The 144179-nt window shown below is 38.9% G+C and overlaps 3 protein-coding genes across 5 annotated transcripts; 1 reads left to right on the plus strand and 2 right to left on the minus strand.

Annotated features, from left to right (window-relative positions):
• Positions 1-1460: 1460 nt before the first annotated feature.
• Positions 1461-26811, plus strand: PGK1 (phosphoglycerate kinase 1). Its single transcript, XM_070291874.1, has 11 exons — positions 1461-4152; positions 10645-10695; positions 13298-13453; positions 13564-13708; positions 16952-17055; positions 17700-17819; positions 23680-23794; positions 24042-24221; positions 25402-25579; positions 25853-25951; positions 26325-26811. The coding sequence occupies exons 1-11, from the start codon at positions 4088-4090 to the stop codon at positions 26363-26365; spliced, it is 1254 nt and encodes a 417-aa protein (XP_070147975.1). The 5' UTR covers positions 1461-4087; the 3' UTR covers positions 26366-26811.
• TAF9B (TATA-box binding protein associated factor 9b) lies at positions 15178-40080 on the minus strand. Of its 3 annotated transcripts, XR_011446407.1 has the most exons (9): positions 39953-40074; positions 39021-39102; positions 38257-38393; positions 38047-38181; positions 36187-36262; positions 33973-34083; positions 32470-32629; positions 16442-16593; positions 15178-15763 (listed from the first exon to the last, which is right to left on the minus strand). XR_011446407.1 is itself a non-coding variant. In XM_070291887.1 (8 exons), the coding sequence occupies exons 1-8, from the start codon at positions 40001-40003 to the stop codon at positions 31188-31190; spliced, it is 900 nt and encodes a 299-aa protein (XP_070147988.1). In that variant the 5' UTR covers positions 40004-40080; the 3' UTR covers positions 29876-31187. The 3 variants fall into 3 exon arrangements, 2 of the variants coding, with proteins under 2 accessions (XP_070147988.1, XP_070147989.1); XM_070291887.1 differs by lacking the exons at positions 15178-15763; positions 16442-16593 and adding an exon at positions 29876-31335 and having other exon boundaries at positions 39953-40080; XM_070291888.1 differs by lacking the exons at positions 15178-15763; positions 16442-16593 and having other exon boundaries at positions 32074-32629; positions 39953-40080.
• A 10318-nt stretch (positions 40081-50398) lies between these two features.
• On the minus strand, positions 50399-107770 carry LOC138930745 (fibronectin type III domain containing protein 3C1-like). Its single transcript, XM_070291192.1, has 26 exons — positions 107690-107770; positions 105573-105692; positions 105190-105265; positions 101578-101654; positions 95003-95276; positions 93568-94422; positions 93005-93057; positions 92541-92683; positions 90752-90811; positions 90265-90403; positions 89678-89731; positions 89451-89572; positions 89192-89366; positions 88369-88455; positions 88005-88143; positions 87337-87405; positions 86813-86931; positions 86583-86688; positions 83349-83455; positions 83031-83144; positions 81887-82036; positions 68439-68713; positions 67860-68072; positions 67242-67408; positions 51655-51776; positions 50399-51189 (listed from the first exon to the last, which is right to left on the minus strand). The coding sequence occupies exons 1-26, from the start codon at positions 107768-107770 to the stop codon at positions 50851-50853; spliced, it is 4236 nt and encodes a 1411-aa protein (XP_070147293.1). The 3' UTR covers positions 50399-50850.
• Between the last annotated feature and the right edge of the window lie 36409 nt (positions 107771-144179).

The following is a 144179-nucleotide window of genomic DNA, read 5'->3' on the forward strand; positions in this document are numbered from 1 at the left end:
CAAAGAAGAAGAGGTAGAACAAATATTCTACCCCTAAGGGGAAATTTCCCATAGGAAAAGATGAGCTGCCATAGCCCCCCTCCTGATTGGGACTGGCATAACAGCAGCCCTAGGCACTGGGATTGGAGGCCTCTTGACCTCTGCCCATTTCTACTACAAGCTGTCCCAAGAACTTAATGAAGACATGGAGCAGGTAGTGGAGTCCTTCGTTTCAATTCAAAGACAAATTAACTCATTAGCTTCTGCGGCCCTTCAAAATAAGTGAGCCCTGGACCTTCTCACTGCAGAAAAGGGAGGGATCTACCTCTTCCTAGGAGAAGACTGTTGCTATTTTGTTAATGAAATGGGCATAGTTCAGGGCAGAGTCAAAGAACTTAGAGACAGAATTGAATGCCGCTGAAAAGAGTTAGAAAACCTTTACAGTCCTCAAAACCTGTTCCAACAGGTCCTCCCTTGGTTGCTCCCTTTCCTGGGACCACTGGTACTTATCATTCTATTCCTCTTATTTGATCCCTCTCTCTTCAATTTCAAAGGTTTCTCCAAGAATGGATTCGGGCCATCTCTCGAGATCAGGTCAAGACCATTCTTCTCGAGAGCCTCACCCCAGTCTCAGGAAAAGGAGACCCTGGGCCCTGGGACGATCCTCCATTCCAGACCCCAAATTGTTGCCCTTATCTAGCAGGAAGTAGCCAGAGAGATATGACGCCCTTCTCCCCATTTTTTTTTATGATTTCAGGGTCTGGAATAAAGGAGTCTTTGGGGCCTAGGAAAGAAAACAACAGTTTCAAAGGCCCTTGCTGAATCATCTAACTTCGGAGAAATCAAAACAGAACTTTAGGTCCCACCCTGATGCTCCAGGCCGGTTGCATCTATCTGGGACTTATCACCCCTGTCCAGAAACCTTCCACCCCCTACACCTGCCCCGAAGACTTATCACCGCCTGCCCAACTACAAATGCCATCTCAACTAAAGAATACCCAAAACATCCTGCCTGATTAACGTTTCCCTTATCGCTTCCACAAACCTCCTTATAAATATGGAGCCTTCCTTATCCCTCTCCGTGCTCAGCCTGGTCGTTAGGCCGACTGTCGCCCCTCCTTGCCTGAATAAAGGTAACCTACTTCTGTTGAGGTTGTCAGGGCGGTGGCTACAGACAAGGAAGGGAAAAGCCCTCGAAAATGAAACAAAAGAAGGTCCGAGGACGACCGGAGTGAGGACCTCAGGTAAAACAAACAACACTCCTGGCTGGCCCAGTTTACATAGGACAGGCCCAGGGAGAGATAAACACATAAATAGAGGAGCCAGAGCCAGCTCTCTCTCTCTCCCGCGTGCTGGGGCACTCTTCTCCTCGTGTCTTTAGATCGACGTGCCCTCACGCCTCAAAGATGGATTTTCCTGCTATCTTCTAAACAAAATAGAGCTGTAACACTGAGCTGTAACACTGATTTGTCTAAGAGCTATAACACGGTCCATTTGAGACCTGAGAGCTATAACACGGTCTATCCAAGACCTGAGAGCTGTGGCTCGCAAAGGGGGCTTTAACGTCCGTCACTCCAAATCTTTGTTGTGACGAGACAAAAAATCGAGGAACATACACTCGCGTGACAAGGTTGTCTTTCCTCTTTCTGCCTCGGCCCGAACTATACCTTACATCTAGGGTGAATACCTGGGAGTGGGATTGCTGGGTCATATGCTAAGTATAGGTTTAATTTGATAAGAAACTGCCACACTGTTTCCTAGAGTGGCTGTACCATTTTATTATTATTATTTTACAATATTGTATTGGTTTTGCCATACATCAACATGAATCTGCCACAGGTATACACGTGTTCCCCATCCTGAACCCCCCTCCCACCTCCCTCCTCGTACCATCCCTCTGGGTCATCCCAGTGCACCAGCCCCAAGCATCCTGTATCCTGCATCAAACCTGGACTGGCGATTCATTTCTTATATGATATTATACACGTTTCAATGCCATTCTCCCAAATCATCCCACCCTCTCCCTCTCCCACAGAGTTCAAAAGACTGTTCTATACATCTATGTCTCTTTTGCATTTCTACCAGCAATGTAGGAGAGTTCCAGTGGCCCTCCATCCTTGTCAACACTTGGTATTATTATTTTTATTTTAGCCACTTTAATAGATACAAAGTTGCATCTCATTGTGGTTTTGATTTGCATTTCCCTAATAGCAAATGATATTAAACATTTTCTTATGTGCTAATTTGTTATCTGTATATTGTATTTAGGGAAGTGTCCATGAACACAGGAGCCTGGTGGGCTACAGTTAATGGGGTTGCAAAGAGTTGGACAGACTGAGCAACTGAGCATGCACACACCAAATCCTTTGACCATTTAAAAAAATTGTTTTCTTAACATTGAGTTTTGAGAGTTCTTTGTATACCACGAATTCAAGGTAACAGTGGTCGCAACAAATAGCTTCTCATAGCTCTTTAGGATAAAAATCACATCTTTATCATGTTTGTTAAGTCCACGGGATCTGGTCTCCCCTTGCCTTGCCTCATGAGTATAATTTTAGACCTCTCTTCCTTCAACTCTATTTTCCAGCAACGTTGGACTTTTTATGTTGTCTCATGCTCTTTCCCATTTTAGGACTTTGCATATTTGATGGTCCTTCAAATCTGTAGTGGAAAAAGCTTCCTATCTTTTTTCAGCTTCCGTGTTCTTATCTGTAAAACAGAGATAATAACAGTACCTACTTCAGAAAGCTATTGTGAGGAGTAAATGGGTCAGGTATGTTCAATCCTTAGTACAGTGTCTGGCATAGAGCAGGTGCTCAATAATTGGGAACTGTTATTAAATTCAGCCTGTCAGATTATATGCTTGTTTTAGTTTCTTTGCTGATACCCTTGGTTGCTATTCTATCTTATGCAAAAGGAATTGCTTCCCAGGTGGAGTGAAATGAGTGCTAAACCTATGCAGAGCTGATAACCAGGAGGCCAGCAGGCTCATCTGGGTCTCAAATTCAGACTGTTAGAAATAACTCCATGGAGATTTCCCAAATATGCATTGACAGGATTGAAAGAAATGCATGCTTATAACTTTGAACTTGTGTCTCAGTACCAGTGCACTATGAATTAATATTTCCTACATCTTACCCAGATCTTGAGTGCCATGTGGAAAATTTTTATGTTTCTGACTCGGATTATTTCATTCCAGCCAACTCTGTAAGTATGTTGGACCTGAGTGCCTGGTCCTGAGCAGTGGTATCTGTACTATACTATAGTTAGGTGTATGAACTCTACATCTTAACTGTCTAGGTTTGAATCCACCATTTACAAGACCTGAACCCCTAAGCAACCTCTTTGTGCATTAGTTCATTCATTTGTAAAATAAGGATTGAGAGTTTGTGAGCAAAAAATGTTCTATGTGTTTGCCATTAGCTTTGCGTTGTAATCAGATCATTACACTTATTACAAAAAAAGGTAAGCAGGGGAGAAAGGGAGAAGCAGGGCCTTTCCCACTTCTGAAAGGTCTCAATTCTTAAAGGCACTTAGCAGTCTTATGGAGAATTCCTTTTGGGGGAGCCAGGAAAACAGAAAATTTCCACAAGGAGGTGTCATTGCATCTATCCTGAATAGGGTTGCCGGGAATTCCATGGGGTGTGGGGTGACGTTTTCCCCCAGGCTGCTGTGGGTTTGCGGGGCTCTGCAGCTGCCCTCGGTGTGGCCGCAGGAACCCGAGCCGTGTCTGCCCCTCGGCGCCAACCGGATTCCGATCCCGTTGCCGGCTTGCTCCGCGGCACCGCTTCCGGCCTCTCGTCACGAAGGTTTCCAGCCGCTTGCTGCGTGCTGGACGTGACTGGCGGCAGCTGCACGTCCCACAATCGCGCTCGCTGACTGACAGCGCCTCGGTGCAATGGCAGCCAGCTGGCGCCTTCGGGCCGCGTTCTAGAGCGGCCACTGGGCGCCGAGAGCAGGGCGCAGCGGCCGGAAAGGGGCGGGGCGGGAGGAGTGGCGACCGGGCCCGCGAGGTGCTAGGCGTTTTCCACGCGTTCGGACGCTGAGTCGGTCTCATTCTCTGCCGGTGTCTCATCCTCTGGCCTCTCGCTGCAGCTGAATTGCCAAGATGTCGCTTTCTAACAAGCTGACTCTGGACAAGCTGGATGTGAAGGGGAAGCGGGTCGTCATGAGGTAATCCTTCGGGTTCTCCCGCAGCCTCTCCGGCCGGGGCCGACTTCTTTTCCTCCTGCCTCAAGTGACCTTTAGCCCTACTCTCGGCCCCAAGGGCTCTAGCCCAGCAGGGCGAGGCTGGCTACCATTGTGGCTGGAGTTTTGCCCGGGTTTAACGGTTTCTGACCTCATTTCCCCAGCCCAGAAACTGAGCCGAATTTGCTCTTTTCAGGGGTGGATCCTCCATGGGAGGGTCAGATTGCGGGGATCCATTTTGCCCTCTTCTTATTTCTGAAGGGCAGTTCCGTCGCCTCCAGTTCTCAGTTGGTGAGGTGGGACCTGATGCCTGCAGATCCCTAGGCCTCCAGTGAAGGGATCTTGAAAGGTCCTTTGGATAGTTTTCCTTCCTCCACCACCCTAGACCACCCAGACAAATGAGAAACGACCCACATTTCTAAGGTCCCTGCCCAAAGGGATATCTTTCTCAGAGGATGTTGATGTCGTTGTTCAGGAGTAGAATCCACTAAAGCGTTGAGGGTAGGAGGGTGAGGTAGGGTGGGGCGCACTGAAGGAGGCCCTGCAGAGCTTATGTAACAGGCCTCTGCCGCCCTGTAGTGTCTTTAGACTACAGGCCTTGGGTTTTGCATCAGGATTGTGACACATACTGGGTAATGGTGGAGCAGGGTGTGGCTGCTCATTCTTGATGTTCTCAAACCTCACTCCCAGAGGTGGCTAGAGAAGCAGGATATTAGACTATTAGAAGTGGGGAAGGCTAGCCACCTGCCTTGGGGTCTCTTACTACAAACATGTGGATCCCTGGCCACATGGCTTCTCCCTTGTTTGCCAAAATTACTAGTATGATGTATGGAGTATTTACATTTCTCCTTTTTGTAACGTGTACATTCGTGTATGCCAGGAGCTAATTGTGGGAATTCAGTTAGGTATGTAACTGACTTGACCTCCATAGGATCCAAGGGTGGTGCTTTTGCCAGCATAAGGGCTTGACAGCATTGGGTAGTCTTGTCCTTTTAGGGAAGTGGTTGATTGATGGGCAGGCATGTGAACGATGTGATCCTTTCCCAATTTGGGCTGGTTCAAGAGAGGGCAACTTTTCTATATTAACGGTTTCAGAAAGCACTGGGGGATCTCTCTTTGCTTAAGGCTTAAACTAGGTAGGTGCTGTGAATTGGTGTACTTTGTGGATGCCCAAAAGTTAATGTAGCTCTCCCCTTCCCTCTAATTTCATTATGGCCACTATTAGTTTACAAGTGGCCTTCTCCGCCCTGCTATGGCAATAATCAGAAGAACCCAATGGCTTATGGCCATGAGAAACACCTGGTGTCCCCTTTTGCTAAATCACCTAGTCCTTTGCAATCTGAACAGAGTAGGAATCACAGCCATCCTAGTATTAGGTAATGGCCCTGTCTGTCCCTCAGATGCTTTTAAGAAAGATGGATAGACCTTATGAAAAACAGGACAAGTGGACAGTGGCGTGCAGCTAGATCTTGGCTGCTAAGTCACTTCAGTTGTGTCCGACTCTGCGACCCCATAGACGGCAGCCCACTAGGCTCCCCCGTCCCTGGGATTCTTCAGGCAAGAACACTGGAGTGGGTTGCTATTTCCTTCTCCAAGGCATGAAAGTGAAAAGTGAAAGTGAAGTCGCTCAGTCGTATCTGACTCTGTGACCCCATGGACTGCAGCCTACCAGGCTCCTCCATCCATGGGATTTTCCAGGCAAGAGTACTGGAGTGGGGTGCCATTGCCTTCTCCAATATCTTAGAGAACCTCCTACAATTGCAGTCTGGGGCTTTATCTCCTCTTTTCCCAGGTTTGAGGAATTATCTGAGCTGGCTGAGAGTGAGACTGGAGGAGGTGCTTATCTTTTCTCCCTCTGGACCTAATCTGAAATATGTTTCTGCCCCAGGGCTCAAAGTTTCATTTAACACAGATTAACTGTAAGCCTTGAAATGATTGGCTAGTCCTGTTTTGCTGGTGGAAAATGACCTAATCAAGGTCATAGCAAGTTGGTGGCAGAACCAGAACTAGAATCTGGGTCTCCTTGGCTTCCAACCAGATCCTCTAAATTCTTGGATGTAGTGAACAAGGACAGGTTAAAATAGACCTTTTGTCGGCTGAAGGTTGCAGTCAATAATTTCCTCCTGTAATCTGGATAAATTCTATTTATCTGATTTGAGGACCGGAAGTTGCTTTTTCCCCAGATTATTAATGTAGCTCTTGAACATTGTAGGATTGCTTTTTGCAAGAGTCTAGGTAGCCTTGCATGTCAGCTCAAATTTCTTTTTGTTTTAATGCCTTTATGTAGTGGTTGCTGGCAGTGTTCCGGAAGTGGAGCCTCCAGAGTAGTGGCTGCTTCACTAGCCTCCTTTCTTTGTCTTGCAAAAGGGAGCTGTGATGTTTAGGGCCCCTGCTTTGAACTGCCAAGGGAAGTTGACTGATTTGTTGAGGGAACTTCCTGATAGCCAGAAATTTCTGACTGGATAATTACCAGGTTGTACCTCAGTTTTTTAGGATTCCATTTGACTTTATAGACCTTGAGTAAATTTCCTGTTTAATTTTGTTGTGTCATTTCCTTTCTTCCTCTCATAGGTTGCCAGTCATACTCCTTTGCCGACTGGTGAAGCACTTCCCTTTTGCTTGCTCTCCCTCCTCCATTTTTTAAAAACCTCACAGTTTTTCTCTAACCTGTTGTAACTTGTTAAGCAACAGCTACAAGTTGGTGTAGTGGAAGAAGAAACAGTGAATTGAATCGCCAGTCTATGTCTGACGCAGGATGCAGCATGCTTGGGGCTGGTGCATGGGGATGACCCAGAAAGATGTTCTGGGGAGGGAGGTGGGAGGGGGGTTCATGTTTGGGAATGCATGTAAGAATTAAAGATTTTAAAATTTAAAAAATAAAAAAACTAAAAATTAAAAAAAAAAAAAAAAGAAGAAACAGGGAGGAAAAACAGCAGAGAAGAAAAAAAGTCTGTGAGAGAGTCAGTTAGTTATTAGTCGCTCAGTCGGGTCCAACTCTTTGCGACCATGTGGTCTCCCACGAGGCTTCTCTGTCCATGGAATTCTCCAGACAGGAATACTGGAGTGGGTTGCCATTTCCTGCTCCTGGGGATCTTCCTGACCCAGGGATTGAACCTGGGTCTCCTGCATTGCAGGCAGATTCTTTACTGTCTGAACCACCAGGGAAGCCCTCTAAGAGAGCCATAATACCCCTATTTCCTGATCAGGGACAGTGAAGTAAGGGTGGGAATGGTTTCTTGGAGAGCTTTTAATGGAACGGGGCCTGGACTTCTGAGATTTGAGATGATAGAGATTTGATATCCTCATTACAACTAAATTAATATTTTTAAGATTCATTCTGAAATAGTTATATGTTCATAGAACATTGCAAAGATAATATAGAGAGGCCCTGTGTTCACCCAGTTTTCTTCATTGGATACATCTTACATAATTACAGTACAATATCAAGAGTAGGAAGGAAGTTGACATTAGAATAAAGCATATAGTTCTTTGCTGTTTTATAACGTGTAGATTTGTGTAACTCCCACCACTATCCAAGATACAAAACTAATTTTCTTTGAGCAGCACCAAGATCTCCCTATGTGTCATCCTTTAGCATCTTGGCCCCTCTCCCTCCGTTCCTAAAATCCTGGTAACTACAAATCTGTCCTGCATTTCTATAATTTTATTTCAATATGTTATATAAGTGGGATCACACATGGCATTTTTTCACCCAGCATAATACCCTTGAGATTTATCCATATTGTTGTATGTATCAGTCGTTCATTCCTTGGATTGCTGAATAGTAGTTTTTGGTATGAGCTTCCTGGGTAGCTGAGCTGGTAAAGAATCCACCTGCAATGCAAGAGACCCCAGGTCGATTCCTGGGAAGGTCCCCTGGAGAAGGGATAGGCTATCCACTCCAGTATTCTTGGGCTTCCCTGGTAGCCCAGACAGTAAAGAATCCGCCTGCAATGCCAGGGACCTGGGTTCAGTCCCTGGATTGGGACAATCCCCTAGAGGAGGGAATGGCAACCCATTCCAGTGTTCTTGCCTGGAGAATCCCATGGACAGAGGAGCCTGGCAGGCTGCAGTCCAGTGGGTCGCAAAGAGCTGGACATGACTGAAGAGACTTAGCACACATGCTTAACCTTTTGAGGAATTTCCAGACTGTTTCCAAAGCAGCTGTATCATTTTACATTCCTACGGGCATATGAGTGATCACTTTCTCTGCATCCTCACTAACGCTCGATGTCATTTTTTATTTCATCCATTATATGAGTGGTGTGTAGTGATATCTGACTTTGTTCCTGAGGCTGAGCTCAGGATTAAGAGAAATAGAAAAGGAAAGGGTGCAGATTTTACACAGGATAAGTGAAATGTATAGGCCAGAGCAGTTTCTGTGGTGGAGTCCTCAGAGGGGAGATGTTAAAAGCAGAGTTGTTGTTAACAGTCTAGGAGATGATGGGGGAAGGTAATCCACAAGCAATGAGAAGAAAGTATAAGTCCTTTTCTCATCAGTAAGCTATGCCATGGCAGCATGGATAGATGAGATAGATTCTTGAGTGTTTCTACAGAATTTGTTCTGTGTCATGGCTCTGGGATAGGGAACAGCACTGAAGGGGTGGCTTGTGCTCTGCCACTTGCTGTGTTAACCCTTTTGAATGTGGGCCTTCTTGGAGGCTGCAGAGGGTAGGGGAAAATGATCCATGGTAATAAGATACTCTATCCTCTTTGGAATGCTCTGAGCCTTGCTCAGGATATTTAAAGAAGATGCTTAGAATCAGAATCAAGTAGCTTGAAATTAAGTAGACTGTTTCTTTTTTCAGAGGCATACTCCTTTTATTTTTCAAGATTTTAAATAAAATATTTGAATATAGAATTAATCCTTCAACTCATCTTTGGAAAGGTTATTCTTCAGTGAAGTAGAGTACAGGCCTAGGGGACATAAGGAAATTGATGGTCTTCTTAGTTGGTTTAGGATTTCGTAATTGTCTGCCAAGCCTCAGCCTAAGAGAGGAAGGACTAGTTATGGAGCTTTATGGTCAGACACAGCAACAAGTCTTTCTGAATCAGTCATACCTTCACTGTTTTCCTTCGGTGCGTGCTGCTAGCTGTTTTTAGTAATGGTTGATGTGCCTTTTAGATCACAGAATCATGTTTTGGAGAAGTCCTCACATGAATAATAATAGCACTTTTATGGCACTGTTTATCAGTTACTCTCCTAAGCACTTTGCAGATCGCTAACTCATTTAATTCTCACAGTAACTGTGAAGTAGATACTATCATCTCCATTCTATAGATGAGAAAGAAATCAACTTAAAAAGGATCTTGGCAGGTGAAACCTTACAGATAGCTAGCCACCACACATCATTGCTTTCTAGGGGATTGAGGTTCTAGTCTGTCTGGAAGAAGGGGGAAGGAATGACAAGTTCTTAAAAATGATAAAGCAGCAAGAAGTTGCATAAGAAAGGAAACTGCAGTAAATTGCTATCTTTTCCCCTGCCCTGGCCGTGCCCTGTGGCTTTTGGGATCTTAGATCCCCAACCAGGAATTGAACCTGGACCCTTGGCAGTGGAAGCGCTGAGTCTTAACCACTGGACTGCCAGAGAATGCCCTGCCTGTGCTGTCTTGATCACTTCTCTTCTGATTGCCTGTTTGTTAGGTGGGCAGGGTCACATGTTCCATCCTCTCCTCTCAGTTTTTTTTTTTAATTAAGTTTTTTTTTTAAAAAATTGAAGTATAGTTGATTTACAATATTGTGTTAGTTTTAGGTGTACAGCAAAATGTCTTATCAGGCTTTTAGAAAGAAGCTATCTTATGGTTATCGACTGTGTTTTGCTTGAAGGATACTGTGTGAACTTGGTCTTGGACACTGGGTTTCTTTATGGTCCTGAGGTCCCAGACTTTCTCCAAAAAGAATGATACCCTCTTGCTGTGTTTTATTTTTCCAGTTTTTTTTTTTTTTGAGAAATGTTTGCTTCATTTGGACCCAGAAATAATACCAGGGAAATCAGAATCCAGATGTGTTCTTTATAAACTTACCCTTCAGGCTACCACCATTATTAGATAGTAGCATGCTGGGCCCACATAGAAATCTTTTTAGATGGAACTAGTTTCAGCTTTCCAGGTCTTCAGGGCTTGTTCCTGTGATTTTGTATTTTTTAAAATTTCTCTCTTAAAAAGTGTGAGATACATACCTGAAAGGGCACGAGTCAAAAGCTCAAAGAATTATCACAGAAAGAGCACATTTGTCACCAACATCAAGAAATAGAACACTATTAGAACCCCTGAAGCTCCCTCTGGTGTCCTGTCTAAGTCACTACTCCCGCTCTCTTCCACATGGCTAATCACTATCTTCTAATACTGCTAATTATTTTTAAGGTGACTTTTGAACTTTCACTTATTTAACTGGTTCACTAAAAGTGCCTCTCATAATCTTTGAGGGAATGATAATTTGATCGTGGCTCTGAACTTGATGCTTTGTGTCTTTTTCAGAGTAGACTTCAATGTTCCTATGAAGAACAACCAGATAACAAACAACCAGAGGTAATGTCCCTGCTATACCCTGAGCTCGGTTTAAGATGTACATGGGTCTGAGTATATGTAATGAAATGGTTTTCCATTCTTATTGTAGAATTATGGCACCTTAAGCTGCATGATCTTGGCTTTCAACCAACCCACCATCTGGTTTGCTTTCTTATGACAATTTAGAAATTGAAAAAAATTCATTTTAAGAGGGTGATTTTTTTCCTCCTCTTTTTTTAATTTGAAGAATTTCGGGTTGTACATTTTAAAAGATTATCTTAAGGTTTAAGGTTACTTAGCTTTCCTGCAAAATGAAGAACTGTGCATGTAGTTTTACAAGCCCCTATTCTAGCTGGCCCCCATAAAATCAGTTTTTGAGAATTCTGATTTAAGGGAAAAGACTTCAGAAGTAATACTTTCAGTCAGTTTAGGCTCTCCACATGTCTTATTTAGGCTCTCCACATGTCTTGGCTCCTAGATTCAGAAGCAGAAATTTTAAGTGATAATATTATTCTTGCTTTTGATTAGATTCTAAAAGATTTTTATTTTAAATGAAGGGTTTGAGCTGGAAAGGTATGTTCTAATGATCTAGGCCTGTGCTGTCTAATAAAAATATAATAAAAGCCACATGTAATTTAAGATTTTCTAGTTGTCCCATTAAAAAGTAAACAAACAGATTAACTTAATTTTAACATATTTAATCCAGTAAGTCCCAAATAATCATTTTAATATATAATCAATTAAAAATTAATGAAAGGAACATTTAACTTTTTTGGTATTAAGTATTTGAGATCCAATATGTATTTTACTCTTAGACAACATACCAATCTGGGTAACCACATATCCAGTATTCAGGAGGTCCTTGTGGCTAATGGCTACCATGTTGGACAGTGTAGGTATAGACCGAGAACATTTTTAGGTATTGGCCCCAGAATAGAGCCTGGCATTCTGTCAAGCACATCCCTCCTGCACCATAGTGGAAGGTATAAGCCATCTGACACTTCTTGGCTTTTTTGTTATTTTCTGCAGCATACATAAAAGATTAGAAATATGCCTATCAAGGTATTTTATGAGTAGAAAGCAGAGAAACAAGTCTGAGTAGATCTTCATTTTCAGAAATCCATGGAGTTGATAAATAAAATGAAGCATTAGAAATAATAGAACTTGGCTGTTAAGGGAAAGTGCCAAAGATTAATTTGGTTTCATTGGGCAAATGTACCTGATGAAGGTTTCTTGTTTATTTGGTATAATTGAGTTTTTATATCTGCCAAATAGCATAAGATAGTTAGAAATATAACTTGGCTTTTTATTATTCCATTCTTTGCTGAAATGTCATCTTATTAGAGAGACCTTCCCTGGCTACCCTCTCTAAAATCCCCTCCACCACTATTCTCCAGTCGTTCTTGTCACTGTACCTTGCTTTATTTTCTCCATAGTTCTTATCACTTCTGTGAGAGCAGAAATTATTTTATTTACTGTTGTAGTCTCAGAATCTGATATAGTAGCTGCTACAAAAGTAGCATTCAATAAATATTTGTTGAATAAATAAGTATTTTCTATGTTATCAGGTTTAATTTCTTAAATACTGCCAAGAATGGAAAGTTAGTATTGGGTTTGTAACGAAAATTGAAGTGTTTAAAAAAGTTAAATAAAATTTTGATTAAACTATAATTTAGTAAACACAATGCATTATGTAAACCACATTTTATATAATTTATTTATTTTCTCCTACATAAAAAGTGACTTAGGATTTTGTAATTGGTACGGAAAAGTTACGTTTTTTCAGTTTTCCCAAAATTTCTTTTAATGGTTTCAAGATTTGAGAATTTTATATTTCTTCCAAGGTCAAACACTTAGGATGTTTCAGGGGTCCCTAAAAGCACCCACATGTTTGATTCACTAGGATTCACTGCTAAAGTTTATTAAAGTGAGAGGATTCACTGCTAAAGTTTATTCAAGTGAAAGGATGCATGACAGGATCAGCAAGTGGAAGAGACACAGGCAGAATCTGGAGAAATCCATGCTTAGGTTTCCATGTTTTCTCCCTCTCATGACACTAAGTGTGCTCCTTTCTCCAGCAGTGAAAATGCAGTAATTGTGTGTGATATCTCTGCCCAGAAAAGCCTTTCAGAGACTCAACTCCCAAGGTTTTTACTGGGAGTTGATCACATAGGTACCCTCTGCCCAGCAGCTACCAAAATTCCTTACTCCTAGAGGGAAGCAGGTGTTGAATATAAACCTATTTGTATAGACGATCTAGGAACTGTGAACAGCCTTTGTCAGAGAACTGAAGGACCAGCTCAAAAGCCAAGTTCCCAGACACCATCCAAGGGCCAACCTTGTAAGCAGGTCCTTCTGAAGATAGCAGTTTCAGCCCTGCTATATTAATTTTTTTCTGCACAAGGTGCAAAACATGATGAGATTATATAACCCTAGGTAGAGGGTTGACATCCTACTAACTTCTTCCCTTACATATGAACCTGAGGACCATCACTGAGTTGCTGACAGATTTGAAGGAATTTGGAGAAGAAAGGCTTTATATTTTATGAGGCCATGAATAAAACAGTTCTCACTAATTCTTAGGAGTAGCCTTGTTCTACTTGCTGTCTCTTCTTGGTTGCAGGATCAAGGCTGCTGTTCCAAGCATCAAATACTGCTTGGACAGTGGAGCCAAGTCAGTTGTCCTTATGAGCCACCTGGGCCGGCCTGATGGTGTCCCCATGCCTGATAAGTACTCCTTGCAGCCAGTTGCTGTAGAACTCAAATCTCTGCTGGGCAAGTATGTTTCAGGCTCTTGTCAACTCTGTGACAGGAGATGTTGTCAAGTATGTTGTTGCTGATTCTTAACTTTCAGACTGTTCAAGTGTTTCTGTGTCATAATCTCTCCAGGGATGTTTTGTTCTTGAAGGACTGTGTGGGCCCAGAAGTGGAGAAGGCTTGTGCTGACCCAGCTGCTGGGTCTGTCATCCTGCTGGAGAACCTTCGTTTTCATGTGGAGGAAGAAGGGAAGGGAAAAGATGCTTCTGGGAACAAGGTAGGACCTGTGATTTTGACATTAGTAGGGGTGAGGAGGGCTGAATATATGAGGCTGTGATTGAAGAATAGAAGAAGCTCATGTTTATTTTGACACCTTTTTATTGAAATGCATATAGAAATGCACAGCTTTATGAATTATCACAAAGTAAGCACACCTGTGTAACCACCACCGAGGTCAGAGAATAAGATATTGCCAGCCCTGGAAGCCCTCCTCATCATGCTTAAGTGGTTTTTGAAATACCTTGGAAAGATGTGAACACCATTTGGGTGTAAGAGTATTTGGTGACCATGCTGCTTCTAATTGTCCCTTTGTTACACACCTGGCCTTTGATATATAAAGATGTATTTTTCTAATAGTATATGATAATATCCTATCAGAGTGTAGGCTGTTGTTCCCAAGTGCTGAGAGCAGACATTCACAGGTGATTGTGGGTAGTGAGTATCCATGATATACCAGGTGTTCCTCCAGCAGAGCCATTTCTAGATTTTTTTTGTCAAGGCTAGAACAGTTTTTATAAGCAGCAGGCCCTAGTGTATTATGGAAGAATAATCTGTAGTTTTAGAAGGGGAATTAACTTAAAGCTTGAGCTTGGTACTTTTAAGACAGTAAATTAAATTTGATATCATTGGGGTTTTCTTATAAAAGAATCATGTGACCAGAAAAAGTACTTTTCGTAAGTCAAGTGGAAAGGGACTATTTGGAACATTTGATTGAGTTAGGTAGATGATGGTCATGATGATATTACCTTGGGTTTAAGGCACTTTTCTTAAGTGTAAAGGATCTTTCTTTGAATTTCTTAATATAAGGAATGACACGTACCTTCATTTTTTTTTTTTTAAACCTAGGTCTCAGAAAGGTAGTTACTTGACTAAGGTTAGAAGTAGTAGTACTGTTGCTGGGCTTTATATATAGCTCAGTCCATCAATAAGCAAACTTTATGTAAAGGGTCAGACAACAAATATTTTAGGCTTTGTGGGTCAGACAGTCAGTCACAACCTTACATGGTCTCTGTTGGAACTGTTCAACTCTGCCATTGTTGTACAAAAGCAGCCATAGGGGAAAAAAACCAAAAAAAAATTTAAAAGGCAACCATAGATATGTACAAAGTAGATTACTGTGACCTGACAACCAGGATTTAAATATTAAATGATAGAGCTGGCTCTTTTGAGGATGATTTCGAATTTGCCTATTCATAGAAAGGAAGCTGGGCTTCTCACGTGGCTCAGTGGTAAAGAACCCACCTGCCAGTGCAGGAACCTTGGGTTCAATCCCTGTGTGGGGAAGACCCCCTGGAGGAGGGCATGGCAACCTACTCCAGTATTCTTGCCTGGGAAATCCTATGAACAGAGGTGCCTGGTGGGCTACAGTCGATAGGGTCACAAAGAATTGGATACAACTGGGCATGCATGCTACTGGAGATCAGTGGAGAAATAACTCCAGAAATAACTGCCTTTCTGAGACCTAGGTTTTTTTTTTTTTTTTTAAATATGAAGGTACCTGTCATTCCTTATCTTAAGAAATAAGAAGGGGATCAGAAATCACCCTTTATACTTTCTACTCTTAATGTCTTTAGTATCTTGGGGAACAAGATGCTCTGAGGCAAGCATCTCAATCTCCTGTTACGCTCCTGACATTTCTTAAGGTCATCAGAGTGCCTGCTTTTAAGCAGTTTCTTTTCTTAGCACTGCAGGCTCAGGTCTTGCCATATCTTGCCTTTGGCATGGTCTTGCTACAGTAGTAGAAGTTAAATGCTGACCTAAAATTTGGTGCCCTTTTAGACTGAAACTCAAGCTGTTCAACTCTTGGGCTTAGAAATGGCAGGAAGCAAGTTGAGGCAAAACATTATATACAGTAAGTGATGAACCAACTGTGCTAGTCTATGTCTTTGTGGGTAGTTTACTTTACATTTAGTGTTCAGTGGCTTTTCATGCTTGAAATTTTTGGAACCAGCCATAAGTTCAAAGTGAATAAAAAACGAAGTGAGGCATGAAATTTTTCCTTTACGCAGGATACCTGCATTATCTTTTAGGAGCATTCTCTTCCTTCTGGTTCCTGGCAGATAAAAAATGAGAAATAGGTTCTGATTATTATTAATTTTTATAATACCTTTTTCATAGATAGCTTTTAATTTGTGTCATTTTCCCATGAACAGTTCTTAAATAGAGAAGTTATCTTCCCTTTTTAATAGATAGGAAAGGATAGAGAAAAACTTGACAAAGGTTACACAGTAAATTAGTGTCAGACGTGGGCCTAGAACCCAGGTCTCCTGCCATTTGGGCAGTGTTTTCATGACTACACATCTTGCAGTCACCGTTGGTAGATAATATTCCATTCTAAAGAGATTATGGGGGCTCTACACTTTAGTTTTAGCATTAGTGCCCCTGTATTCTTTGGGCCACTAGAGGAAAGCCCATTCTTTGTGACAGCCTCCTTCACTTCAGTGTATAGGAGAATGAGAGTGGACAGTGACTAAACATCTGCTTTGACACTTCTCTGCCATAATCCCCCTCATCTGGCTTTCTATGCATCTTTGCTTTGTTTCCTACTGGAGACTCATTGTTTATTCTGCTGTCCTGCTTTCTTTCCCCTATGAAAAGGGTAGTATCCCTGGATAGTGAGCTGACATTCAAAGCCATATGTTTGACATCAACTTTCTATCCCTCTATCTTTTTTGTAGAAGTGTATTGTTTTCTCAGATGCCTAACTTCCAGGGAAAGCTATATGAATTACCTCCTTTTTCTGAGGTGCTGTTCTGTTGTCAGGTTTCCATCTGCCTTCTCTGTCCCAGCTTGTCCTTGTTGCTTTCATGAGAAATATGTATGAGAGCTTTTTTCCGTTTGCAGAAAGGTCTTGGCAGCTAGCAGCTTGACTCAAGTATAATCCTAAATTTTACAAGGAGAATGTGTTAAAATGAAGCAGTGAGTCAAAGAGAGAGAAGGGTAATTTGTATTTTGTCCTAGGAGCTGGAGAGAGACCAGTGGGATGTGATTAGAGGTTAAGCTGTGATTCAGGAATCTTAGGCTTGCAATTTGAGGGAAGGCAAAGGAGAGCAAAAACATACAGAAATGAGCAAAAGGTCTGGAATATTTGGAAGAAAGACCAGATCCTGTTGCTAGTTTTGAAAATTGCTATCCTGCCAACTCAGGGTCTTTAGATATGTTGAAGAGGACTCTTGGTATGAAATGCTTTTACAGTTTCTTTAGAATCATCAATGTCTCCCTGTTTTGTTTTTCTCTTCAGGTTAAAGCTGAGCCAACCAAAATAGAAGCCTTCCGAGCTTCACTTTCCAAGCTAGGGGATGTTTATGTCAATGATGCTTTTGGCACTGCTCACCGAGCCCACAGGTACTAAAAGTTTTTTGTTCATTGTCAAACTGAGAGCGTTATTTCTCTGTTTACTTAAACAGCCAAAGGTCTGGAATGGTTTTGGAAATTTCTGTGTTGTATTGTGATCTTTTTGGATTCTATCTCTAATTGGAGCTACAAATAAAACTGTGGTTCTTGTTGGGTATCCCTGATATAAAGATGAAATAAAAGTAAAAAATGTCTAGGATTGTGGAACCTTTTGTTGAGCTTTAGGAAGATGTTGTTCTGTCTTACTTCGGATATTTCATGGAGAGCTCTCTCCCTTTGTGATTGCTGTGGGAGCAGAGTCTTAGGCTATCAGTCGGAAGCAAACTGAGGAATCCTTCCCTGTTGTCATCGCCCAGCTGATAATTTATTGTGGTTAAACCCTTGGTCTGAAGACTATTAATTGGGTATCTTAAATTCTACTTAAGGTAATTGCTTTTCACTTGTTCTCCTTTATCCTGCATTATTAGCCAGAAACCTTATCTTGTACTTAGGTGTTTTGTTGTAGTTTGGGGATGAAAACCATGGTGTCCTGGAGTCTCAAAAGTGAAAGTATTTTAGTGATAAGGAGAAGGCGTCTAGAATTGGGAGGATTGCTAAGGATTGACTAAAATTTGAATGTCTCTGTTCCTTTCTAGCTCCATGGTAGGAGTAAATCTGCCAAAGAAGGCTGGAGGTTTTTTGATGAAGAAGGAGCTGAACTACTTTGCCAAGGCCTTGGAGAGCCCCGAGCGACCCTTCCTGGCCATCCTGGGCGGGTACAGAGAACTCTTCAAGATCATGCTTTAACCTGGTTCAGTTCAGTTCAGTTTAGTTACTCAGTTTTGTCCGACTCTTTGCAACCCCATGGAATGCAGCACGCCAGGCCTCCCTGTCCATCGTCAACAACCCAAACTCATGTCCATTGAGTCGGTGATGAAACCAACCATCTCATCCTTTGTCGTCCCCTTCTCCACCTGCCCTCAGTCTTTCCCAGCATCAGGCTCTTTTCAGATGAGTCAGCTTTTTGCATCAGGTGGCCAAAGTATTGGAGTTTCAGCTTCAATATCAGTCCTTCCAGTGAACACCCAGGACTGATCTCCCTTAGGACGGACTGGTTGGATCTCCTCACATTCCAAGGGACTCTCAGGAGTCTTCTCCAACATCACAGTTCAAAAGCATCAATTCTTCAGTGCTCAGCTTTCTTTACAGTCCAACACTCAAAACCATACATGACTACTGGAAAGACCATAGCCTCGACTAGACAGAGCTTTGTTGGTAGAGTAACGTCTCAGTTTTTAAATATGCTATCTAGGTTGGTCATAACTTGCCTTCCAAGGAGCAAGTGTCTTTTAATTTCATGGCTGCAATCACCATCTGCAGTGATTTTGGAGCCCCCCCAAAATAAAGTTAGCCATTGTTTCCACTGTTTCCCCATCTATTTGCTCTGAAGTGATGGGACCAGATGCCATGATCTTCGTTTTCTGAATGTTGAGCTTTAAGCCAACTTTTTCACTCTCCTCTTTCACTTTCATCAAGAGGCTTTTCAGTTCCTCTTCACTTTGTGCCATAAGGGTGGTGTCATCTGCATATCTGATGTTATTAATGTTTCTTGATATTTCTCCCAGCAATCTTGATTCCAGCTTGTGCTTCCCCCAGCCCAGCATTTCTCATGAAGTACTCTGCATATAGGTTAAATAACCAGAGTGACAGTATATAGCCTTGACATATTCCTTTTCCTATTTGGAACCAGTCTGTTGTTCCATGTCCAGTTCTAACAGTTGCTTCCTGACCTGCATATAGGTTTCTCAAGAGGCAGGTTAGGTGGTCTGGTATTCCCATCTCTTTCAGAATTTCCCACAGTTTATTCGGATCCACACAGTCAAAGGTTTTGGCATAGTCAATAAAGCAGAAATAGATGTTTTTTTGGAACTCTCTTGCTTTTTCAGTGATCCAGCGGATGTTGGTGATTTGATCTCTGGTTCCTCTGCCTTTTCTAAAACCAGCTTGAACATCTGGAAGTTCACGGTTCATGTACTGTTGAAGCCTGGCTTGGAGAATTTTGAACATTACTTTGCTAGTGTGTGAGATGAGTGCATTGTGTGGTAGTTTGAGCATTCTTTGGCATTGCCCTTCTTTGGGATTGGAACGAAAACTGACCTTTTCCAGTCCTGTGGCCACTGCTGAGTTTTCCAAATATGCTGGCATATTGAGTGTAGCACTTTCACAGCATCATCTTTTAGGATTTGAAATAGCTCAACTGGAATTCCATCACTTCCACTAGCTTTGCTTGTAGTGATGCTTCCTAAGCCCTACTTGACTTCATATTCCAGGATGTCTAGCTCTAGGCGAGTGATCACACCATTGTGATTATCTGGGTTGTGAAGATCTTTTTCGTATAGTTCTTCTGTGTATTCTTGCTACCTCTTAATATCTTCTGCTTCTGTTAGGTCCCTACCATTTCTGTCCTTTATCGAGCCCATCTTTGCATGAAATGTTCCCTTGGTTTCTCTAATTTTCTTGAGGAGATCTCTAGTCTTTCCCATTCTGTTCTTTTCCTCTATTTCTTTGCACTGATCCCTGAGGAAGGCTTTCTTATCTCTCCTTGCTATTCTTTGGAACTCTGCATTCAGATGCTTATATCTTTCCTTTTCTCCTTTGCTTTTCGTTTCTCTTCTTTTCACAGCTATTTGTAAGGCCTCCCCAGACAGCCATTTTACTTTTTTGCATTTCTTTTTCTTGGGAATGGTCTTGCTCTCTGTCTCCTGAACAATGACATGAACCTCCATCCATAGTTCATCAGGCACTCTGTCTATCAGATCTAGTCCCTTAAATCTATTTCTCAGTTCCACTGTTTAATCATAAGGGATTTGATTTAGGTCATACCTGAATGGTCTAGTGGTTTTCCCCACTTTCTTCAATATCTGAGCCTACCTGCTAGTAAGGCCATAACTTGGGTTTCCTTGATGGCTCAGTGGTAAAGAATCTGCCTGCAATGCAGGAGGTGCAGGAAATGTGGGTTCAATCCCTGGGTGAAGAAGATCCCCTGGTGAACAGAATGGCTTAACCACTCCAGTATTCTTTCTTGGGAAATCCCATGGACAGAGGAGGCTGGTGGGCTACAGTCCATAGGGTCACAAAGTGTCAGACACAACTGAAGTGACTGAGCACAAGCATGAGGCCATAAATTGGGTGGTTTATTGTCATTAGCACAATCAAACTGGGTGACTGAGGAAAATTTAATAAAGGGAGTATCTGCAAAGGTGTGGTTTGGGTTTAGGGAAACACAAAAGGGATAGTGCAGTCATCTGAGGAAACCATCATCACCATCCTTAGACTTGAAGGGCAAAAGGAAAGTGATGGTTACCAGAATCCAGAGAGGGTAGTTGTGTGGAGATGGACCTCTGATAAGAACTGTATAGCCTTTGGTCAAAGGATGGAGGATAGTCATCTAGCAGGGAAAGAGCCAGGGAAATAGATACTCTGATCTCATTTTAATGTCCTATTGATATATCCCCTCTTACTCACAATGGGCTGCAACCCAGCTGGACGTCAGAGGGCAAAGGACCTCCTTGATGCAGTCTATGCAGGTCAGCCTCCTGGGACAGAGAACAGGGCCAGAAAGGATAGAAAATGGTTCTGGGGGGAAGAATTGGAAAGATCCACTATTGCCCACTATTGCTCATCTAACAATTTTTTTGAAGCACTTGAGCCTTTCAGATATGAAAACCTCCTTATATGTGTTGAATATATTATTTGGAACTCATTTTTTCAGATTCCATACCTTTTTATATTTTTTCCTATGGGGAAAAGTACTCTGAATAGTGATATGCTACTGGCTTAGTTAAAAGTAGAAATTTCAGAAGTGTAGATCAAGAGACTAGGAGGATACATTTTAGATGATAAAGTAGGGACAGAGACCTGGGACTTCTTGGATAAGATCTTGTCACTTGGCATGACTATCTAGATAGCAGCCTCTTTATGGCTAGATGCTCCTGACCCTTTTATGAGCAGGGTATTTTTTTTTCCCATGGGACTGAACACACTCAGCATTTCCCTATGAAAGCTGACTCTGGAGTTGGGTGTCAATTTCAGGTAGCATAGTTGCTCTCTAGGCTTCATGAGCCCAGTTTGAGGGTCCTAAAAATAGTTAAGGTAGGTACTTGTATCTGTGTCCTGGAAGCATTGTCACTCTTGTGCACTGGATTATAAAGGTCATCCTCTGATCTTTGCTTCTCTGGAGACTAGGACTTGAGTTTTGTTCTCAGTCCTTCCCTAGACCTGGAATATGGGAGTGAGTGCTACCTAGTGCTTATGATTAGGTTTTGGACTCTGCCTAAAATTGCTATTTGGGGGAAGTTTACACAGAGGGGTTTTTTTGGCCACCTTTCTTGCCATGTAGTGTCCCTGAGAACATTAACAATATAGGGGAAGAATTTACATTTCATTAAAAAAATTATTCTGTTGGGAATTCCCTGGTGGTCCAGTGGTTAGGACTCCTCGCTTTCACTGCCCAGATTCTACCCCTGGTAAGGGAACTAAGATTCCACAAGCCATGCAGTGTGGCCAAAAAAAAGAAAAAAAACCCAAAACATTGTTGTAGAAACATTCAAACATTATAGAAGTTGAAAGAATAGTATAATAAACTCACAGGTACCTATTACCCTGTTCTAATAATTACTGGCATTTTTGCCAATCCAGTTTCATCTGTCCTCTAATCCTTTTTTTGTCAGCAGTATTTGAAAGCAAGCCTTAGATATCATATAATTTCATTTCTGATACTTCTGTATACATCTCTTAACTTGAGATTTCTTTTAAATAACCACCTGTTACACCTAACAAAATTTAATAATCTTATTATTAATACTGTCATCTAATACCCAGTCTGTATTCAGAAATTCTCCATCATTTCAGAAATGCCTTTTATAGTCAGTTTGTTTGAATAAGGATCCAGATGAAGTCTATGCATTGTATTTGGTTGTTAGGTATATTTTATTTTATAATAGTTCCCTCTTATTATTTTAATTCTATTGATTTGTTGAAGAAACAGGGTATTTGATGTATAGAACATCCCATGTTCTTTAGATGTTGAATCTCTTCATCCTTTCTCTTTCCCTCTCACTCTCTGTGTGTGTATGTGTATGTTTTTGTATAAAGCAGTTAATCCATTTTTACCCTTTGTGGTGATCAGTCTTTACAAGTCAGAGATCAGTAGTCTCTTGCTAACCATTCTCCTACATCACTATTGTTTTGAACCTACATTTCACAAATCCTAGCATAAGGCCTCTTACAGAGTAGATATCATCTTGTTTATTGAATGAAGAGGCAAATAAGTCCAATGTGATTTGCTTATTTAAGTGGGATTTAGATATATAGGAATATTTGTGGAAGGCAAGCCATTACTTATGTGAAGGATTTTAAAGGTGCTTCAAGTGAGTTTGTTATTCTTCTGTTTATGTATGTTTCTCACAGGGAGGTGAAAGGTATATCTGTGTTTATTATCTTATTTCCCTTTTGTAGAATATAAGCTCCAAGGGGGTAGGGATCTTTGCTTTTGCCCAGTGATGTTTATGTTTCTTAAAGACCTAGAACAGTGCTTGGCACAGAGTAAGTACTCAGTGTTTTTTAAGATTTTTTTTGATGTGGACCATTTTTAGAGTCTTTATTGAATTTATTACACCATTACTTCTGTTTTACATTCTGTTTTTTTGGTAATGAGGCATGTGGGATATTAGATCCCTGACCAGGGATCAAACCCACACCCCCTGCATTGGAAGGCAAAGTCTTAAGCACTGGACTACCAGGGAAGTCCCACAACCAATATGTTGAATCAAGTGGTCCAACAGAATAATGAATGCCATAAAGCAAATGTTCCAGCAACTAAACATGGACCTAAGAGTGTGAATATCTTGTCTATTTTTGCTCAGTGTATATTTGTTTGGTATGTAATTTGATACCTGCTTTAGGGTTAGGACAGTTCTCAGTGAGCTTAGGGATCCCACAATTAGCAGCCTTTCTCAAATATAATTACTAGTCTTGACCTTTGATTTGGGGGCATAAGAGGGACAAAACAGATCTGTTTGGAACTTGTGATTTTCTTTAGATGATTGCAAGTCTTCTAAGCCCTTCCTGGCCAAAAGCCATACCTTAAAAAGATTTCTTAGTAATGGATTGGCTTTTTGGTGTTGGAGAAACATAGGGCAAAGCTAGCCAGTACTTTAAAAAAATTTTTTTTTTTTTAAATTGGAGGATAATTGCATAACAGTGTTGGTTTCTGTTGTACAACAACATGAATCAGCTATTGCTGCTGCTAAGTCGCTTCAGTCGTGTCCGACTCTGCGACCCCATACCTCTGTCCCTGGGATTCTCCAGGCAAGAATGTTGGAGTGTGTTGCCATTTCCTTCTCCTGAATCAGCTATAAGTATACATATATCCCCTCCCTCTTGAGACTTCCTCCCACCACCACCCCATCCTACGCCTATAGGTCTTCACAGAGCACCAGGCTGAGAGCCAGTACTTTTGTCACTTTGTGGGACATTTCTCTGTTCCTGTCCCTTGATATAAAACCTCAGGCTTTGTGTAATACCAGTTCTTTAGCCCTTTGTTCTTTTGGTGATGATTCTTGCTTTCCCTTCCAGAGCTAAAGTTGCAGACAAGATCCAGCTGATCAGTAATATGCTAGACAAAGTCAATGAAATGATCATTGGTGGTGGAATGGCCTTTACCTTCCTTAAGGTGCTCAACAACATGGAGGTAGGAAACCGATGCCAAGTAGATGTGAAATAGCGCTCCATGAGAAATAGGTTTTGTAAATTTAAAAAGGAAATTAGCTTATGGCATGAGCCCTAAAAACTCCATTTTTATTTATTTTGCAAGTTGTTTTTCTTTTGTCTTAGAATTATTCCTTTATATTGTGCTGTATTTCATACTGTCTGCTTTGTGAGGTAACCACGTTCTTAGTATATAGGCTGATCTTCATCATCTTGACTTCCCTATATAGATTGGCACTTCTCTGTTTGATGAAGAGGGATCCAAGATTGTCAAAGACCTGATGTCCAAAGCTGACAAGAATGGCGTGAAGATTACTTTGCCTGTTGACTTTGTCACTGCTGATAAGTTTGATGAGAATGCCAAGACTGGCCAAGCCACTGTGGCCTCTGGCATACCTGTTGGCTGGATGGTGAGTCACTTGGGTGGTTGGTAGTATGAGAGAACAAATACATTTTGGTATCATTCATTCAACCAGTACAAAATTAAAGGAAGTGCTCCAAATATGGCAATGAGCCCTTCCTTCAGGGAGAGTCCATGGGGCAAAAGCAGTGGTATCAGATTGCTGCTAAGACTTTTCATTTGAAAAGTGAGGGCAAAACTGCTTTTTGTTTCTTCATCTATTTAATGTTTATTAAGTGCTTAACTGACTGCTGTGAATGATGCTATGTACTTTCATAGTTTGGGCTGTTCTGTTGGATTATGTTGGATTAAATATTATTATTTCTGTCTAGAAACTTGTATAAGAAATTTTTTGTATATGAAAACATTAAGGTAGTACAATTATTATAAGTAGGGAAAATCTATGTGTATATTCAGGACTTATTTAAATAGCTGATTGTAGTACTCTCCATTTGTTATTGTTCTAATATCTGTAGAAAATTGTTAATGTTGACATACTACTTTGCTTAGTCATTGTCCTTTTGTTAGGCATGTGGCTTTAAGTGTGCTTCCAAGAACCGCAGCATCATTTTGAAGCTTGTTAAAAACTGAAAATTCCTGCCCCCTCTCCCAACCTGCTGAAGCAGAAACTCTGGGAGTAGGGCCCAGAAATTTGTGCTTTAACAAGCCATCCTGGTGATTCTGATGCACCACAAGGTTTGAGAACCACTGATCTAGTTTAGTGTTTTTCAACCTTGGAATTATTGACATCTCAGGTAGTTTTAGTTATGGAGGGCTGTTGTTGCATTGTAGAATGTTTAAGGACTGTTTGCCCACTAGATACCAAGTAGCACCTCCCTACCACCTCTAAATCATGACAGCCAAAAATGTTGAGATATTACCATATGTTCCCTAGGGAGGGGTGGAATTGACCCTAGTTGAAAACCGCTGAACTAGTTAAAATCATAAAATAATGTGGCTAAAAATGTTTTTATCAAATAACTTTTGAGGTTTTCCCTTAGACTTGATCTTCCATGAAGGATATGAACAAGTTTGTAATTTTAAAAAATGAAATGTATCTTGTATCTTTTAGTTCTAGAAGACACTGTGGTATTCAGCCTTGAGTTCTGGTCTTGGTGGAGGTGTGGTATTTGTTCCTCTCAGTAGCTTTTCTTGGTAGCTCATCCTCTCTTTTTAAATCTGCCTCTTAGGGGTTGGACTGTGGTCCTGAGAGCAGTAAGAAGTATGCTGAGGCTGTTGCTCGGGCTAAGCAGATCGTGTGGAATGGACCTGTGGGTGTATTTGAATGGGAAGCTTTTGCTCGAGGAACCAAAGCCCTTATGGATGAGGTGGTGAAAGCCACTTCCAGGGGCTGCATCACCATCATAGGTAAAGGGTACAAAGCTAATTGCCATGTGAGCTGGCAGAAGATCAGAGGAAAGTAGAGGAGAAATACTTAACTTTTCCTAGGTTCCTTGGTGCTGGGTGGATCTTGAGAGCTAAGTGGGTATATGATTCATGGAGAAACCTCTAAATGAGATGGAGTTGGGGGGTTATCAGCTAGCTACCTTTTGGGCTTGAGAGCACAGTGCCTTATAATTTTGGTGCCAGTCTTTTTTCTCTTCTCTCCTTTCCCCTTTTTATTTGGCTTTCGTTCAACAGGTGGTGGAGACACTGCTACTTGCTGTGCCAAATGGAACACGGAGGATAAAGTCAGTCATGTGAGCACTGGGGGTGGTGCCAGTTTAGAGCTCCTGGAAGGTGAGGATCTTTAATGTTTTTGGCTTATTTGGAGGAATGACAGGGGTTATGCAGTAAGAGTTAAGTAGAATGGAGTGGAGACAGTAGGTGGTAGTGTTGTCATTAGAAGTCATGGGCAGTACAAATGGAGGAACGTCAAGTAAAGCTCCTGGGTTCCATTTGATGTGGGGAGGGCCAGATGGGAAGACCTTTATTCTCTTCTCAAAGAGGTTACACACTAGTATACCTGGGGCCCAGAATGTAGAAGTTACTCAACTCCTGGCCATATATCCTAGAGAAGAACTGCTATGTTATTAGGAAGATGGGAGGGAACAGATCTGGCTTAGTGGATCTTATAGTAATGCTGACCATGTGTGTGTTCTCTCAAAAACAGGTAAAGTCCTTCCTGGAGTGGATGCTCTCAGCAGTGTTTAGTGCTTTTCTGCCTTTTGGTTCCTGTGCATAGCCCCTAAGTCAACATAGCACTGTCTGCATCTCTGCTTGGCATTAGCTAATGTCTTCCCCTTTGTCAAGAATCAGCTAGTAGCCAAGGGATGTAGCGCCAGGAACCCTCAAACAGTTGCAGAACATCTCAGCTCATCTTTGCTGTACCTGGAAATTGCCTATATTCTTCAAGATCCCATTTGAATTTCTTAGAGACTAAACCGTTATGCATTCTTGAGTACATATATTTATATTATGCCTGTTAAAACAAAGTGGGCTGTGTTAGCTTAGTTCTCTTTCTGAAGTAGCTTATTCTGATTCGCTTTGTCATTGTTTCACCACTCAGCACGGAAACAAGATGAAATTCCAATTACTGGTACGGAGGGAGATGAAGTTGGTGATATATTAAATAAATAAAAAGATCCATTGAAACTGGATTTTTTTTCCTGTCATATTTTGTTATTTAGGATGAGAATAGCATCTTGAGGAAGGGATCATCAGGTCATCTATGTCCATGTTTCTAAGTAACATGCTTAAGCTGTTAACATCTCGATTTCCTAAACAAGGTATCTGTTAATTTCATACATGGGGAGATTTAGCACCCTTATAGCCTCTGTTCCATATATACTTCCCCTATTTGATTCTCCCAGTATAGTTTTGTCATAATTTGAGATTTAATTAATAGAGCCTACATTGTGATTATAACTACAATTCACAGCTGTACTATGCCATGATTATATTTCCTTATAAAGCTTTTTTCTTTGGAGTTAAAAAATAGTTTTAAAAATTGGTGTCTTTTTTTCTGTGTATCTATCACTGATTCATTCCCAACATACTCAAACGTACCAGTTGGTTCTTTTTTTCTTTTGGCTGCACTGTGTGACGTGGAACTTCCTAAGCAGGGATCAAACCTGGGCCCCCTGCAGCCAGAAAAGTTCCAGTTGGTTCATTTTTATTAGAGATGTCCCTTCTGGAGTCCTTTGTGTTCCTGTTCCAGTTTGTCCTGGATGCCCCCTAGATTGGCTGTATAGCTGTTGCCCTGGGGTTTCTTTTCAGAGGAAATCTCTCTGGGTTAACTCTTGGGGATTCCTTTAAACTCCTGTGTTGGGCCTTCCCTTTCCTGGATCTCTTCCCCTCCCCACCCTTTCTTCTTTTACTCTTCCTTTTGTGAAACACAAGACTCCACTAGCTTTATGAGAAATTGAGTGCCTAGGAGGTAAAATTTTTATCTCTCTGAAGATATCTTTATCTAACTCTTATATTTGCCTATTTGGTTATATGTAGAATTTCAGCCTACACAGCAGTTTCTCAGAATTAGAGGCTTTGATTCATTGTCATTGCTGAAAATCTAATGACACTGTATGAAAAGATCAAAGTAATTCCAATGACATGATTCTTTTACTGTCCTTGTAATTGTCCCTCCTTTCTTGTTCCTGTCATTTTAATGGAGTTTCAGGAATTAGCAGAGGTAAACATGGATTTTCAACAGGTCGTGTTTAACCAGAATTTTTCTACTGGGTGTTTTACATAGTAGAGTATATATTTCACCTTTATGGATAAAGAGATAGTTAAAATATTGGCCACAATCACAGAGCCAGTAGGGGATTAAACAGCAGGGATTAAAATCCAGGTTTGTCTGACTCGAAAGGCTGGTGATTTTTCATTGTGCCTCTCTGAGATGATTACTGTAGACTATTTTATTAATATTAATAAATATTATTTATTCTACCTTTTGCTTAACTCTGGAGAAAACAGCAAAAGAACATTTTGGTGGCTGCTTTTAAACAAATTTTGAAGGCTTGAATTTTCTTCTAAAAGCTCATTTGTATTTTAATTAATACTGTTCTCATAGCTGTAGTTAATCTTAAAAAACACCATGTTTCTATATACCTCTAATAGTATGCTATAACCTTATTTGAAAAGCAGGAATTCTAGTACAATCTTTTTGTTGGTGAGGCCTAGTGATACTACCCATTGATCGAGTGAATTAATGTCATAGCAGGGCCAGAACTTCAGCCTACTGATGACTTTTTTCCCCTACTGATTACCTTTCCCCCAACGTTTTATTTCATATGTACAGAGGAACTGAAAGAATTGTAAATGCCCATAAACCTAAGACTCTACAACTGCCAATTCATCCATCCATCAACCCAATTGTATGAGTACTTTCTACTAGACTCTGTATCCAGGATCTTTCCCCATTTATTTCAGTCATTAATCCAGAAAATGAATGGGGAAATGCCAACAGCCAAATATTTCAGTACCTGCTATATGCTTAGGACATAATGGAGGCAATACAACACTTACGTCCTAAAGGAATTTACAACTGAGTTAAGGAAGGCAGTACGTAACAACTTACGAGTACATAAGGTAGAATTGAACAAAGATGTGCTTCCTGGTTTAATATAGAGTTAGTAATTATTGATAAAATCACTGCAAAGGTTTAGGCTTAAGTGTAGCAAATTCACTTTTAACCTCCAGAAAACATGTAGGGTGGTATATAGAAAAAAAAAAAATATGTCATAAATGAGTTCAGTCTTAGTTCAGTGTTTCCAGCTTCCCTTATTTTCCATTTTATGTGTAAAACTTCCTTCTAGTACATGATACAAAAGTCAAAAAGGGGCACACAATGAGAAGACCCCTTCCTACCCTAGCTGCCAGTTTCCCTTCTTAGAAACAATCACTGTTAAGACTGGTTTCCTTCAATCTAGAGCTACTTAATGCCTATACAACAGGTATGTGTGTGTGTGGGTTATGTATGGTGGTATGTTACACACTGCTTTGCACCTCTCCTGACTAGTTTTTTTTCCTTACCTCTTGAGTACTTCTCTTCACTCTGGACCCCTTAGGCCACATCTTCCATTCCCTGAATTCTGACTGTATCCCTATATTCTTATTCCAATTAAAGACACTTGTTTCCTACTTGTAGAAGGAAGAACTTAGGATGACAGTTACCTAATTTACTATAGTACATCTTCATCTTTAAAAAAATTCCACCTAGAAGTGCTTGTCTGATGTCATTCTTGATGCTAGAATGGGTGGATATAATTAGGAAAGGGAGATCTGCAAGATAAAGCAGTCTTTATCTGAAAGAGCAAACCACCCACTGGCTGGCTCAGTTAAATGTATAAATTCCTATTAAAGACAGCATGTGTAAATGGGAAGGATTAAAAAGGGAGATGTGTATATATATATATATATATATATATATATATATAGCTGATTCATTGCTGTGCAGCAGAAACACAACATTGTAAAGCAACTATATTTCAATAAAAGTAATTTTAAAAGAGCATGTTATGTTATTAACAGATTTAAACCCATATTTTCTTTCACATTTATTTTGCTTTCATTATGACGAGTCACATGCTGATTCCAAATAAAAGCAAGCTATTCCTTGATTTATAATTAACTCATCATTAAGCAAATCTTGTCTTTTGGATTTCAAAATTAATGGGGCTTGTTCAACCTCTTTGAATCCCTTAAATAAAATATGAGAAATAAGTTCAATTTTTTATTAATAATCTTAGAACAAATATGTTAACAATTCCTCAGAGTTATATAGCATTTTTACAATTTTGAAAGAACTTTAACATATACCAATTAAACCTTCACAACATCCCTGTGAGGTAGGCAGGGTTGGTGTCAGTTTCCTATTACTAGTGAGAACAAGGCTCATGGGTGAAATAAGGTCACACAGTTGGTTAGTGATGGAGCCAGGACTAGAACCTAGGCCTTTGACATGCTGCCTCCCTGAGAACATTCAAGTAATGACATCCTACGCTACATAATGAACATTTCTCCTATGATGATCAGATCTAATTTTATAAGTTTGATATCACCTTTTCCTATTATCCAAAAATACTGAATCACAGTTTTGATGAGACATATCTTCCATGTTATTGGACTATTTTTCTTTGATGTATCAAGCACCATCCTAAGATGAAATTTCACCTGTGTCTTAAGTTTTGAGGATCTTTGGCTATAAGTTCTAAATTGTGATATGAAAACTTACTGTAGAAGTTTTACAAAAGTATTCCTATGTTGAATATGTCAACTTACTTAACAAAAACAACGCAAGCCTGTTTATGTTTTTGAAAGCTTTGTAGTTTTTCCCAATAAGGTGTTTAGATGTGTACAAATGGAAAGTAGGGAAAGGTGTTTAGCAATGTTATTGGGAAGCCTATACAGAGTACACCTGAATGCAAGTCACATCACACTAATTTGTTTGCTTTGGCCTTCTATAGGAAGGAAAACCATTAGAAAATGTTCAGGTGTGATCCCATCTTATGTGTGACATTCTCAGCGACAAGCTGAAAACTGATCTGCATTATACACAACATTCAGAAAACTAAGATCATGGCATCTGGTCCCATCACTTCATGGCAAATAGATGGGGAAACAGTGGAAACAGTGTCAGACTTTAATTTTGGGGATCTCCAAAATTACTGCAGATGGTGACTGCAGCCATGAAATTGAAAGACGCTTATTCCTTGGAAGGAAAGTTATGACCAACCTTGATAGCATATTCAAAAGCAGAGACATTACTTTGCCAACAAAGGTCTGTCTAATCAAGGCTATGGTTTTTCCAGTGGTCATGTATGGATGTGAGAGTTGGACTGTGAAGAAAGCAGAGCACCGAAGAATTGATGCTTTTGAACTGTGGTGTTGGAGAAGATTCTTGAGAGTCCCTTGGACTGCAAGGAGATCCAACCAGTCCATTCTAAAGGAGATCGGTCCTGGGTGTTCTTTGGAAGGAATGATGCTAAAGCTGAAACTCCAGTACTTTGGCCACCTCATGCGAAGAGTTGACTCATTGGAAAAGATTCTGATGCTGGGAGGGATTGGGGGCAGGAGGAGAAGGGGACGACAGAGGATGAGATGGCTGGATGGCATCACCGACTCGATGGACGTGAGTTTGAGTGAACTCCGGGAGTTGGTGGACAGGGAGGCCTGGCGTGCTGCGATTCATGGGGTCGCAAAGAGTTGGACACAACTGAGCGACTGAACTGAACTGAACTGATACCAATAGTAGGGTTCAAGCAGTAGTGATCAAAAAACCAATACAGTATTGTAAAGTAAAGTAAAAACTAACAAACAAACATATATGCGAGTGGTAAAAAGGAAGAAAACACTTGCTCTTCAGTGGTTTTTGCCTAGGTCCAGTGTAAATATACTTATCAAGACAGATTTTATATTTAAAAAAAAATACCATCTTCTGTGTTAAATTTTGAAATGTGAAATATGGTGGAGTTATCAACTTGGAATATATGGTTGAAACTGAATATAACTGACCCAGAAACTACCTGTCAAAAGCAGAGGAATGCTCAACAGGCATAAAAGGCAAGGGATAAAACAACTGCTCTGATATGGAGAGAAAAACAGCAAATGTAAACCTTCCAGTTAAAGTAAACCACAGACCATTAGGCATGTGAAGCAGGTTTTAAAAATGACACAACTATATTATCAGGAATTATATTCCTAACAGTCCAGTTTTAACCTTTTAAATTTAAGAGCAATAGGGAAAAACCTAAGCCTGTGGAGAGGAGGTAGTGCAGAAAACGAACAGGATGTAGAAATGGGGCTGGGGAGGTGAGAGGTTACAGTTTAAATATATTCAAAATGAATTCAGAATCCCTCTAAATCCATCCCCTCCAAAAAATGTTTGCTAAATTAAGAGATTTGGTCAAAAAAGCTGGTGACGACAGAAGCGACTATTTTATCTTCAAAAGAAGTATTTAAATATAGATTAGAAATTAGGCTGTTAAAGATTAGTCCATTATCAGGCTTAGAAACTGACATTTAAGTGCTACATCAGATACATTGCAGAAAGCTGTTTCCAAAAATAGAATTACTGTGGCAGGAGTCGACATTAATGAAACCATTAAAAAACAAGCACTTAGCTTTTTATACTTTAAGCCTAGTGAAAAAACATTGGTACCCTTAAGAAATCTAACAGTTTAAACTAACGTGAAAAATACTGCAGTTACATTTAAGTTTTCTAAGATAAAACTTGAGATCAAGAATGTTCTAGTTCGGTATATGGATTCAGAACCAACTACAAGTTTGAAATGAGACTACATTGTATTTCTTACATAGTATCATTGTCATCATCATCTTCATGTTTTCTCTTCAGTGGGTTTGATTCATTGGCCGTGTTCTGTGATGAAACCATGTTGGTGGTAATAAGAATATTTTTGGGCCCAATCATTGAAGGATTAAGCAGAACATTTTGAACTGCAGTTGTTGCAGGAACTGTAAACAGGAGAAAACACACCCAAACTATGAACTACATAGAAACATATGGTAAAAAGTATTCAACAAAGCTGAATGTAATTCTCATAATGATTTCTTTTTTAAAAAAGGTTTTAAAAATAACATTTCTTAAAAGTTAACGTGCATAAAAGAAAATCAAAAAACGCAAGACACAAAAAACCAAGGTCATCCATAATCACAAGCAGTTTACTGTTTGTGTCCTAGGTCTCGTTTGTGTATCTACAAAATTAAGCATCCACTTTTATATAATTAAGATACTAAAATTATGTATATATTTCTTCATATATCATGAATATTTACCATTTCAGCATCCAAAAGCTATGAGTATTTTGATAACCAGGAATATACTATACCAACTCAATCTGGAAGGAAAAAATGTAATCCTGCTTTTCTTGGTGACAAAAATTTCATAAAAGATAAAAATGGCAACAGGCCTCTAGATAAAAATATTGGCAGAGTTATGATTAAAATGCTACATTCCCTTAATGTTCAATTAAAAAATGAAATACAGAGCAACAGAGTACATTAAGTATAATGCTTTAAAGAGTAACAAGTATAATGCTTTAAAGAGTAACAAGTATTCCACAAAGCTGAATGTAATTCTAATAATAATCTTAAAAGCATGAAGTAAAACTATCATAGAAGAAACTGAGGTGATATACTGCATTAAGAGTTAAACTACACTTTTTAATGTTTCAAAGTACTTAATATCTAGTATAAGGTTAAAGAAGTTCTGTTAGGTTTTTTTTTTTTTTTAAATTACCTAAAATTTCAATTAGTACTTAGTCACGGGAAGCAGTAGACTGGATTCATCATGTAACATACTAAAGGCATATGTTCAAGGTCAGGATACATCCTTCCCTTACAGACCAATATTTTATATAAGTAGTTTATGGTACATGGTTAGTTTCAGAAGATGTGAAACCTAAACTTATTCAAGAATAAACTATGTTAGAATTCTACTTATATTCAAACTTCCTATCTATACTTCCATGAATTGAATAAACATACAGTTTTCATTTGATATACACTAAGTTGTATTATTTTCTTGAGATTAAACACTATGTTGTTTGAGAATCTGAGGATCATGTTTAAATCTCTCCCTTTTCCCCCCAAAATGTTACATATGTAAAATTTCAATTTTAACGGGGTTATAGACCTCCTCTGATGAACCCTGATTTACCTGTTATGATAGTAAAACAATTCAATCATTGCTATGGGAATACAAACTGTTCAATAATGACAATCACTCACAAATTTTAAAATTCAGGAAAATTTAAAAGAACAACTTTCAACCCCCCATGCCCCACCCATCATGTTACCTGGTTTGACAGGTGTGGACTGAGAAGGTGGAATCTGCACCGTGAATCTCTGGCTTGTCACTGACACTGGAGGTACAACTTTATTTGGGACAGATGCTGTTTGTGGGGTTGCTATAGGTATAATTAACAGACCATGTTAGTTAGATGACTTATTACATAGGTTCAATTACTGCTTTCCTTTAACTTACTAGAAATTACCTTCAAAACACATGGAGTTAATGAAAAGTGAAAAAAAATAATTGGAAATAAGCACAAAGTAACTTCAAAAATGTTTACAAGTTCAGTAGTTTAGATCCTAAAAATTCAGGATATATAGTGGTAAAGAAAGTAGGCTCTGGAGCCTACCTGCTTGAGTTTGAATCCAGGCTTTATCACTGAGTGACCCTGGGCAAGTTATTTAATCTGTTTGTGCCTCAGTTTTCTTATCTGTCAAATGGGGATAACAATACTTATTTCATAGCATTCTTGTGAGAATTGAATAATCCATGTAAAACTCTTCACACAGCATTTGGCACTGAATTTTAGCTACAAGAATTTGTGAAGCTGAGCATTTAAATAAACTGGAGAATTAAAGGCCCAAGTTTTCTATTAATTACCTTATATGGCACTTTAATCTCTGTCATTTGTTGGGGATAAGAAGGTGTCTATTATGCCCATGAAGCTAAATCAACATGCATCTAACAAAAGCCTAACATACCTCCATCTCTAGGCAAGTTTTCCCATATATTGAGGAGTGGCACAAAGACTTTGGTGATGGATAATGAAGCAATATTTCATTTTGTTAGGAAAATTCACAGCAGGTGAATGTTTCTTTGTCCGTTATAGATTATAAAATCTCTAAAACATGTACAATAAATGTCTAGGAATAAAAATCACAACTGATAACTAAAAGTGGTTAACTTGCCAACACATATAACTGATTACCACAGCCTAGAGTTTTTAAAAAGTTCATATTCACTTTAGTAATATGAACCAACAGATAAACAGTATATGATCAAAAAGTTACAGAAATTATATATGCAAACTCCTGCCTATAAAGGACATGCATATAATTACAAGTGTACAATTAATACTGTACCAGGCTGGTTTTAAATGCCAAAATGTGAATTCACACCTTGAAAATATGACAGACTGTCTACACATCTCAAAAATCAAATGCTGCTTACCCTACAGCTATACAACATCTATAGGATTCAAGTTATAAGCAATGAAAACCAAGAAATCACTACTGGTCAAAGAGAAAGGGATTTTTTTTTCTGAAAAGACTGACTATGAAAGAAATCCAGCAGGAACATAGAACAAAAAAAACCAGGAAATCTAGATCCATTATTTATGTGTTTCTTATTATCTAAATAACAATGACATTATGGTTTCTAAATACCATTCTATACTAAAAGGAATGAGGGTTCTTTGGAGAAAGGATGATTCTGGGACTGGCGTAAAGAAAATATAAGATGAGCTTGGAACATCTTGTGTCAGAAAGCAAGAAATGCTCAAAGAATGATGGAGACCTGTTAAAACTGACATAGGAGACAGTTTGAAGGGGTGCTCACAGACCGATACAGGATAATAGTACTATTTTTGAAAAGGTTACATTAAAAATTATTTTCTTTGATATTCTTAGGGCTTCCCTTGTGGCTCAGCTGGTAAAGAATCAGATTGTAATGTGGGAGACCTGGGTTTGATCCCTGGGTTGGGAAGATCCCTTGGAGAAGGGAAAGGCTACCCACTCCAGTATTCTGGCCTGGAGAATTCTATGGACTTTATAGTCCATGGGGTTGCAAAGAGTCGGACATGACTGAGCTTTGTGTATTTTAAACTTCTTTTGATTGCATCTCTTCCCAATTTACTCAGAAATTTAATTTCTAATAATAGGTAGGCTACTGCCATGAGTGAGTTTGGCAACTTCATTTGTATAAAAGCCAGAAAGAACACAGCTTAAACTTTTGTTTTTGGTACCACAGTTAGTACATACAGTAATGTTGAATAACATCCAATTCTATTCTCATTTGGGATCAGATATTCCTGTGGCTGTCTCATTTTGAAATCTGATAAAATATATGTTTACAGCTATACTAGAGGATGAGTAAATGTATTAATGGCAACACATATGGGAATTTCTGACTCTATTTTTGACTTGGATTATAGTTCAAAATCAAGTGCTGGGGCACTTCTTTACCAGCCAGAAAAGCCATTTTTCTCTCTCTCACTTACCTACACTAGGAGTGGTAGGTCTGCTACTAACAGCTCCAACACTTAACCGTGGAACTAGTCGTCCTTGGTTAGGTCCCTAGGGGATTTAAAACACAAATTAGTTTTAATGTTGTTCAGACTTGACACCTAAACTTACCAGGAAATGAAATTAGGATTTTTGATGTGAATTATCAATGGATAACTGATGGCAAGAATGCCTTTTTGTTCAGTGTTCTAATGCAACATTTAAACTAGGGGTTTCATAAATACATATACACACACACATACACACCCACACACTCACATATAAACACAAGTAATAGAAATAATACATATCTATATCAACATGGATATGAATATATATATAATATATAATGCTATATAGTTTTAAAGTTTGAAGTAGAGTCTATTTGGGTATAACAGCTAACTTCCTTATGATTTTTGAATCTTAATTAGTTAATATCTTAATCCAAAAAGAAAGAAACTCCTTATGGTGGAATTTCAGAGGTACAAATGTAGCCCAATGTGGGGAGAACTTTCTCAGTGGTGGGAAAGCCTTAGGCCATATTTTAGAAAGCAAGTCCAATGCCTGATGGTTTATCATTTACTCTATTATGGTATAGTGTAAAGATTGGGAGTTATGAGACCTGGGAATAAGCACAAAGTAACTTCAAAAATGTTTACAAGTTCAGTAGTTTAGATGCTAAAAATTCAGGATATATAGTGGTAAAGAATATAGGCTCTGGAGCCTACCTGCTTGAGTTTGAATCCAGGCTTTATCACTGAGTGACCCTGGGCAAGTTATTTAATCTGTTTGTGCCTCAATTTTCTTATCTGTCAAATGGGGATAACAATACTTATTTCATAGCATTCTTGTGAGAATTGAATAATCCATGTAAAACTCTTCACACAGCATTTGGCACTGAATTTTAGCTACAAGAATTTGTGAAGCTGAGCATTTAAATAAACTGGAGAATTAAAGGCCCAAGTTTTCTTTTTTAAAAAATTTTTATTTATTTATTATGTACCAAACATTTAATTTTCCTGTCTTTTAAAACTTAAGAGTTATGAAATTTATATAATATAGGCTTTTATTTTTTTATTATTTTTAAATATAAATTTATTTATTTTAATTGGAGGCTAATTACTTTACAATATTGTAGTGGTTTTCAGCATACATTCACATGAATCAGCCATGGGTATACATGTGCTCCCCATCCTGAACCCCCCTCCCACCCCCCTCCGCATCGCATCCCTCTGGGTCATCCCAGTGATGACCCAAGTTTTCTATTAATTACCTTATATAGTATTTTATTCTCTATATATTATTTTCTATATTTTCTATTATATACCTTATAAAGTGCCATATATGGCACTTTAATCTCTGTCATTTGTTGGGGATAAGAAGGTGTCTATTATGCCCATGAAGCTAAATCAACATGCATCTAACAAAAGCCTAACATACCTCCATCTCTAGGCAAGTTTTCCCATGTATTGAGGAGTGGCACAAAGACTTTAGTGATGGATAATGAAGCAATATTTCATTTTGTTAGGAAAATTCACAGCAAGTGAATGTTTCCTTGTCCAGAAACATAAGGAAATTGTTAACATTTAAGTAAGCATGAAGTTTAGACTTTAAAACTGAACAGAGTATATGCTTAGGTCTTACACTTTAGAAAACTCATTTTACTTTTTAAAAAAATTTTAAAACTTCCATCTTTAATAATGGTTTTCAGCAGCTCCCTCACTCTAGATTATAAATTTAGTATTTAACTTATCTTAGCCTTTAATTTCCTGCACTATTTACAGGAATTTGATCTCTACAAATTCCCCTAACACATCTTACCCTTTTAAAAAACTAAAAAGACTAAAAATTCTTACCTTTTTAATTAAGGACTTTAGCCTATAGTTAGGAGCTGTCAAGCAGTATCTGTCAGGTGGCAGTCTGGGTCCTGCATATGGCTTAATCAGCGGTAAAGGGGTTTGATTTTTCTGCCTTGCAATATCCAGTAAAAACTAAAAAAAAAATGCTTATTATAACAACAATTAAAAACTATAAGTAAAATGAACTTCAAATAAAAGTTTGCTCACATCTCTTGGGGGAGGGGAGGTAAAAGATTGGTCAGCCCGACACTGGATTGCCAGTCTCACATCATCTGCATCAACATTAGGTTTCTTAGCATGGCTTGAATAAATTTTTGCATCATCCAGAATTGAAGTCACGTATCCTTTAACAACAAAACATTATTTTTTAAACATATGAAAATAGCTTCATATTTATGGCCACTTTTCTTAATAAAAAGTTTCACTAATTTCCAGAAAGTTTATGAATTTTGGTTTTAATGTCTAATTGTCCTATCTATGCAATCAACTCTAAACAGATGATCACAATATAAATACTGTTCCCTAGCCTGAGCTCCTTTCTATTGCTTTCTGAATTTTATGACATTTTTTTCACATACTTTAAAACTTAATTTTTGTTGAGTAGTTTTAGGTTCACAGGAAAATTTAGGATAATACAGAGATTTCCCATATACTACCTGCAGCCATACATGCAGCATAGCATCCCCTATTATCAATGTTCCCTGCAGAGTGGCACGTCTGTTACAACTGATAGACCTACACTGACCTATCATAATCACTTGTCTGTTGTTTAGTAGCCAAGTCATGTCCGACTCTTAATCGGTAGTTTATATTATGGTTCTCTCTTGGAACTCGACATTCTGTGGGTTTGGACAAGTGTATATAATGACATGTTATGACGTTAACTGTTAAAAGTAATTTTGTTGAAAATGTTCTTACAATGAACGATTTTTCAAATTCAAAATTTAGGCAAATTTTTGATGTTAACTTACGGAAAGCAAATTCCAACATTTGATTTATAACCCTTGGTTCGTACTCCGTAATTCCCATATCCTTCAGAATCTGTGCCATCACCTGTGAATTCAAATAAAAATGTCAGATGCTTAACTGAGGTATAGGAACCAAGACTGGACCGAAGGTAATAATTATATTTGTGATACAAGGTCCCCCTTCTCTGGGTTCCAAACTTGTACTCATCCTTTTCCTCTCAAGCAAGTGTCATGCATGCATGTTAAGTCGCTTCTGTCTTTGCGACCCCATGGACTGTAGCCCGCCAGGCTCCTCGGTCTGTGGGATTCTTCCGGCAACAACACGTGAGTCGTTTGCCATACCCTCCTCCAGTGATCTCTTAACTCCTGTCTCTTAAGTCTCATGCATTGGCAAGAGGGTTCTTTACCACTAGCGCCACCTGTGAAGCCCCACAAAGACCACACCAATTGCCCTCGGAGTCCTCTTTGCTGAAAACTTTTTTTTGGGGGTGGGGGTGGGGGTGGGGTGGGGGCGGGGGCAAAGAGAAGAAAAAGTCCCGGGTTGGCTTTCCCTCCCTAGATAGGGGTGCCTACAGCTGGTTGTCACTTTCAGATGTGGCTACCGGGGAAACTTAGCATCAAAACCCTGGACGTACGAGTCAGGATTCGCAGACGGGGAGGGACGGCTAGGCGGCCAGGGCCCAAGGTCCAGGAGATAAAGCTGGGCGGCAGGCCTGCGCATTCGGAGGGCTCCAGCCTCCCTCCAGCCGGGCCGCCAGGGTGGCGGGAGAGAGCCCCGGGGTCCAGGGCACGCCAGTCTACTACTCCTGGCGTCCCTGGCAGGGCTGAACTCGGCCTGCAAGCCCATCACCAGGCTCTCCGTACCGACCCACCTCTCGGACCCTGGATATAGCCTCGCGGAGCCTCGCACCCCGCCGCGCATCCTTCGCACTCACCAAGGCATCTCTCGGAGCGTTCTTGGGAGGCGCCATCTTCCCCGACTCCATGTTATCCTGCAGCTCGTCATCCGGGGGAGAGAAGGCTGCTCTCGGGTTCCTCGCTCAGGCCCCTCCCCTGCGGGCGCGGAAGGCGGAGTTACCGCGCGGGCCCTTGCTCTGCGGGCGGCAGTTCCCTCGCCTCCTCCCCTCCCGCGGAGGCTGAGGGCGGCCGGTCTTGCGGGGAGTCCATGGCGCAGGAGGCTTGAAGAGACGGGGAAGCCTCCCCTGAAGAGTCCTTGCCCAACGCTTGGACGAGCCGATAAGTTCGCCTTCCCAGAGCTGTTCCCCGGAAAAGTGCACAATACGGCCACCCTTGACTTTTCTGGGGCCCCTCGTTAGCTCCCCTGCCGCTACCCTGGCCCCTTAAGTCTCCTTGAAATGTCTGCAGACGCCCCGCCTCCACCTGCCTCTGGTAGGGCTGCCTGGTCAAATGCAGAAAACCCAGTTAAATTTGAATCAACGACGAACACATTTTTAGTTAGTTCAGTCGCTCAGTCGTGTCCGACTGTTTGCGACCCCATGAATCGCAGCACGCCAGGCCTCCCTGTCCATCACCAACTCCCGGAGTTCACTCAGACTCACGTCCATCGAGTCAGTGATGCCATCCAGCCATCTCATCCTCTGTCGTCCCCTTCTCCTCCTGCCCCTAATCCCTCCCAGCATCAGAGTCTTTTCCAGTGAGTCAACTCTTCGCATGAGGTGGCCAAAGTACTGGAGTTTCAGCTACAGCATCATTCCCTCCAAAGAAATCCCAGGGCTGATCTTCAGAATGGACTGGTTGGATCTCCTTGTAGTCCAAGGGACTCTCAAAGAGTCTTCTCCAACACCACAGCTCAAAAACATCAATTCTTCGGCGCTCAGCTTTCTTCACAGTCCAACTCTCACATCCATACATGACCACAGGAAAAACCATAGCCTTGACTAGACGGACCTTTGTTGGCAAAGTAATGTCTCTGCTTTTCAATATGCTATCTAGGTTGGTCATAACTTGCCTTCCAAGGAGTAAGTGTCTTTTAATTTCATGGCTGCAGTCACCATCTGCAGTGATTTTGGAGACGCCCCCCCCCCCAAAAAAAATAAAGTCTGACACTGTTTCTACTGTTTCCCCATCTATTTGCCATGAAGTGATGGGACCAGATGCCATGATCTTCGTTTTCTGAATGTTGAGCTTTAAGCCAACTTTTTCACTCTCCTCTTTCACTTTCATCAAGAGGCTTTGACTGTGTGGATTACAATAAACTGTGGAAAATTCTGAAAGAGATAGGAATACCAGACCACCTAACCTGCCTCTTGAGAAATCCATACGCAAGTCAGGAAGCAACAGTTAGAACTGGACGTGGAACAACAGACTGGTTCCAAATAGGAAAAGGAGTATGTCAAGGCTGTATATTGTCACCTTGCTTATTTAACTTTTATGCAGAGTGCATAATGAGAAACGCTGGGATGGAAGAAGCACAAGCTGGAATCAAGATTGCCAGGAGAAATATCAATAACCTCAGATATGCAGATGACACCACCCTTATGGCAGAAAGTGAAGAGGAGCTAAAAAGCCTCTTGATGAAAGTGAAAGAGGAGAGTGAAAAAGTTGGCTTAAAGCTCAACATTCAGAAAGCGAAGATCATAGCATCTGGTCCCATCATTTCATGGGAAATAGATGGGGAAACAGTGGAAACAGTGTCAGACTTTATTTTGGGGGGCTCCAAAATCACTGCAGATGGTGATTGCAGCCATGAAATTAAAAGACACTTACTCCTTGGAAGAAAAGTTATGTCCAACCTAGATAGCATATTGAAAAACAGAGACATTACTTTGCCAACAAAGGTCCGTCTAGTCAAGGCTATGGTTTTTCCTGTGGTCATGTATGGATGTGAGGGTTGGACTGTGAAGAAGGCTGAGCGCTGAAGAATTGATGCTGTTGAACTGTGGTGTTGGGGAAGACTCTTGAGGGTCCCTTGGACTGCAAGGAGATCCAACCAGTCCATTCTGAAGGAGATCAACCCTGGGATTTCTTTGGAAGGAATGATGCTAAAGCTGAAGCTCCAGTACTTTGGACACCTCATGCGAAGAGTTGGCTCATTGGAATAGACTCTGATGTTGGGAGAGATTAGGGGTGGGAGGAGAAAGGGATGACCCAGGATGAGATGGCTGAATGGCATCACGGACTCGATGGACGTGAGTCTGAATGAACTCCGGGAGATGGTGATGGACAGAGAGGCCTGGTGTGCTGTGATTCATGGGGTCGCAAAGAGTCGGACATGACTGAGCGATTGAACTGGACTGAACTGAAGAGGCTTTTTAGTTCCTCTTCACTTCTGCCTTTTTAGTTCCTCTTCACTTTCTGCCATAAGGGTGGTGTCATCTGCATATCTGATGTTATTGATATTTCTCCTGGCAATCTTGATTTCAGCTTGTGCTTCCTCCAGCCCAGCATTTCTCATGAGGTACTTTGCATAGAAGTTAAATAAGCAGGGTGACAATATACAGCCTTGACGTACTCCTTTTCCTATTTGGAACCAGTCTGTTGTTCCATGTCCAGTTCTAACTGGTGCTTCCTAACCTGCATATAGGTTTCTCAAGAGGCAGGTCAGATGCTCTGGTATTCCCATCTCTTTCAGAATTTTCCACAGTTTCTTGTGATCCACACAGTCAAAGGCTTTTGCATAGTCAATAAAGCAGAAATAGATCTTTTTCTGGAACTCTCTTGCTTTTTCCATGATCCATCAGATGTTGGCGATTTAATCTCTGGTTCCTCTGCCATTTCTAAAACCAGCTTGAACATCTGGGAGTTTACATTTTTAGTGTTCCCTATTTTTATTTGCTAAATCTGGCAACTCTAACCTATAGCCTGCTCTCTACCCAGCAGGCATTTGGCCAGCTGTTCTCACACTCAAAGCCCTGTCATTTATTATTTTTTAATTTTAAAAATTAATTTATTTTAATTGGAGGCTAATTACAACATTGTGGTGGTTTTTGCCATACATCGACATGAATCAGCCATGGGTGCACATGTCCCCCATCCTAAACCTTCCTCCCACCTCCCTCTCCACCCCGTCTCTCTGGGTTGTCCCAGAGCATCGGTTTTGAGTGCCCTGCTTCATGCATTGAACTTGCACTGGTCATCTATTTTACATATGATAATATACATGTTTCAATGGTATTCTTTCAAATCATCCCACCCTCGCCTTTTCCCACAGAGTCCAAAAGTCTGTTCTTAATTTACATTTATGTCTCTTTTGCTGTCTCACATATAGGGTCGTCATTGCTGTCTTTCTAAATTCCACATATATGCATTAATATACTGTATTGGTGTGTTTTTTTCCTGACTTACTTCGCACTGTATAATAGGCTCCAGTTTCACCTACCTCATTAGAACTGATTCAAATGCACTGTTTTTAATAGCTGAATAATATTCTATATTGTGAATATGTACCACAACTTTCTTATCCATTCATCTGCCGATGGACATCTAGGTTGCTTCCATGTCCTGGCTCTTGTATACAGTACTGCAATGAACATTGGGGTACATGTGTCTCTTTTAGTTCTGGTTTCCTCGGTGTGTATGCCCAGCAGTGGGATTGCTGGGTCATATGGCAGTTCTATTTTCAGTTTTTTAAGGAATCTCCAGACTGTTCTCCATAGTGGCTGTACTAGTTTGCATTCCCACCATCAGTGTAAGCGGGTTCCCTTTTCTCCATACCCTCTCCAGCATTTATTGTTTATAGACTTTTAAAATATAAATTTATTTGTTTTAATTGGAGGTTAATTACTTTACAATATTGTATTGGTTTTTGCCATACGTCAACATGAATCTGCCACAGGTATACACGTGTTCCCCGTCCTGAACCCCCCTCCCTCAAAACATGTATAATATCATATATGAAATGAATCGCCAGTCCAGGTTTGATGTTTGTAGAGTTTTTGATAACAGCCATTCTGACCAGCGTGTGATGGTACCTCATTGAGGTTTTGATTTGCATTTCTTTGATAATGAGTGATGTTGAGCATCTTTTCATGTGTTTGTTAGCCATCTGTATATCTTCTTTGGAGAAATGTCCATTTAGTCCTTTGGCCTGTTTTTTGATTGGGTCATTTATTTTTCTGGAAATGAGCTGCAGGAGCTGCTTGTATATTTTTGAGATTAATTCTTTGTCAGTTGCTTCATTTGCTATTATTTTCTCCCATTCTGAAGGCTGTCTTTTCACTTTGCTTATAGTTTCCTTCGTTGTGCAAAAGCTTTTTTTAAAAAAATTTAAATTTATTTATTTTTATTTATTTTAAGTGGAGGCTAATTACAACATTGTAGTGGTTTTGCCATATAGAAATGCAAGAAATTTCTGTGTATTAATTTTATATCCTGCAACGTTACTATAGTCATTGATTAGCTCTAGTAATTTTCTGGTGGTATCTTTAGAGTTTTCTATGTAGAGAATCATGTCATCTGCAATGCAGACAGATTCTTTACTGTCTGAGCCACCAGGAAAGCCCGGTCATATAGTAAGGTTGTTTGTAAATAACATTTTGAGGTGTAATTTACATAACATAAAATCAACTCATTTTAAGCATACAGTTCAATGTTTTTTAAGGTTTATTTTATTGAAGTATAGCTGATTTACAATGTTGTGTTAGTTTCTGATGTACATCAAAGTGATTCAGTTATACATATATATATTCTTTTTCATATTCTTTTCCATTATGGTTTTTCATAGGATATTGAATCTAGTTCCTTGTGCTATACAGTAAGACCTTGTTGCTTATCCATTCTATATATGACTTTGCATCAGCTAATCTCAAACTCTCAATCCATCCCTACCCCATCCAATTCAGTAATTTTTAATAAACTTACCAAGTTATGCAGTTATCACCTTAATACAATTTTGGAACAGTTTCATCACCCTAGTAAGATCTGTTGTGCCTGTTTATAGTTAACCCGGAAAGTGGGTTTTAATCTAAATCTGGTACATGTATTAAAGGGGAAGCAGTGCATATCTGTGGGACAAATGTGAGAACCCCCAAGGGACATGAACATATGCTTAAGTTGGTTGTTGACATCATCTGATTTCTACCAAGAACTACTTTTCATGAGCTTTTCTTTGCTCACATCTTGGGCAATTATGTGCTTTAAGAAGAAAGACATTCACTGATGGGATCTCTTCACACTTCTATTTTCTCAGGTAGTGAGCAGTAAACAGTTCTTAGACAATCAAGAAGCAGTTATAGGTTTGCTGCATGGGTAAGAAAATAGCTGAAATGTTATGGAGATTTTTGGTTTTTCAGTGGTATAGAAGAAAGAAGATAAAAACAGGCAAGGCAAATCTGCGGTCCTCTAAAGAATAAGGACTCCAGTGAATTGGACCCAAGATGGTACCTATTAGGTGTCTACTGTTCTTCATGACTCTGCCTAATTGCTATTTGTCTACCTCTATGTGGAATTACTGACTTAATCTGCTTGAGTTTAGTATACCAGCATTATAGTTGATGTATCAGGATAGACTCTTAGATGTGAAAAGAGCTTTAAAGATCATCTACCTGTAAGTTTTATTTATTAATATTTTATACAATTGATGCTTATAGAGGGGAAAGGGTTTTCTTTTTTCCCTTTTAAAGATCAATTATAGGGACTTACCTGGTGGTCCAGTGGTTAAGACTTTGCCTTCCAATGCAGGGGGTGCAGGTTCGACCCTTGGTTAGGGAACTAAGATACCACATGCCTTGTGGCCAAAACACCAAAACACAAAACAGAAGCAGTGTTGTAACATATTCAATAAAGACTTTAAAAATGGCCCACATCAAAAAACTTAAAAAAAAACTGATTATAGTTCCACTGGATCACAAAGAGTTGGACATGACTGAAGTGACTTAGCATGCATACATAGTTGAATTACATTGTTGTGTTATTTACCGCTGTACAGCAAAGTGACTTAGTTATACACATACATATGCATACTTTTTCATATTCTTTTCCATTATGATTTATCAGAGGATATTGAATATAGTTCCCTGTGCTATACAGTAGGATCTTGTTGTTATTCCATTCTTTAAAAAAAATTTAATTGGAGGATAATTGCTTTACAATGTTATGTTGGTTTCTGCTATACAACAGGGCAAATCAGGTATAAGTATACATATATCCCCTCCCTCTTGAATCTTCCTCCCAACTCCGCATCCCACCCCTCTAGGTCATCACAGAGTACCAAGCTGAGCTCCCCGTTTTATACAGAATCTTCTTACTAGTTATCTATTTTACACATGGTAGTGTATGTATGTCAGTGCTACTCTCTCAATTTATCCCACCCTCTCTTTCCCCTACTGTATCCACAAGTCCATTCTCTATGTCTGCGATTCTATTCCTGCCATGCAAATAAGTTAATCAGTACCATTACTCTAGATTCCATATATATGCATTAATATACAATATTTGTTTTTCTCTTTCTGACTTACTTCACTCTATAACAGGTTCTAGGTTCATCCACCTCAGTTCAACTGATTGAAATTCATTCCTTTTTATGGCTGAGTAATATTCCATTGTATATATGTACCATAACGTCTTTATCCATTCATCTGACGATGGACATCTAGGTTGCTTCCATGTCCTGGCTATTGTAAATAGTGATGCAGTGAACATTGGGATCAGCTCAGTTCAGTCACTCAGTCGTGTCCGACTCTTTGTGACCCCATGGACTGAAGCACACCACGCTTCTCTGTCCACCACCAACTCCCAGAGCTTGCTTAAACTCATGTCCATCTACTTGGTGATGCCATCCAACCATCTCATCCTCTATTGTCCCCTTCTCCTCCTGCCTTCAATCTTTCCCAGCATCAGGGTCTTTTCCAAGGAGTCAGTTGTTTGCATCAGGGCCTAAGTATTAGAGTGTGTCAAATAGACACATTGGGATGTATGTGTCTTTTTAAATTATGGTTTTCTCAGGGTGTATGCCAAGGAGTGGGATTGCTGGTAGCTTTATTCCCATTTTTAATTTTTTTTTTTAAATTGGAGGAGAGTTGCTTTACAATATTGTGTTGGCTTCTGCCATACATCAATATCCTAGTTTTTAAAGGAATCTCCATAGTGGTTTTATCACTTTACATTCCCACCAACAATGTAAGAGGGTTCCCTTTTCTCCACATCCTCTCCAGCATTTATGGTTTGTAGATATTTTGATGATGGTCATTCTGACCTGTGTGAGGTGATACCTCATTGTAGTTTTTATTTGTATTTCTCTAATAATGAGTGATGCTGAGCACTTTTTCATGTTTTTATTAGCCATCAGCATGTCTTCTTTGGAGAAATGTCTGTTTAGGTCTTCTGCCCTCTTTTTTATTGAGTTGTTCTTTTTTTATATTAAGCTGCATGAGCTGCTTGTGTATTTTGCAGATTAATCCATTGTCAGTTGCTTTATTTCCAAATATTTTATCCTATTTTGATTATTGTCTTTTCACCTTGTTTATAGTTTCCTTTGCTATGCAAAAGCTTTTAAATTTAATTAGTTTTCATTTGTTTTTGTTTTCCATTACTCTAGGAGGTAGGTTAAAGAGGATCTTGCTGCAATTTATGTTAAAGAGTGTTCTGCCTATGTTTTCCTCTAAGAGTTTTATAGTTTCTGGCCTTACATTTAAGTCTTTAATCCATTTGAGTTTATTTTTGTGGGTTTTCTTGAGGTCATACTATTTGTTAGTAGTAGAGATGAGACTAGAACCTTATTTTTCTGATATTCAGAATATACAATGCCCTAGAATTAGAAAGAAGTCAGAAACAAGATTTATAAAACAATGTTGTAACAGCCAGTTAAAGACATCTAGATATATATGGACTCTAGAAAGATGGTACTGATGAACCTATCTGAAGGGCAGCAATGGAGATGCAGACATAGAGAACAGAGTTGTGGACACAAGGTGGAAAGGAGAGGGTGGGAAGACTTGAGAGAGTAGCATTGAACAATATACATTACCACATGTAAAATTAGATATCCAGTGGGATTTTGCTGTATGATGCAGGGAGCCCAAGTCCAGTGCTCTGTGACAACCTTGAGGGGTCAGGTGGGTGGGAGGTGGGAGGAGGTTCAAGAGGGAGGGGACATATGTATACCTATGGCTGATTGATGTTGATTTATAGCAGAAACCAACAGAATATTGTAAAGCAATTATCCTTCAATAAAAATAAATAAATTTAAAAAAAGACATCTTGAATTGGTTTTAATTTTTCTAGTTTCTTTGGGAGGAGATAAATATGTAATATCAAGGGGATAATTATTCCAAATAAATAAACTTGTACAAGTCCCATTTCAAAAATAGCAGGGGAATAATTTTGTTATTTTTTATTGGTATTTAAAATTTTTCTTATGATAGTAATACTTTAATGTGTAAATTTTAGGTTCTACATTAGTTTGATGAACGTAGGTATATGGAATATACAAGCTGCAAAACATTTACTTTTAGCAGTAAAAAGTGTATTCAGTTTAATTAAAGTGTATTCAGTTTAATTATCAATCTCACAGTTCAGTTCAGTTCAGTTCAGTTCAGTCACTCAGTCGTGTCTGACTCTTTGTGACCCCATGAACTGCAGCATGCCAGGCCTCCCTGTCCATCACCAACTCCCGGAGTTCACTCAGATTCACGTCCACCGAGTCAGTGACGCCATCCAGCCATCTCATCCTCTGTCGTTCCCTTCTCCTCCTGGCCCCGATCCCTTTCAACATCAAAGTCTTTTCCAATGAGTCAACTCTTCGCATGAGGTGGCCAAAATACTGGAGTTTCAGCTTTAACATCATTCCTTCCAAAGAAATCCCAGGGCTGATCTCCTTCAGAATGGACTGGTTGGATCTCCTTGTAGTCCAAGGGACTCTCAAGAGTCTTCTCCAACACCACAGTTCAAAAGCATCAATTCTTCAGCGCTCAGCCTTCTTCACAGTCCAACTCTCACATCCATACATGACTACTGGAAAAAACATAGCCTTGACTAGATGGACCTTAGTCGGCAAAGCAATGTCTCTGCTTTTGAATATGCTATCTAGGTTGGTCATAACTTTTCTTCCAAGGAGTAAGTGTCTTTTAATTTCATGGTTGCAGTCACCATCTTCAGTGATTTTGGAGCTCCCCCCCCCCCCCAAATAAAGTCTGACACTGTTTCCACTGTTTCCCCATCTATTTCCCATGAAGTGATGGGACCAGATGCCACGATCTTCGTTTTCTGAGTGTTGAGCTTTAAGCCAACTTTTTCACTCTCCACTTTCCCTTTCATTAAGAGGCTTTTTAGCTCCTCTTCACTTTCTGCCATAAGGGTGGTATCATCTGCATATCTGAGGTGATTGATATTTCTTCTGGCAATCTTGATTCCAGCTTGTGTTTCTTCCAGTCCAGCGTTTCTCATGATGTACTCTGCATAAAAGTTAAATAAGCAGGGTGACAATATATAGCCTTGATGTACTCCTTTTCCTATTTGGAACCAGTCTGTTGTTCCAAGTCCAGTTCTAACTGTTGCTTCCTGACCTGCATATAGATTTCTCAAGAAATCAATCTCACAAGGTATTCTAAATTGAGAGAATTTTCCATTTTCCATTAAAAGCAAATTACTATATAGGTAAGATTTTAAATACACCTTTAAAATATTTTCCACTAGGTAAAACTTTAAGGAAATGTTTGCTTGTAGGCGAAGAAAGACTGATAAGATATATTTTAAAAATAGGCTTTAAATATTATTTCTGTGGTATATATAACAAGTTATTACATTAAAATTTTCATTTTTGGTATTCTTTAAAGTTAAAATATGAAGGTAATATTCTTTTAGAATGTGGATTAATATTGTATCACAATTTACTTTTGAAGAAAATTGTTTTATGTTTTTCATATTTAAACAATACATCAGGCTCTAAATTGAACAGCAACCACCTAAATAAATTTTCTGTAACATACCACATATCAGTGAAATGGGTATGCCAAAATTAGCTGATGTGAAAATGGGCCAGCTTATGATTTTCATTTTTGAAACACAAAGAGGAAACTGAAATAGAGATAATGTTTAAACATTTTCAATAAAGGTAAGAAATATTCTTTGGAGAGGGTGGCATCTCCTTTGCAAGATGGCCAAAACAGCTCCTGAAAGATTGTGAGAATAGAGAGAGATGCTTCATTTATAACTAGAAATAAATATGAATGCATCAATTTTGAGAATAAATCATTTAAATATTCCATGTAAAATATGAATAATCATATGTATCATGTTTAATTATTCTAGTTACAGAATAATCAGCACTGGGTGTATTTGAAAGAGCTTAGAATGGTATAAAATGGCTTCCTACTTCCCTACTTCTACTCCCAAAGTGCTGTAAATTACTACTTTCCCACTATCAAAGTAATTATCAGAGCACAAGCCAAACAGCTGAGTATGTTACCTTGAAAAAATTACAGTACAAAGTTGGTAGATACTTTTTATTATTTCATATGAATGTAAATTGACACGTAGAATTGATTTTTACAACTTGGTTCTGTATAAAATTCTGAAATGCTTTTATCCTCTCATAACTCTTAAAACTTTGCAAAATATTCATTTGAAAAATTAAGACGGAATAGTTTTCAAGAGAGGTTTTAGGTCATTTTACATAATAGTGGAGTGTTGCTAAAACTCTCAAATTTAAAATATACTTGTTTTCTAAAAAAAGTCTCTTCTACTGCCACAATGAATTTTTTTTTTAAATTAAAAATGAATTTCTTGAAGGCAGTTCTTTTGATGTCAGGTAAAAGTTCCTAAGGATTTCTACCCAATAAGATTTACTTTTAAGAACTGAGATGCATCTACCAATTTCTATATTTGATGTAATTTGTTTTAGAACTTCCTAAAAAAGTAGAAAATGTGTAAAAATAGATTAGTTGATAAGGAGGTACTGAATCATAGTAGCACATTGAATGGCAATTAGTGCAAATCCTATCACAAGGATCAGGACAAAGGTATCATCACTCATCTCTATCTTGGGCTTTTCATGTTTCGCTTCACTAGGGCTGCTTCCCTGCCTTCCTCTAACATCTTTGCCAGGCCCTGGCTGTTGCTTATAGGTTGAGAAAAGAGCACTTGGGCTGCATTGTCCCCAGAGCTCTTGTATCCCAGCAGAATTCTGATATTGACGTCCAGCGCAGACTTTGAAGTGGTAATGTGAATTTGTGAGAAAGTTGGAAAAGGAGAACGATGTGTTTGGTCCTTTGTAAATCTAAATGAAAAAGACTCAAAATTAAAATTATATTTTCTTACCAAAAACAAAAAGTTTTTGACAACAGGAAACATTGCATGAATATGTTCACAACAAAATAAAAGTTTACTGTTACAGTCTCTAATATCTTGAGAACCCAGTACTATTTAGGTGTAATTTTCTTCAATGTAACAAATAACAAAAACTTGTAACTGTTAAACTTTAAATTGCAGTTGGTTTGAAATGGCTTGGGCTTATGGTCAGTGGAATCTAAAAATAACTACATCCAATAATATTAAGTTAAATACATAAACAAATTGTTCCCAAGTAAGTAGAATGTACATAAATATTTAGGACCAGATAGGATTTTTGGATAAGATTTAGTTATCTTCAACATCATAAAAGAATATTATACTCTTTGACAAGAGCTCGATCTCCAGGAGGATGTAAATCTAAATTACAAAGACAAAATTTATAAGAATTTACCAGGTCAGTTCCTCTTCCACTGATGAGCTGAAGACTGTAAACTATGGAATCTCCATTTATTGGCTTCAAAGATTCCCATTTGACCTCACAAGTATTGTTATTCAACTGGTGCAATTTAGGTGCTAGAAAAAGAGAATTTCAGCTTAGATGGTTCCACTTTCCCCAAGTGGTCTTGAAAACATTGAAATCTCTCATACAGTTCTATATGGTCACCAGGGGCGGCGGCTGGGAGGAGCAACCCCACGACCAAGGAGCAGTGGCTGTATGGGCACAGGAGGGCCTAGAGGAGCTATTCCATGTTAAAGGTTAGGAGGGGTGGCAGTGAGGAGATGACCCTCGTCCAAGGTAAGAAGCAGTGGCTGCGCTTTGCTGGAGCAGCCGTGAAGAGATACCCCACGTCCAGGGGTAAGAGAAACCCAAGTAAGATGGTAGGTGTTGCAAGAGGGCATCAGAGGGTGGACACACTGAAACCATACTCATAGAAAACTAGTCAATCTAATCACACTAGGACCACAGCCTTGTCTAACTCAGTGAAACTAAGCCATGCCCGTGAGGCCATCCAAGACAGGCGGGTCATGGTGGAGAGGTCTGACAGAATGTGGTCCACTGGAGAAGGGAATGGCAAGCCACTTCAGTATTCTTGCCTTGAGAACCCCATGAACAGTATGAAAATGCAAAATGATAGGATACTGAAAGAGGTACTCCCCAGGTCAGTAGGTGCCAAATATGCTACTGGAGATCAGTGGAGAAATAACTCTAGAAAGAATGAAAGGATGGAGCCAAAGCAAAAACAATACCCAGCTGTGGATGTGACTGGTAATAGAAGCAAGGTCTGATGCTATAAAGAGCAATATTGCATAGGAACCTGGAATGTCAGGTCCATGAATCAAGGCAAATTGGAAGTGGTCAAACAAGAGATGGCAAGGGTGAACGTCGACATTCTAGGAATCAGCAAACTAAAATGGACTGGAATGGGTGAATTTAACTCAGATGATCATTATATCTATTACTGTGGGCAGGAATCCCTCAGAAGAAATGGAGTAGCCATCATGATCAAGAAAAGAGTCCGAAATGCAGTAATTGGATGCAATCTCAAAAATGACAGAATGATCTGTTTGTTTCCAAGGCAAACCATTCAATATCACTGTAATCCAAGTCTATGCCCCAATGAGTAATGCTGAAGAAGCTGAAGTTGAACGGCTCTATGAAGACCTACAAGACCTTTTAGAACTAACACCCAAAAAAGATGTCCTTTTCATGATAGGGGACTGGAATGAAAAAGTAAGAAGTCAAGAAACACCTGGAGTAACAGGCAAATTTGGCCTAGGAATATGGAATGAAACAGGGCAAAGACTAATAGAGTTTTGCCAAGAAAATGCACTGGTCATAGCAAACACCCTCTTCCTACAACACAGAAGACTCTACACATGGACATCACCAGATGGTCAACACCAAAATCAGATTGATTACATTCTTTGCAGCCATGAAATTAAAAGATGCTTACTCCTTGGAAGGAAAGTTATGAGCAACCTAGATAGCATATTGAAAAGCAGAGACATTACTTTGCCAACAGAAGTCCATCTAGTCAAAGCTATGGTTTTTCCAGTAGTCATGTATGGATATGAGAGTTGAACTGTAAAGAAAGCTGAACCCTGAAGAATTGATGCTTTTGAACTGTGGTGTTGTCAAAGACTCTTGAGAGTCCCTTGGACTGCAAGGAGATCCAGTCTGTCAATCCTAAAGGAAGTCAGTCCTGAGTATTCATTGCAGGGACTGATTCTGAAGCTGAAGCTCCAATAGTTTCACCACCTGATGTGAAGAACTGATTCTGGGCAAAGACCTTGATGCTGGGAAAGATTGAAGGCAGGAGGAGAAGGGGGCAACAGAGGATGAAATGGTTGGATGGCATCACTGACTCAATGGACATGAGTTTTAATAAGCTCTGTGAGTTGGTGATGGATAGGGAACCCTGGCGTGCTGCAGTCCACGGGGTCAGAAAGAGATGGACATGACTGAGCAAATGAACTGAAGCTTACAACTTTTATTACTCTGGTTGAATCCCTACTGATATAATCTCTTGCACTGTATTTACATGATGTATCATACATTTGGAAGAATCCTCACAGTCATTAATAATTTTAAGATCACAGAAAGTGTGTGAGGAAAGTAGGATGGAAACTGACTTAGGAAAGAAAAACAGAAACTTAGTAGGAATGTAGCATCTTTATTCCATGTTCTTAATCTTTCTATATTTGAGGAAAATGGTGCTTAAATATATAGAAAGAGAGCAAGGTATTGTTATCTAAATCATGTTTAATTGCAATATGTTCCAGTTAGTTTTACAGTGAAAACCATTTCATAACAGTGCTTGGACTCATGTGTGGATGGATTAAAGCAACTGAACTTCACAACTGGAAAGGAAAAAATCCTCAAAGCTTGAGCTTTCATGACTACTCGGCCTCGTTATGTATTACCGACAACACTTTATTTTACTCCTATAAGGAGAACTAAATTCAGAGTTTGAGAAATTATCAAATATGTTGTTGTGTTTGTTTAGTCATTAAGTTGTGTCTGACTCTTTTGCAACCTCAAGGATCGTAGAATGCCAGACTTCTCTGTCCATGGGATTCTCCAGGCAAGAATACTAGAGTGGGTTGCCATTTCTTTCTCCAGGGGATCTCCTACAGTGGCAGGCAGATTCTTTGCCACTGATCCATCAGGGAAGCCCTATCAAATATGTATTAATTACCAAATATGAAGCTAAAAAAATTGTACTAAATATGTACAAATATGTACCTAATACTAAATTTATGTGGGCTTTTCTCAGCTGTAATCAGTATAACCATGCCTATTAGTTGATGAACTTTGTGTACTAATCCATTTGAGAAAGTATAGATAAAATGGAAAGGAAACTATGATGGGAATCAGTAGCCTACAGTACTAATCTTGCCTCAGCCACTGGTTCATAGTGTTCTTTAGCTAAGTTACCATTTTGGGGACTCAGCTTCTTCCTCTCAAAATGGCACTAGTCGTAGTGTGATTGGCTGGATTAGTTTATCTCAAAATATTAAAAAAAATGTGATTCTGAAGAAGTAAAACTGTCACTGTTTGCAGATGACATGATACTATACATAAAAAATGCTGCTAGAAAACTACTAGAGCTCATCAATGTACTCAGTAAAGTTGTAGGATACAAAATTAATGCACAGGGGGCAGTCCTAAGATGGCAGAGGAATAGGACTGGGAGACCACTTTCTCCCCCACAAATTCATCGAAAGAACATTTGAACGCTGAGCAAAATCCACAAAACAATTTTTTAATGCTGGCAGAGTACATCAGGCACCCATAAAATCAACCCATTGTCTTTGAAAGGAGGTAGGAAAAATGTAAAAGATAAAAAGAGAGACAAAAGAGTTAGGGTCAGAGATCCATCCCGGGAAGGGAATCTTAAAAGAGGAGAAGTTTCCAAACACCAGGAAACCCTCTCACCGGCAGGTCTGTAGGGAGTTTTGGAATCTTGGAGGGCAACATAACCGAGAGGAAAAAAAAATGAAGTAAAATAACTCCACAGATTACATGCCTAAGGGCAACTCCCAGCAGAGAAGTACCCCAGATGCTCGCATCTGCCACCAGCAAGCGGGGGCTGAACGGGGAGGAGCGGGCTGCACTGCTTAGGGTAAGGATCAGACCTGAATTCCCTGAGGGCAATCTGAAGGAGCTAACGTGAGATAGCAACCTAAACTGTGGGATAGCCAGAGAGAGAGAAAAAAAATAGAAGGGAGAACTATCTTGCGAAAAGCCCTAACCTAAGACACTGTTGGCCAGCTCACAGAACAAAGGACTGAGCAAAACCAAAGGAGAGCTAGAAGGCTGCGACCTGCCCATCCCCTGCCAGAGGCAGGGGGCAGGCGGTGCCAGCCGGAGCCAGAAAGAGGCAAATTTGGCCCCAGAGACGGCATCCCCTACCAAACCGAACGGGCTTGCAGTTTCTAACCAAGACTTCCTGGGATTCTGGATGGTTGACATCCGCTGGGAGGGTCACAGTCAGAGATCAGCTTCCAGGAAGAGACACACAGCACACCAGAGATGGGTGCGCCTGCTGCAACCCAGGAATCCGAGCGGCTGGGACTAGGGAGATAATAAGATAATAAGACGCACTCGTTGCTTGCACTTGCCAAGCACCTGGTTGCCTGAGCTGCTCGGACCAGGGAAGGGCACAAAACGCAGGCCCAACAGAGTCTGCACCTTTGTGGAGTACCCGATAACCTTAACCTGGGAGTGGCTTAGACCTGGGAAGTGCATGCAACCCAGGCTCACCCCGCCTCCCCCCCCCCCGCCCCCGCCCCCAAGAGCAACTTGGAGCCTGAGCAGTGTAGACTGGGAAAGCACACAGGCCATGAGCGGGAGCAAACCCAGTGTGGCCGAGACACTGCAAGCACTTCCCACACACGCCAGTGATATTTGTTTGCAGTGTTCCTCCCTCCCTACAGCACGACTGAATGACTGAGCCTAAACAAGAGGCCACTTTCGCCCCCTTGTGTCAGGGCGGAAATTAGACACTGAAGAGACTTGCAAACAGAGGAAGCCAAAACAAAGAGGGAACCGCTTTGGAAGTGACAGGTGCAAAAGGTTAAAATTCCTGTAGTTAACACCGACTACATTGGAAGGGGCCTATAGATCTTGAGAAGTATAAGCTGGAACAAGGAACTATCTGAAACTGAACTGACCCCACACTGCACACAACAGCTCCAGAGAAATTCCTAGATATATTTTTTACTATTATCTTTTTTTAAATTAAAAATATTTTTCTTCTTTAAAGTCCTTTATTACTCCTTTAATTTTCATTTTTATAACCTACTATTACCTTGCAAAAAACCCCCTATCTTTAAAGCAAACTTCATATATATTTCTTATACTTTTTGTAATTTTTTTAATATTGTATTTTTGAAATTCTAAACTCTAGATTTTTAATCCTTGATTTATGGTATTTGTTATCAATGTTGTACATTTAAGAATCCAACCTTCAGTACCCACTTTTACTTAGGAGTGTGATTACTGGCTTGATTACTCTCTTCCCCTTTTGACTCTCCTTATTCTCCCCCAGGCCACCTCTATCTCCTCCCTCCCCCTTCTCTTCTCTACCCAACTCTGTGAATCTCTGTGTGTGTTACAGGCTGTGGAGAACACTTAGGGAACAGAGTCCTGCCTAGATCTATCTCTCTGCTTTTGAATCCCCCCTTCTCCTCCTGCTCACCTCTATCTCCTTCCTCCCTCTTCTCTTCTCTATGTAACTCTGTGAACCTCTCTGAGGGTTCCAGACTGTGGAGAGCACACAGGGAATTGTTTACTGAGATATGGAGGAGATAGCTAGATTGCTCTCTCCCCTTTTGATTCCCCCTCTTCTCCTCCTGGTCACCTCTATCTCCCTCCTCCCTCTTCTCTTCTCCATGTAACTCTTTGAACCTCTCTGGGTGTCCCTCCCTGTGGAGAATCTTTTTACCATTAAGCTAGAAGTTTCATCATCAGTGCTGTATGGATGGAGAAGTCTTGAGGCTACTGTAAGAATAAGACTGCAAATAAGAAGCAGGAGGCTTAAGCCCCAAACCTGAGAACACCAGAGAACTCCTGACGCCAGGGAACATTAATTGATAAGAGATCATCCAAAAGCCTCCATACCTACACTGAAAGCAAGCACTACCCAAGAGCCAACAAGTTCCAGAGAAAGATATACCACACAAATTCTCCAGCAATGCAGGAACATAGTCCTGAGCTTCAATATACAGGCTGCCCAAAGTCACACCAAACCCACAGACATCTCAAAACTCACTACTGGACACTTCGTTGCACTCCAAGGAGAAGAAATCCAGCTCCACCCACCAGAACACCAATGCAAGCTTCCCTAACCAGGAAACCTTGACAAGCCACTCATCCAACCCCACCCACAGGGAGGAACTTCCACAATAAAGAGGAACCACAAACTGCTAGAATATGGAATAGCCACCCCAAACACAGCAATCTAAACAAGATGAAAAGGCAGAGAAATACCCAGCAGGTAAAGGAACATGACAAATGCTCACCAAACCAAATAAAAGAGGAGGAGATAGGGAGTCTACCTGAAAAAGAATTCAGAATAATGATAGCAAAAATGATCCAAAATCTTGAAAACAGAATGGAGTTACAGATAAATAGCTTGGAGACAAGGATTGAGAAGATATAAGAAATGTTTAACAAGGATCTAGAAGAAATAAAAAAGAGTCAATATATAATGAATAATGCAATAAATGAGATAAAAAGCACTCTGGAGGGTTAGAGAATAACGGAGGCAGAAGATAGGATAAGTGAGGTAGAAGATAGATGGTAGAAACAAATGAAGCAGAGAGGAAAAAAGAATTAAAAGAAATGAGGACAACCTCAGGGACATCTGGGACAATGTGAAATTCCCCAACGTTTGAATCATAGGAGTCCCAGAAGAAGAAGACAAAAAGAAAGGCCGTGAGAAAATACTTGAGGAGATAATAGGTGAAAACTTCCCTAAGAGGGGGTAGGAAATAGCCACCCAAGCCAAGAAACCCAGAGAGTTCCAAACAGGATAAACCCAAGGTGAAACACCTGAAGACACGTGTTAATCAAATTAACAAAGATCAAACACAAAGAACAAATATTAAAAGCAGCAAAGGGAAAACAACAAATAACATACAAGGGGATTCCCATAAGGATAACAGCTGATTTTTCAATAGAAACTCTTCAGGCCAGAAGGGAATGGCAGAAAATACTTAAAGTGATGAAAAAGAAAAACCTACAGCCCAGATTACTGTACCCAGCAAGGATCTCATTCAAATATGAAGGAGAAATCAAAACGACAAGCAAAAGCTGAGAGAATTCAGCACCACCAAACCAGCTCTCCAACAAATGCTAAAGAATCTTCTCTAGACAGGAAACACAGAAAGGGTGTATAAACTCAAACCCAAAACAACAAAGGAAATGGCAATAGGATCATACTTATCAATAATTACCTTAAATGTAAATGGGTTGAATGCCCCAACCAAAAGACAAAGACTGGCTGAATGGATACAAAAACAAGACCCGTATATATGTTGTCTACGAGAGACCCACCTCAAAACAAGGGACAATACAGACTAAGTGAAGGGCTAGGAAAAGATATTTCACACAAACGGAGATAAAAAAAAAAAAAAGCAGGAGTAGCAATACTCATATCAGATAAAACAGACTTTAAAACAAAGGCTGTGAAAAGAGACAAAGGTGGACACTACATAATAATCAAAGGATCAATCCAAGAAGAAGATATAACAATTATAAATAAATATGCACCCAACACAGGAGCACCACAATATGGAAGACAAATGTTAACAAGTATGAAAGGGGAAATTAACAATAACACAATAATAGTGGGAGACTTTAATACCCCACTCACACCTATGGATAGATCAACTAAACATAAAATTAACAAGGAAACACAAACTTCAAATGATACAATAGACCAGTTAGACCTAACTGATATCTGTAGGACATCTCACCCCAAAACAATGAATTTCACGTTTTTCTCAAGTGCACACGGAACCTTCTCCAGGATAGATCACATCCTGGGCCATAAATATAGCCTTGGTAAATTCAAAAAAATTGAAATCATTCCAAGCATCTTTTCTGACCACAAGGCAGTAAGATTAGATGTCAATTACTACTTTGCCAACAAAGGTCCATCTAGTCAAGACTATGGTTTTACCAGTGGTCATGTATGGATGTGAGAGTTGGACTGTGAAGAAAGCTGAGCGCTGAAGAATTGATGCTGTTGAACTGTGGTGTTGGAGAAGACTCTTGAAAGTCCCTTGGACTGCAAGGAGATCCAACCAGTCCATTCTGAAGATCAGCCCTGGGATTTCTTTGGAAGGAATGATGCTAAAGCTGAAACTCCAGTACTTTGGCCACCTCATGCAAAGAGTTGACTCATTGGAAAAGACTGTGATGCTGGGAGGGATTGGGGGCAGGAGGAGAAGGGGACTACAGAGGATGAGATGGCTGGATGGCATCACTGACTCGATGGACATGAGTCTGAGTGAACTCCGGGAGTTGGTGATGGACAGGGAGGCCTGGCGTGCTGCAGTTCATGGGGTCACGAAGAGTCAGACACGACTGAGCGACTGAACTGAACTGAACTGAACAGGAAAAAAACTATTAAAACTTCCAACTATGGAGGCTAAACAACACGCTTCTGAATAACAAACAAGTCATGGAAGAATTAAAAAGAGAAATCGAAATATGCATAGAAATGAATGAAAATGAAAACACAACAACCCCAAACCTATGGGACATTGTAAAAGCAGTGCTAAGGGGAAGGTTCATAGCAATACAGGCTTACCTCAAGAAACAATAACAACAACAACACAAAGTCAAATAAATAACCTAACTCTACATCTAAAGCAAATAGAAAAGGAAGAATTGAAGAACCCCAGGGTTAGTTGAAGGAAAGAACTCTTAAAAATTAGGGCAGAAATAAATGCAAAAGAAACAAAAGAGATCATAGCAAAAATCAACAAAGCCAAAAGCTGGTTCTCTGAGAGGATAAATAAAATTGACAAACTATTAGCCAAACTCATCAAGAAACAAAGGGAGAAGAATCAAATCAGTAAAATTAGAAATGAAAATGGAGAAATCACAACAGACAACATGGAAATACAAAGGATCATAAGAGACTATTATCAGCAACTGTATGCCAATGACATGGACAACTTGGAAGAAATGGACAAATTCATAGAAAAGTACAACTTTCCAAAACTTCTATGAGGCGGTCATTACCCTAATACCAAAACCAGTCAATGATGCCACAAAAAAAGAAAACTACAGGCGAATATCACTGATGGACATAGATGCAAAAATCATTAACAAATTTCTAGCAAACAGAATCCAACAACACATTAAAAAGATCATACATCGTGACCAAGTGGGCTTTATCCCAGGAATGGAAGGATTCTTTGCTGCTGCTGCTAAGTCGCTTCAGTCGTGTCCGACTCTGTGCGACCCCATAGACGGCAGCCCACCAGGCTCCCCCATCCCTGGGATTCTCCAGGCAAGAATACTGGAGTGGGTTGTCATTTCCTTCTCCAATGCATGAAAGTGAAAAGTGAAAGTGAAGTTGCTCAGTCGTGTCCAACTCTTAGCGACCCCATGGACTGCAGCCTACCAGGCTCCTCCGTCCATGGGATTTTCCAGGCAAGAGTACTGGAGTGGGGTGCCATTGCCTTCTCCCAAGGATTCTTTAATATCCACAAAACAATCAATGTAATACACCACATTAACAAATTGAAAGATAAAAACCATATAATTATCTCAATAGGTGCAGAGAAAGCCTTTGACAAAATTCAACATCCATTTATGATAAAAACCCTTCAGAAAGAGGGAATAGAAGGAACACATCTCAACACAATAAAAGCTATAGATTACAAACCCACAGCAAACATTATCCACAATAATGAAAAATTGAAAGCATTTCTCCTTAAGTCAGGAACAACGCAAGGGCCCCCACTTTCACCACTACTATTCAACATAGTTTTGGAGGTTTTAGCCACAGCAATCAGAGCAGAAAAAGAAATTAAAGGAATCCGGATTGGAAAAGAAGAAGTAAAACTCTCACTGTTTGCAGATGACATGATCCTCTACATAGAAAACCCTAAAGACTCCACCAGAAAATTACTAGAGCTAATCAATGAATACAGTAAAGTTGCAGGATATAAAATCAACACACAGAAATTCCTTGCATTCCTATACACTAACAACGAGGAAACAGAAATTAAGGAAACAATTTCATTCACAATTGCAATGTAAAGAATAAAATACTTAGGAACAAATCTACCTTAAGAAATAAAAGACCTATATATAGAAAACTATAAAACACTGATGAAAGAAACCAAAGATGACACAAATAGATGGAGAAATATATCATGTTCATGGATTGGAAGAATCAATATAGTGAAAATGAATATACTACCCAAAGCAATCGATAGATTCAGTGCAATCCCTATCAAGCTACCAATGGTAGTTTTCACAGAACTAGAACAAATAATTTTGCAATTTCATGGAAATACAAAAAACCTCGAATAGCCAAAGCAGTCTTGACAAAGAAGAATGGAACTGGAGGAATCTGGAGGAACTGGAGGCTGCCTGACTTCAGCCTCTACTACAAAGCCACAGTCATCAAGACAGTATGGTACTGGCACAAAGACAGAAATATAGATCAATGGAACAAAATAGAAAGCCCAGAGATAAATCCATGCACCTGTTGTCACCTTATCTTTGACAAAGGAGGCAAAAATATACAATGGAGAAAAGACAATCTCTTTAACAAGTGGTGCTGGGAAGACTGGTCAACCACTTGTAAAAGAATGAAACTAGAACACTTTCTAACACCATACACAAAAATAACTCCAAATGGATTAAAGATCTAAACAAAAGACCAAAAACTATAAAACTCCTAGAGGAGAACATAGGCAAAACGCTCTCGGACATAAATCACAGCAGGATCCTCTATGACCCACCTCCCAGAGTAATGGAAATAAAAGCAAAAATAAACACATGGGACCTAATTAAACTTAAAAGCTTCTGCACAACAAAAGAAACTATAAGCTAAGTGAAAAGACAGCCTTCAGAATGGGAGAAAATAATAGCAAACAAAGCAACTGACAAAGGATTAATCTCAAAAATATACAAGCAACTCCTGCAGCTCAACTTCAGAAAAATAAACGACCCAATAAAAAAATGGGCCAAAGAACTAAACAGACATTTCTACAAAGAAGACATACAGATGGCTAACAAATAGATGAAAAGATGCTCAACATCACATCATTATCAGAAAAATGCCAATCAAAACCACAATGAGGTACCATCTCACGCTGGTCATAAGGGCTACTATCCAAAAATTTACAATAAATGCTGGAGAGGGTGTGGAGAAAAGGGAAGCCTCTTACACTGTTGGTGGGAATGCAAACTAGTACAGCCACTGTGGAGAAGAGTGTGGAGATTCCTTAAAAAAACGAAATAGAACTGCAATATGACCCAGCAATCCCACTGCTGGACATACACACTGAGGAAACCAGAATTGAAAGAGACACATGTACCCCAATGTTCATCGCAGCACTGTTTATAATAGCCAGGCCATGGAAACAACCTAGATGTCCATCAGCAGATGAATGGATAAGAAAGCTGTGGTACATATACACAATGGAGTATTACTCAGCTGTTAAAAAGAATTCATTTGAATCAGTTCTAATGAGATGGATGAAACTGGAGCCGATTATACAGAGTGAAGTAAGCCAGAAAGAAAAACACCAATACAGTATACTAACACATATATATGGAATTTAGGAAGATGGCAATGACGACCCTGTATGCAAGACAGGAAAAAAGACACAGATGTGTATAACGGACTTTTGGACTCAGGGGGAGAGGGAGAGGGTGGGATGATTTGGGAGAATGGCATTCTAACATGTATACTATCATGTAAGAATTCAATCGCCAGTCTATGTCTGACGCAGGGTGCAGCATGCTTGGGGCTGGTGCATGGGGATGACCCAGAGAGATGTTGTGGGGAGGGAGGTGGGAGGGGGGTTCATGTTTGGGAACGCATGTAAGAATTAAAGATTTTAAAATTTAAAAAATAAAAAACTAAAAAAAAAAAAGAAAAGAAAAACACCAATACAGTATACTAACACATATATATGGAATTTAGAAAGATAGTAACAATAACCCTGTATGTGAGACAGCAAAAGAGACAGAGATGTATAGAACAGTCTTTTGGACTCTGTGGGAGAGGGAGAGGGAGGGGGTGGGGTGATTTGGGAGAATGGCATTGCAACATGTATAATATCATGTAAGAAATGAATCACAAGTCTAGGTTTGATGCAGGATACAGGATGCTTGGGGCTGGGGCACTGGGATGACCCAGAGAGATGGTATGGGGAGGGAGGTGGGAGGGAGGTTCAGGATTGGGAACATGTGTACACCCATGGCGGATTCATGTTAATGTATGGCAAAACCAATACAATATTGTAAAGTAAAATAAAGTAAAAAAAAAAAAAGAAACATACATATCATATGTGAAACAGTTCGCTAGTCCAGGTTCGATGCATGAGACAGGGTGCTCAGGGCTGGTGCATTGGGGTGACCCAGATGGATGGGATGGGGAGGGAGGTGGGAAGGGGGCTCAGGATGGGGAACACACATACACCCATGGCTGATTCATGTCAATGTATGGCAAAAACCACTACAATATTGTAAAGTAATTAGTCTCCAATTAAAATAAATAAATTTTAAGAAAATTGAAAAAAAAAAAGAAAATTAACTCAAAACAGCTCATGGATTTAAATGTATAACCTAAACCTATGAAACCTTTGGGAAAACAAAACAAAACAAAATAAAACACCGTGGGAAAAATTCTTCAGGATTTAGATTTTGGCAAAGAATTTAGACTTGACACCAAAAACACAATAAAGAAAAATAACTTCATCAAAATTAAAGTCTTTTGCTCAGCAAAAGACCCTGTGAAGAAAATGAAAAACTACAAAGTGAGAGAAGATATTTTCAAGCCACAAATCCAAAAAAGGACTAATATCTAGAATGTAAGTGCTCTCAAAACTCAATAGTAAACAAAAAATCCAATTGGAAAATGGGAGAAATTATGAAGACATATCACCCAAGAAGATACCCAGATGGTAAAGAAGCACATGAAAAGACGTTCAACATCATTAGCCATGAGGGAATGGCAAATTAAAATCAAAATTGAATACCAATACACACTTATCAGGCTGACCAAATAAAAAATAATGACAATCCCAAATGCTGATGAGAAAGTGTAGAGACTGGCTTGCTCATACATTGCTGGTGGGAATGTATAATAAATTGGCACAGCCTCCTTGAAAACAATTTGGCAGTTTCTTAAAAAAATTACATATGCAACTTCCAGCAATTGCATTCCTAGGCATTCATCCCAGAGAAATGAAAACTTGTGCTCAGACAAAAACCTATAAATGAATACTTATAGAAGTTTATTCATAATAGCTAATAACTGGAAACAACCAGGTATCTTTCTTTGGGTGAGTGTTTAAAAAAATTGTGGCTATTCTATATCATGGAATATTGCTCAGCTGCAAAAAGAAACGAACTACTGCTATATACACACCCAGCTGAATGAATTTCCAAAGAATTATGCTGAGTAAAAAAATTCCCAAAGACTAACAAACTTAATACACAGAAATCTCTTGTATTTCTATACACTGACAATGAAAAATCAGAAAGATAAATTAAGGAAGCAATCCCATTCACTCTTGCAACAAAAAGAATAAAATATCCACTTAAGGAGACAAAAAACCTGTACTCTGAAAACTGTAAAATCAAAAAATCAAATTTTGATTTGAGAAAAATCAAAGATTACACAAACAGATGGAGAAATATACTACATTCTTGGATTTGAAGAATCAATATTATGAAAATGACTATACTACCCAAAGTAATTTACAAATTCAATGCAGCCTCAATCAAATTAAAATAGCATTTTCCACAGAATTAGAAGAAAAAAATTTACAATTTGTATGGACATACAAAAGACCCTGAATAGCCAAAGCAAGCTTGAGAGAGAAAAATAGAGCTGGAAGAATCAGGGTCTCTGACTTCAGATTATGCTACAAAGCAACAGTAATCAAAATAGTATGGTACAGGCACAAAAACAAATATAGATTAATGGAACAGGATAGAAAATCTAAAGATAAACCCATACTCCTGTGGTCACCTAATCTATGACAAAGGAGACAAGAATATATAATGGAGAAAAGACAGTCTCTTCAGTAAGTGGTGTTGGGAAAACTGAACAGTTGCATGTAAAAGAATGAAATTAAAAATTCTCTAATACTATACACAAAAATAAACTCAAAATGGATTAAAGATCTAAATATAAGACTAGATATTATAAAACTTTTAGAAGAAAATATAGGCAGAACCTCTTGGATGCAAATGGCAGCAATATCTTTTTCAATCCATCTCCTATAATAATGAAAATAAAAACAAAAATAAGCAATGGGACCTCATTAAAATAAAAATATTTTGCATAGCAAAGGAAACCATAAACAATATGAAAAGACTACCCACAGAATGGGAGAAAATATTTGCAAACAAATCATCCAACAAGGAACTAATCTCCAAAATACACAAGCAGCTCATGCAGCTCAATTTCCAAAAAAACCAAACAACCCAATAAAAAAAATGGGCACAATATCTAAATACACATTTCTCTAAAGAAGGCATACAGATGATCAAAAAGCATATGAAAAGATGCTCAACATCACTATTTGTTAGAGAAATGCAAATCAAAATTACAATGAGGTATCATGTCACACCAGTCAGAATGGCCATCATCAAAAAGTGTACAAACAATGTTAGAGAGAGTGTGGAGAAAAGGGAACCCTCCTACACTGTTGGTGGGGATGTAAATTGGTACATCCACTATGGAGAACAGTATGGAGATTCCTTTAAAAACTAAAAACACAGCTACCATATGTTCCAGCAATCTCACTCCTGGGCATATATCTGGAGGAAACCATAATTTGAAAAGATATATGCACCCCAATGTTCATATCAGTGCTATTTACAGTGGCCAGGGCATGGAAACAACGTAAAAGCCCATTGACAGAGGAATGGATAAAGATGTAGTACATATACGATGGAGTATTGTTTTTTGTTGTTTAGTCACTATGAGTTGTGTCCAACTCTTTTGTGACCCCATGGAGTGGGGCCTGCCAGGCTTCTCTGTCCATGGAATTTCCCAGGCAAGAATACTGGAGTGGGTTGTCATTTCCTTCTCTTCCTTCTCCAGGGGATCTTCCTGACCCAGGGATTGAACCTGAATCTCCTGCACTGGTGGGTGTGTTTTTTGACACTGAGCCACCAAGGAAGCTCATTATGAGCTTCAGTCATAAAGAGAATAAAATAATGCCATTTGCAGCAACATGGATGGACCTAGAGATTGTCATGCTAAGTGAAGTCAAAAAGACAAATATTTTATAATATCACTCATATTATAAAAGACACAAATGAATTTATTTCAAAAACAGAAACAGACTTACAGATATGGAAAGCAGGCTTATGGATACCAAAGGGAAAACATGGGGGGAAGGGATAAATCAGGAACTTGAGATGAATACACACACACTACTACATATAAGATAGATACTCAACAAGGATCTGCTGAATAGCACAGGGAACTCTACTCAGTTTTCTGGGATAACCTATATGAGAAAAGAATCTAAAAAAAGAGTGGATGTATGTATATGTATAGCTGAATCACTTTGCTTTACACCTGAAACTAACACAACATTTAAAAAATCAACTATATGCCAATAAAATTAACATATAAAAAATCATGATTCTGGGACATCATTAAATTTTATCTTGCCCTTTTAATCTGTAATTAAGTAATTTTGGTGTTCTATTTTTGAATATTTAAAATAAACCTTACTGTGAAATTTTATATATGAGCTACTGGAACTCAAATTAACATAGTCTTCATTATCGTGGCTTATAATACTTACCTTTAAGTGTGGCTGGTGGGGTTTTGCTTGTAGTGAAAGTATAGATACCAGACAGTGGCCCCTCACCAGCTTCATTACATGCTTGGATTTTAAATTTATATTGCGTATGTTCCCTCAATCTTTGTACTTTGTGACTTTGACAAGGTCCATGATAAATAATAGAAAATCTGGAAGTGGGAATCAAGATGGAAGGAAGCAATATTATTAAGCAACTGGCCTACAGGTACAAATAACTCTATATGACTGACTTAAAACTGTTTTTAAAACTACAATAAGCCTTAAATAAATAAATAAACTTGAAGCCATAAAGGTAAAACACAAAAGAAAAAAAAATCAAATTGTAAATATCACAATGCGAAAGTGCAGGCTTTCATATTTCTTTGGTAACTCTATATTCCATAGTATTAATATCTGTTGTATAAGGGAAGAAATGTTTTGAAAGAGGCAAAAATAGAGAGCTGAATTATCACTAAGAATTTAAGAAAGTAATAAAGTATTGCTAGTATGTTAATGGGCTGCTTTATTAGTTCATTGAAACCACTTTGGATTATGAATTAAAATAGGAAAATTTTAAATATCTTTATTATAATACATGCTAAATAGTAAAAAATAGTTTACCTGTCAGATCGATCTCCCATTAATAAATTATAGCTTGTAAGGTTAGAAAGTAATCTTTTGCTTGAAGAGTTATCCCATTTCAGTTTGAGGCTCTGGTGCCCATAGACCACACAGTCAAGTCGTGGAGGCTCAGGTGGCAGTGGCTTGGTTTTGGTTCTTATTGATTGGCTAAAAGGGCTTAGTCCATAATGATTGATAGCTTGAATTCTGATTCTAGTGGTGAGAAAAAAATAAACTGTATTAATCTAGATTTAGAAAAGAAAATACATTTCTACATTTAAGTTAACCCCCTAGTAACTCTATGTAGGATATTAACTATTCAGTTCAGTTCAGTTCAGCTCTATTATACTAATTATTAGAGACACATTTCTGAAACAAAAATCTTGAATTTGCATAGTCACTATTAACAATTATTAATGAGGAGGAGAAATTGACTTTTAGTAATGCCCAATTTTTCTAAAACAATAGAAATCCGTTTCAAAGAAAATGCTATGTAGATTGTATAAACCTACAAATGCAGAACTGCTCAAAAGTCTCAAAAAGCTTTCCATCTACCTAAGTAAGATATAAGCGACTTACCTGTATGTGGTATCAGGCTGTAGATTTTTCAGAAGACATTCTGTTACTCTACTAACAGTCACAATTTTTCTGTGTCCATATTCAATGTTATAGCCGGTGATTGCAGAACCATGGCAATCTGGTTCCTCCCATTGAATAGCAATGCAAGATGATGCCAAGTTGGCAGGAACTTTGTTTTCAAATTCTTGTAACACTGTTACTGCTGCTGGTACAGTTGCTGGTGTGGTTACTATGCCAGTTTCTCCAAACATTCCAACTCCAACTATATTTACAGCCTGAAAAAGTATATTCTGTTAGAGATTCATTATTACTTTGTTTTTGTACATAAACCATTTTGTTGCATAGAAACAAATTTTCTTTTTTTGCGTGTGTATGTGGTTTGGATTTTGCTTGTGGCTTCATTTTCACACGTGAGATCTTCTCATACCCAAGAAACCAGGCCTTGCCTAAGTGACATCACATTTGCAAGAATGCATGCCATCTTGTCCTTCTTTACAATTTTCATGGATCTCTCTTAAGAGGAAGCAGAGAGAACGTTGGGAATGGGAGTAACAGGTGATTAGTTTTCTCATTTCTTTGTATATACAAATTCACAAAATAAACTTTCTTAAACTTCAGTTCTAACAATATGGAATAAAAAAATCTAGATATAATTGACACATAACATTGTATAAGTTTAAGGTGTATAACATTGATTTGTTACATTTATATATTGCAATATGAAACAATATGGTTCTAAAATGCTGACATATACACGGAAATCTGTAGGTTGCATATTTAAGGTGAAGAGTCTAAAACTGGGAAGGTAAATGAAAAGTGCTAATATGGACAGTTCAGGAAAAATATACCAAAACCAAACTCATTTATCCCATCAAGTTCAGTTCAGTTCAGTTGCTCAGTCGTGTCCAACTCTTTGCGACCCCATGGCCTGCAGCACACCAGGCCTCCCTGTCCATCAACAACTCCCGGAGCTCACTCAAACTCACATCCATTGAGTCAGTGATGCCATCCAGCCATCTCATCCTCTGTTGTCCCTTTCTCCTCCTGCCCCCAATCCCTCCCAGCATCAGAGTCTTTTCTAATGAGTCAACTCTTCGCATGAGGTGGCCAAAGTACTGGAGTTTCAGCTTTAGCATCATTCCTTCCAAAGAACACCCAGGGCTGATCTCCTTTAGAATGGACACCCATGGTGGATTCATGTCAATGTATGGCAAAATCAATACAGTATTGTAAAGTAAAATAAAATAAAAATAAAAATTAAAGAAAAAGAATGGACTGGCTGGATCTCCTTGCAGTCCAAGGGACTCTCAGGAGTCTTCTCCAACACCACAGTTCAACAGCATCAATTCTTCAGCGCTCAGCTTTCTTCACAGTCCAACTCTCACATCCATACATGACCACTAGAAAAACCATAGTCTTGACTAGATGGACCTTTGTTGGCAAAATAATGTCTTTGCTTTTGAATATGCTGCCAATAACCATCTTCAGTGATTTTGGAGCCCCCCAAAATAAAGTCTGACACTGTTTCCACTGTTTCTCCATCTATTTCCCATGAAGTGATGGGACCAGATGCCATGATCTTTGTTTTCTGAATGTTGAGCTTTAAGCCAACTTTTTCGCTCTCCTCTTTCACTTTCATCAAGAGGCTTTTTAGTTCCTCTTCACTTTCTGCCATAAGGGTGGTGTCATCAAACTTTCTTCCTTTTCTTCAACTTGTAGTTTCTACCTCTGTTGGTGGTAGCCCCAAGTCCACATCTATTCAAGTTTCACCGACTTTGTAAAATTTTTTATTTTGAGATCATTGTAGATTCTATTGTATCCTTTACCCACTTTCCCCAAAGGTAATACTTTGCATAACTATAGTAAAATATTATAATCAGGAAATTAACATTAATACATTCTATCGATGTTACTCAGATTTCACCAATTTTACATGTGCTCATTTGTGTGTATATTTATTTCTATGACATTTTATCACATGTTTAGCTTCATGTAATCATCAACCCAGTTAAGATAGAAGCTCCATCACAATTTACCCTTTTATAGCCTCAGTGATCTTTTCTCCCTCCCCCCTTTTTCTAAGCCCTGACAACCAATAATTTGTTCTTCATAACTATAATTATGTTTTTTTGAAAACATTATTTACAAAAATGTAAATAGAATAAAGCAGTATGTGAATTTTTCAGATAGGTACTTTTTAGTCAGCATAATTCTGTGATCCATCAAAGCTGTTGTGTGCATCAATAGTTTGATTCCTTTTATTTTCAAATAGTTAGCCATGGTATGGATGTAGTACAGTTACTTTAATCATTTACCTGTTGAAGGACATCTGATCTGTTTCTAATTGTTTGTCCTTACAAATAAAAGTGCTATGAACATCCATGTACAGGTTTTTATTGTGGATATATATTTTTATTTGTCTAAGTGCCCAAGAATGTTGGAATATAGTTAAGTGTATGTTTAATTTTGTAAGAAACTGCCTTACTCTTTTACAGAGTGGATGTAATTCCCATCAGAAATATATGAGTAATCAAGTTTCTCCATGTCTTTGCCAGCATTTAGTGTTATCATTATATTTATTTATTTATTTATTTTACTATTTTTTATTTTAGCCATTCTGATAGGTGGGTCATGATATCTCATCATGCATTTCCCTAATGGCTAATGATGTTGAAAATCTTTTCATGTGCTTATTTACCACCTGTATATTCTTTTCTGTGAATTGTATTTTCTAACTAGGTTGTTCAGGTTTAAAACTGTTGAGGTTTGAGAGTTCTTTATATATTCTAGATAGTACTCCTTTGCCGGATATGTGTTTTGTAAAGATTCTCTCCAAGCCTGTAGCATAGCTTTATTATCTTCTCCACAGGGGATTATGCAGAGTAAGTTTTTAAGTTTAAGGAGCTCAAATTTATCAAATTTTCATTTTATGGCTTGTGCTTTTGATATCAAGTTTGAGAACTCTTTTCCTAGCTTCAGGAAATCCTGAAGATTTCCTCCTGTGATTTTTTCTAAAAGTTTTGTGTTTTAATTTTCAGTTTTCTGTGGTCCATTTTGAGTTAGTTTTTATAAATATAAAGTGAGAGATTTATGTTTTTTTTGGCTATATATTCAATTTCTCCAGCATAATTTTTTGAAAAGGGCATCCTTAACTTATTTGCATCTTGCCAAAAATCAGTTGGGCATATTTGTGTAGGTTGATTTCTTGGTTCTCTATTCTGTTCCATTGACTTATGTGTCCCTTCACTAATACTACACTGTCTTTATTACTATATCCATACAGTAAGTTTTTAACAGTAGATAGAGTGGTTTCTTCCACCTTAGTTTTGTTTTTCAAGATTGAGTGATCTATTTTAGATGCTGTGAATTTCCACATAAATTTTATGAGATTGTATGTATCTATCAGTAATTTTGCTTAGATTTTGATAGGATTTGTATTAAACCTACATATCATTTTGGGGAAATTAAACTTTAAGCATCTTTACAATGTCATGTATTCCAATTTTTTAACACAATATGTCCCTCTAGTTATTTGGGTCTTTGATTAATCAGCATTTTGTAAAGTTCAGCACATATGTACAGTACATGTTTTGTTGGAATTATACCTACATGTTTCATTTTCTCTAGAGTTATTGTAAACATTATTATGCTTTAAATTTCTGTTTTTACATATTTGTTGTTAGTATATAGAAATGTGATTGATTTGGGGGTGTTGATCTTGTGTCATGAAGATCTTGCTTATTTCACATATTGGTTCTACAAGGTTTTTTTGGTACTTTCCTTGGTATGGTCTGTGTAGATAAACATGTTATTTGCAGAATGTGATGGTTTTATTTATTCCTTTATAGCATGTATGTCTTTTATTTTCTTTACTCACCTTATTTCAGTGTCTGAAAATTTCTGGTTTTATGTTGGGTAAGAGTGCTGAGATTGTCTTTGTCTTGTTCTTAATCTTGGGGGAATCATCTTTCACCATTAAATATGATGTCAGTTATAGGTTTTTTGTAGATGGCCTTTATCAAGTTGAGGAAGCCCCCATCCATTCTTAATTTTGAGATTTAAAAAAAGCATGAATGATTGTTGGATTTTGTCAGACATATTTTTGGTCAAGTGATGTGATCATACGATTTTTTCTTCTTCAACTTGTTTGTATAGTACATCACGTTGGTTGATTTACCAATTTTGAATCAGGCTTGCATACCTGCAATAAATTCCACTTGGTCAAGGTATATAATTCTTTTTATACAATGTCAGATTTGAAATGCCAACATTTTGTCAAGGGATTTAAAAAAATATGTTTCTAAATTAACAATCTATTAATAATCTGTCTTCAGATTTCTTTTTTTTTTGTATTATCTTTGATTTTGGTTTTGGGGTAATACTGTCCTCATAAAATGAAGTGGGAGCTCTCTCATTTTCCATTTTCTGTAAGAGATTTAAAATTAATGTTAATTTTTCTTTAAATGCTTTGTGGAATTCTCCAGTAGAACCATCTGGGCCTGGAGATTTCTTTTCCAGGGCTTCTTTATTTATGAATATTTCTTTGATGAAAACCTATAGGGGTATTCACATGGTCCATTTCATCTTGGCTCAGTTTTAGCAGATTGTGGTTTTCAAGAAATTGGTCCATTTCTTCTATATTGTTGCACTTATGAGTGTAAAGTTGCTCAGTCATCCCTAATCATGCTTTTAATGACTGACAAATCTGTAGTGACATTTGATGTTTTGTTCTTTTAGTGATTTGTATCTGCTCTTTTTATCTTTGACTTGCGAGTGGTTTATCAATTTTATTGATTTTTTTTTCAAAAACCAACTTCTTGTTTCACTGACTTTTCTCTATTGTTCTCCTGTTTTTTATTTCATTGACTTCTGGTCATTTCCTTCTTTCTGCTTGCTTTTGGTTCATTTTACTCTTCTGTCTACTAATTAAGGTAGGAATTTAGATTATTGATTTGAGTCTCTTTTTTTCTTTTGCAAGATAAGTGTATAATGCTATAAATTTCTCTTTGGCACTGCTTTAGGTACATCCCACCTATTTTGGTATGCTGTATTTTCACTTTCATTCAATTCTATGTATTAAATTTTTTTCTTCTGACATTTCCTCTTTGGTAAATGGATTATTTAGAAGTGTATTGTTTAACTTCTGCCTCTTTTTAGTGACATTCCTGTTATTTTTCTGTTGCTGAGTTCTAGTTTGATTTCATTATGGTCAGAACACACCCTTTGTGTGATTTCAATTATTTTACATTGTTATGGCTCAGGATATGGCCTATTTTGGGGAATGTGCTATGGATACTTGAAAAGAGTATGTAATCTGATGTTGAGTGGTGTGCTAAATATGTCTATTAGATCCTGTTGGTTGATTGTGTTGTTCAGTTGTTCACTATCCTTGATCATTTTCTACTTAGTAGTTTTATCAGCTGCTGAGAGAGGTGTTGAAGTTCCCTATTGTAAGTGTGTATTTGCCTAATTTCTCCTTTCTGGTTATTACTTTGTGCTTCATATATTTTAAGGCTCTGTTGCTTGATATATACAAGTTTAGGATGCTTATGTGTTTTGGTGCATTGATCCTCTTAGAATTACTAATGTATCTTTTGGTCTCCAGTAATTCCTTTGTTTTGAAGTCTTCATTATCTATATACATGTAATCACTCCTGATTTTTTGTTTTATTAATGTTTACATGATATATCTTTTTCCCTTTTACTTCCAACTTTCTTATATTATTGTATTTAAAGTAAGTTTCTTATAGACAGACTATTGGTCTGTGATTTTTTTGAGTCATTATGCCATTTCTGCTTTTAATAAGTATAATTAGGCTGTTTTACACTGAAGTTAATAATTAGTATGCTACAGCTTAAGTCTGCCTTTAATTTTCCTGTTAGTTACTTCTGTTTCTCTTTCCTCTATTTCTTACTTGGCAGGTGGTGACCTAATTCCTCAAGGGACACCTCCCCCTAGGCTGGGGGTATTTCAGCTCACTGTGTCTCTGGCCTCAGCAGATTTTTTAATGGCAAGGAGTGGGGATAGGGACTTGTGTAACTGAAGCCTGGTTAACAGACCACTTCCCTCTTCCCTGAACATTTCTGGAGTTCAAGTCACAAGTTCCTTGGCCAATTTCTTACCTTTCTATGAGATAACTTGAATACTTTTTGGAAAACTAATTTCATTTCACTTATTTACACTATTTTTGTGTATGTTACTCTATAAAGTTTTCTTAGTAGTTTCCCAGGTATTAAAATATATATATATGTAAGTTATTAAAGTCTGTGGGTATTAATGTTTTACCACTTTGAGTGAGGCCCAGAAACATTATTTCAACTTATGTACCTTTACCTTCCTCATTTAAAAAATATGATTTTCTCAAGTATTTCCTCCCTGTTTATTGAGCACCACAATAGATGATGTTATAATTTTTGCTTCAAACATCAAATATATTTTAAGAACCTGTGAGAGGAAGGGTATTCTACTATATTTATCCCTGTTTTTAACCAATTACAATTTTACTTTTCAGGTTTATTGAGATATAAATGACAAATAAAATTATTACAGTATTTAGATGGTATGTTGTGGTGATTTGATATAAATACACATTATGTGAGGATTCCTACACCTGCCACCTCACACTTTTTTCTTCTTTTCTGGAAAGGACATTTAAATTATACTGTTTGGCAAATTTCAATTATATGATAGTATTATCAAATATAGTCATTTTCATTTATATTCAGTTCAATTCAGTCAGAATCATTTCAGTCGCTCAGTCATGTCCGACTCTTGCAACCCCATGAACCGCAGCATGCCAGGCTTCCCTGTCCATCACCAACTCCTGGAGTTTACCCAAACTCATGTCCATTGAGTCGGTGATGCCATCCAACCATCTCATCCTCTGTCGTCACCTTCTCCTCTTGCCTTCAATCTTTTCCAACATCAGGGTCTTTTCAAGTGAGTCAGCTCTTCGCATCAGGTGGCCAAAATATTGGAGTTTCAGCTTCAACATCAGTCCTTCCAATGAACACCCAGGACTGATTTTCTTTAGGATGGACTGGTTGGATCTCCTTGCAGAGTCCCTTGGACTCTCAAGAGTCTTCTTCAACACCACAGTTCAAAAGCATCAATTCTTCTGTGCTCAGCTTTCTTTATAGTCCAACTCTCACATCCATACATGACTACTGGAAAAACCATAACCTTGACTAGATGGACCTTTGTTGGTAAAGAAATGTCTCTGCTTTTTAATGTGCTGTGTAGGTTGGTCATAACTTTCCTTCCAAGGAGTAAGCGTCTTTTAATTTCATGGCTGCAGTCACCATCTGAAGTGATTTTGGAGCCCCCCAAAATAAAGTCAGCCACTGTTTCCACTGTTTCCCCATCTATTTGCCATGAAGTGATGGGACCGGATGCCATGACCTTAGCTTTCTGAATGTTGAGCTTTAGAGAGATGCAAATTAAAACTACAATCACATCACACCAGTCAGAATGGCCATCATAAAAAAATCTACAAACAATAAATGCTGGAGAGGATTTTGAGAAAAGGGGACCCTCTTGCACTGTTGGTAGGTATGTAACTTGATATAGTCACTATGGAGAACACTATAGAGATTCCTTAAATAACTAGCAATAAAGCTATCATATGACCCAGCAATCCCACTCCTCAGCATAAACCCTGAGAAAACCATAATTCAAAAATACACATGGACACCAATGTTCACTGCAGCACTATTTACCATAGCCAGGACATGGAAGCTACCCATATGTCTATTGACAGATGAACAGATAAAGAAGATGTGGTACATATATAGAATGAAATATTAGCCATAAAAGGAATGAATTTGAGTCAGTTGAACTGAGGCTTCTGAACCTAGAGACTGTTATACAGAGTGAAGTAAGTCAGAAAGAGAAAAACAAATATTGTATATTAACACATGTATATGGAATCCAGAAAGTGCTACTGATGAACATATTTGCAGGGCAGGAATAGAGACACAGATGTAGAGAGTGGACTTGTAGACACTGTGGGGAAGGGGGAGAGTGGGATGAATTGAGAGAGTATCATTGAAACATATATGTTATCATGCATAAAATAGATAACTAGTGGGAAGTTGCTGTGTAACACAGGAAGCTCAGCCAGGTGATCTTTGATGACCTAGAGGAGTGGGATGAGGGGGTGGGAGGGAAGTTCAAGAGGGTGAGGATATATGTATACTTATGACTGATTCATGTTGTTGTGTGGCAGAAACCAACATAATAGTGTATAGCAATTATTCTCCAAATAAAAATAAAATAAAAGCAAAATAAATCATTGGAGTATAACTGATTTATAATGTTGTGTGTTAGTTTCAGGTGTACAGCAGAGTGATGCAATTATGCATATACTTATATTCATTGTTTTCCAGATTCTTTATCCATATAGGTTATTACAGAATATTGAGTAGAGTTCCCTATGTTATATAGTAGGTACTTGTTGGTTAATATCTATTTTAAATATAGTAGTATGTATATGTTAATCCCAACCTCCCAATTTATCCTTCTCTGCTTCCTTTCCCCTTTGGTACACATAGGTTTGTTTTCAGAATTTGTGAGTCTGTCTGTTTCTGTTTTGTAAATAAGGTCATTTGTATCATTTTTTTAGAAGGCACATGTAGCTGTTATCATATGATATTTGTCTTTGTCTGACTTGCTTTACTGTATGATAACTTCTAGGTCCATCCATGTTGTACAAATGTCATTACTTCATTTGTTTTGATGACTCAGTGTTAGTAATACTCCATTTTATCTATAGCTATATCTATCTATCTACCACATCTTGTTTATCTTATTCATCTGTTGACAGACATTTAGGTTGCTTCCATGTCTTGGCTATTGCAGTGAACATTGGTATCCATGTATCCTTTTGAATTATGGTTTTCTCTGGATATATGTCCAGAAATGGGATTGCTGGATCATATGGTAGCTCTGTTTTTAGTTTTTAAGGAACTTCCATACTGTTCTCCATAGTGGTTGTAACAGTTTGCATTCCCACCAACAGTGTAGTTTATTCCCTCTTCTTCACACTCTCTCCAGCATTTATTGTTTGTAGAGTTTTTGACGATGGCCATTCTGACCGGTGTGAGCTAATACCTCATTGTGGTTTTGATTTGCATGTCTCTAAGAATGAGCCACATTGAGCACCTTTTCAAGGGCTTGTTGGTTATCTGTATGTATTCTTTGGAGAAATGTCTATTGAGATCTGCCCATTTTTTTGATTGTGTTGTTTGCTTTTTTGATATTGAGCTGCATGAGCTGTTTGTATATTTTTGAGATTAATCGCTTGTCAGTCCCTTGATTTACAAATATTTTCTCCCATCCTGTGAGTTGTTGTTGTTGTTGTTTTTTTTCCCCATGGAAAACTCTTGATCTTGCTTTCAGTTCTGAAGGATAACTTTGCTGGGTAAAATATTCCTGGACTTCTTTCAGGGGGAGTTCTTACTGTATAGCTATAGTTTTGGTGTGCCTGTGGGAGGAGGTGAGCTCAGGACTCATATGTCACCATCTTGAGTCAAAATCCCAATGTTATTTATTTCCTGAAGTTCTAAACCTTATTCTGTCATCTTTTCCTTTTTATTTAGAGTACTTTCTGTAGACATTTTTTAGGGTAGTTTTGCTGGCAACAAATTCTTAGTTTTCCTTCATCTGAGAATGTCTTTATTTTCTTTTCATTCCTGAAGAATATTTTTGACTGGATATAGCTTGCAGTTGCCAATTCCTATCTACTTGAAAAATGTTGTGCCATTCCTTGCTGGTCTTCATGGTTTCAGGTGAGGTATCCTTTGTCATCTGGATTGATGTTCACCTATAAGTAGTGTACCATTTTTCTCTAGGTACTTTTAAGATATTTTTCTTTCTTTTTTGTTTCCAGAATTTAGTTAAGATGTGGCTTAGTTGTGTGGGTTTATTCAGGTTTATTTTGGATTTATCCAGCTTTTAAAAACTTTTGGATTATGTTTTTTTCCCCAAATTGTAATGCTTTTTATTGTTTTTTGAATAATTTTTCACTCCTTCTCTTTCTCTTCTCTCCTGCTGGGGTTTAATGATATGGACATTAGGTATTTTGTTATTTCATATATCTCTGAAATCATTCTTTTTTTTTCTTCTAAACCCTTCCTGGTGTTGAGAATGGGTAAATTCTATTATCTGTCCTCAAGTTCACTGACTATATCTTTTGTCATCTCAAGTTTACTATTAAGCCCATCCAATCAAGCTTTTATTTTGTTATTGTATTGTTAAGTTCTGTAATTTCCATTTGGTTTTCTTCTACAACTTCTATTTCTTTGTTTAGATTTTTAATATTTTTTTATTTGTTTCAGGATAACTCACAATTACTGGTCAGAATATTTTTTTGATGGCTGCTTAAGCCCTTTTCAGATAACTCAAACCTCTGAATTACTTCACAGAGTCTGTTGTTTTTTGTCATTGGAGTTGAGATTTTCCTGGTTCTTGTTATGACAAATGATTACTTATTCTGGACATTTTGAATATTATACTTTGAGACCTGGATCTCATTTAATCATATTTTAGTAGACTATTTAAAAAAAACAAAAAACAAAAAACAGATGATGACTGCAGCCATGAAATTAAAAGAAGAAAAGCTATGACCAACCTAGATAGCATACTAAAAAGCAGAAACATTACCAACAAAGGTCCATCTAGTCAAAAGCTATGGTTTTTCCAGTGTCATGTATGGATGTGAGAGTTGGACTAGAAAGAAAGCTGAGTGCTGAACAATTGATGCTTTTGAATTGTGGTGTTGAAGAAGACTCTTGAGAGTCCCTTGGACTGCAAGGAAGTCCTACCAGTCCATCCTAAAGGAAATCAGCCCTGAATATTCATTGGAAGGACTGATGCTGAAGCTGAAACTCCAATACTTTGGCCACCTGATGCGAAGAACTGATTCATTGCAAAAGACCCTGATGCTCAGAAAGATTGAAGGCAGGAGGAGAAGTGGACAACAAAGGATGAGATGGTTGGATAACATCACCAACCCAATGGACATTAGTTTGAGTAGGCTCTGGGAGTTGGTGATGGACAGGGAAGCCTGCCATGTTTCAGTCCGTGGGGTTGCAAAGAGTCAGACATGACTGAGCAACTGAATCGAACTGAATTTAGTAGACTTTTTCCCTCCAGAGGTATAGTGCAAAAGTTGGGTAGGGTGGAAGTTCAGCTCTTGTCTAGGCCCCTTTGATTTCTTTCTAGCAAAAGTAGGGCAACTATTTGTACTGCATCACTGTCTCTGAGTGTGGGTATAAACTCAACTCCTCACCGGGTTGTGCCGATACCATGGAGAAGGGAAGTGCAGGACTAACACCTCTATTTATTAAGGGTGGAAGTGTAAACTTGGCTACCAGCTGGGTCTTAATGACACCAAGGGAAGAGAATGGGGAGAAAGAGGCACCAAGTAGCATAACTTTCTCAACACCTAGATCCCTCTCTAATGGCTGAGAAGATATGGAGACTGAGCTCTCCACTGGAACCTACTGACAGCAGGTGAAGGCGGGTGGGCGTGAGTGCTGACTAGCTCTGCTTCCCATATTGTCTTTCAGTCTCAGGGCTGGTAGGTGCACATGTAAGTTGAGCTTCACTCTGGGTCTCACTGACACAGGGGCAGGAGGAAAGTAGAGAGCTAACTAGCCTGAATCATACCACTTTGTTCAGTACATTGCTGCTGGGTGAGGGTGGAGGCTGAGCTTGCCAACACTACCCTTACAGGGGAATTAGAGAGCTGCTGCCTGCTTCCATGAGAGAGGTATGGAAGACTGGAAGCTCCCTGCTTGGCCATGCTGACACCAGTTAGCAGGGGAATGGAAGCAGAGTACTGTCTGCTTCTGCCAGGCAGAGGATGGAAGTAATTACCTGCTTGGCCCTGCCAAAACTGATACCTCTGGCTAGGGAAATTAGAGCATGTTGCTTGCTTTTGGGGTAAATTGGATAGTCAGCTTCCTACTTGGCCTGTTGAAATTTCAGGGGTGGGGAAGGATAGGGATATGTGTAATTTTTCTGTTGATGTTTGGGTGGAGTAAAGTGGGTATTGTGAACAATGTTTTATTTTGTTAGGCCACCCTATTGCCAGTCATTTTGCTGGGGCTGAGGTGGAACAGGCTTTTCTTGGAGTTTTTGTTCTGTCTGTTCCTTTTGGAAATTTTGAGTTGGAGACTTCTCTCACGCCCTTTTTGGGCTATATGAGAGATGATAAGGAAGTCCAGGGGCTCACCACTGTGTTATTCAAGTTGTGAGTTCCCCAGGATTTTTTTCCTTCCACATTTTTCTTTCTTTTCAGCATTCAGAGTTTTCCTATGTTTGCTTATTGTATTATGCTCAGGATTTTTTGGTTGTAAGAGGGAAGACCTGGGAATTATGGGGGTACTCTGTCTTGGCTAGAAGCTAGTCCATTGATTTTTACCTCTCTAATATCTTTTAAATTAATTAATGTCTCACCATTAATGTCTGACCCACTACAGCAACCTTAATGTTCATAAACTCCCCTATTCTTTGAACTATTGTGGTGGCTGTCTAATAAATATATATCGTGAGAGCATTTTTATAATACAAAAATAAGAGTATCCAAAAATATTACAAAGGATTCTTTTAAAAAAAATAGTTAAACACCCCCCCCCCAACTTCCAGTTATGCAAGGCAATCTGGAACATGCAGCTCAGGTACCAGTATTAGGGTTCCTAGGATTTGATGGTTTAACACTATATGGATAACATATCAGGTAATTCCAAATGCAGGCTGTTTCCCCAAACTTTAAAGTTATAAATTTTCTAATTCTAGTAGAAGATGAAGGGATCACTTCTACCTGAGGTATTCAGGGAAGCATTCATGCAGAAGCTTGGCTTTATGGAACAAGATAGGCAAACAACCAATATGAACAAATGTACAAAACATACTTGGGGTGGCAGTAGACTTGTTTGGTATGGTTTGTGCAGTTTTTCCTAATTAACGATAATTATCACTTTGGGTGCTTTTATAATATACAGATTAGTAGATCTCTGGATTAAAAAATTTGATTCAGTAGGTCTGAGTGGAGGTTCAGAATTCAGTGTTTTATAAAAGCATTTCAAGTGAGTTCAGGGAAATTTGGGAAATATAGAACTGAAGAGAAAATAATGTCAGATCAAGTTGGAATAGAAAGTAGGTGCCATCATGTTGATGTTTGAAAGAAAACAACAAAATTACGCAAAGCAATTATCCTTCAATTAAAAAATAAATAAATTTAAAAAGAGAAAGTAGGTACCAGATTATGTGAGGCTTTAAAAGCAAGGAAAAGGAACCCAGAATGTTGTTGCTGGATATGATGAATATTTAAGATTTGGAAGTCTATGACTCCCTTCTGGTCTTTACACTGGAAATGGTATATTATGAATGTGAATAGCATAGCTTAATACTTTGCTTACATTGGAAGAACTGTTAGGATTACCTGAACTCTGCAAAAATACATAGTGGCAGGAATGAGACCTTTAACTTCATAGCTCAAACAAGGGCCAGTGTAAATCAAGTGCATTGAATCTTCAGTTTGTCCCCACTCTAGTCTGTAATCAGTGATTTCTGCAACATTACATACAGGAATCTGAAAAATGCAACAAAAACAAAAAATTTAGCTCTTTCTATAAAGAGTCACTATACTCAATATTATGGAAAGTAACAATATGATCCTTTCAGTGTCAAAGCCTATAATCTATTAAATGGAATGAAATATAGACAAGTACAGAAATAAACATAATGTTGAACACTATAATTAACATTAAATGGCTCAAATAAAATTAAGAGAAATGATTGGATAATCCAACATACTAGTGGGATCAAACACAAAGCTCAGTACTGTCTGGCTTTTATACAGGGGTGTGAACAGATCAATCACTTATTATTATTTAAAAAAAATTTATTGTAATATAGTTGATAATGTTTCATTTCAGGTATACAGTAAAGTGATTCATATCTCTCTCTTTATATTTTTACATTCTCTTTCATTATAGGCAATCATTTATTATTATCAGACTAAAGGTTTTTTGTTAATGCTAAAAATTCTCTGCTAGAATTTGGGAAAAAGGGAAGAAAAAATCAAAGATACCTAGGGGGCTTGATAACTAGGCCAATTCTTTTTGAGTTTGATTAGTTTGAAGGGGAAGATATTCAAATGGATGTACATTAAAAAAAAATCTTCATTACTTCACAGTCACATTTCTTATGTGTCATACTGTGGGTATATGCAAAAAGACTACCAGAGGTTTCCCAATGAAACTTTAAAAAACTATAAATATATTTAATTTTACTATCTCTTATTTTAGTTTAAAAAATTCAATTGGTTGCATATTGATTGTCTCTTTGGTTTTCTAAATTTATTATCCTTCAAAAATATAAGATTTGGAAAGCAGGATTACCATAGCCTTAGCCTTTCTAATAGCACTAGCAACAGGTCTTAGGTGTGTTCTAAAACCATGGTCCAAGATTTATGGAACCCTAATCTAGGCTCTGAATCCTTAGGAAGTTATAGACTTTAAAAGCAATTTCTAAACCAATTATTGTGCTTTTATATCACCAAAATTAATAAACTGATAACGTACTTCCCAACTAACAACAACACAGGTTGGACTCTTGCAGGTTAGCACAGGTATACCACATTGAGTAGGAGGGCTTGGGACTGGAGCAGTTTCACATGTCACCGAATGAGATCCAGACTACAAATAAACACAAACAAACAAATAAGCAGACATATAAATGATTGTGCAGGGATGTTTACTCCCCACCTTGATAAGAAGTAGAAGCATGTATTCAGCCAAAGTGAAATGAACTACAAATGGTTAGCTGAACAATTTAGTATCCCCAGATTTATTTGTTGCTTTTAACCAGAAACTTAATTCTCTAAGAATGAATTTACTCACTGTGTCTCTCACTTCTGAGCCAGAGTGCCCTTGTGCATCATCTTGGTTACCATTTGCCTTTTTGACATTTGTAAGTGCTTCAGAGTTTCCTTTTGTAGGAGAATTGTCTGTAAAAATATACAATTTTTTTAATTTTTCTTTTTTAATGGATGAAAAACTACAATTTTGTGTTGATTTCTGCCACACAACAATGCAAATTAGTCATAATTATATGTTTTTCAGTTGCCAAGTCATGTGCAACTCTTCACGACCCCATGGACTGCAGCATGACAAGCTTCAGCATAATTATGCATGTACATATATATATATATACACACACATATGTATGCCTTTCTGCTTTCTCCCCTCTCTCCTTTCCCCTCATTCCATCTCTCTGGGTCATCACAGAGTGCCAGACTAGGCTCCCTGTGTTATTTAGCAACTTCTTACTACCTGAAAAATAAACAATATTAGCTTAAAAATTGCAAATTTTAAGGATGGTACTTAAAAACACAATATAATTTAAGAAGATATGTTAAACATATAACAGTTACTCTATGCTAAAGTAACAAAAAGTTCAAATTATACCAATTTGTGTTAGTTAACTTTTAATTCCCAGACATTTAAATTTTTTCTGATCTTAATTACCAAGAAATAACTTTCTAGACATTATTTGATTTTGCACTAAAAGAAAACCATTTATTCTGTTTTAATAGATTTAATATTGAGTTGGCCAAAATGCTCATTTATTTTCTGTAAGATGGCTCTAGTAGGGCTTCAGTTCAGTTCAGTTCAGTCGTTCAGTTGTGTCCGACTCTTTGTGACCCCATGAATCGCAGTATGCCAGGCCTCCCTGTCCATCACCAACTCCCGGAGTTCACTCAAACTCATGTCCATCGAGTCGGTGATGCCATCCAGCCATCTTATCCTCTGTCGTCCCCTTCTCCTCCTGCCCCCAATCCCTCCCAGCATCAGAATCTTTTCAAATGAGTCAACTCTTCGCATGAGGTGACCAAAGTACTTGAGTTTCAGCTTCAGCATCATTCCTTCCAAAGAACACCCAGGACTGATCTCCTTTAGAATGGACTGGTTGGATCTCCTTGCAGTCCAAGGGACTCTCAGGAGTCTTCTCCAACACCACAGTTCAAAAGCATCAATTCCTCGGCACTCAGCTTTTTTCACAGTCCAACTCTCACATCCATACATGACCTCTGGAAAAACCATAGCCTTGACTAGACGGACCTTTGTTGAGAAAGTAATGTCTCTGCTTTTCAATATGCTATCTAGGTTGGTCATAACTTTTCTTCCAAGGAGTAGGCGTCTTTTCATTTCATCGCTGCAATCACCATCTGCAGTGATTTTGGAGCCCCCCAAAATAAAGTCTGACACTGTTTCCACTGTTTCCCCATCTATTTGCCATGAAGTGATGGGACCAGATGCCATGATCTTAGTTTTCTGAATGTTGAGCTTTAAGCCAACTTTTTCGCTCTCCTCTTCCCCTTTCATGAAGAGGCTTTTTAGTTCCTCTTCACTTTCTGCCATAAGGGTGGTGTCATCTGCATATCTGAGGTGATTGATATTTCTCCTGGCAATCTTGATTCCAGCTTGTGTTTCTTCCAGCCCAGCGTTTCTCATGATGTACTCTGCATAGAAGTTAAATAAGCAGGGTGACAATATACAACCTTGACGTACTCCTTTTCCTATTTGGAACCAGGCTGTTGTTCCATGTCCAGTTCTAACTGTTGCTTCCTGACCTGCATATAGGTTTCTCATGAGGCAGGTCAGGTGGTCTGGTATTCCCATCTCTTTCAGAATTTTGCACATTTTATTGTGATCCACATAGTCAAAGGCTTTGGCATAGTCAATAAAGCAGAAATAGATGTTTTCTGGAACTCTCTTGCTTTTTCGATGATCCAGCGGATGTTGGCAATTTGATCTCTGGTTCTTCTGCCTTTTCTAAAACCAGCTTCAACAAGAGCTTAGCTGCCTTTAATTTCATTGAAAACAATTTTGTAAGCTGGTATTGTAACAGCTATCATGCCAGCATGCATTTAAAAAGATTTAATGAAATTGGTGAGTTTTTGTAGCTATTTTAATGTTGAAGATGGAAGAAAAAAGCAACGTTTCAGCACATTTTGATTTGTTATTTCAAAAAAGGTAAGAACACCAAAAAAGATTTGTGAAGTATATGGAAAAGATGCTGTGGCTGATTGAACACATCAAAAGTGGTTTGTGAAGTTTCTTATTTGAGATTTCTTCCTCAATGATGCTCCATAGTTGGTAGATCAGCTGGAGTTGATAAGGATCAAATTGAAACATTAATTGAGAACCATCAATGTTATACCTTGTGGTGGATAGCTGACATACTCCAAATATCCAAATGAAGTTTTGAAAATCATTCACACGAGCTTGGTTATGTTAATCACTTTGATGTTTGGGGTCCACAAAAGTTAAGCGAAAATAACCTTGATCATAATTCCTCACGTGATTCTGTATTTAAACATAATGAAAACATTCTGTTTTAAAAACAGATTGTGATGGGTGATGAAAAGTGGATACTGTACAATAACGTGGAATGGAAGAGATCATGAGGTAAGTGAAATGAACCACCATCAACCACATCAAAGGCGTCTTCATCCAAAGAAGGTGATGTTGCGTACATGGTGGGATTGGAAGGGAGTCCTGTATTATGAGCTCCTCTGGCAAGCCAAACGATTAATTCCTATAAGTACTGCTCCCAATTAGACCAACTAAAAGCCACACTTGATGAAAAGCACCGGAATTAATAAACAGAAAACATATAATCTTCCATCAGTATAACATAAGACTACATGTTTTTTGATGACCAGGCAAAAACAGTTACAGCTTGTCTGGGAAGTCCAAATTCATCTGCTATATTTACCAGACATTTCACCTTCAGATTTCCATTTATTTCAGTGTTTATAAAATTCTTTTAATGAAAAAAATTTTCAATTCCTTGGAATACTGTAAAAGACACCTGGAACAGTCTTTTGCTCAAAAAGAAATTTTTGGGAAGATGGAGTTATGAAGTTGCCTGAAAAATGGCAGAAGGCAGTAGAAGAAAACGGTGAACATGTTGTTCAATTAAGTTATTGGTGAAAATGAAAAATGTGTCTTTAATTTTTACTTAAAACCAAAGAAACTTTTTGGCCAACTGAATATATCAATATAAAAATCAGAAGTTACAAAACAGGAAATTTAAGTCAGTAATTCAAATCACAGAAGAAGCCTTACTGCATTGGTTGTTGGTTTCTTTGGACTGCACTTTACCATTCAAGGGTGGAGGACGGCAAGATGCAGGAGAAAGGTTAGGTGTCTGAACAGTCAATATATCTGAAGGCTAAGAAAAATACAAAGTACCTTATGGCTACTGAATTCAAGTTTAGTTTTGTAAAACGTTTAGTAATATTATACAATTCATTTCAATATTCAATTTAAAAACTTTTCTTTCTCTCTTTTCTCACCTGGCTATGGCCTATAGGTGAAGTGCAAAAGACTCTTAATTTATATGTAGTACCAGGTTGCAGGTGATTGTATAGAAATTCCCTTGTGGTTCCATTGTAGATTATGTTCCAGAAATTCACTGAAGGGATAGAAGTAAATTTGTCCAATTATTATAGGTAGCTTATACATCTTATCTCATGTATATACCATTTTGGAAGTTAACTACTGTCCAATCACCTACTTAGAGTAATTAATTATATTCTCCATAGAATTAACCATAAAATCATACTAGATCAGTTAGTAAATATGATTTGTTATCAAAAACTGGAGAAATCCAAGTAAGTTCTGGGGTTTAGTTAATAGTATTATACCAGTGGCAATTTCCTGGCTTTGATAATTGCTCTATGATATTGCACTAAGATATTAATATTAGAAGAAGCTAAGTGAAGGTTGCACATGGGAATTCTCTATACTATTTTTTGCAGCTTCTAGGAAAGTTGAAAATTATTTCAGAATGAAACATTAAAAAATCATGATGCCTTACCATCCAAATTCTCCCTAACTTCTAAACTGTAACTTGAAATGTTTGTCCCACCATTATCTTCGGGTGGTTCTGAAAAAGAGAAATAAAATTAAAATTATTCTTAAGTAAACTTAAAAGTCTTTCATTGCAATGTTATCTCATAAATTAAGATTTTTCATGGAAGAAAAATGCAAACATCAAACTTAACAGGATATTAATATTCAGATATTAATAAAGATCATAAGAACATAATCAAATTACATTGTTAGAATGTTACTTTAGTAACATTTTAAAGTTATTTGCAAGAGACTGAAATGCTAATTGTATGTACCTTAAAGTGGATTTTTCCAGTTTAGAGGCAAAATAATTTGTATAATATCCTGTCAAGTTGATATTTATCATCAGCGTGTCCTAATTACTGCATCTATATTAGATATAATCTTACTTGTAATAACCATAATTTTAAAGGCTCATATAAAGTTCAGTAATTTGTTCATATATGAATTAATGAGATAGCAATAGAGAACTAGAAAAAAGAACATAGTTTATAATGGAACATTTATATGGTAAAATATTTAGCATACAAATGATTAAGAGACTACTTTGTAAAATTGAGGGCAATTAGAGGAAGATTTTTTTCTCAATAGTTAATATTTAGAGTAAGTTTAAAATAGAAAAACATTACTTACCCCATCCAATTTTTACTCTGTGTGCATGGATCTTTCCCTTTATATATGGTTTTTTAGGGGATCCAGGCTTATCTGGACAGGTAGCATATTTTACTTCTCTACTAGGGTTGCTTATTCCTTCTGTATTGCGTGCAAAGATCTGCTTGAGTAAAAGAGAATACTTTGGTTGACGATTGGAAATAAACGTGTGATTTGAAAATGTGCAGTTTGCAAATAACACTGTAAAGCAAGTTACTTGAAAATTTCTGAGAACTGAATACAAAAAGGTTTCATTTCAACCCCCAAAGACACTCATTTTTATCTTTAGTGAAGTGTATACTTTTATATTAAAATATGATACAAGTTATAAATTATATCCACATACCCTGAACTTGTATGTAGTACTTCTCTGAAGGTTTCTTATAGTGCATGAAAGATCTTCTCCGTTGTATTGAGGTTTAAAACCCAACCCCTGGAAATGAAAGACAATGGATTTAGGAATGAGACAGGCCTGGGTTCAAGTTCCAACTTCAACTTATTTTCCATCTGGATGGTCCTGACAAAGCCCTTAGACTCTGAAATTCAGTTTCTCTGTATTAAAAAAATAGAGATAATTTCTACTTTAAAGGGCTCCTTTTTTTCAGGATGTAACGAGATAATGCGTATGAAGGCACTTAACATATTACACAAAAATCTAATTAGTTATTTTATTTAAAATGTGGTAAAATATACATAACATAAAAGTTACCGTTGCTTTTTAAGTTGACTAGTCTATTCAGTATAGACTTGAAAGTTCGAAACGGAATGAAACAATTTCCCCTCCACCCACATCAAAGATTCAGGGAGGTGAGGAAATGGCTTGCCCTGGTGAAGTATGTAGGAGAGCTGTGTGACCATGCAAGTTTGTCCAGGATAGGTGCAAAGTTGAAGAACTAACACACTTCTCTGAGTCTCTGTTTTGTTGTTATGGCTGTTGCTGCTTCTAACTTATTTGTAGGAACTTGGGCACCTTAAGATCTCCCTGTATAGGCTTGCTTAACCTTGGCTCTGCACTGGTCCCATCCAGAACACTGAGACTCAGGAATCATGTACTTTGATCAAAGTAAGTTAATTAAATTAATAAAATCTTATTTTTTTCAGAGTAAAATGCATATAAAATACACCTAAGACTGAAGTTGAAGATTAAAGGATATGAAAGAAAAACTTACCAATCCTGCTTCCTCCATTTCTAGTACATAAGTAAGACTGTCATTTGGATTTGTGTTAGTTGGGGCACACCATTCTAGTGACAAATTGCAGACTCCCGCTTCTTTCAGCTTAGGGGGTGAAGGTGTTGGAGGCATAGTTCCTGATGTGTGGAAGACTGCTATTTCACTGAAATCACTGAAAAATAAATGAAGATGGAAAAATTAGTTTCAAGTTCTTATTGAAGTATAGACTTTTAAATATTGTAGTAGTTCAATGTACCTCAAGCCGAACTTATTTTTTGCAGCTAATCTGAATGAATATTTTGTAGAAGCATTCAGTTTAAGGATCTTGTACTGTTTCATGGTACCTATATAGCAAGTTTTGAAGTCTTCACCTTTGCCCTTAATAATATACATAAAATATTAGAACATTATAAAATATTTCAAATAAAAATCATAATATTAATAATTTACAAATTAGTGCTTTAGAAAAGTAAAACTGCTTACCTCATCCCATTCCAAAAGGAAGCTGTTTATTTTGGAACCATTACCATTGGAACCCTAAAAATATCAGAAAGATAAAATTATGATGAGCTATTTTTACACAGTATACCCACCCACCCACCCACACGTATACTTGACTAAAGTAAAAGAAATCACTGTAAAAGTAATCTGTTTGCATTTTATTTTTGAAGTAATTCAGATATTAAAGTTAAAATGTACTTTTTACAGTCTATAGGACATGCCAAATTTTATGTTTTGTTGTGCTTCCTAAATTTTATGCAAGGAAGAAAGTTAGTACTCAAAGTAAATTGAGAGGAAGACTTATTCGTAGCCACAATTACAAATGTATTTAGGTTATAGAAATTGACATTTCAACTTTCATTAGTTATTGAAATTCTGATTGACATTTATCATTTACTTGATGCTCTATATAGACAGAAAGAGAAAGATGATTATGCAGATGGAAAAGTGCTAGGGAAATAGGTCAGATGAAGCATGCAAAATTTCATATTTAACATTCAAGACAAAGTAGAAAGAATGTTTTTAAATTAGAAAACATTTTGAGGTAGTTTTGGCAATAAAATTCTTACTTTCCACTGTAAATTCAGGCTGCTCTTGGATCGGTTAATCAGTTTGGGTGCAAGTGGAGGGTCTGGTTTGCAACCTGGAGTTGTGAAGCTAACCACTTTAGACACAGTTCTGTGTGCTGAGCCTCTTACAGTTGTAATTCTAAAAATGTAATGACAATTGTTGTAAGCATTCAAATATTTATCCTAACATATGTACTAAATTGCATACTTGAGTTTCCAGATACATTTCTTAGGAGCTAATTATAAAAAATTTTCCAACTGAACAAAGCTATATCCTTGCAAAGAAACCACCCTCTTACCTGTTTTAAATGAAAGACAGTGAACTAATGCTGGATTTGTAGGGGCTTGTTTTGAAACTTGAACGAAAGACCACTCTGTTAGCAAGTAGCAAGGCTGACTATAGGAATTATAGGTAGTGAACTGATACAGACTCAAGAGTGGGACTGGCTATATGATGGAGGGAGATTGTGTAGGGTGGAGTGCTTACCTTACAAAATACACCATGAATGGCTGTAGATCAAGTAGAGTAAATGTAAATTCATCACCGCTGTGGAGATAACCTTTGATTATAACAGATCTCACACACATTTAAAAGCTAAGTAACAATCTTAATCTTATATATTCAACTGATAATGAGGCACAATTCTCCTTGAAGTTTAGATAATTTTAACAGATCTTATAAGAATGCAAAATATGTGATATTAATAATTCAAAATTCTTTATTTGCATGCCAAGTTAGTATATCTCTAGGAAGTGGAATTTTATTTTATTGCTACAGCTTCTTCACACTGTAATAATACAGATTTGTCTTTAGCTTATTTTAAATTATGTTCACATGAAAAGCCTCAAAGACACCATGCATCATGCAATTTATTTGTTCACACAGAGCAGTCTTTTGGAGGTGGCCACCTATCTGCTACAGTGGATAGAGTGGCTGTGCTCCTATAGCTACATCTTCCTGAGCAAATACTCATAAGAACTTTGGTGTACTCTACCACCTCAAGGAGCTTCCTGAGCTTCTAAACCCTGAAATAGCCTCTGAAAAGAGCTAAAAGATTACTTCTAAGCAAAGACCTATGCTTCTAAGTGAAGGTCTCTCAAGGTTGTAGGGTGATAAGAGGAATAGACAAAGTATATTTTTTTTAAAAAGCAATGACTTTTGTGGAATACATAATATCAGAAAAAGACTATTATGTAAATTCAAGCAAAACAATTTTATACATAGCTTTTCATCACATTTTACATCTTTTCGTCACTCTACTCAATATAGAAGATTGTGTATTATAATTTTTAAATTAAAATTTCTAGTTGTTAATTATAAAAGAAATAAAACTTTACATAATTACATTTAAATTTTCACTTTGAGTCTCTGAATAAAGATGACAAATTCTAGCAAATAAAATTTAAGATGTTTATGATTTTTAAGGTGCTGTAAGACAGCTCGAGATCTCTGACTTATTTCTTGCCTAGTTGTTTAGTAGGCAGAAGAACTTCTCTTTCTTTCCTGTGTAGGATTTCCTTTTCATTGTGCCTCTCTCATCTTGTTCTCTTTCAGACTGCATGTCCCTATCCAGTTGAGAAGGTGTTGGAAGTGTTTGGTTATGCTCTTACTGTGTACTCCATTGTATTCTCTCTAGTCATGGTTCTATCTTCTAAGCACTTTCCTAAACTCGTTCTCCTTCTATCATGTGCTGAGTGCTCAGTTGCTCAGTCATATCTGACTCTTTGCGACCCCATGATCTGTAGCCCATCAGACTCCTCTGTTTAAGGGATTTCCCAGGCGAGAAGACTGGAGTGGGTTGCCATTTCCTTCTCCTTATGCTACCATAGTTCCACATTATAATGAGCGCCTGTAATGAAATTCCCGGGAAAGCTCGAGTCTTATATTTCCATTGCAATGCAAATTCCTCCCTTGTGTACACAAAGGCCTACCATCATGTTTCCTTAAGTGAAAAAAGAGAAGGGAGAATTAGAGGAAATCTTTTCTTCCCCAAGTCTAAACTTGTCATATAAGACATCTGTAAACTGAAGAGAATGGAGCAGTTGATACCTAAGATTCCCTTCAGCTCTAAAATACCTATGATTCAATGAATTTTGTGAACTGACCCGGCAACCTACCACCACTTATAAAACTATTTCTGTAGAAAATTACACCCAAAGCTTGAAAAAAAACCTGCAGAAAAATCTTTAGTACTTAGCTTAGGTGTAAGCTAAGGTTTAGAGAGCATATTTGAATTGAATTATGAGAAAAGAGAGATGATTAAAAAGAGACTTACGTATATACATTTGTGTATTTTCCATTTTTACCACTGTTAGATATTGCTAATTCAAATGTTATAGGGGGTTTAGTATGATTGCATTTCTCAGAACCATGTGTCTTCCATGAAATAACAGCAGAGCTTGTCTGAATATCGGAAACCTAAAACAAATAACAAGAATTCAAGGAGGATACTTAAAAATTATAATTTGTAATTTATGGTGTAATCTTTCCATAAACCTTGCTTGATGCTAAGTATATCATTCTTTTCATATTAGGTGCTTAAATACTGTGACTAAACAATGAGCTATTAATATTATCTTTAACAATGCCACACTGGATCTTTATGTACTTAACAGCTAAAGAAGATTATGAAATTATATCCAGGTAAAGGCTTCAAATTAAAATATCAGTGAATTTTCATGTTTTACAGTGACAAAGCAAATGAAAATAAATACTTAAATAGTCTCCTTAGTTACTTACTACAGGTTTCTCAATGCTGAAACAGCAAGACTTTCCATGTTCTGTTCTGCATTCTAAAAGTAGAAAAATAACCCCCAAAAAATATTACATTGGCAAAAACAAGATAAAGGTAGATGCCCATTACCCAACTACAAATATATCATCACCAAGAGATCTACTAACACCTATTAGCAATCTACATTAAAAGTTTTTTAAAAAGAAAGCAGTCTAAAACATATGCCATTAAATAAACTCTAACAAAAGGTAAAGTTCTCAATTTAAATAAAATCATGTGAACTTTTTAGGATGATAGAGTAATTTTCAATGTTTTACTGGCAGATAACTAGAAACAATTATGTGATATGTATATAAGATACCTGACATGTTTTGCATGAAGATGATCATTTCTCCATAATTTAAAAAGGCAGCCTAATTGTGGTTTTATTAAGAATTGGGAAGTAAGGGTACAAAAAAGGCAACTGGAAATGGGAGCAGAAAATGGCACCTAGATATTTAAAATGCCCTGAGACTCCTAACATTAGGATGTCTGTTCACTGGTGACAGAACCAAAATCCTCACCTTACCTTTTTCTGCAGTATTTGATGATAGACTCTTGCTTTGTTTTCCACCTGGTTTCTGCTTGATGTCTTCGCTTCCTGGGTTGATGCATTTGTTTCCATGACTAATTTCAACATGAGCACTAGCAGTGTTGGAAGTGCTGGTCGCATTGGCTGTATTGAGAGCAACATCAGTGGCAGAAGTACTTGGAGCACTTTCAGAGATGGGAGGGTTGGGAGCACTGTCAGGAATGGAAGAGCTTGGAGTACTGTCAATAGGTGGTGGTGTGGGAGTGCTGTCAGAGGTGGAAGTCTTGGAGGCATAATTAGTGCTGGAAGGGCTCTGAACATTATTTTCACTGGTGGAAGGGTGCAGATCAGTGTCTGTGGTGGAACTATTAGAAGCATGGTCAATGGAAGAATTCAAGGGAGTATTGTCAGTAATATAAGTGCTTGGAGGGTGGTCAACAGTGTCAGTACTGGGAGTATTGTCAGCAGTGTAAATGTTCAGAGCATTGTTCACAGTGCAGGTACTCAAGGTGTCTTTGGTAGTATAAGTGCATGGAACATTGTCTATAGTGTAAGTGCTGGAAGTATTGTCCACAGTGTAGGTGCTTGAAGTATTGTCCACAGTGTAGGTGCTTGAAGTATTGTCAACAGTGCAGGTGCTTGGAGCATAGTCCACAGTGTAAGTGCTCAGAGTACCAGGAATATTGGAAAAATCATTAGCTTGGTTCAAAAGCAGTGAGGTGTTGGTAATCATACAGCTATTTTTGTGTCCATCAATCTGGCTTTCTTGCATTTCTTTCTTCATATGTTCTTCCATTTCACCAGCCCTTTCATCAAGTTGGTTATAATTTGCTCTCCCATGGGAATAGGTTTCTAAAAGAAAAATGAATACTGCTTAATAATTACAATAATTACTTATCTCAAAATCTTTTAAATCTTTTTCAAACCACCAAAAGCACTCATAAACCATGCTTTACTTAAAAAAAGTCTACTTTGCTTTAATACAGATGTTAATGTGTGCATTTATTATGTACTGAAGTATACAGAAAGAAAACATGAGCAAATACAGATAGTATTTTCCTAGGGAGTAACTCTACTTCCAAATTTTAAGGTTTTAAGATGATTATAATGTGTCTTTTATAATACCACTGTATGCCATTAATAAATAATGAAAACATTCCTTTATGATTTGTCAATATGATTCTATAGATCCAGTCAGTAAAATAAATATCATAAATTACATGCTAAGTCAAAGTACAAAAAATTTATAGAAAATTCTTTTTATGGGCATTTTGCATAAGACATAAACCAATGCCTCTTATTATCCATCATAATATATATGCATGAAATGCAATTTATTGAAATATGTCTTCTTTTTAAATTTTAATAGTTGCCCACAGCTGTTAATTTTAACAAACTAAAAAATCTCCTGTTTAAGAATATTATATACTACCATGCTGCTCATGATATATAAATGCTGCTGGTGGTGGTGGCAATGGTGGTGGTGGCAACAGTGGTGGTGGTGGCAGTTGCTGCGGCACAGGCTCTTGAATGTAAGGTGGCAGAAATTCCCCTTGAGATGTGGGATATATCAGTTGAGTGGCTTGTGGATACATAAAAGTTGGTGCTATGAGGTGTGATACTTGTACAGGAGCAGACGTGGTCGTGTAGTAGTCGGTTGTCTGAGGCACAATGATAATTTTTCGAATCCCATTTTCTTCCACCACCTAAGATGGAAAACAGAGTCATAAACATATTAGAATCCATAAAAATCAGAATTTTCCTACTATGTTTTAGATTTTTATTCTATGCTCTAAAACCATAAAGGATCAAACACCAATAATGAAGTAAAACTATGTCAAGCGGGAGGCAAGATATTTCTTCCTTTTCCATACATTTTTTAAAAATGTAACTTTTGACAATAGATAATATATTGTCATGGTTCAAAACCATAATGTATTAAAAATACATGAAAAGTTTCCCTCCTAAACCTTATTTCCCTCCAGTAGATTACTACTGTTCTTGGTTTCTTATGAAAACTTCCAGAATTTCTTTATGCCTTACAAGCAAATAAGGATACAGATTCTTGCTTTTCCTTCTTAAATTACATACAAGTAGCATTATTTGCACATTCTGTAGTTTGTTTTTTACACATAGAAATATAACTTGAAGATCTTTCTATATCATACATAGGGCTTCCCCCTCCCCCCCCTTTTTTTTCATTGCTGCTTATTTGCTTAGTGCTCCATTATCTCGTTAAATGGATATACTTCAACAGTCCTCCAATGACAGGCTTGTGGGTTGTTTCCAGCCTTTTGTGATTACAAACAGTATTATAACAAATAATTTTTTATTTGCTATTTATTTGTTACATTTTATTTGTTACATTTATTATTCCACATTTATAAAAATACATCTTTGGATAAATTCCACAATGTAGAACTGCTTGATGAAAGGGTACATACATTTATATTTTTGTTAGACATTGCCTAAATAGATAATTCCATTTAGAATTAAACCATACTATATTGACTTTGGGGCTTCCCTGTTAGCTCCGCTGGTAAAGAATCTGCCTGCAATGCAGGAGACCCCCAGTTCGATTCCTGGGTAAGGAAGTTCCCCTGGAGAAGGGATAGGCTAACCACTCCAGTCAGTATTCTTGGGCTTCGCTGGTGGCTCAGATGGTAAAGAATCCACCTGCAATGTGGGAAACCTGGGTTCGATCCCTGGGTTGGGAGGAGCCCCTGGAGGAGGGCATGGCAACCCACTCCAGTATTCCTGCCTGGAGAATCCCCATGGACAGAGGAGCCTGCAAAGCTATAGTCCATGGGCTTGCAAAGAGTCGGACATGACTGAGTGACTAAACACACACACACATATTGACTTTACTATGTTCTTGATCTCCACAGCTAAGCAATAGAAAAAGACATATTCTCAATTGTAAAATTTCTGAGGCCATGTAATATCCTATTAATCTCTATAGGAGCCAAAGCCCTCTGCCCATTTTAGGTACTTGATAAACATATGAGGAGGTTTTAAAAAGTGCCCATTGTAGGCTGCCATCACAAAGTCTACAAGCAATAAATGCTGGAGAGTGTGTGGAGAAAAGGGAACCCTCTTACACTGTTGGTGGGAATGAAAACTAGTACAGTCACTATGAAGAACAATGTGGAGATTTCTTAAAAAAAAACTGGAAATTGAACTGCCGTATGACCCAGCAATCCCACTGCTGGGCATACACACTGAGGAAACCAGAACTGAAAGAGACACATGTACCCCAATGTTCATTGAAGCACTGTTTACAACAGCTAGGATATGGAAGCAACTTAGATGTTCATTGGCAGACTAATGGATAAGCAAGTTGTGGTACATATACACAATGGACTATTACTCAGCTATAAAAAAGAATGCATTTGAGTCAGTTCTAATAAGGTGGATGAAACTGGAACCTATTATACAGAGTGAAATAAGTCAGAAAGAAAAACACCAATACAGTATATTAAAGCATATATGTGGAATTTAGACAGATGGCAATGACAACCCTATATGCAAGACAGCAAAAGAGACATAGATGTAAAGAACAGACTTTTGGACTCTGTGGGAAAAGGCAAGGGTGGGATGATATGAGAGAATGGAATTGAAAGGTATATTACCATATGTAAAATAGATGACCAGTGCAAGTTCAATGCATGAAGCAAGGCACACAAAGCTGGTGCTCTGGGACAACCCAGAGGAATGGGGTGGGGAGGGAGGAGGGAGGGCGGTTCAGGATGGTGGGACACATGACATATACACCCATGGTTGATTCATGTCAATGTATGGCAAAACCCATCACAATATTGTAAAGTAATTAGCCTCCATATAAAATAAATAAATGAATTTTTAAAAAAGTGCCCTTGTAGTCTGACAACTGACAATGAAATACTACTGAACTAAAAATACTAAGTAATTTTAGGGAATAATGCCCACAACTGTCAGAAGCCTTTACAGTAGCAATTGTAATAGATAATTAAGACTGGTTAAAATATATAGAAACAAACAAAAACAATGAAGTATTAATGAATATGAAGAGATCCAAATTTATTAGATGAATAAGGCATTATTTACAAGACAGTCTAGAGAGCGGTCATGATCAGGAGTGGTGGCTGAGAGGAGCTACCACACGTCCAAGGTCAGGAGTGGCAGCCGAGAGGAGCTACCCCGCATCCAGGGTCAGGAGTGGCGGCTGTGAGGAGATATCCAACGTCCAAGGTAAGGAGCAGTGGTTGTGCTTTGCTAGAGCAGCTGTGAAGAGATACCCCATGTCCAAGGTAAGAGAAACCCAAGTAAGACTGTAGACTCTGAGAGAGGGCTTCAGAGGGCAGATAGACTGAAACCACAGTCACAGACAACTAGCCAATCTGATCACACGACCACAGCCTTGTCTAACTCAATGAAACTAAGCCATGCTGTGTGGGGTCACCCAAGACAGATGGGTCATGTTGGAGAGGTCTGACAGAAAGTGGTCCACTGGAGAAGGGAATGGCAAACCACTTCAGTATTCTTGCCTTGAGAATCCCATTAACAGTATGAAAAGGCAAAAAGATAGGGCACTGAAAGATGAACTCCCCAGGTCGGTAGGTGCCCAATATGCTACTGGAGATCAGTGGAGAAATAACTCTAGAAAGAATGAAGGGATGGAGCCAAAGCAAAAACCACACCAACTGTGGATGTGACTAGTGATAGAAGCAAGGTCCGATGCTGTAAAGAGCAATATTGCATAGGAACCTGGAATGTCAGGTCCATGAATCAAGGCGAATTGGCAGTGGTCAAACAGGAGATGGCAAGAATGAACATCGGCATCCTAGGAATCAGTGAACTAAGATGGACTGGAATGGGTGAATTTAACTCAGATGACGGTTATATCTACTACAGTGGGCAAGAATCCCTTAGAAGAAATGGAGTAGCCATCATAGTCAACAAAAGAGTCCGAAATGCAGTACTTGGCTGCAATCTCAAAAACGACAGAATGATGATCTCTGTTCGTTTCCAAGAGCAGCAAACCATTCAATATCACAGTAATCCAAGTCTATGCTCTGACCAGTAATGCTGAAGAAGCTGAAGTTGAACGGTTCTGTGAAGACCTACAAGACCTTTTAGAACTAACATCCAAAAAATATGTCTTTTTCATTATAGGGGACTGGAATGCAAAAGTAGGAAGTCAAGAAACACCTGGAGTAAAAGGCAAATTTGACCTTGGAGTACAGAAGGAAGCAGGGCAAAGGCTAATCGAGTTCTGCCAAGAGAACACACTGGTCATAGCAAACACCCTCTTCCAACAACACAAGAGAAGACTCTACACATGGACATCACCAGATGGCCAACACCGAAATCAGATTGATTATATTCTTTGCAGCCAAAGATGGAGATGCTCTATACAGTCAGCAAAAACAAGACTAGGAACTGATTGTGGCTCAGATCTGCTGCTGCTGCTAAGTCACTTCAGTCGTGTCCGACTCTGTGTGACCCCATGGACGGCAGCCCACTAGGCTCCCCCGTCCCTGGGATTCTCCAGGCAAGAACACTGGAGTGGGTTGCCATTTCCTTCTCCAATGCATGAAAGTGAAAAGTGAAAGGGAAGTTGCTCAGTCGTGTCTGACTCTTAGCAACCCTATGGACTGCAGCCCACCAGGCTCCTCCACCCATGGGATTTGCCAGGCAAGAGTACTGGAGTGGGGTGCCATTGCCTTCTCCAGTGGCTCAGATCATGAACTCCTTATTACCAAATTCAGACTTAAATTGAAGAAAGTTGGGAAAACAACTATACCATTCAGGTATGACCGAAATCAAATGCCTTTTGATTATACAGTGGAAGTGAGAAATAGATTTAAGGGACTAGATCTGATAGACAGAATGCCTGATGAACTATGGACAGAGGTTCATGACATTGCACAGGAGACTGGGATCAAGACCATCCCCAAGAAGAAGAAATGCAAAAAAGCAAAATGGCTGTCTGAGGAGGCCTTACAAGTAGCTGTGAGAAGAAGAGAAGTGAAAAGCAAAGGAGAAAAGGAAAGCTATATACATTTGAATCCAGAGTTCCAAAGAATAGCAAGGAGAGATAAGAAAGCCTTCCTCAGTGACCAGTGCAAAGAAATAGAATGGGAAAGACTAGAGATCTCTTCAAGAAAATTAGAGATACCAAAGGAACATTTCATGCAAAGATAGGCTCAGTAAAGGACAGAAATGGTAGGGGCATAACAGAAGCAGAAGATACTGAGAAGAAATGGCAAGAATATACAGAAAACTGTACAAGAAAGATCTTCATGGCCCAGATAATCACGATGGTGTGATCACACACCTAGAGCCAGACATCCTGGAATATGAAGTCAAATGGGCCTTAGGAAGCATCACTACGAACAAAGCTAGTGGAGGTGATGGAATTCCAGTTGAGCTATTTCAAATCCTGAAAGATGATGCTGTGAAAGTTCTGCACTCAAAATGTCAGCAAATTTGGAAAACTCAGCAGTGGCCACAGGACTGGAAAAGGTCAGTTTTCATTCTAATCCCAAAGAAAGGCAACGCCAAAGAATGCTCAAACTACCACACAATTGCATTCATCTCGCATGCTAGCAAAGTAATGCTTAAAATTCTCCAAGCGAGGCTTCAGAAATACATGAACGGTGAACTTCCAGATGTTCAAGCTGGTTTTAGAAAAGGCAGAGGAACCAGAGGTCAAATTGCCAACATCTGCTGGATCATGGAAAAAGCAAGAGAGTTCCAGAAAACATCTATTTCTGCTTTATTGACTATGCCAAAGCCTTTGACTGTATGGATTCTAATAAACCCTGGAAAATTCTGGAAGAGATGGGAATACCAGACCCCTTGATCTGCCTCCTGAGAAACCTGTATGCAGGTCAGGAAGCAACAGTTTGAACTGGACATGGAACAACAGACTGGTTCCAAATAGGAAAAGGAGTACGTTAAGGCTGTATACTGTCACCCTGCTTATTTGACTTATATGTAGAGTACATCATGTGAAATGCTGGCCTGGAGGAAGGTCAAGGTGGAATCAAGATTGCCGGGAGAAATATCAATAACCTTAGATATGCAGATGACACCACCCTTATGGCAGAAAGTGAAGAAGAACTAAAGAGCTTCTTGATGAAAGTGAAAGAGGAGAGTGAAAAAGTTGGCTAAATGCTCAATATTCAGAAAACTAAGATCATGGCATCTGGTCCCATCACTTCATGGCAAATAGACTGGGAAACAGTGGAAACAGTGTCAGACTTTATTTTGGGGGGCTCCAAAATCTCTGCAGATGGTGGTTGCATCCATAAAAGCTTACTCCTTGGAAGGAAGTTTACGATGAACCTAAACAACATATTAAAAAGCAGAGACATTTCTTTACCAACAAAGGTCCATCTAGTCAAGGCTATGCTTTTTCCAGTGGTCATGTATGGATGTGAGTGTTGGACTATAAAGAAAGCTTAGTGCAGAATAATTGATGCTTTTGAACTGTGGTGTTGGAGAAGACTCTTGAGAGTCCCTTGGACTGCAAGGAGGTCCAGTCTGTCCATCCTAAAGGAGATCAGTCCCTGGTGTTCATTGGAAGGAATGATTTTGAAGCTGAAACTCCAATACTTTGGCCACCTGATGCGAAGAGCTGACTCACTTGAAAAGACCCTGATGCTGGGAAAGATTGAGGGCCGAAGTAGAAGGGGACGACAGAGGATGAGATGGTTGGATGGCATCTCTGACTCACAGGACATGAGTTTGGGTAAACTCCGGGAGTTGGTGACGGATAGGGAGGCCTGGAATGCTGTGGTTCATGGGGTCACAAAGAGTCAGACCTGACTGAGCAACTGAACTGAACTGAGCTAGGGAGGTTTGGTTAAACATCACTGCAATTGCTTTTTAGCATTCATGATAACAATAAATTGAATAAATAAATGGTATTCTAGAATTTCTCTTATCATACAGTAATGTACAAAGAACTGTTAAATGATGGCCTAGTGCTAAATACCAAAGAAATCTACAGTAGTATACCTGAGACATGTAACCAGGAGGAAGATATATTGGCGGCAAAGTACCACTTGGTGACATCAAAGGTACATCAGCAGGTCCTAAAAGAGAATTATTATTAATAAAATTTTAAATAAATTTTAAAAAATCCATTTAACTTTGCACAGTGGAAACTAGTTCCAAGTGTTAACAAGTCAGCCATTTTGAAAGTGTATTTTGTTTACTTACCTAGGAGACTAGGTAGGAATGTAGATAAATCAATACAAATTCATCACAATGATGAAAAATAACCAAGGCACCTAATGGGGATTGGGTGAAATTTATATCATAAAAATTTTGGCCAAATACGCAGCTAGTGTATTTACTTCCAGTATAATTGTTTTTGCACTTTTCAGGTGGTGCCAGTGGTAAAGAATCTGCCTGCCAATGTAGGAGACACAGGAGACATGGGTTTGATCCCTGGGTTGGGAAGGTCCCATGGAGGAGGGCATGGCAATCCACTCCAGTATTCTTGCCTGGAGAAACCCATGGACAGAAGAGCGTGGTGGGTTACAGTCCATAGGGTCGCAAAGAGTCAGACATGACTGAAGTGACTTAGCACATACACATAATTGTCTTTTACTTACCCATTTTACTCACCTGTCATAGTTGTATGTTGAATAATAGAAGCTTTACTCTGTATCATAAAATATATTTTATAGTGATATTATATAAAAAACTTAATTTTACCATGAAGGCTTTTAACTAATATTAGCAAAGTGAAATAATTTGGGAGGAACAACATAACATAAAGGACCCAATGCTACTCATGTGATGCCTTATATTTATACTAGGTATTCTTACTATCTTAAAGACACACTACATAGGAAATAAAAATACAACACAGAATAGAGGCATTTATATGTCATCATTCTTTTGTTTATCTGAAATTATCATAATTAGTGCTTAGTTGTAAAAGTATATGTGGCTTTTTTTCAAGGCCTAGAATGGTAATAAGGGGGAAAATAATAAAGATGAATTTATGGTAAACTGTATATAGCAGCCATATGGAACCCAATGCTAAATGATGTTTCAAAGCATTTTGAGACATAGCTCAAAATCACCTTCAGATGCAAAATAATTGGCATAAAAACAGAAACAATCACTGCACTTTGAAATAATTAGTAGTAAATCTTTTTAAAAAGTTATTATTATTACTTATTTATTTATTTTATCTGTGCTGGGTCTTTGTTGCTGTGCAGGCTTTTCTCTAGTTATAGCAAGCAAGGACTACTCTCTAATTGAGGTGTGTGGGCTTCTCATTGTGGTTGCTTCTCTTGAGCACAAGGTCTAGGGTGTGCAGACTTCAGTAGTTGCAGCGCACGAGCTCTAGAGCACAGGTTCAGTAGTTGTGGTGCATGGGCTTAGTTGCCCTGTGGCATGTGGGATCCTCTGGGGCCAGGGATCGAATCTGTCTCCAGCATTGGCAGGCAGACTCATTACTACTGAGCCACCAGGGAATCCCCAGTAATAAATCTTAAATGAAGTAAATATTTATTAACTTTGTACTACTACTGAAATAATTCTGTATGCTGCACATTTGCTATATACACATGTATATAGATATCAAACTTTTAATAGTTATATATAAATAATTTCCCCATTTTTATACATTTTTCTATCTTAAATGTTTAGTGTAGTGCTGGAATGGGCTTCGTAGGTGGCTCAGTAGTGAACAATCTGCCTGTAATGCAGGAGTCGCAGAAGCAGGTTCGATCCCTGGTTAGGGAAGATCCCCTGGAAGAGGGTATGGCAACTCACTCCAGTACTCTTGCCTGGAGAATCTCATGGACAGAGGAGCCTGGTGGGCTATAATCCATAAGGTCACAAAGAGTCGGACATGACTGAAGCGACTTAGCTTAGTGCTGGAATAGGCTAGGCATTAATGAAATACTTGTTGAATGTATGAATGAATGAGTTGTCTGAAGCACTCACCAGTCTCCTATCAGAGGATAGTCTAAAACTATCAGTGGTTGTTCAATTCAGATCAATCACTGAGTCGTGTCCGACTCTTTGCGACCCCATGAATCACAGCACGCCAGGCCTCCCTGTCCATCACCAACTCCCGGAGTTCACTCAAACTCATGTCCATCGAGTCGGTTATGCCATCCAGCCATCTCATCCTCTGCCGTCCGCTTCTCCTCCTGTCCCCAATCCCTCCCAGCATCAGAGTCTTTTCCAATGAGTCAACTCTTCGCATGAGGTGGCCAAAATATTGCAGTTTCAGCTTCAGCATCAATCTTCCAAAGAACACCCAGGACCGATCTCCTTTAAGATGGACTAGTTGGATCTCCTTGCAGTCCAAGGGACTCTCAAGAGTCTTCTCTTGAACACCACAGTTCAAAAGCATCAATTATTGTGCACTAAGCTTTCTTCATAGTCCAACTCTCACATCCATACATGACCACTGGAAAAACCATAGCCTTGACCCTTTCTTCTCCTGCCCCCAATCCCTCCCAGCATCAGAGTCTTTTCCAAAAAATCATCTCTTTGCATGAGGTGGCCAAAGTACCGGAGTTTCAGCTTTAGCATCATTCCTTCCAAAGAAATACCAGGGCTGATCTCAGTGATTTTGGAGCCCCCCAAAATAAAGTTTGACACTGTTTCCACAGTTTCCCCATCTATTTCCCATGAAGTGATGGGACCAGATGCCATGATCTTAGTTTTCTGAATGTTGAGCTTTAAGCCAACTTTTTCATCAAGAGGCTTTTTAGTTCCTCTTCACTTTCTGTCATAAGGGTGGTGTCATCTGCATATCTGACATTATTGATATTTCTCCCGGCAATCTTGATTCCAACTTGTGACAATATACAACCTTGATGTACTCTTTTTCTTATTTGGAACCAGTCTGTTGTTCCATGTCCAGTTCTAACTGTTGCTTCCTGACCTGCATACAGGTTTCTCAAGAGGCAGGTCAGGGGGTCTGGTATTCCCATCTCTTTCAGAATTTTCTACAGTTTATTGTGGTTCATACAGTCAAAGGCTTTGAATAGTTGCCAAATCTGGACCTTTTCAAATGGAATTCTTAATTAATTGTTAATTTTTATAAATACTTTACATGAAGGTTTGTAGTAACACTAGCAAGATGAGTCCTGGTTGTTCTGTTGATATTATGCTCCTATGAGGAGATCCAGCCAGTCCATTCTGAAGGAGATTAGCCCTGGGATTTCTTTGGAGGAAATGATGCTGAAGCTGAAACTCCAGTACTTTGGCCACCTCATGTGAAGAGTTGACTCATTGGAAAAGACTCTGATGCTGGGAGGGATTGGGGGCAGGAGGAGAAGGGGATGACAGAGGATGAGATGGCTGGATGGCATCACTGACTCAATGGACGTGAGTCTTAGTGAACTCTGGGTGTTGGTGATGGATAGGGAGGCCCACTGTGCTGTGTTTCATGGGGTTGCAAAGAGTTGGACATGTCTGAGTGACTGAACTGAACTGAACTGAACTGATGAGGAGTATATAAACTTAAGAGCACTCAATATGGCTCAAGCAAAAAAAGGATATTAGGGAATTAGATTACTAGTAAAATCATCTCACATCAATATTTAAATTCACCTCTATTTGATATCAAACAACATACATACTTTTACTGACCTTGAATATTTTGAATGCTCCCATCATTGGACTTGATGGTGAGGATCTCCCCAGGGTTAACGTGCACCAATATAATCTAGAAACAAACCATTCTTTAATGGCATATTTTCTATTAATCTATGAAAAAATCATTATTATCTTTTTGAAAAAATATTCAAAATCACTAATTGGGGTCGAAAATGCTCAAGGAGTAGAGTACAACTAGGCACTAAGTAAGAGGAGGTCCTCCCTCACCCAAGTAAAACTTAATATAATAGGATAATAGGAAATAGGTATATTGAGATGGAGGAACCAAATTCCACCCCTCAAAAAAAAATCTGCAAAAAAATAAAAAAAAAAAAAACAGAAAACTAAACTTATCTGAAGGAAAAATTCAGACATACTTGTTGTACCCAGTATTGAGGACAAGAAGGCCATCTGGTATATCTCTTGGGATGAGTCATCATTTGTGAATAATTAGTAGTACACTGTGTTCCAACAGTGGTATCCAGATAACTCTCCATCTAGTAAAAAAGTAATTTTAATTTTAATAAGGTCATTTTTATGCTGGCTGCTTTTGACATGGTGATGTCAAAATGATAAGCTAGAAGTACAATATTTGCTCATTTTTTTTAAGCTCTGAAGAAAAACAGAGACCTTTTCACATTCAGTTCAGTTCAGTTCAGTCGCTCGGTCATGTCCGACTCTCTGCGACACCATGGACTGCAGCACGCCAGGCTGCCCTGTCCATCACCAGCCCCCAGAGTTTACTCAAACTCATGTTCATCGGGTCAGTGATCCAACCATCTTATCCTCTGTCATCCCTTCCTCCTCCCGCCTTTAATCTTTCCCGGCATCAGGGTATTTTCCAGTGAGTCAGTTCTTCCCATCACGTGGCCAAAGTCAGGTGGTCTGGTATTCCCATCTCTTGAAGAATTTTCCACTGTTTATTGTGATCCACACAAAGGCTTTGGCATAGTCAATAAAGCAGAAATAGAAATTTTTCTGGAGCTCTCTTGCTTTTTTGATCCAGTGGATGTTGGCAATTTGATCTCTGGTTCCTCTGGCTTTTCTAAAACCAGCTTGAACATCTGAAAGTTCACAGTTCACGTATTTCTGAAGCCTGGATTGGAGAATTTTGAGCATTACTTTGCTAGTGTGTGAGATGAGTGAATTTGTGTGGTAGTTTGAGCATTCTTTGGCATTGCCTTTCTTTGGGATTGGAATGAAAACTGACCTTTTCCAGTCTTGTGGCTACTGCTGAGTTTTCCAAATTTGCTGACATATTGAGTCAGCACTTTCACAGCATCATCTTTTAGGATTTGAAATAGCTCAACTGGAATTCCATCACCTCCACTAGCTTTGTTCATAGTGATGCTTCCTAAGGCCCACTTGACTTCACATTCCAGGATGCCTGGCTCTAGGTGAGTGATCACACCATTGTGATTATCTGGGTCGTGAAGATCTTTCTTGTACAGTTCTTCTGTATATTCTTGCCATCTCTTCTCATCTGCTTCTGTTAGGTCCCTACCATTTCTGTCCTTTACTGAGCCCATCTTTGCATGAAACGTTCCCTTGGTATCCCTAATTTTCTTGAAGAGATCTCTAGTCCTTCCCATTCTATTGTTTTCCTTTATTTCTTTGCACTGGTCACTAAGGAGGGCTTTCTTATCTCTCCTTGCTATTCTTGGGAACTCTGCATTCAAATGGGTATAGCTTTCCTTTTCTCCTTTGCTTTTCACTTCTCTGCTTTTCACAGCTACTTGTAAGGCCTCCTCAGACAGCCATTTTGCTTTTTTACATTTCTTCTTCTTGGGGATGGTCTTGATCCCTGTCTCCTGTATAATGTCACAAACCTCTGTCCATAGTTCATCAGGCACTCTGTCTATCAGATCTAGTCCCTTAAATCTATTTCTCACTTCCACTGTATAATCAAAAGGGATTTGATTTAGGTCATACCTGAATGGTGTAGTGGTTTTCCCTACTTTCTTAAATTTAAGTCTGAAATTAGATTACATATGTAGATAAGACTTTTCTTCAATAGATTATCTTAAATGGGTAAATGCTAAATCCAAATCACGCCCTCTTTCTTTCTGGAGACCAAGTCTGTGGGTAGATGTCATTGTTGCTCAAAATGATACTTTTAAATATTAGCAAGTTGAACTTACAGCTATGAATGAGTATGAAGGAAATTGAATCTACTTTAGAGTCATATTTAAAATCATTCAACAGAATAAACTCTGGGCCATGTAACTTTGAGACACATTGCCAGGACTTCTGAGCCTGCCAGTGGAGGCTACAAAAGAATCTAAATCCACCCAAAAGGAGGTTAAATATCACTCAAGCAGTTTTAAGAAGAAGATAAGTAGATGTTGATAAAAAGACTAAAAACTTACAAGATAAGTGACAAATCATTAAAAGTGACACAGTTTTTCCAAATAAAAGCTAATACTGAATTCAATAGAAATTTGAACAGTTTTAATGAAAAAAAACAAAAAACAAAAAACAAAACTACCCTTACCTGATGTATAGGATCTCCATTGATCAGTGGAGTTAAAAGAGGCATTTCAGTAAGAGTAGATGCAAGCCCATGTTCAGTCATGTCTAAAAAGTTTGGCTTTCACAAAAAGTGATGTTTCTAAAAAGGGAGTGAAAACTTAGATTAATCAAATTAAATCACAGTGAATTTATTTTATTTTTTAATATAAATTTATTTATTTTAATTGCAGGTTAATTACTTTACAATATTGTATTGGTTTTGCCATACATCAACATGAATCCACCACAGGTATACACGTGTTCCCCATCCTGAACCCCCCTCTCTCCTTCCTCCCTGTACCATCCCTCTGGTTGTCTCAGTGCACCAGCCCCAAGCATCCAGTATCATGCATCGAACCTGGACTGGTGATTCATTTCATATATGATATTATACATGTTTCAATGCCATTTTCCCCAATCATCCCATGCTCGCCCTCTCCCACAGAGTCCATAAGACTGTTCTATACATCTGTGTCTCTTTTGCTGTCTCGCATACAGGGTTATCATTACCATCTTTCTAAATTCCATATCTATTCCTTAGTATACTGTATTGGCGTTTTTCTTTCTGGCTTACTTCACTCTGTATAATAGGCTCCAGTTTCATCCACCTCATTGGAACTGATTCAAATGTATTCTTTCTAATGGCTGAGTGATTTTAAATGACAAAACCTGATGAAATATTCCTAGGAAAATCCATCAAATAATTTTTCTCTCCAGAAATATTTACTTAACTGAAATTGTGTCATGGCTACATTTCAAAATAATCATTTGTTTTCATAAATGAAAAAATTGAAAGTTAAGAGTAGAGCTTTGAGTGTTCACTCTTCACTCATTAAATAAAGATAGCTTCATTTTACAGTGTGAAGAATGATTTAAACAAGTTATTGGTCATTTGATTCACTCAGATCAAGTTCAGTTAATTTCCAATCTATGATAACTGCCAAATAAGACTTCATATTGCTTAGAAGGCTTTAAAAATTAACTAGATCCCTTTTAAAATGATAGGACCACAGATATTTATCTTAACTGTTTCAGATACTAAAATCAAGTACCTTAAATATAGCTCAAATCTTTAAATCCAAACCTTTAAACTTAGAATACTTTCCAGGTTCAAATACTGCATGTGTAGATGGAACCAAGTGATAAAATATGGTGTAACAGTCCAGATCCTTGGGTCCATATACACCTGGACAAAAATCAGAAAGAAAAATATGTTTTTGAAGGTGGAGAAAGAGGATACTCAAGAAGAAACCTCTTGGAGCTAGGCAGGTCTCCAAATGAAGTGTGTTGCTGTGGTTCTACATCTCCGTGGTAACTACTGATGCAAAAGAATTTTCACTATGTCATAATTCTAGTCACTGCTTACATCATTTCCTTACCAAGTTTTTTTTTTTTTTAAATGCAGTCTTTGGATACTTTTTACTTGTGAATATAGCTTTTCAAAAATGAAAGATTTAAAGAAGTATGGAATGCATCTAGCAGGAAAATGCATATATTCTCTTAGCTTAGGATTATAAGAAACAGTTACAAACTTAATGTTTTAAATACTACTCAACTGTGAAAAGCACCTTAGACTAATTTATTTTTTTTTCATGTTAGCTATGATATAATTGTATTCATGTAACATGTCAAAATCTGGATCCGTTTGACTTTTTAAAACAATTTATTTTTAATTGAAGGGTAATTTTTTTTACAATATTGTGTTGGTTTCTGCCATACATCAACATGTATAGCCAAAAATTTGTTTCATTCATGACTAGTAATTGTTTTCTTAGGCCATTTTAATGATGGGATTGATCAAGATTTAAAACAACCTACAAAGACATTTAAAAAATGGAGACTGGCAACAAACTGTTTATGTGTGTGTGTGTGTGTATGTGTGTGTGTGTATATGTGTATATATATATGTATATATATATATATATATCCTCCCATTCCTTACTGTTCATTTCCACTAGAACTTACAATTATTGGTGCCCAGGGTATGTCATATTAATAGAGTTTGTTATTCACCTCTTTATCTTTGCTATAGCTCTGCACCAATTTAGACCTAGGATTAATTTAATCATTGAGTCAATCTTGGGTGACATCCATTCATTAACAGATTCTAAGCAGACGGATAACTATCTCTCAGTAAAAATTGAGAAGGGAGTTTCAATTACTTTGAAACTAAAATTTATTGGAATTAGATTCCCTAACGTATAAATGTTTTAAGTATTCTTATTTGTTAATAAGTCAATGTTACAGATGATTAAATGCCCCATTTAGATAGATTGTTTCAAGTATTTCAGTATTTCAGTTTCCACTGTTTCCCCATCTATTTCCCATGAAGTGATGGGACCAGATGCCATGATCTTCGTTTTCTGAATGCTGAGCTTTAAGCCAATTTTTTCACTCTCCTCTTTCACTTTCATCAAGAGGCTTTTTAGTTCCTCTTCACTTTCTGCCATAAGGGTGGTGTCATCTGCATATCTGAGGTTATTGATATTTCTCCTGGCAATCTTGATTCCAGCTTGTGTTTCTTCCAGTCCAGCGTTTCTCATGATGTACCCTGCATATAAGTTAAATAAGCAGGGTGACAATATACAGCCTTGACATACTCCTTTTCCTATTTGGAACCAGTCTGCTGTTCTATGTCCAGTTCTAACTGTTGCTTCCTGACCTGCATATAGGTTTCTCAAGAGGCAGGTCAGGTGGTCTGGTATTCCCATCTCTTTCAGAATTTCCCACAGTTTATTGTGATCCACACAGTCAAAGGCTTTGGCATAATCAATAAAGCAGAAATAGATGTTTTCTGGAACTCTCTTGCTTTTTCCATGATCCAGCAGATGTTGGCAATTTGATCTCTGGTTCCTCTGCCTTTTCTAAAACCAACATAACCAGGAGGAAAAATAAATAAATAATTAAACCCCACAGATTACGTGCCCAACAATAACTCCCAGCAGAGAAACAGTGCAGACACCAGCATCTGCCACTAGCAAGTGGGGACTGGGCAGGAAGGCTCAGGCTGCCTTGCTTAGGGTAAGAACTGGGCCTGAATGCCCCAAGGGCAATCTGAGGGAACTAACTTGAGATAGCAAACCAGACTGTGGGATAGCTATCCTGTGAAAAGCCCCAACCTAAGACACCACCAGTCCTGCTCACAGAACAAAGGACTGAGCAGAGCTAGCTGGCTGTGGACTGGCCCATCCCCCGCCTGAGACAGGCAGGCAAGGGCAGCCAGAGCCAGAAGGGAGCAATCACTGCCACAGAAGGGCATCATCTACCAAACTGCAAACAGGCTTTGTTGCTAACCAAGACTTGGGATTCTGGATGGTTGACATCTGCCGGGAGGGTCTCAGACAGAGATTAGCTCCCCAGAAGAGACACACGGCACACCTGAGAAGGCGCGCCAGTTGTACACACAGAAAACTGAGCAGCAGGGACGGGGGAAGCGATAAGTCGCAGTGACCGCACTTGCCAAGCTCCTGGTCACCTGAGCTGCTTGGACCTGGGAAGGACACAAAACGCAGGCCCAACCAAGTCTGCACCTTTGTGGAGTACCTGAGTACCTGAATCTGAGCAGCGTAGACCTGGGAAGTGCGTACAACCCAGAACTGGCCTCAGACATTTCCTGGCAAAGCAACCTAGAGCCTAAGCAGTGCAGACAGGGAAAGCACACATGCTGTGAGTAGGGGCAAACCCAGTGTGGTGAAGACACTGCGCACATACACCAGTGTTATTTATTTGCAGTGTTCCTCCCTCCCCACAACACGACTGAACAAATGAGCCTAAAGAAATGTCCACCACCGCCCCCTTATATCAGGGCAGAAATTAGACACCGAAGAGACCAGCAAACAGAAGAAGCTAAAACAAACAGAAGGAACAGCCTTGGAAGTGACAGGTGCAATAGACCAAAACCCTGTAGTTAGCACCGACTGCATAGGAAGGGGCCTATAGATCTTGAGAAGTATAAGCTGGATCAAGGAACTATCTGAAAATGAACTGACCCCACACTCTCCACAACAACACCGGAGGAAGTCCTAGATATATTTTTACTATTATCATTTTTTAAATTAAAAAAAAACTATTTTTAAGTCCTCTATTACTCCTTTAATTTTCACTTTTATTACTTACTATTACTGTGCAAAAAAGACTCTATTTTTTTAAAGAAAATTCATATATATATATTTTATAATTTTTGTTACTTTTTTCTTTAATATTGTATTTTTGAGGATCCAACCTCTACTCTAGATTTTTAATCTTTGCTTTTTCATATTTGTTATCAATTTTGTACCTTTAAGAATCCAATCTTCAGTACCTACTTCTACTTGGGAGTGAGATTACTGGCTTGACTGCTCCCTCCCACTTTGGACTCTTTTTCCTCCACCAGGTCACCTCTATCTCCTCCCTCCCCCTTCTCTTCTCTACCCAACTCTGTGAATCTCTGTGTGTGTTCTGGACGGTGGAGAACACTTAGGAAACTGATTACTGGCTGGATCTGTCTCTCTCCTTTTGATTCCCCCCTTTATCCTCCTGGCCACCTTTGTCTCCCTCCTCCCTATTCTCTTCTCTATGTAACTCTGTGAACCTCTCTGAGTGTTCCTGACTGTAAAGAGTACATAGGGAATTGATTACTGGCTAGCTTGCTCTCTCCTCTTTGATTCCACCTCACCTCATCCTGGTCACCTCTATCTCCCTCCTCCCTCTTCTCTTCTCCATGTAATTCTGTGTACCTCTGCGGGTGTCCCTCACTGTGGAGAAACTTTTCATCTTTAACCTAGATGTTTTATCAACAGTGCTGTATAGATGGAGAAGTCTTGAGGCTACCGTAAGAATAAGACTGAAAATTAGAGTCAGGAGGCTTAAGTCCAAAACCTGAGAACACCAGAGAACTCCTGACACCAGGGAACATTAATTGACAGGAACTCATCAAACGCCTCCATACCTACACTGAAACCAAGCACCACCAAAGGGCAAACAAGTTTCAGAGCAAGACATACCATGCAAATTCTCCAGCAACACAGGAATATAGCCTTGAACTTCAATATTCAGGCTGCCCAAAGTCACACCAAACCCACTGACATCTCATAATTCATTACTGGACACTTCATTACAGTCCAGAAAGAAGAAATCCAGCTCCACTCACCAGAACACAGACACAAGCTTCCCTAACCAGAAAACCTTGACAAACCACCCATCCAACCCCACCCACAGCGAGGAAACTCCACAATAAAGAGAACTCCACAAACTGCCAGAATACAGAAAGGCCACCCCAAACACACCAATATAAACATGATGAAAAGGCAGAGAAATACCCATCAGGTAAAAGAACAAGATAAATGCCCAACAAACCAAACAAAAGAGGAAGAGATAGGGAATCTACCTGATAAAGAGTCCTGAATAATGATAGTGAAAATGATCCAAAATCTTGAAAACAAACTGGAGTTACAGATAAAGAGCCTGGAGACAAGGATTGAGAAGATGCAAGAAAGATTTAACAAGGACCTAGAAGAAATAAAAAAGAGTCAATATATAATGAATAATGCAATAAATGAGATAAAAAACACTCTGGAGGGAACCAACAGTAGAATAACGGAGGTAGAAGATAGGATAAGTGAGGTAGAAGATAGAATGGCAGAAATAAATGAAACAGAGAAGAAAAAAGAAAAACAAATTAAAAGAAATGAGGACAATCTCAGAGACCTCTGACAATGTTAAATGCCCCAACATTCGAATCATAGGAATCCCAGAAGAAGACAAAAAGAAAGAACATGAGAAAATACTTGAGGAGATAATAGTTGAAAACTTCCCTAAAATGGGGAAGGAAATAATCACCCAAGTCCAAGAAACCCAGAGAATCCCAAACAAGATAAAGAAAGAAAGAAAGAAAGGAAATGAAGTCACTCAGTGGTTTCTGACTCTTTGTGACCCCATGGACTGTAGCCCACCAGGCTCCGCCATCCATGGGATTCTCCAAGCAAGATACTGGAGTGGGCTGCCATTTCCTTCTCCAGGGAATCTTTCAGACCCACGGATCAAACCCAGGTCTCCCACATTGCAGGCAGAGGGTTTAATCTCTGAGCCACCAGGGCAGACCCCAACCCAAGGCAAAACACCCCAAGACACATATTAATCAAATTAACAGAGATCAACACAAAGAACAAAGATTAAAAGCTGCAAGGGAAAAGCAACAAATAACACACAAGGGGATTCCCATAAGGATAAGAGCTGATCTTTCAATAGAAACTCTTCAGGCCAGGAGGGAATGGCAAGACATACTTAAAGTGATGAAAGAAAATAACCTACAGCCCAGATTACTGTACCCAATGCCCCAAGCAAAAGACACAGACTGGCTGAATGGATTAAAAAAAAAAAGACCTCTATATATGTTGCCTACAGGAGACCCACCTCGAAACAAGGGACACTTATAGACTGAAAGTGAAGGGCTGGGAAAAGATATTCCATGCAAATAGAGGCCAAAAGAAAGCAGGAGTAGTAATACTCATACCAGATAAAATACTTTAAAACAAAGGCTGTGAAAAGAGATAAAGAAGGACATGACATAATGATCAAAGGATCAATCCAAGAAGAAGATATAACAATTATAAATATATATGCACCCAACATAGGAACACTGCAATGTGTAAGACAAATGTTAACAAGTATGAAAGGGGAAATTAACAATAACACAATAATACTGGAAGACTTTAATACCCCATTCACACCTATGGATAGATCAACTAAACAGGAAATCAAAAAGGAAACACAAACTTTAAATGATACAATAGACCAGCTAGATCTAATTGATATCTATAGGACATTTCACCCCAAAACAATGAATTTTACCTTTTTCTCAAGTGCACGCAGAACCGTCTCCAGGATAGATCACATCCTGTGCCATAAATCTAGCCTTGGCAAATTCAAGGAAATCAAGAGATACCTGGAGAAACAGGCAAGTTTGGCCTTAGAGTACAAAATGAAGCAGGGCAAAGGCTAACAGAATTTTGCCAAGAGAACACACTGGTCATACCAAACACTCTCTTCTAATAACACAAGAGATGACTCTACACATGGACATCACCAGATGGTCAATATGGAAGTCAGACTGATTATATTCTTTGCAGCTGAAATGCTCTATACAGTCAGCAAAAATAAGACCTAGAGCTGACTGGCTCAGGTCATGAGCTGCTTACTGAAAAATTCAGACTTACATTGAAGAAAATAGAGGAAACCACTAGGCCGTTCAGATATGATCTAAATAAAATCCCATATGATTATACAGTGGACGTGATAAATAGATTAAAAGGATTAGATCTGGAAGACAGAGTGCTAGAGAACTATGATGGAGGTTCAAAACATTGTACAGGAGGTGGTTAGCAAAACAATCCCCAAGAAAAAGAAATGCAAAAAGGCAAAATGGTTGTCTGAGGAGGCCTTACAAAAAGGCCTACTGAGAAAAGAAGAGAAGGAAAAGGCAAAGGAGGAAAGGAAAGATATATTCTTCTGAATGCAGAGTTCCAAAGAATAGCAAGGAGAGATATGAAAGCCTTCTTCAGTGAACAATGCAAAGAAATAGAGGAATGCAATAGAATGGGAAAGACTAGAGAGCTCTTCAAGATTAGAGGTACCAAAGGACCATTTCATGCAAAGATGGACACAATAAAGGACAGAAATGGTATAGACCTAACAGAAGCAGAGGGTATTGAAAAGAGGTGTCAAGAATACACTGAAGAACTGTACAAAAAAGATCTTAATGACTGAGGAAAACACAATATTGTGGTCCCTCACTTAGAGCCAGACACTCTGGAATGTGAAGTCAAGTGGGCCTTAGGAAGCATTACTATGGACAAAGCTAGTGGAGGTGATGGAATTGCAGCTGAGTTCTTTCAAATCCTTAAAAATGATGCTGTGAAAGTGCTGCACTCATTATGCAAGCGAATTTGGAAAATTCAGCAGTGCCACAAGACTAGAAAAGGTCAGTTTTCATTTTAATCCCAAAGAAGGCAAAGCCAAAGATTGTTAAAAGTACCACACAATTGTGCTCTTATCACACACTATCAAGGTAATGCTCAAAATCCTTCAAGCCAGGCTTCAACAGTATATGAACCAAGAGCTTCCAGATGTACAGGGTGGATTTAGAAAAGGCCGAGGAGCCAGAGATCAAGTTGCCAACATCCGTCAGATCATAGACAAAACAAGGGAATTCCAGAAAAACATCTACTTCTGCTTCATTGACTATGCTAAAGCCTTTGACTGTGTGGATCATAACAAATGGTGGAAGATTCTTAAAGAGATGAGAATATCAGATGGCCTTGCCTGCCTCCTGTGAAACCCATATGCAGGTCAAGAAGCAACAGTTAGAACCCTACACGTTACAATGGACTGGTTCAAAATTGGGAAAGGAATATATTAAGGCTGTATATTGTCACCCTGCTTATTTAACTTATATGCAGAGTACATCATGCAAAATGCTGGGCTGGAAGAAGCACAAGCTGGAATCAAGATTGCTGGGAGAAATATCAATAACCTCAGATATGCAGATAACACCACCCTTATGGCAGAAAGTGAAGAGGAACTAAAGAGCCTCTTGATGAAGGTGAAAGAGGAGAGTGAAAAAGCTGGCTTAAAACTCAACATTCAAAAAACTAAGATCATGATATCTGATCCCATCACTCCATCACAAATGGTTGGGGAAACAATGGAAACAGTGAGAGACTTTATTTTCTTGGGCTCCAAAATCACTGCAGATTGACTGCAGCCATGAAGTTAAAAGACACTTGCTCCTTGGAAGAAAAGCTATGAGAAAGCTTGACAGCATATTAAAAAACAGAAACATCACTTTACAGACAAAGATTTATATTCAAAGATATGGTTATTCCAGTAGTCATGTACAGATGTGAGAGTTGGACCATAAAGAAGTCTGAAAGCCAAAGAATTGATGCTTTCCAACTGTGGTGCTGGGGGAAGCTCTTGAGAGTCCCTTGGACTGCAAGATCTACCCAGTCAATCCTAAAGGAAATCAACCCTGAATATTAACTGGAAAGACTGATGCTGAAGCTGATGCTCCAATACTTTGGCCACCTGATATTAAGAGGGTAACAGGCAGGAAGGTCAGGGGTCTCCAAAGAGAGGAAATAGGCTGCAAGTGTCAGACATTTTTCTCTCTCTTAAATTTAAAAGGAGGTTTCTCTTAAAATACTGTGTTGCCATAATGACACCTGGTTCCACCTGAAGTTAACTACTCTCAAACCTTGAGTTAACCAATGCATTTTTCTTATGGAAATGTTTGTCTTAAGCTATGTTAATGTACTGTGTATTTACCCCAGACTCTTGTCTTCAAGTCAGTTGCACCTAATGGCTCAGAACCTACTTGACAAACCATTATGTTATACTCAGACATTGTTCCCCTAATCTATGTAAACGAAACTATTTGTATATTAATCTGCCCTTCTACAAGATTCAAGTCAATCATTTTGTGGCCCGGGATGACTTGTCTGGTGCAAGATTATCCCCAAATACAGCTTATGGACGAGGGGCCTGGTGCCATTTTGAGTTTTAAGACATTCCTTTCTTTCATTAACAAACTGCTAGTGACTATATAACATCCAGCTGAAGACTAGCAGGGGGACACTCTTTCTGCCCCCTTCTGATGCCTGTGTCAGAAGCTTTCTCTATCTCCTTTATACTTTAATAAAACTTTATTACACAAAAGCTCTGAGCAATCAAGCCTCGTCTCTGGCCCCAGATTGAATTCCTCTCCTCCAGAGGCCAAGAATCCCGGCATCATTTCGTGGTTCAGCAACAACCTTTCATCTTGGGGGCTCACCCGGGATCCTTTAGGACAAGGTAAGAATGCTTGGAGCTCTAGTTCTTTGTTCTCCTAGTGAACACGTTTTCTGCTGTACTTTACCAACTCTATGGTGTGGTTGTGTGAATGAGTGACATGCCCTGTGCGAAGCAAGTGAGGAGCCCTGCTCTGCGGTTCCACAGTGATCTCATGTGGCTTATGGCAAAAACTTGTCGGGGGTTTATACTGACCCGCCAATGCCAAGAGGCACCCAATGTCTCCTTCAGGGACAGACCAGAAATGGACAAAGCGTGTGGACTGAACTCTCCTTTCTCAGTCAAACTTTTTGATCTCTTTGACCATTTCATAACTCCTTGGGAATTAGAAGTACTAACCTAATTTATCAGATCATAGACTTTCAAGGGACTTGTGATCTATGCTGTTACTGGGTACTGTGACTTAGGTCCCAAACTTAGATTGGTAGTTAGGAAGTGCCTAGCTTTGCTAGGAATCAAAAGTTCAGAGGCTAGATGGAGCTCTAGCTCCAAGAGCATCTCTGAGGTTAAAGGTTTCTCAGATTGGAACTACAATTTTTTTTTTTCCTTTGGTAACGCTGGCTCTTAGTGGACCAGAGGAGGCTCTTATACTGATGTGATGATGCTTGAAAGAAACATCTCAGTTTTATGTTTGTATCGGTCTTATTGTGGTCAAGAATATACTCAGGGTCATGCACAGGCACTCAGGTGAAAAATGTTTCCCTCAGTGGTCTTAGCATGAGAGGTATTTTGGAAGGTTACTCTGATTGCACCCTGGGTGGCATCAGAGACAAACAAGGTTTTAATGGTGAGGAGCTGGACGTCAGTCAGGGATGCCATCAGGTCTACCCCTGGTGCATCCCCACCCTGTCTTGGTGATAAAACCAAGAGGGATGAGTATGATGCCTGCATTGGTAAGAGATGGACTAAGTCTGACCAGAAAAGAAAAGCTTTGGTGTAAAGTCTGTCTACACCCCTATCTAAAACAGGGAGGGACACCTCTGATAAACAAATGGCGCTGGTCACTTTTTTTCTCTCTTACAGATGGGAGCTAACAATTCCAGCTTCACTCCTTTGAAATGTATCCTGAAAAGCTGGGATATATTTGATTCCCAGGGCTTAAAGAAGACTCACCTGGTTTTCCTATGTGATACTACATGGCCGTGGTAGCCGCTGGAAGATGGCGAATGGTGGCCAGTTGGAGGGTCTCTTAAGTATAATACTGTTTTACAATTAGACCGGTTCTGTAGAAAACATGGGAAATGGGTAAAAGTAACATATGTGTTGCCATTTTTCTCTCTGTGAAATATGCCAGACTTATGTTCTAAGGGTACAGATTTGGGTGTGACACCTTCAGCTCATTCCTGTCCTCCTACTTTGCCCTTGTACCCAGGGCTCCGAACTGAACAAACTAAAAGCCAGAACCACCGCCCTCCCCTTACAAAAAAAAAAAAAAAGATTGCCTTGGTTTCAGTGGAAACCCAAACTGAGATTCAAACTGCCCAAGTAGGGGTCCAAACAACTCCTGTCTCAGTACAACCTCAGAATTTTCTGGTTTCAATAGAGACTCAGACCATTAAAGAAAGAGATGAGATGGAGGACAGGAGACAAAGAGATAAACAAACAAACAAACAGGTTTCTCCAATCTATCCCCGAGATCATATGTGCAGAGCAGCCAGAGAGACTGAGGAACAGCCACACAGGCTGTTGCTTCTTCATGAAGCACCCACTGAGAGAAATAATCAGTCTATGAGAGTTAATAAACATTTTTCTTATCAAAAAATACAAAGAATCAAGGAAGATCTGGGAGACTATTTAGAAGACCCCCAAAAATACATTAGAGCTTTTAAAGGTGTTATTCTGCTTTATGACCTTACTAAGAAAGATGTGATGTATATATTGGGACAAACGCTGACTCCTGACTCAAAAAGTCGAGTTTTGGGAAAAGCGGTTGCCTACGGAGATAAATGGCTTGGTAATGAATCAGGAAGAAAGAGGGAGGACGAGATAACCACCCTCCCACTGGAAATTAGGCGGTCCAAATTACAGAACCAGATTGGGACAACAACACAGCTAAAGGAAGATGAGATCAGAGTCATTTTGTCAGATGTATTCTTGAAGGACTCAGGCAGGTGCATGCTAAGCCTTTCAGTTCAGTTCAGTAGCTCAGTTGTGTCTGACTCTTTGTGCCTCCATGAATTGTAGCTGGCCAGGCCTCCCTGTCCATCACCAACTCCCGGAGTTCACTCAGACTCACGTCCATAGAGTCGGTGATGCCATCCAGCCATCTCATCCTCTGTCGTCCCCTTCTCCTCCTTCCCTCCATCTCTCCTAGCATCAGATCTTCTCCAATGAGTCAACTCTTGGCATGAGGTGGCCAAAGTACTGGAGTTTCAGCTTTAGCATCATTCCTTGCAAAGAAATCCCAGGGCTGATCTCCTTTAGAATGGACTGGTTGGATCTCCTTGCAGTTCAAGGGACTCTCAAGAGTCTTCTCCAACACCACAGTACAAAAGCATCAATTCTTCAGCGCTCAGCCTTCTTCACAGTTCAACTCTCACATCCATACATGACCACTGGAAAAACTATAGCCTTGACTAGACGGACCTTTGTTGGCAAAGTAATGTCTCTGCTTTTTAATATGCTATCTAGGTTGGTCATAACTTTTCTTCCAAGGAGTAAGTGTCTTTTAATTTCATGGCTGCAGTTACCATCTGCAGTGATTTTGGAGCCCAAAAAATAGTCTGACACTGTTTCCACTGTTTCCCCATCTATTTCCCATGAAGTGATGGGACCGGATGCCATGATCTTCGCTTTCTGAATGTTGAACTTTAAGCCAACTTTTTCACTCTCCTCTTTCCCTTTCATGAAGAGGCTTTTTAGTTCCTCTTTATTTTCTGCCATAAGGGTGTTGTCATCTGCATACCTGAGGTTACTGATATTTCTCCTGGCCATCTTGATTCCAGCTTATGCTTCTTCTAGTCCAGCATTTCTCATGATGTACTCTGCATATAAGTTAATTAAGCAGGGTGACAATATACAGCCTTGACATACTCCTTTTCCTATTTGGAACCAGTCTGCTGTTCCATGCCAAGTTCTAACTGTTGCTTCCTGACCTGCATACAGGTTTCTCAAGAGAAAGGTCAGGTGGTCTGGTATTCCCATCTCTTTCAGAATTTCCCACAGTTTATTCCGATCCACACAGTCAAAGGCTTAGCATAATCAATAAAGCAGAAATAGATGTTTTCCTGGAACTCTCTTGCTTTTTCGATGATCCAGCAGATGTTGGCAATTTGATCTCTGGTTTCTCTGCCTTTTCTAAAACCAACTTGAACATCTGAAAGTTCATGGTTCACATATTGCTGAAGCCTGGCTTGAAGAATTTTGAGCATTACTTTACTAGTGTGTGAGATGAGTGCAATTGTGCAGTAGTCTGAGCATTCTTTGGCATTGCCTTTCTTTGGGATTGGAATGAAAACTGACCATTTGCAGTCCTGTGGCCACTGCTGAGTTTTCCAAATTTGCTGGCATATTGAGTGCAGCACTTTCACAGCATCATCTTTCAGGATTTGCAATTGCTCAACTGGAATTTCATCACCTTCACTAGCTTTGTTGGTAGTGATGCTTTCTAAGGCCCACTTGACTTCACAGTCTACTATGGCAAATTGACAAACATAGAGCAGGAGGAAAAGGAAGGTCCTGGTTAATTCCTAGATAAACTGAGAGAAGCCCTTTGCAGATTCCCTGAATTTGATCCCGAAAGTGAAGAGAAAAAAGTGATCTTAAAAGATAGATTTCTCACTTAGTCTGCTCCGGATATCCACTGTAAGCTATTAAAACGGGCATATGGACCAAATCAGCCTTTAGATACTCTGTTACAACTGGCTCAGACAGTCTATTATGGTAGGGAATATGAAAAAAAAAAGAAAAAACGGCAAAAAAAGACAAAGAAACAGGTGGAAGCCTTCACAATGGCTGTGAAAACGGTTCTTCAAGAACCTGAAAAAAAATGCCCAGTGGGACCCAGGTAAAAAGAGATGGGCTTGCTATTACTGTAGAAAGCAGGGACACCTCAAGTGGGATTGTTCTCAGGCATCCAAGCCGCCCCTGGCTTCATGTCTGGTGTACAAGGGACCACACTGAAGGAGAGACTGCCTCCAGAGACGTAGGTTTCAGGCGTCAGAATCTAAAGACAATCAGGAATGAAGGTGCCTGGGGGTCCCCACACAAGCTCCCATCCTAATTACACCTGAAGAACCCTGGGTATTAATAACTGTGGGGAGCCAATCTGTCGATTTCTTTTTAGATACTAGGACAACTTACTCTGTGCTTACTGAAGCCCCTGGCCCACTTTCTTCCTGATATGCTTCTGTAATGAGACTGTCTAGGTGAGCCAAAAGATATTATTTCAGTTATTCTCTAAGTTGTAACTGAGATTCTGTGCTATTTTCACACGAGTTTCTGATTGTTCTAGAGTCTCCCTCACCCTTTTTGGGGAGGGGTATACTGAACAAGGTCCATGCTTCCTTTTTCATGAATATGGGGCCCTCCCTTTCTCTCCCTTTAATTGAACAGAATGTAAATCCTAGAGTGTGGGCTGATCAAAAATCTGTGGGTCAAACACAAAATGCTATTCCTGTAGTTGTCAAGCTCAAAGACTCACACTTATTTCCTCATAAGAAACAGTATCCACTAAAACTTGAGATTAAAAAAGAGTTAAAACCCATCATCAAAAATTTAAAGGAACAGACTATTAATTCCCTTTAACAGTCCATGCAACACTCCTATTTTAGATATAAAAAAATCAAATGATAAATAGAGACTAGTTCAAGATTTACAAATAATAAATGAGGCTGTACTTCCTTTACACCCTGTCTAATCCTTATACTCTATTGTCTAAAATTCCTGAACGAGCCAAATATTTCTCAGTTATTGATTTGAAAGATGTCTTTTATTCAGTGCCTTTGGCTGAAAAAAGTCAATTTCTATTTGCCTTTAAAGACCCTACACAGCCAGTTTCTCAGTTAACCTGGACAGTTTTGCCCCAGAGATTTCGTGACAGTCCTCATTTATTTGCACAAAGTTTGTCATGAGATCTACAAAACTTTAATAATTGTGAAATAGTGGTGTTACAATATGTAGATGATATTCTGCACTGTGCTGAGACAGAAAAAGCTTGTTCACGAGCCTCAAAAGATTTCTTAAACTTTCTGACAGGCTGCGGTTACAAGACATCAAGAGAAAAGGCTTAGCTTTGTCAACAATCTGTTAGATATTTGGGCCTAATCATATCAAAAGAGACTAGGGCCATAGGCTCTGAGAAAATTAAACCTAAACTAAATCACTCCCTACTTATAACTTTGGCTTCCCTGGTGGCTCAGACGGTAAAAGCGTGCAGGAGACCTGGGTTCGATTCCTGGGTCGGGAAGATCCCCTGGAAAAGGAAATGGCAATCCACTCCAGCACTCTTGCCTGGAGAATCCCATGGATGGAGGAGCCTGATAGGCTACAGTTCATGGGGTCGCAAAGAGTCGGACACGACTGAGCGACTTCACTTCACTTCACTTTGCTTCACTTATAACATTAAGACAACTGAGAAGATTTTTGGAAATCAGACTGCTGTCACATTTGGATTCCGGGTTATGGGGAACTTGCCCAGCCTTTATATACACTTATAGCTGAGACTCAGCAGGCCCAAACCAACAGACTGGTTTGGTCTCCAGATACTCAAAAGGCTTTTAAGGTTCTTCAGACTGTTCTCCTACAAGCTCCCACTTTGAGCTTGCCCACAGGGTCAAAATTTAATTTGTTTGTCACTGAAAGGAAAGGTATGGCCTTGGGAGTTTTGACACAACCCTGAGGGCCTCACCAGCAACCTATTGCTTATCTAAGCAGAGAATTAGATGTAATTTCACATGGGTGGCCCCACTGCCTAAGGGTAATTGGGGCAGCGGCTTAATTAGCACCTGAAGCTTTAAAATAATTAATTAATGGACGAAACCTCACTGTACTGACTTCTCATGAGGTGAGTGGAATCTTAAATTCTAAGGTTAATATTTGGATGACAGACAGTAGGCTTCTTATATCAGTCATTGTTGTTAGAAAGACCAATAACTAATCTTAAAGTTTGTGGAAATTTAAATCTTGCCACTTTCCTTCCTGAGAAAGGAAAATGAAACATCCAATCACCATTGTTCCCAATTTCTAACTTTAAACTATGCAGCTTGGGAAGATCTAATGGATACCCCATTAGACAATCCTGACATGGAAATATTTACAGATGGCAGTTATTTTGTTCGGGATGGAAAGCGTAAAGCAGTTTACACCGTGGTGACTGCTGAACAGGTTTTAGAAGCAAAATCTCTCCCCCAGGGAACCAGTGCTCTCAGTTAGCAGAGCCTGTGGCTCTGACCCGAGCTCTAGAGTTAAGCAAAGGGCAGCGAGTAAATATCTACACTGATTCTAAGTATGCTTATTTGACTTCACATGCTCATGCTGCAATATGGAAAGAAAGATAGTTTAAAACAGCAACAGGAGAACCTATTAAGAATTTCAGAGAGATGAGAGACTTTTAACTGCTATATATTGTCCTAAAGAAGTAGCTGTTATGCATTGCAAAGGACACAGCAGGGATAGGAGTAGAGTATCTGAAGGTAATCAGCTGGCTGACTGTCAAGCCAGAAAAGCAGCACTTTACGAAACCCCTTCACTACAGATGCCTTTGATTTGGACAGATCCTGTGGAACAGAAAAAAACACAAAATACTGAGGAAGAATTAGAAAGATATGAGAAAAGAAGAGCAAAGATTACTGATAAAGGATGGTTACAGTCCGAGGATGGACAATTAATAATTCCTGAAAATGCTCAGTGGAAAATTCTTAAGGGTTTACATCAGAGTTTTCATTTGGGTGCAGAGAGTACTTACCAGATGGCTTCTCATTTGTTTGAAGGTAAAAATGTAATAAATACTTTAAAGAACATTATCAAAAGGTGTGAGGTTTGTTAGAAAAATAACCCAAAGACAAAAGCTAGCAAAATCTGGATTACAAGGAAGTGGGAAGTATCCTGGATAGGACTGGGAAATTGATTTTACTCATATGCCAAAAGCTAATGGATATTCTTGCTTACAAGTTTGGGTAGATACTTTTACTGGATGGATTGAGGCTTTTCTCTGTCATAGTGAACAGGCTATGGAGGTTATAAAGATTTTAATCCATGAAATTATCCCCAGGTTTGGGCTGCCACAGAGCCTTCAGTGTGACAATGGCTCTGCCTTTAAAGCTAATGTAACTCAGGGTGTGTCTAAAGCTCTAGGAATAGAATATCACTTACACTGTTCTTGGAGATCCCAATCCTCAGGGAAGGTTGAAAAAGCTAATGACATCAAAAGACATCTACGCCAATTAACTCAAGAGATGCAGGACAATTGGATTAAAGTCCTACCCATAGCTTTAATGAGGGCTCGAACTGCTCCCCAAAAGGAGGGACTGTCCCCCTTTGAATATATTTATGGAAGGCCTTTCTTATACACAGACATTGTTATAGACCCTGAAGCCTTGGAATTAATTAGTTATGTAACTCAGCTCTCAGCTTTTCAACAGGCATTAACAGAACTCTGGGAGACGACTCCTGACCCAAGCTCTGAGTAAAGCAAGACTCTATTTGAGCCAGGAACCAAGGTCCTCATAAAAACACTGGGATCTGGGGGCCCATCCCTCAAGCCCGTCTGGGAAGGCCTTTACCAGGATATTCTTTCTTCTCCCAACAGTTGTCAAAGTGCCAGGAATTGATTCGTGGGTACATCACACTCAAGTTAAGAGGTTGGCACCCTGACCAGAACTAAGTGACATCATTTATGTCTTTACTTTCTCTGCTTTGATTTTGTACTTTTCAGATGGGCCTGATAATCTATGTGAGCCTACTTCTGCTGACTCCAAAATTCTGAATCTACCATTTGATCCTCAAGACAATGCCTTCTTGTCCTGGGCTCACTCCTACGCTGCATTCCACAATCAGTCTAACTGCTGGGTCTGTGGAGCACTCCCCTCTTCATCAGTGGAAGGCTTCCCATGGTGGACATCTCCACTTCAAGGAAAAGACTTTCTCTAAGTCTGCGAATACCTTTGACAACAGTCATATATGATGCCTCTTCTTCATCTGATGACATCTAACAACCCTAAAATGGGCTGCTGCAACACTTTGTACTTTAACAATGGACATAATGTGACTTTTAATTTTGATAATACATTGTCTTGGTTTAATGACCATTTTGCTACACATACGGCAAATAGTTCTAGATCTAATGGTTTTTTACCTGACGTTTATCAAATATGGGATGAGGTTATACGGCTAACTCCTGAAAAAGGACGTCTAATATCTACTGCCCCTATATGCTGGGAACAGAGCCATCCCCAAAAGTTAGCCAACAACTTAATTACAATGATTGGAAACAATTGGGATTTTTGCCTCAGGAAATATGCAACGTAATCATTCCCCTGTTTTCCAACCCCAGTTCAGGTCCTCCCTTTGTCTGGCCAGGCACTAATTGGGACTGGATATCTCAGTCACACTGGCTTGGTCCACATGGGACTTATTGGATATGTGGCTCTTACCTATGAACATCTCTTCTCCCTGGTTGGATAGGGAGATGCACCCTGGGTCTAGCCTTTACTCACGGCTTTATATTTTCAGAGCTTCCAGAAAATCCTGCTAATTTACCCCACCTTAAAATTCAGTGGGCAAGGTCGGTATTTCACTGATATGATTATTTGGCTGCAGTGTTTGTTCCCTCTTTGGGAACTACAGATGTTATGTTATGAGTGGATGCTTTGACTAATTTTACTCAACAGGCATTACAAGATTCTCAAAAAGCTATTTCAGCTCTAATGCTGAACAAGCACAAATTAGAAAGGTGGTTTTACAAAACAGATTGGATTTAGATATTCTGACAGCTGCACAAGGAGGAACTTGTGCCATTATTTATACCCGATGCTGTACATATATATATACCTGATATGAGCACCAATGTTACTCATTTTACTAAACACATGAACAAGATGATTGGGGCTATGGATACTTTTGAAGCCTTGTTATGCCCCCAGTCCAAGTCCCCACAGCTGAGAAAACAAGACATTCACGGCAATGCAAACGCAAAAAGAGAATTTATTGCTAGCTCCAGCCAGGGCCCTGGCCACATCCAGCACAGTGGAATAAAGCCAGAGCCCCAAGCCCTGTATTACAGTAGTATTTATAGGTTTAGGACAAAGACAGGGAATTGGCAAAGTTGGATTGGTTACAAGGGTTTCTTTGCATCTACCAATTGGCTAGATTCTCACGTGCGTGGGCTTTCTTAGGAGATTTCTATCCCTGTCCCGACTGGCACAGACCAGGCTACGGGGAGCATGCTGACAGGCTGAGTCCTCCCATCGGGGGTAATTAATTTTGATCCCGCCTGGGCAGTGTCTCAGCTGTTTCTGGGATGCTTGCTCCAGCCTATTTTAGTCATGGCCTCTATCAGGCCTCAACAGCCTCAATTGCCTCACTTTGGGAGACATTAACTAGTTCCCCATGGTGGAAAGTCATCTTAATAACAATAATTCTGATTGTTTTGTTTTTGGTGTTTGCTCCGTGCATCTGTAACTGTGTAACTGATTTGTTTCTAGTCACATGAAAGCTTTTAAGTTACAAATAGTTGCTCAAACTCCTGCTACTGCTACAGCTTCTTCCAACTACTACTTGGGGCCCCTGGATCAGAAATCCTACGTATCCTCAGTATGAGGGTTAGGAGAAGATGTTGCCTCACCAATTTAGGGACAATGCCCCTTGTCAGCTCAGAAATAGTTATGGAATGAGAACAATGCCCCTTTTCCCTAGGCAATAATTTCTCCTACAAGAAAAGGGGGTAATGAGAGGGTAATAGGCAGGAAGGCCAAGGGTCTCCAAACAGAGGAAATAGGCTGCAAGTGTCAGACATTTTTCTCTCTTTTAAATTTAAAAGGAGGTTTCTCTTAAAATACTGTGTTGCCATAATGACACCTGGTTCTATCTGAAGTTAACTATTCTCAAACCTTGAGTTAACCAATGCATTTTTCTTATGGAAATGTTTGTCTTAATCTATGTTAATGTACTATGCATTTACCCCAGACTCTGTCTTCAAGTCAGTTCCGCCTAATGGCTCAGAACCTACTTGACAAACCATTATGTTATACTCAGACATTGTTCCCCTAATCTATGTAAACGAAACTATTTGTATATTAATCTGCCCTTCTACAAGATTCAAGTCAATCATTTTATGGCCCGGGATGGCTCTTCTGGTGCCAAGATTATCCCCAAATACATCTTATGGACGAGCCGCCTGGTGCCATTCTGAGTTTTAAGACATTCCTTTCTTTCATTAACAAACTGCTAGTGACTATATAACATCCAGCTGAAGACTAGCAGGGGAGTACTCTTTCTGCCCCCTTTTGATACCTATGTCAGAAGCTTTCTCCATCTCCTTTATACTTTAATAAAACTTTATTACACAAAAGCTCTGAGCGATCAAGTCTCGTCTCTGGCCCCAGATTGAATTCCTCTCCTCCAGAGGCCAAGAATCCTGGCGTCGTTTCATGGTTCAACAACAACCTTTCAATATGAAGGGCCAACTCTTTGGAAAAGGCATTAATACTGAGAAAGATTGAAGACAGGAGGAGATGGGGTTGATAGAGGATGCAATGGTTAGATGGCATCACTGACTCATTGGACATGAATTTGAGGAAATTCCAGGAGATAGTGAAGGATAGGGAAGCCTGGCATGCTGCAGTCCATGGGATCACATAGAGTCAGACATGGCTGAGCAACTGAAAAACTACAGCCTTTTAAAAGTCCAATTTCAAAGTCACAAATATTTTTAAAACTGGAAATAAGTTATTAAAAGTCTTCTACAATATACTCTTGCCAAGAGCTGCTTTTTAAAATTAACTTCTACCTTGATAAAGGTATATTCTTTATTCCCTTGAAACAAATATTAATTGGGTAAGCCACCAATAAGGCAAACCGAATATTTCTGCAAGAAAACACGTGATCTTATTATCATTATTTTAGTTTTCTAAATAATGTAAAATTGCATTGTTTCATAGCAATAAGTCTGAGTCTAAGGACCCGAGGTCAAAGTCCTGCTTTACCCCTGATTATGCAAGTCTTCCTGTTTTTGTATTCTGCATTGGTGAGCACACAGTAGGCACTTTAGAAATGTTAGATTGAGTGATGCCACCAACATGGCAGACTTAGAGTTTTCTACTATCCTTCCCCTGCCCCTGGTGGCTCAGAAGGTAAAGCATCTGCCTGCAATGTGGGAGACCTGGGTTTGATTCTTGGGTTGGGAAGATCCCCTGGAGAAGGAAATGGCAACTCACTACAGTACTCTGGCCTGGAAAATTCCATGGATGGAGGAGCCTGGTAGGCTATAGTCCATGGGGTTGCAGAGTCAGACACGACTGAGACACTTCACCATTTCACTTCCCCTGACCCAAAGAGCACCCATTTTGACAATCACTCACAGTCAAGTGTGCCATTATGGAAGTCTGGGAGGCATCACTTCACACTTGTTAGCATGGTTATTATTGAAAAGATGAGATTTAAAAAGTTTTGGATGACATTGAAAAAAAAGTTTTGGTGAGGATATGGAGAAAAGGGAACATACACACACACACACAGAATGGAATATTATTTAGCCATAAAAACAAAAGAAATTCTGTCATTTGTGGCAACATGGATGGATCTTGAGGCCATTATGCTATGTGAAATAAGCCAGAAAGAGAAAGACAAAAATTTATGATCTCACTTACATGGAATCTAAAAAAAGTCAAATTAATAGAAACAACGAGTAAATTGGTGGCAAGAAACTGGGGAAATATTGATCAAAGGTTATAACCTTCCAGCTATAAAATGTGTGAATTCTGGGAATCTAATGTACTGCATGGTCACTACAGTTAACAATACTGTATTATATACAGAAAAGTTTCTATGAGATTAACTCTTAAATGTTCTTACCACTAAAAAAAGGTAATTATGTAAGGCGATGAATATGTTAATTACCCTTATTGTGGTAATCATTTCTCAATATATACATGTATCAATTATGTTGTACACTTTAAACTGGATCTTTCTGAGCCAGGGATCAAACCCAGGTCTCCCGCATTGCAGGCAGACACTTTACCTTCTGAGCCACCAGGGATAGGGAAAAGATAGTAAAAAACTCTAAGTCTGCCATGTTGGTGTCACAATGTATGTGACAATTATATCTCAGTAAAGCTGGAAAGAATAAATTTTGAATAAATGACAAACATTTTACCTGAAAACATCACACTCCAGTAGGCAATCATTAAACAATATTCCTACTTACAAACTATTCAAAATCCAATATTCAATTTTCAAGGAAGGGAGAACACTAAAAAATAAAAATGCCTTACTATCTAAAGGAGTCATTGTTTCTAAAATACCCAATTTATTGGTGTCTAAGATTAGTGGATATGTGTTTTTCAAAGCTAAGAATTAAATATTATAATTTTGGAGATGAGTAGTTGTATAAAAACCATCCAGTGTATTTAATGTGCATTTTAAAATTGATAAATGGCTTATTTCAGATAAATCTATTTTATTTAAATGAAAACATTAAAAAATAAAGTTGTCTACTATTGTCTATTAGAGGCACACTCCCGGTAAAATTTTTCATGAGTAAATGATTGGATTGGGGTCATAGAAATGTGTTGTGAGAGATGCAACCATGAAACCAAAGTTTTTCAATCTTTCTTGCTTTTCACTAAATAAGAGGGCACAGAGAGGTCAGTCAACCTTAGACAATGTAGTCTGAGCTTACCTCTATGCTTCTTTCAGCCCAACCTCAGTCCCTCCTTCAAAACACCAGTTTAATTCTGAGGTCAAGGCTGGAGTCTACTCCTATTGTATGGTAACTTCTAATGGGATTGGCCAGCCAAATTTCATCATCTTTGTAACTATCAGGGATGTGTGTAAGAAGTTGAATGAAAGAAAGCTAATAATAGTAGTTACTAATAGTAAAGACAGTAGTAAACACACATTGCTCTTTTACCATGTGCCAGGCACTCTTCTAAGCATTATACATGCATTAACCCTTTTAATCCCCATAATAAGGATATGAAATAATGTTGTTACTGCATGTTTATCATCTGTTATGTATTGGCTGGTATATTCTTTTGTGTGGAACACAAAAGAAAGACACTATATGCTTCCTGACCTCAAGGTAAGTTCTCCTTTTGTGGAAGGGCGTTCAGAAATAAAACAAGACAATTCAGTGTAGTCATTTTCTGAGTCCTGTCTGTCTCCTGGACTGCCCACACCCCTTCAACCTAACTAGGGCCTGATCATAATCTGGTAGCCAAAATAGATAACTGACCTAAGATCATTTTCCTTGCACTTTAACGCTGACTAATATCTATAGCCTATAGTTTCTCTACTTAGTTAACTCTACTACAGACAATATTTTCCTCACATGTCTTATTTCCTTGGTCTTTTAACTCTTGCACAATTCCCACAGAAAATTCCTCTGTAATTTGTGAGCCTAAGGAGGAAAAAAAGCTTTCCATAGTCCATTAATAAAGAATAGAGCTGGTAATAAATCTAAAGCAAAGTGTTAAGTTTAAAAGTGAAATTATATATGACCAACAAATACCATCCACTTGCTTGCCCAGAAGTTTCTTAAGAATTCCCATGACTTTACCCATTATGTTTTCACTGTCTTTTAATTTAGTCTCTTTCCTTCCTCAAGTACGAGTACTAAATTTTCAAAGAGAAAGGATTTTTTAAAATTTAAATTTATTTATTTTAATTGGAGGCTAATTACTTTACAATATTGTATTGGTTTTGCCATACATCAACATGAAGCCACCACGGGGGTACACATGTTCCCATCCTGAACACCTCTCCTACCTCCCTCCCTATACCACCTCTCTGTGTCATCCCAGTGCACAAGCCCTGAGCATCCTGTATCATGCATAGAACCTGAAGTGGTGATTCGTTTCATATATGATATTATACATGATTCAATGCCATTCTCCCAAATCATCCCACGCTCGCCCTCTCCCACAGAGTCCATAAGACTGTTCTATACATCTGTGTCTCTATTGTTGTCTTGCATACAGGGTTATCATTACCATCTTTCTAAATTCCATATATATGCCTTAGTATACTGTATTGGTGTATTTCTTTCTGGCTTACTTCACTCTGTATAACAGGCTCCAGTTTCATCCACCTTATTAGAACTGTTTCAAATGTATTCTTTTGAATGGCTGAATAATACTCCATTGTGTATATGTACCACAGCTTTCTTTTCCATTCATCTGCTGATGGACATCTAGGTTGCTTCCATGTCCTGACTATTATAAACAGTGCTGCGATGAATATTGGGGTACACGTGTCTCTTTCAATTTTGGTTTCCTCAGTGTGTATGCCCAGCAGTGGGATTGCTGGGTCATAAAGCAGTTCTATTTCCAGTTTTTTAAGGAATCGCCACATTGTTCTCCATAGTGCCTATTCATTTCAGTTCAGTTCAGTTCAGTCGCTCAGTCATGTCTGACTCTTTGCGACCCCATGAATCGCAGCATGCCAGGCCTCCCTGTCCGTACCCAACTCCCTGAGTTCACCCAGATTCAAGTCCAACGAGTCAGTGATGCCATCCAGCCATCTCATCCTCTGTCATCCCCTTCTCCTCCTGCCCCTAATCCCTCCCAACATCAAAGTTTTTTCCAATGAGTCAACTCTTGGCATGAGGTGGCCAGTGTACTGGAGCTTCAGCTTCAGCATCATTCCTTCCAAAGAAATCCAAGGGCAGATCTCCTTCAGAATGGACTGGTTGGATTTCCTTGCAGTCCAAGGGAATCTCAAGAGTCTTCTCCAATACTACAGTTCAAAAGCATCAACTCTTCGGCGCTCAGCCTTCTTCACAGTCCAACTTTCACATCCATACATGACTACTGAAAAAATCATAGCCTTGACTGGACGGACCTTAGTCCGCAAACTAATGTCTCTGCTTTTGAATATGCTGTTTAGGTTGGTCATTGCTTTTCTTCCAAGGAGTAAGCGTCTTTTAATTTCATGGCTGCAGTCACCGTCTGCCATGATTTTGGAGCACAAAAAAATAAAGTCTGACACTGTTTCTACTGTTTCCCCATCTATTTCTCATGAAGTGAATGGACCAGATGCCATGATCTTCGTTTTCTGAGTGTTGAGCTTTAAGCCAACTTTTTCACTCTCCTCTTTCACTTTCATCAAGAGGCTTTTTAGTTCCTCTTCACTTTCTGCCATAAGAGTGGTGTCATCTGCATATCTGAGGTTATTGATATTTCTCCCGGCAATCTTGATTCCAGCTTGTGTTTCTTCCAGTCCAGCATTTCTCATGATGTACTCTGCATATAAGTTAAATAAGCAGGGTGACAATATACAGCCTTGATGTACTCCTTTTCCTATTGGGAATCAGTCTGTTGCTCCATGTCCAGTTCTAAATGTTGCTTCCTGACCTGCATACAGATTTCTCAAGAGACAGGTCAGGTGGTCTGATATTCCCATCTCTTTCAGAATTTCCCACAGTTTTTTTCGGATCCACACAATCAAAGGCTTTGGCATAATCAATAAAGCAGAAATAGATGGTTTTCTGGAACTCTCTTGCTTTTTCCGTGATCCAGCAGATGTTGGTAATTTGATCTCTGGTTCCTCTGCCTTTTCTAAAACCAGCTTGAACATCAGGAAGTTCACGATTCACGTATTGCTGAAGCCTGGCTTGGAGATTTTTAAGCATTACTTTACTAGCATGTGAGATGAGTGCAATTGTGCGGTAGTTTGAGCATTCTTTGGCATTGCCTTTCTTTGGAATTGGAATGAAAACTGACCTTTTCCAGTCCTGTAGCCGCTGCTGAGTTTTCCAAATTTGCTGGCATATTGAGTGCAGCACTTTCACAGCATCATCTTTCAGGGTTTGAAATAGCTCAACTGGAATTCCATCACCTCCACTAGCTTTGTTGGTAGTGATGCTTTCTAAGGCCCACTTGACTTCATATTCCAGGATGTCTGGTTCTAGCTGAGTGATCACACCATTGTGATTATCTTGGTCGTGAAGATCTTTTTTGTACAGTTCTTCTGTGTATTCCTGCCACCTCTTCTTAATATCTTCTGCTTCTGTTAGGTCCATACCATTTCTGTCCTTTATTGAGCCCATCTTTGCATGAAGTGTTCCCTTGGTAGCTCTCATTTTCTTGAAGAGATCTCTAGTCTTTCCTATTCTGTTCTTTTCCTCAGTTTCTTTGCATTGATCGCTGAAGAAGTCTTTCTTATCTCTTCTTGCTGTTCTTTGGAACTCTGCATTCAGATGGGTATATCTTTCCTTTTCTCCTTTGCTTTTTGTTTCTCTTCTTTTCACAGCTATTTGTAAGGCCTGCCCAGACAGCCATTTTGCTTTTTTGCATTTCTTTTCAATGGGGATGGTCTCAGTCCCTGTCTCCTGTACAATGTCACGAACCTCTGTCCATAGTTCATCAGGCACTCTATCTATCAGATCTAGGCCCTTAAATCTATTTCTCACTTCCACTGTATAATCATAAGGGATTTGATTTAGGTCACACCTGAATGGTCTAGCGGTTTTCCCTACTTTCTTCAGTTTAAGTCTGAATTTGGTAATAAGGAGTTCATGATCTGAGCCACAGTCAGCTCCTGGTCTTGTTTTTGTTGACTGTATAGAGCTTCTCTATCTTTGGCTGCAAAGAATATAATCAGTCTGATTTCGGTGTTGACCATCTGGTGATGTCCAAGTGTAGAGTCTTCTCTTGTGTTGTTGGAAGAGGGTGTTTGCTATGACCAGTGCATTTTCTTGGCAAAACTGTATTAGACTTTGCCCTGCTTGATCGCACATTCCAAGGCCAAATTTGCCTGTTACTCCAGGTGTTTCTTGACTTCTTACTTTTTCATTCCAGTCCCCTATCATGAAAAGGACATCTTTTTTGGGTGTTAGTTCTAGAAGGTCTTGTAGGTCTTCATGAAACCACTCAACTTCAGCTTCTTCAGCATTACTGGTTGGGGCATAGACTTGGATTACCGTGATAATGAATGGTTTGCCTTGGAAACGAACAGAGATCATTCTGTCATTTTTGAGATTGCATCCAAGTACTGCATTTCGGACTCTTTTCTTGATCATGATGGCTACTCCATTTCTTCTGAGGGATTCCTGTCCACAGTAGTAGATATAATGATCATCTGAGTTAAATTCACCCATTCCAGTCCATTTTAGTTTGCTGATTCCTAGAATGTCAACGTTCACTCTTGCCATCTCTTGTTTGACCACTTCCAATTTGCTTTGATTCATGGACTTGACATTCCAGGTTCCTATGCAATATTGGTCTTTACAGCATTGGACCTTGCTTCTGTCCACAACTCGGTATTGTTTTTGCTTTGGCTCCATCCTTTCATTCTTTCTAGAGTTATTTCTCCACTGATCTCCAGTAGCATATTGGGCACCTACTGACTGGGGAGTTCCTCTTTCAGTATCCTATCATTTTGCCTTTTCATACTGTTCATGGGGTTCTCAAGGCAAGAATACTGAAGTGGCTTGCCATTCCCTTCTCCAGTGGACCACATTCTGTTAGGCCTTTCCACCATGACCCGCCAGTCTTGGGTTACCCCACAGGCATGGCTCAGTTTCATTGAGTTAGACAAGGCTGTGGTCCTAGTGTGATTAGATTGACTATTTTTCTGTGAGTATGGTTTCAGTGTGTCTGCCCTCTGATGCCCTCTTGCAACACCTACCATCTTACTTGGGTTTCTCTTACCCTGGGCGTGGGGTATCTCTTCACGGCTGCTCTAGCAAAGCGCAGCTGCTGCTCCTTACTTTGATGAGGGGTGTCTCCTCACTGCCACCTTTCCTGACCTTCAACGTGGGATGGCTCCTCTAGGCCCTCCTGCGCCCAGGCAACCACGGCTCCTTGGATATGGGGTGGCCCCTCCCGGCCGCTGCCCCTGGCCTTGGTTGCAGGCTGGCTCCTCTGGAAGTCGCCCCTGACCTCAGACGGAGGGTAGCTCCTCTTGGACGTCGCCCCTGACCTTGGCTGCGGGCTAACTGTTCTCGGCTGTTCCTGTGCCATCGCAGCCTGGCACGCTCGGCTTCTGCTCCTTTACCTCGGACATGGGGTAGCTCCTCTTGGCCGCACTTAGTGTGCTGGCCAGGCCCAGCTGCCTGTGCTTAGTGCGCCGGCCGGTTGCAGCTGCCTGCTTGCATTCCCACCAACAGTGTAAGAGGGTTCCTTTTTCTCCACACCCTCTCCAGCTTTTATTGCCTGTAGACTTTTGGGTCACAGACATTCTGACTGGCGTGAAATGGTACCTCATTGAGGTTTTGATTTGCATTTCTCTGATAATGAGTGACGTTGAGCATCTTTTCATATGTTTGTTAGCCATCTGTATGTCTTCTTTGGAGAAATGTCTATTTAGTTGTTTGACCCATTTTTTGATTTGGTTGTTTATTTTTCTGGATTTGAGCTGCAGGATTTGCTTATATATTTTTGAGATTAGTTGTTTGTCAGTTGCTTCATTTGCTATTATTTTCTCCCATTCTGAAGGCTGTCTTTTCACCTTGCTTATAGTTTCCTTTGTTGTGCAGAAGCTTTTAATTTTAATTAGGTCCAATTTGTTTATTTTTGCTTTTATTTCCAATATTCTTGGAGGTGGGTATAGAGGGTCCTGCTGTGATTTATGTCCGAGAGTGTTTTGCCTATGTTCTCCTCTAAGAGTTTTATAGTTTCTGGTCTTATGTTTAGATCTTTAATCCATTTTGAGTTATTTTTGTGTATGGTGTTAGAAAGTGTTCTAGTTTCATTCTTTTACAAGTGGTTGACCAGTTTTCCTAGCACCACTTGTTAAAGAGATTGTCTTTAATCCACTGTATATTCTTGCCTCCTTTGTCAAAGATAAGGTGTCCATAGGTGTGTGGATTTATCTCTGGACTTTCTATTTTGTTCCATTGATCTATATTTCTGTCTTTGTGCCAGTACCATACTGTCTTGATGACTGTGGCTTTGTAGTAGAGACTGAAGTCAGGCAGGTTGATTCCTCCAGTTCTATTCTTTCTCAAGATTGCTTTGGCTATTCGAGGTTTTTTTGTATTTCCATACAAATTGTGAAATTATTTGTTCTAGCTCTGTGAAAAATACCGTTGGTAGCTTGATAGGGATTGCATTGAATCTGTAGATTGCTTTGGGTAGTATACTCATTTTCAATATGTTGATTCTTCTGATCCATGAACATGGTGTATTTCTCCATCTATTAGTGTCCTCTTTGATTTCATTCATCAGTGTTTTATAGTTTTCTATATGTAGGTCCTTAGTTTCTTTAGGTAGATATATTCCTGAGTATTTTCTTCTTTTCATTGCAATGGTGAATAGAATTGTTTCCTTAATTTCTCTTTCTATTTTCTCATTATTAGTTTATAGGAATGCAAGGGATTTTTGTGTGTTGATTTTATATCCTGCCACTTTACTATATTCATTGATTAGCTCTAGTACTTTTCTGGTGGAGTCTTTAGGGTTTTCTATGTCATCTGCAAACAGTGAGAGTTTTACTTCTTCTTTTCCAATCTGGATTCCTGTTATTTTTTTTCTGCTCTGATTGCTGTGGCCAAAACTTCCAAAACTATGTTGAATAGTAGTGTTAAGAGTGGGCACCCTTGTCTTTTTCTTGACTTAGGGGAAATGCTTTCAATTTTTCACCACTGAGTATCATGTTTGCTGTGGTTTTGTCATATATAGCATTTATTATGTTGAGATATGTTCCTTCTATTCCTGCTTTCTGGAGAGTTTTTATCGTAAATGGATGTTGAATTTTGTCAAAGGTTTTCTCTGCATCTATTGAGATAATCGTATGGCCTTTATTTTTCAATTTGTTAATGTGGTGTATTACATTGATTGATTTGCAGATATTGAAGAATCCTTGCATCCCTGGGATAAATCCCACTTGGTCATGATGTATGATCATTTTAATATGTTATTGGATTCTGTTTCCTAGGATTTTCTTAAGGATTTTTGTTTCTATGTTCATCAATGAGATTGGCCTGCATTTTTCTTTTTTTGTGGCATCTTTGTCAGGTTTTGGTATTATGGTAATGGTGGCCTCATAGAATGAGTTTGGAAGTTTACCTTCCTCTGCAATTATCTGGAAGAATTTGAGTAGGATAGGTGTTAGCTCTTCTCTAAATTTTTGGTAGAATTCAGCTGTGAAGTCGTCTGGACCTGGGCTTTTGTTTGCTGGAAAATTTCTGATTACAGTTTCAATTCCGTGCTTGTGATGGGTCTGTGAAGATTTTCTATTTCTTCCTGGTTCAGCTTTGGAAAGTTGTACTTTTCTAAGAATTTGTCCATTTCTTCCACGTTGTCTGTTTTATTGGCATATAATTGCTGATAGTAGTCTCTTATGATCCTTTGTATTTCTGTGTTGTTTGTTGTGATCTCTCCATTTTCATTTCTAATTTTCTTAATTTGATTTTTCTCCCTTTGTTTCTTGATGAGTCTTATTAATGGTTTGTCAATTTTATTTATCCTTTCAAAGAACCAGCTTTTGGCTTTGTTGAGTTTTGCTATGGTCTCTTGTTTCTTTCGCATTAATTTCTGCTCTAATTTTTAAGATTTCTTTCCTTCTACTAACCCTGGGGTTATCCGTTTCTTCCTTTTCTAGTTGCTTTAGGTGTAGAGTTAGGTTATTTCTTTGACTTTTTTCTTGTTTCTTGAGGTATGCCTGTATTGCTATGAACTTTCCCCTTAGCACTGCTTTTACAGTGTCCCACAGGTTTTGGGTTGTTGTGTTTTCATTTTCATTCTTTTCTATGCATATTTTGATTTCTTTTTTGATTTCTTCTGTGATTTGTTGGTTATTCAGAAGTGTGTAGTTCAACCTCCATATGTTGGAATTTTTAACAGTTTTTCTCCTGTAATTGAGATCTAATCTTACTGCCTTGTGGTCAGGAAAGATGCTTGGAATGATTTCAATCTTTTTGAATTTACCAAGGATAGATTTGTGGCCCAGGATGTGATCTATCCTCGAGATGCTTCTGTGTGCACTTAAGAAAAAGTTGAAATTCATTGTTTTGCTGTGCAATGTCGTATAGATATCAATTAGGTCTCACTGATGTATTGTATCATTTAAAGTTTGTGTTTCCTTCTTGATTTCCTGTTTAGTTGATCTATCCATAGGTTTGAGTGGGGTATTAAAGTCTCCCACTATTATTGTGTTATTGTTAATTTCCCCTTTCATACTTGTTAATATTTGTCTTATATATTGCAGTGCTCCTATGTTGGGTGCATATATATTTATAATTGTTATATCTTCTTCTTGTACTTATCCTTTGATCATTATGTAGTGTCCTTCTCTGTCTCTTTTCACAGTCTTTGTTTTAAAGTCTATTTTATCGGATATGAGTATTGCCACTCCTGCTTTCTTTTGGTCTCTATTTGTATGGAATATCTTTTTCCAGCCCTTCACTTTCAGTCTGTATGTGTCCCTTGTTTTGAGGTGGGTCTCTTGTAGACAACATACATGGGGTTTTGTTTTTGTATCCATTCAGCCAGTCTTTGTCTTTTCATTGGGGCATTCAATCCATTTATGTTTTGTTGGGACCTGACCTGAGCCATGACAGGCTCAACAGGCCACACTAGGCCTAAGCCTCAGGTTCTTGTAAGCATGAGTCATAATTCTGGGAAGCCCCACCAAGGTCCCCGATGACACCAAGGTCCCCCCCCGATGATGCCAAGGTTAAGTCAATCACCACGATGACCCAAGGTTGAGTCAATCACCACACGCCAACTACACTATTGCTGAGACAAAAGACCGCCTGTATATAAGCAGCTGTGATTCAGAGCTCAGGGCTCTCGTCAAGACTCCACTGCACTGGATGAGACTTGAGCCCTAGCTTGAGCTAGCAATAAACCCCTTTATGCTTTTGCATTGCTGTGGACGTCTTATTCTCTCAAGTTTTGGGGACTCGGACACTGGGCATAACAGTTTAAGGTAATTATTGATAAGTATGATCCTGTTGCCATTTACTTTATTGTTTGGGGTTCAAGTTTATACACCCTTTTTGTGTTTCCAGATGAAAGGTGCTATCGACGGAATGAAACACCAACACTGCAGAGTGGTTTGAATCTTGCAGCTGCTTTATTTTACATCTTTTGCACAACAATCTACAGGGCAAGTTGCCAAGCACGACTATACAGTGCGCAGGCGCGGGGTGAGATAACCTTTACCTTAACTTATTTACTGCAGCTAAGACTTTGTGTTGAGAACTTCCTTATCAACTTAGAATCCGTTTTGTCCCTGGGTCTGTTCCTTTTGAGGAATCAGAGAAACATCCTTGTGTGCAAGAGATGTTCTTTTCCCATGGGAACAAACAGAGGATTCTTGGCAGAACATCTCGTTTGCAAGAATATTCAGCCCTGGTTGAGAGTCTTGTTTGCAAGCACTTCCCAACCTTCCTTATACCTTGTTCCCTACATCTCCCCCTTTCTTTTCTTGCAGGTGCTGAATAAACTCTTGAATATGCAAAGCTTTTTCTTTCAATTGTTTCCCTTTTCGCCAGCATCGGTAGACTATAAAAGCAATGAAACATAAAGAAACAATTAACAAAGTATTCACAAAGGATGTTGTTAACAATGTAGATACATGCCCTAAAGTATTGAGGTTAGCTAATCCTTCTTGAAGACTCTTCAGTATATCAGAACCAATAAGATCAGGCAGCGTCTTACTAAAAGTTGACAATATAGTTTGTTCCAGTTCCATAATTTCAGCAGTTAAATTCTGATGTCCCACCAAAGATCTTTTCACCTTTTCCCAACCCTCACTCATATTAAAGGGAACAGGGGTTACACATAGGTGGGATGAATTCCAATCACATTTTAACAGACTCCTTGTAGCTAACAGAGTCACTTGATCTCCTAACCAGAAAACAGTGTGTTGTAAATTCAATACATCAGTAGCCAATTGAGAGTACAAATCATGCTGTTGTTGCCATAATAAATAAGCATCCTTATGCCACTCCCTGTCAAAATCAGCAGTCTGTATGCCCTGATGCAAAGCAAGACCTGCTACAGTTGCTGTTGCTGTTACTGAAGCCACGGCGAGAATTGATGTGATGACAATGCCAAGCATTCTTTGGGATCGATGGAGAAGAGTTTGTACAGCGTTCACAAGATGAGTGACAGCAAAAGAGTCAAACCAAGGCCCAGTAAGATTAACAGGTAACCAAAGTTCAGTCCGTGCTTTCACAATGACCAAAGAGTAATTACTGGAATGAACCATCTTGTTTTCAACATTTTCCCACCAGGAACGGTTTATACATTGAGTCAAGTTACAATCAGAACATGATATAACTCCCAAAATTTCATTCCAAATCCATTGCCCATACAATAAAGAATAAGGAAATTTTACACATGCTATAGTAAAGTAAGATTGATTAATATGCAAATGAACTTGAAATGGCCCTCTAGGATCATTAATATTCAAAGTAAAATTTCCCGTCCATATAATGATAGAGAAGACAATTAGAAAATTGTCGCCTCACAGTGATAAGAGCACGATCAACAAACTCCTGACAAAGTGTAGGGCTATTAATCATTCCTTGAGGCAACACTGTCCACTGATAACGTTTTACGGGCTGCCCATGATTATACACTGGAATAGTAAAAGCAAATTTATTTCTATCTTCCAATTGCAAAGGAATAGTAAAAAAGCAATCCTTCAAATCTAAAACCATCAAAGACCAATTCTGTGGAATCAAGGCAGGAGAAGGGAGACTTAATTGCAAAGCCCCCATAGGTTCTATACATTTGTTAACTTCCCTTAAATCGGTCAACATTCTCCATTTACCAGATTTTTTCTTAATGACAAAAACAGGGGAATTCCAAGGAGACGTGGAAGGTTCGATATGGCCAGATTGAAGCTGTTCTTCTACTAATTGTTCTAAAGCCTCGAGCTTCACTTTTGGAAGCGGCCACTGCTCAACCCATTTAGGGACATCAGTTAACCATTTCAATGGGAGAGCTTGAGGAATCTGAGCAGTGGCTACAAGTTTTCCAACGAGATGGTGAGCGTTGTTCCTAAAGAAAATAAAAGATCCCTTCCCCAGATATTAATAGGTATATTAACAATGTAAAAAGAAATAAATACTTTCTTTCTATTAGACAATTGGCATGACAAAGGTTGAGCGCTTCTCCACACATCTGCTATAGATCCTAAGCCTGTTAAAACAAGAGGGCTTTTTTCTTTTTTCCAGTCATTAGGCCGCTGCTGGAGAGAAATAACTGAAACATCTGCTCCTGTATCCACTAATCCTTCAAATTGTCTATCTTCAATAATCAGTGACATTAAAGGACGAGAGTCATTATTAAGCATTTCCCAAAATATACTTTGCCCCATACTTTCAAAACCATTGACTCTCTCTCCCTACCTCAGCCTTGTTGGCAGCTACTGGAAATAAGGATGCGTAAGGTGGTGCAGAAGATTTAACAGCCTTGGAAGCTTGTTTTCTATTTAATAAAACCTTCTGAAAGGCAGCAGTCATTGCCTCTACAGAATCTGAATCCTCCCCCGAACTTACATCTCTATCTGGCTCAGTGGATGAATCTGTACTATCATCCGGAGGTTTGGGCAGAGGCTGAGGTGAAGTCCCCCTTCACATTTGCCTTCCTTCTCCTCACTCACAGGCACATCCTCATACAGGGGATCATCCTTCTTAAGAAAACATGAGGCAGCCTCACTGTCAGCAGCCATTAGTTTTAAAGCCTGCGTTATAGCGCTACAGAGTCCACAGCTTTAAAGGAATCACATTTCCTTTTTGATGCTGCCTTCTTAACTCCTTTTGTACCACTTTCCATTCTTTCAAATTCAGCTGTACTTCTGTTTGATATTGAAACCAATAGCAATGCTGCTCTATAAGGCAGAACAACTCACTCAAGTGGGGAGTAGACGTTTTAATTCCTATAGAATGCAGGAGCCCCTTAACCAGCTCCATATATTGTGATTTTAAAGACGGGGAATTCCCCATGGTTTTTTCTTTTCTCTTGTTTTTTCTTTTTCTCTTTTTTTTTTCTTTTTTCCCGAAAGTCCCCCTCTCAGCATCCCGTCCCGGGGTGCTTACCCTTTCAGTTCCATCGTGCCCCACGCTGGGAGCCAGATGCTAGCGACGGAATGAAACACCAACATTGCAGAGTGGTTTGAATCTTTCTGCTGCTTCTTGCAGCTGCTTTATTTTACATCTTTTGCACAACAATCTACAGGGCAAGTTGCCAAGCACCATGATTCAACGACTATACAGTGCGCAGGCGCGGGGCGAGATAACCTTTACCTTAACTTATTTACTGCAGCTAAGACTTTGTGTTGAGAACTTCCTTATCAACTTAGAATCCGTTTTGTCCCTGGGTCTGTCCCTTTTGAGGAAACAGAGAAACATCCTTGTGTGCAAGAAATGTTCTTTTCCCACAGGAACAAACAGAGGATTCTTGGCAGAACATCTCATTTGCAAGAATGCTCAGCCCTGGTTGAGAGTCTTGTTTGCAAGCACTTCCCAACCTTCCTTATACCTTGTTCCCTAAAAAAGGTTGTTGTTGAATCACGACGCCAGGATTCTTGGCCCCCGGAGGAGAAGAATTCAATCCTGGGCCAGAGATGAGGCTTGATCGCTCAGAGCTTTTGTGTAATAAAGTTTTATTAAAGTATAAAGGAGATAGAGAAAGCTTCTGACATAGGCATCAGAAGGGGGAAGAAAGAGTGCCCGCTTGTTAGAGTTAGCAATGAGTTTATATAGTCTCCAGTGAATGCAAAGAATGTCTGGAGGTTGTAAAGACCTCACCAGACCTACTCCCATAATTTACATTTTAAGACAACAGAATTAGCCAGAAGGTTTAACCCAGAGACTGTCCTCAGGCAGAATACATTGTTGTTATATAATCCTTGTTATCCAAGTCTATGCCGCAACCAGTAAGGCTGAAGAAGCTGTGTTGAATGGTTTTATGAAGACCTACAAGACCTTTTAGAACTAACACCCCAAAAAGATGTCCTTTTCATTATAGGAGGCTGGAATGCAAAAGTAGGAAGTCAAGAAACACCTGGAGTAACAGGCAAATTTTGCCTTGGAATGAGGAATGAAGCAGGGCAAAGACTAATAGAGTTGTACCAAGAAAATGCACTGGTCATAGCAAACACCGTCTTCCAACAACATAAGAGAAGACTACACATGGACATCACCAGATTGTCAACACCAAAATCAGATTGATTATGCAATGCAGGAGACTTGGGTTCAATCCCTGGGTCGGGAAGATGCCCTGGAGAAGGAAATGACAACCCACTCCAGTATTCTTGCCTGGAGAATTCCATGGACGGAGGAGCCTGGTGGGCTACAGTCTATGGGGTCACAAAGAGTCGGACACGACTGAGCAACTTCACTTTCATTACTACTTTCATATTCTATGTAGCCAAAGATGGAGAAGCTCTATACAGTCAACAAAAACAAGACCAGGAGCTGACTGTGGCTCAGATCATGAACTCCTTATTACCAAATTCAGACTTAAATTGAAGAAAGTAGGGAAAACTGCTAGACCATTCAGGTATGACCTAAATAAAATCCCTTATGACTA

The sequence above is a fragment of the Ovis canadensis genome, chromosome X, assembly GCF_042477335.2.
Source record: "Ovis canadensis isolate MfBH-ARS-UI-01 breed Bighorn chromosome X, ARS-UI_OviCan_v2, whole genome shotgun sequence".
Lineage (NCBI taxonomy): Eukaryota > Metazoa > Chordata > Mammalia > Artiodactyla > Bovidae > Ovis > Ovis canadensis.

What these genes read in the sequence shown, in the direction of transcription:
- PGK1 (XM_070291874.1), top strand. Translation starts at nt 4,088, where the DNA reads ATGTCGCTTTCTAACAAGCTGACTCTGGACAAGCTGGATGTGAAGGGG. An exon ending in GGGAAGCGGGTCGTCATGAG is followed by an intron (nt 4,153 to 10,644) that starts GTAATCCTTCGG and finishes TGTCTTTTTCAG; the next exon opens with AGTAGACTTCAATGTTCCTA. An exon ending in TTCCTGGCCATCCTGGGCGG is followed by an intron (nt 17,820 to 23,679) that starts GTACAGAGAACT and finishes TTTCCCTTCCAG; the next exon opens with AGCTAAAGTTGCAGACAAGA.
- TAF9B (XM_070291887.1), bottom strand. Translation starts at nt 40,003, where the DNA reads ATGGAGTCGGGGAAGATGGCGCCTCCCAAGAACGCTCCGAGAGATGCC. An exon ending in ACGCTCCGAGAGATGCCTTG is followed by an intron (nt 39,103 to 39,952) that starts GTGAGTGCGAAG and finishes TTGAATTCACAG; the next exon opens with GTGATGGCACAGATTCTGAA. An exon ending in CCTCCCCTCCCCCAAGAGAT is followed by an intron (nt 38,182 to 38,256) that starts GTGAGCAAACTT and finishes TTTTTTTTTTAG; the next exon opens with TTTTTACTGGATATTGCAAG.
- LOC138930745 (XM_070291192.1), bottom strand. Translation starts at nt 107,770, where the DNA reads ATGACTGAACATGGGCTTGCATCTACTCTTACTGAAATGCCTCTTTTA. An exon ending in AAAAATAAGTTCGGCTTGAG is followed by an intron (nt 89,367 to 89,450) that starts GTACATTGAACT and finishes TTTATTTTTCAG; the next exon opens with TGATTTCAGTGAAATAGCAG. An exon ending in CAGAGTAAAAATTGGATGGG is followed by an intron (nt 87,406 to 88,004) that starts GTAAGTAATGTT and finishes TCTCTTTTTCAG; the next exon opens with AACCACCCGAAGATAATGGT.